Genomic DNA, 144,179 nt, shown 5'->3' with positions numbered 1-144,179 from the left:
TTATGGGAAATGGTTTTTGCTAGATATGCACACCATAAAGATACTGAAACATACGATAGACAAAATCCTCTTAGGCATGCGAAAGGATAATTTGGTTTTTCTCAAAGCAACATTAAAAAAATAACAAATAAGGGATAGAAATAATCCAGCTTTTAAGGAAATATTAACCACTAACCTATAAACTATCCCCAAAAGCAATCTCTCTACTCAGGAAATTTAGCATATGGTTCTCTCCCAGCTTAACCCTTTTGCTTTTTCACATCTTTATGCATCTCTCCCTTAAGCCAAATCACGTAAAATTCATCTCAAGAGGCCTAAGAAGGTCTTTTCTCGTGCATCCAAAATCAGCAACGACCCTAAGGCCAGAGGCTCCATCCTTCGCCAGGCTGGTCTGGCTGCAGGTCAGCCACACCCCAGCCAGGAGGGGCAGCCACTCCAAGGCTCTGGGAAGCTTTCTTTTCCCCCGGCCTCCGGGACATTTTCCAGATCCAGTTCCCAGACCCCTCACCCTTATCTGATCCCAGGCCAAAACTTGGCTCCAGTAATAACAAAGAGGCCCAGAAGATAAAAAGCTGAAGTCCTTTCCCCTCCAGTTGAAACCAGGTGTAATGTTGGCAGGGAGAGATTCCAAGCTCCAGAGAGCCATATGAAGGCGCGCTAAGGCAATAACCTGAAAATGAGCCCCATGTGGGGCAAGATGCCCAGACCTTTCACTTATTTTGCTATAAATGAGTTTCCTGGGGCAAAACAATTTCTTCCTTCAAAGAAAATCATAGTCAATGGCCGAAGAAAAGGATGGGGAGAGGGGGGAAAGTGAAAGAGGAGGAGAGAGAGGCAGGAGGGAGGAGCCTCTGGGTGGATGGCCCAGGGCTTCCCAGAGAGCTCAACCAGGCCCCTACGAGGGATTGTAAACTCCCCCCTTGATGTTTGCCATGGGAGCCGCTCTAGGAGCTTTGTCCAGCCTTTGGGCTGATTCTATGTCCCTCAGCAGGGAGACAAGCCATTGTGGTGGTTTGCCAGCCTCCCAGAGGGCTGGACCTCCTGGTGCAGGCTCCCAAGTGAGGTGTCAAAATCCCAGAGTAAAGCCTGGGGGGTGTGCAAACCGCAGGCTGAATTAGAAGGCTGCTCTCACCTTCTGCCTTAGTGGTCACTCAGATGCAGGGACTTAAGAAGGCAACCTTCAGGCCTGCCTGCCAGGAAACCTTTGATCTTCTTTTATAATCTCAGGGTCACATATATTTGGAGCTTTTGGACTGGACCACAAAATGAAAGCCAGACATCATGCCAAGCTGCTTCCGCCGGATCATTTAGAGTGGACAGCATTACAGGTTGAGCCAGAGCTGGTAGCCATCAGCCCAGGAAGGGATGTCTTGTGCAGTGACCAGAAATGGAGACACGGAGGATGGCAAAGGATCTTTACTGCCTTGGGTAACAGCTCATTCAGGTAGGGAAATATGGTCTGGCTGGAGGCTGCCACACTTCCCAAGATCTCAGCAGTCTCCTGGTGGAGCCCAGCACACTCAATGCCAGACCAACCACCATATCCCTCTGGTCAGTTTTCCCTTTAACTGCAACTTGGAGAAGGCTGAATCCTCACTCCAGCACATCCGTCCTACCAAGATGAAGGGAGGGGTTGAGGGATTCATTTGTCAACAGGTATTTATTGAGCACCTACTGTGTGCCTAGTATTGTTGCAAGCACTGGGGATATAACTGAGAAAGAAAAGATTCTTTTCTCCAAGGAGTTGCTGCTTGGGGTACCAGACTATGAATCCGCAGTCTTCAGGAATCATCCAACCTAACAACTCCCTTTGCCAAGGGGCCCCAAGGCCCAGAGAGTGGCAGGGCCTGCTCAGAGCTACCCAAAGCATGAACTGGGCCTCCTGCTCTCTAGAACAGTGTTCATTCTGCCACCCCACACTCTTACTCATCAATCTCACAAGTCTTTATGGATCATCTACTGTGAACCCAACCTGAGGACCCAGAAGACCCAAAGATAAGGCAGGAAGTGGGCTTCAGGATTTGAATCTCAGATCTGTCATTTAATATGTGACCCTGTGTGAGTCATTTAACTTCCCGAGCCTCCTCTATCAAGTGGCATCTGACAGCAACTAGCTCGTACTAGTGAAATTGTTATAAGACTTAGGGAGAAGGTTTGTCTACCTCCCATGGCTCAAGAACAGCTATGTAAATGCTGGACGCTATTACTAGGTCATGGCAACTGCCCTGCCCTCAAGTAGAGAGTCTAGATGAAAAGATAGAACAAGGGCAATGTGGTTAGAATGCTGACACCCAGATGCTTGCCATGTGTCAAATGACTGGTGCAGAGGAGGGAAAGAGAATCCCATCCTTGACTTCCTGAAGGTGATGGGGCTTGGCCTGAGCACTAATGAATGGGTAAGATTTGGATCATTCTGAGCGGGCTGACTTTTTCAGACTGGAAGGGGCCTTCGTGATCATGTCATCATTCATTTATTCTTTCACTTGTTCATTTGACAAATATTTATTGAGCAACAATTATGTGCCAGGCCCTGCTCTAAACATTAGAGGGATAATGGGAAATAAGATAGGTGATGGTCCTGCCTCCATGAAGTTTATATTCTAGAAGGGGAGACAGTCAACAAATTAGTAAACATATAAATTAAAAAGAGAATTTAAGGAGTAGGTTGATATAACAGAGAAAAATGGGTAGGGAGGAGGCTTCTTTAGATAGGGAGGCCAGGGGAAGTCTCTGTGATGCAGTGGGGTTTTTTTTGGAGGATGCAGTGACATCACTTGCTCAGGATATACCACGGAGAGGAAAAGAAAACAAAGTGTCAGGATGTCTCCTGGGTTTTTGGTTGAAGCAGTAGGATGATGATGCTGTGTTTTACTGAGATCCTGGGTTCCGTTTGGAGCATGCTCTGTTTGATATGCTTCTTAGATATTCAGGTCAAGAAGGACACAGGGCTGGAGACACACAAATGGGACTCATCAAAATGGGAGATTAAAAGTTATGGGGCTGGGGGGCTTCCCTGGTGGCGCAGTGGTTGAGAATCTGCCTGCCAATGCAGGGGACACGGGTTCGAGCCCTGGTCTAGGAAGATCCCACATGCCACAGAGCAACTAGGCCCGTGAGCCACAACTACTGAGCCCATGCATCTGGAGCTCGTGCTCCGCAACAAGAGAGGCCGCGACAGTGAGAGGCCCGTGCACCGCGACGAAGAGTGGCCCCCGCTCGCCGCAACTAGAGAAAGCCCTCGCACAGAAACGAAGATCCAACACAGCCAAAAATAAATAAATAAATAAGTTTTTTTTTTTTTAAAAAAAAGCTATGGGGCTGGGAGAGATCACTAGGGAGAGGATAGAGAAAAAGCAGAGGACCCAGAATCAATGTCTGAAGCCCTTTGATATATAGAGGTCAGTTGAACAGAGAGACTGAGAAATATTGGACTCTGTGGAAGGATGAAAATTAGAAGATGGTGGTATCAGAGAAGCTGTAGCTCATTCAGTTTCATTACCACAGAGAAGCTGTGGCTCATTCAGTTTCATTCCCACCTCCTTGCAATGAGCCTTCCTGCCCACAAAGAGGATGGGAAGCCAAAGAATATCATACCCATACTCCCCTCCAGCTCGGATCTGCATGTGACCTAGCTTTCTCCAAGCAGGTACACTAACTCAGTTTGGAAGATGGGACACAGCACGTATCTGTTTCACCTCCTGCCAAGCATGGCCATGGGGGCATTTGGTTTTTTGGAACAGTTGTAGCAGAGTGTCCTGGGAGTCCCTAACTTTGTGAGTGTTGAGAGGCAGGTATGGAGCATTCCTTCAGTTGGCATGGACTACAGCAGGGGCAAAATGGACCCAGTTGCAGCATCCCAGCCATGGCAGAGGCAGCAGCTCCTGTGACAGGCCAGTTCTTCAGTGTTCTTCTCAGAGGTGTTTCTGCTGGATCAGATGTGGAGGGTGACAGTCTCCAGCTGCCTCTCCAACCTTTCCAATGCTTTTATAAGCACTGGACTCTCCCTATTAAATCTCTTTCTCCCTAAGCTAGCTGGGGTGGATTCTGTCATCTGCAGTTGACCCTCAGATGAGTCAGAAGTAAAGGGAAGACAGTATTTAATAAAGAAGGGAGTAGTCCACTATGCCAAACACTGCAGAGAGTTTAAGGTGAGAGTAGGGAAGCTTTTGGATTTGTCGGCATGAAAGTTATTGGTGACCTTGATGTGAACAATTTCAGTAGGAGGCAGAAGAATGAATGGGAAGTGTTGCATTGGAAAACACTCTTTTGAGAAGTCTGGCTGATAAGAGGAGACGAGATATGATGCAATAGCTGGAGGGAAATGCAGGCTCAAGGAGGAGTTTTTAAAGACCGGAGACCTTAGAGCGTTTCACCTGCTGAAGAGATACTGTAGAAAGAGAGGAGATTAATCACACAGGGAAAAGAAAGGATTGTCCTTGAAGGTAAGGAAATAGGATCCAGAGTGTGTGGAAAGGCTGGCCTTGGAAAAGATGAAAGAATCTTCCTCCATTATAACAACCTCTTGGCATTCAAAAGATGGAGGGCAGACCAACTTGGCCCCAGAGTTTGTGCAGGGATCTGAAAGGGATAAAATAAGAGGAAGCTCAATTGTATAGAGCCTTGAATGCCAACCCTTGAATTTAGACTTCCTCCTGCAGACACTGGGTTTTGGGGCCAAATGCTTCCAGCCAGAGAAAATATCCGAGGAAGACCCAAATCAAGTCCGCTGAAAGGAAAACCATTATCAGCCTAACTAACTGGGTACATTGCCAGTTGTTGGGCTGGCATCAGAACTGGGGTAGTGTTTTGAACTAAGAGCAGTATGATGGATAGAGCACCGATTTTAGGTTCAGATGGATCTGGGTTAGAATCCTACCCCTTAATAGATGTGACTTTGGGGAAGCTATTCAACTTTTCTGAGCTGCCTCTGTAAAATCGGAAGAATAATCATCCCCTTTGGAATGGATGCTGTAAAGATTAGATGCTATTACATACCTTGCCTAGAAACTAGGGAGTGCTTAATGAATAGTAGCTGCTGAATCAGAATTCCTGGAACAGGGGCCTGGAATCTGCATTTTTAATAAGTTCTGGGAGGTTATTCAAGTGTTGGTCCCTGGGGTCTTCAAAACAGCTTGTCTTGGGCTTTTCCTATGACCTGGAAGATAGTAGGAGCTCATTAAGTATTTTGCTGAATGATTAGATAGATAGATAGGGGAGAAGGAAAAGAAGGAGAAGAAAGATGATGTCTTAGTCTGTTTAGGCTGCTATAACAAAATACCACTTATAAACAACAGAAATTTATTTCTCACCGTTTTGGAGGCTGCAAAGTCCAAGATCAAGGCACCAACATGGTCTGGTGAGGGCCCTTTCCTGGTTCATAGCCGGTGCCATTTTACTGTTTGAAAGGTGGAAGGAGCTAGGGATGTCTCTGGACCCTCTTTTATGGAGCACTAATCCCATTCATGAGGGCTCCACCCTCAAGACTTAAGCCCCTCCCAAAGGCCCCACCTCCTAATATCATCATCCTTGGAGGTTAGGATTTCAAATTATGAATGTGGGGCTTCCCTGGTGGCAAAGTGGTTGAGAGTCCGCCTGCCGATGCAGGGGACACGGGTTCGTGCCCCGGTCCGGGAAGATCCCACATGCCGCGGAGCTGCTGGGCCCGTGAGCCATGGCCGCTGAGCCTGCGGGTCCGGAGCCTGTGCTCCACAACGGGAGAGGCCACAACAGTGAGAGGCCCGCATACTGGAAAAAATATATATATATATGAATGTGGTGGTGACACAAACATTTAGACCATGATAGGTAGGTAGGTAAGTAAGTAGATAGATAGACAGACAGATAGGGATGACAGAACAAACATAGAATATAGGTAAATAGAACAGGCTGCAAAAATTTACCATCTCAATTTGAAACATTAACATTTAGAACCTTCTTTATGAGATCTTGCCACTCTCCTGTAAATAACGAGGCCATAGTACATGAGTCATTTCCCTCTTTGGAGAAAAAACCCAAGGGAGGACCCCATAATCACACAAAATCCAACACCAGGCAAAGCCAAATGAGCCACAGACTAACTGCACACAGACTTGTTATCTCCTAATAGGACAGTCGGGGTTTTCAGTGACATCCTTGCAAAGCTGATCTGTTTGAAACAAACATTTCATCTGGAAGCAGAACAATTCTGTTGGACCTAATTACATTGAATCCACTTCAGGATGGGATTTTACCTCTCCATCCCCAGATATGCCAGAATGCAGAGCATACTCCCATGACCCGAGAGATTCTCTACCATGATCCCAGACCCCACCAAAGCCAGTGCTGACGCAGGCAGGAAGAATCACTTTAAAATTGGCCCCTTTGCAGGTTTTCACCAATGCCTTATCATTCACCTAATTTATTAGTGTCTGAAAACCAAGGCTTTGGAACTGTCCTAATTTCACTTCTTCCGGCCTGGCTGGCAACTCTCCTGAAGTTTAAATAAGCCAAAATTTAAGTGTGTGTGGGTGGACTGTGGGAGGGGGGCCGGAGATGATGAGGAAAGAAAGTCCAAGGAAAAAAATTGCCTGCCTGACATTTTCTTTCAGGAGAATCGTTTGTTATGCCATTAAAGCTCCCTCCCTCATCATTCTTGGTGAATGTCAGTTTGAATATTCAGCTTTTCATCAACCTTGATCTCTAGTTGATGCCTCTTCCTCCCTGCAGAGCAGGAATTTTGAAAGGTTAGAGGCAAAGAGCCTCAAAATCATAGCCTATTAAAGGTTTGGAAGCCAGACTGCATTTCCTCCAGCTTCATCTCTTTGGGCAATTGGTAAGTGTCCCTGGCAGCTGAGCCTCACTCTGCAAGAGCCCCAATGGCTACAATGGACTGTTTTGGGTTTTTTTTTTCCTATTTTTCAGTGAACATGACATTTTGAACCTGAAGCTGCGGTATTAATAAAGTCTGCATATGGAATGGAGATCTGAATGACCTGAAATTTACAGATTCAATTTGGGGCAGTAATTGCTCCTGCAGCTATTTTCTGCTGACTGCGTCAGAATGCCAAAGCATCTTAAGAAGGGTGGGGGACATCTTTAGGACAAGCTCAAACTAGCTGGAGCCCTGTTGAGGCCTGATATAAAGCTTCAGAATATTTTTCAGTTTTTGTTTGAGCGCGGCAGCCCAGTGCGGTAGGAATTCCACCTGGCGTTGGAATCCTAGCATGCTCGTGGACTGGCTGTGTGACCTCGGGCCAGCTGCTTTATTCCCTCTGGACCTCAGTGTTCTTATCTGTAAGCTGGGTGGGAACGATGCCTGCTTCATGAGGGGAAGTGTGAGAAATACAAACCAGACCTCATAGGATGCCTAGCCCAGGGCCCTGACACATGGTTTCAGCTCAGTCCAAGTTCACTTCTCCCTCTCACCCTGGCCTAGGTCTCATGGGGACGGGAACTGGAACAGGTTTTTCTCAGACATGCTCACTGCTCAGAGAGTTCTCTTCCCAAGGTTTTGTCCCTGCATAAATTCAACAAGCAAAGACTCTTTTGATGCTAGACAGAGGATACTCTGCGTCCTCACCCTTGGTTATAGCAAGTTCAATATCTGTCCCTTACTTTACATCAAGAGAGACAAAGGCATTGGAATTTAAATTCCTTTGAGTGCTACAAGATAACAATCAACACCTGCAAAAAGAACTGATACATTAATCTTTTAAAACTTGAGGGATTTTTTTTCCTACACAGTAAATGAACACTGATCTATTTTTCTTCCCTGAAAAGACCTTCACATACACTGCTAAGACCTTGCTAGCATCCATCTAAACAGTGGGTATTTATTTTTAGGACACCATTATACATTTTGCTTAAGAAAAAGAAGCTCTAGAATTTCTGAAAATCTTTTTTAGGCCATGCATAAAATTTCATGTGTGCTACACCATGGGTTTCCTACTACCATCATACAAAAGTGTCCCCCCATTAGACTGTCCTCTGCCTAAAATTCCACCACTATGGATCCAGTCCTTTTGGGTTAAGCATTATCTTTCCATTTGGCTCCTGGGGAGTTAGGGAACCTAACAGCTGCTAATGACAGTATAACAGGAGTAAAGCTCTACTCATAAACTTAAACATGCAAAAATATAATTATATTTATTTTCCTCAACTCAAACTAATTCCAGACCCCTGACTCCTGAATCCTCCCACAGGTTCCCCCTGCCACCTGCCCATTCTCCTGTTTCTGGCCCCTCTCTCCAGGTCTTTCAGAAGTTCTGGCTTCTGATTCTAATAAGGCTTGGGTAGGAAGTGGACCCTGACTAGTAGGTATCTACCTCATTTGCCTGATCCAATCCCCTGGGGATAGGCCCTAGGTGGCTTCACATCCTCCCTAAGATAAGCAACACTATGGTGACCAACTCAGTCCCAGGGAGGTTCTCTGGCATTTGAGAGCAGGTGGCTAGGTGCTAGGGTACACGTATGCCCAGTTTCGTTCTGCGCTGCCAGATTGCCCTTTAAGACCTCTAGACTATAGAGATCATGGTTTCTGGTTCCCCATGGCCTCCCCAACATTTGGCATAACCTGGCTTTCTTATTTTTGTCAACTTGATGTGTGTAATGTGTATCTCATTTTGGCTTTATTTTCTCCTTTCTGTGATTACCAATGTTTCAGACACTTCACTAAATATTTCAGTGTAAATCTCCTACGAACAAGGACATTCTCCTACATAAACCATAATAAAATTCCCCCACTCAATAAATTTAACATTTATACACCACTAATGTCTGATTTAGGGTTCATATTCAACATTCCCCATTTGTCCCAATAATTTTTGACATCATAAAAAACACCTCCCAATCTGTCATCTCTTTATTAACATCATCTATGAAGATCATTTAACAAAATCTTTAATATTGATATCATCAAATGCATTAATTGTTCTCCCTAAGAAGAGAGGTTTTGAGGGTCCCATTTAAGAAGTTTTTGGCTATCAAGTTGCAAAGATGTATTTCAACAATTTCTTCTGTTAACTCTATAGCTTCACCTTTCAAATGTAGCTCTTAAATCTAAGTGGGGTTTACCTTTGTATAGGACAAGAAATAGGCATTCAACTTTTTTTTTCATAGAGTAAGTTTTTCCAATGCCATCTAAAGAACAGTCTTTTCTTCCCCCAGGTATTTGTGGCACTCTGTCGCACACCATGCTCCCATGTCCAGGGGTCTGCTTCCAGGGTCCCTCTCCTTTCCATATATATCTATTTGCCCATTCCTGCACAGGAACTACCCATGGCTTTGCCATATGTTATCATATCTTTCTGTCTGATAAATTGTGTTCTCTCTTTTTGCTCTTATTTTTCAAACTTGACAGCTATTTGGGGACTTTTATTCTTCTACATCAATCTTAGATTATATTTTGTAAGTTCCACAAACATTCTGCCCATAGCCAGCCACCGTAATAACCTTGATACACAGCTGCCCTGACACTGAGTGGCAAAGTTACAAATGAAGGTTCTATCTCTGAAAAGTCATTTCATGTCATACCACAAAATGCCAACATGTATCTTGAAAGTAGACAAATAAAAGCAAATGTTTGTGAAGTGCCTGTGAATCCCAATTCACAAGCGCGAATGTACAAGGAAGGACACTTTTTGTAACATTCTCAAAACTGGCCTGAATTTCTCTTTGGAGCTCTGCTGGGGTAGTATAAACTTAATTTCAGTTAATTAATTTCATCCCACTTTCTCTGGGGTGGTATTTGAGTTCCAAAGGACTTACAGAGAACCAAGGCTTCAAAGAGCGGGGAGATCTATTACATCATCAATATCATTAAGTCAGGGAAGCATCATTAAATGTCTATTGTCCCTCTACTCCTCAGTCAATGGTCTCCAAAAGTCCCTCTCTCCTCCTCTCTCGAGCTCCTGGCAATCATCCCGTGGTTGCACGATCCCACAAATCTATCTGCTAGGGTCTCAGCAAGGTTCATTCTCCTCTCCCTGGGACTGCCAACAGCTGCTTTTGTATTAGGATTCTCCAGAGAAATAGAACCAACAGGACGTGTGTGTGTATATAAAGAAAAACTTATTATAAGGAATTGGCTCACATATTTTTGGAGGCTGGCAAGTCCAAAATCTGCAGGTTGGGCTGGCAGGCTGGAGACCCAGGAGAGCAGATGTTCTAGTTCAGGTCTGAAGGCTGTCTGATGTAGAACTGGGAAGAGATTGGCAGATGAAGTCCAAAGGCAGTGTGCTGGAGAATTCTCCCTTGCTTGGGGAAGACTTGTCTTTTTATTCTGTGCAGGCCTTCACCCGACTGGATGAGCCTACCCACATTTCGGAGGGCAATCTATTTTACTCCAAGTCCACCGATTTAAATGTTAATCTCATCCAAAACACCCCTACAGAAACGCTCAGAATAACGTTTGACCACAGATCTGGGTACTGTGGCCCAGCCAAGTTGACACATAAAATTAGACACCATGCTCTCCTTGATTAATGCTCTATTAATCAATTTCCAGTCAGGTAATTCAACATAAAGTATTTATGATATTAATGAGGTGTACTTCACATGTCATAAAATTCCCCCTTTTAAAGTGTACAACTCAGTGGTTTTTAGCATATTCACAAGGTTGTGCAACCATCACCACTATCTAATTCCAGAAAATTTTCATCACACCAAAGAGAAAACCCGTACCTATTAGCAGCCAATGAGGGGATTTAATATAGGGAATTGGCTGGACGGCTACCAAAGGACTGAAAAGGCAGAAAAAGAACACTGATGTCATGCAAACATGTAACTGCAGGAAACAGCTACCACTCCTAGGACTGGGAGAACAAAGGGAAGAGATCAGAACTCAGCACCCTGGAAGAGGGGTCTCACAGAGCTGGGACTCAAATCTCTGAGGAGGGGGCATGAGCTAATGCCATTGAACCACAAGAGCCCAGAGGGAAGGTCTAAGTTACCTCTGATGGGGTGTGATGGGTCGATTGCGGGATTATAGAGAAACACTGGAAACTGGACCCAACTCTGCTGCCAGGGTAACGCTGACAGCAACAGCAAATACACAGGAGTATGACCCTTCTCCATCCTCCCGTCTTCCGGTCTCCCTTTAGTGTTCCTTATTAGCGGGACCTGGCAGGGAGCTGTTGGCAACAAGGAAACTGAGTTGCAAAGTTACAGCTTCACCATCGTAAAGCAGAGTATAGAAGAGCTTTTAGGAGCAGAGAGATGACAGCTTGTAACACCACATCTCTCAACTCTGCATAACCCCAGCCTAGGGAGGGGAAGGAAGACTTATCTGGAGTTTGGAGGACAGGGGTGGCAGAAGTCTTGCTTTTGCCCGTGATATTTTCTTCCTGTTGCAATGACTTTGGCACTATGTCCTCTCCCTGGTCCTAGGGCCTGTTAGCATGATTCCCAGAGACACCTGGGCATGGAGACTGGGCTGTTGTGATGTGGGGAGGTGAAGGATGGCAAAAGAGACTGCATTTGTGCCCAAGTGGACTGGATTATACCATATGTCCTTTGAGTCACGTAGCACATAGTGCCACCTGAGGCTGATGAGAGCTTCTGGCTCAGGTGATGTGGTCCTGGCACATAATCACACTCACCCATATGCACAACTGCACCAGTTTTAAACCTGGCATTACCCTCCTCGATGAAGTAGAGAAAGACAACAGCACCAGTCTTAGTAGATAGAACTGCACTTCTCTTCAGGACACAAAGCTGGCACAAATGGGGGCAGTCAAGCTTCAAAAAGGTCTGCTGCCACCCTCGCTCAGACATTATCATACACAAGTGTGAGCCTATTGCGTGGTCACCTCTGTCTGTCCCAAATAACGTTGCTAGTCTCTCCACTCTGTGGCCTGACTTCATGGCCTCCATCTGTTTACTTTAGATAAATAAACACTGTTTGATTTACCCACGTAATGCCTGTGTCCGGGTTTTCCTTTAATCCAAGTCCACTATTGACATTTGTCTATACAGTAGAGTGGTTGTGCAATTTTCCATTACCTGAAGAGCTTAAGTTTTGAAATGCAAAATGTCAGGGGGAAAAGTCTAGTTTTTCTTTGCATTTTCGCTATCATCTCCTCTCCAGAAAGAATCAGCACAGAATGGCCTAGTTGCTTCAAAGTAGGTGGTAGAGTGGGAAAGAGACGCGTCACAGTTGCTTTTTTTTTTTTTTCAGTTTGATTTTGTAATATTACATACGTTCAGTTCACAAAACAAAAATGTACAGCTACAGAGTGAGCATCCACGTAGCCATAACCCAGGGCTAGAAATGTCGCAAGCCCCCCAGAAGTCCCCATGTGCCCCCTCGATGACACTAGCATCAACCTGCCCTGCAGGTCATTGCTCTGCTGATTTCAGGGTTTGGAATGTGCCAGCTCGGCTAAACCGAAATTAGGCTTCCCAGAATCCCTGAGTTACCTGTAGAAGTCAGGTACAGTTGTCCACCTCTCCTAACCCCCAATTTTTTCTTATATAGATTTGGAAGGTAGAAGTGAAACATCAGCTGTTCCTTTCTAAAGGTCATCATGGTTAGATGTGGTGGCAGACATATGCAGGGGTCCCTCTGGACCCCAGCTTGTCCTCACTTTTCCCTGCCTGCTGAACCAAGAGCGACCCCTGCTGCAAACCCTCAGACCTGGCAGCCACACAGGGGCACTAGCCTTCTGGATTCAATTTGCTAAAATTTTGTTAAGAACTTTTGTATCTGCGTTCATAAGGGGTATTTATCTAATTTTATTTTACTTTATTTCTGCAATATCTTGCATAGATTTTTGGTATTAGGGTTATGCTTACTTCAAAAATTTAGTCAGATAGTGGTCCCACATTCTTTATTTTCTAAGAGACTTCATATAAGATTGGTATTATTTTATTTCATCCTTAAATTTTTTATAGAATTTACCAGTAAGGGTATTAGAGCCCAGAGTTTTATTTCCGGGAAGTTTTGTTGTTGTTGTATTTTAACAACCAATCAATTTTATCTAATAGATACAGGGCTATTCTGAGTTTCTGTTTCCTTTTGTGACATTTCCTGTCAACTATATTTTTCAAGTTATGTGTCCATTTCATCTATGGCATTGATTTTTTTGGTATAAAGTTATTTATAACACCCCCTTACTAACTTTTTAATGTCTGTGGTAATAATGCTTTATTTATTCTTGATATTAGTCATTCGTCTTCTCTCTGTATTTTCATGATCACTGTAGCTAGGGATTGATTTACCAATTTTGTTAATCTTTTCAAGGAAACAATTTTTGACCTTGTTAATTTTTTGTGTTATTTGATCTTTTCTATATTAATTTGTGCATTTATCTTTTTTTAATTCTACTTACTTTGGGTTTACTTTGCCTCCCTTTTTTTGTTTTCCCTTAGCTTTTAAAGGATAAACTTGGGCATTTGTTTTGGACCTTTCATCTTTTCTAATATAAGCATTTAAATCTATACATTTCCCTCTAAACACTGGTTTAACTAAATCCACAAATTTAGTTATTGTATTTTCATTTTCATGCAGTTGGAAACACTTTTTAATTTCCTTGGGATTTCTTCTTTGACCCAGGGATTATATAGAACTACATTGTTTAATTTTGAATATGTAGGTGTTTTTCCAAATATCTTATTATTATTGATTTCTCATTTAATTCAATGTTGGTCAGAGAACATACTCTGAGAGCCCCAAATTCTGAATTTAGCTCTCATAAGTTCTGTTCTTCCTTAATATTCTTCACCATTATGTTAGCTGACTAAAGTCTTCAAGCAGATTTTTAAAAATAATATTGTGTCTGGCTTTTCTTACTGTGCTAAGTGGGAGAGCTAATCCAAATTACCTAGTCCTTCATTATCAGGCATCACTATAGTTGCTTTTACAAACATGTATCATTCAGACTAAATCAATCATTTAGCGTCAAAGCTATGCCATAAATGCTTTTTGGTGGAATTTTTCTGCGTGGAATAGACCAGCTCTTGAAACATGAGTCAAATAAAGTTTGGGCCAAAGGTATTTTCTCCCTCTCCTAGTACAGCCTTCAGAATCAAACTTGGGCAATCTTTTTATTAGGACTTCCAACAGGTGCCCCGAATTGGGGTCCTCTGTCTCAACCATTTTTCACTGCCTATTCAGCTTACAAGAATGTCTCTGACATTTATTAGGTGGTAATTTCTGAGGAAAAAACTTCATTTCCCCTCTTCTTCTTCTATGCCTTGATCCCTGTTTAATCAACCTAAAAGTCTCATTCTGGACTGCTCTCCACCTCAACAATTAAAAACAATATTTTCTAGAAAATTCTACAGTGCTCTAGCTAGTCTTCTGTTTTCCTCAAACTCCAATGTCATTGTTTGGCGGCGAGGGTGGGGGGTGCAGGGGGGAGCTTATCCCCCCCTCATGTCTCATTCTGCATGGAGGGACACCATTCTTTGTAACACTTCTGGCCTCACTCAGATTGGAGCATTAGAAAAGAGAAAGTGGGCGTGTGCAGTCCAGCCTCTTCTGCACTTTCTCTTGGGCACAGGTTGCCCTAAGGAAGCACATCTTCTGTTATACTCCTCCAAGAGCGAAAATTCCCAAGCCAATATTTCAGGTGGGTACATCTATCCAAATATGAGGTTAGAAAGCCCAAATATCAAGTTCAATCATAAAGGAGCTAGTTTGGTGTTTATATGCCTTATTCTCTTGCTGTATTTCTCAGGACATTCGGAAACTAGGGTAGGGTAGGAAGGTGTTACTTCCGAGGCTCTCCTGAACCCAGTAGATATGCTAACCAATTCTCTTCCTAAAGTGATCAGACCATCCTTTGTTTAAAAAAGACAACATTCTCATGTTCTCAAACCTTCCATAGAGAGACTGTGGCTCTCCTGAAATGGTTCCTTGGTGCAGAGGCACTTGGATGTAACGCATCCATGGGAAAGTTTTTCCACCTCGTGAATCAGCTCATCATATTGTTTTTTTTTCTCACCACGGATTGTCTGGACTATCAAAAACTTCACATGGCCCTTGAACCCATCAAAGAGTTTTAACTAAAGGAGTCTTAATTGTGACAGATAAGAAATGTCAAAAGTGGGGGGGGCCGTGAAAATATGGGTAAGTTTCTCTAATGAAAGAAAAACAGTGCTCTTGAGTCTCCAGTGTGATGTGATGGAACAGAACTGAGCTCAAATTCCCGTTCTGTGACTTTGAGCAGATACTTGGCCTCTCTGAGTCCCAGTCCCCTCCCTTAGGAAAATAGACAAATAATGTCCATTTAGAGGGCTGTTAAATGAGGTAACATATTGGAAAGCTTGAAATGGAATGAGTACTCAATAATGGCAGTTGCTTTCTCCTTCCAAAAAACCCAACTGGATCAAATTTTCTTGATTATCTTAGAATGTCTTGGGGAAGATTCACAATAATACTGAAAACCAGAGAAATAGGAAGATGGGTAAAAGCAAAGCAGACAAAACAAAACAACAGAGTTCAGAGAAGAAATGATTCAGTAAGGCAGCTTATGTTTGTACAACTTAATACTTTGCCGAAGGGCTCCCCTAACTGTTATTTGATTTGAGCCTCGCAATAGCTCTGTGAAATTGATGGGGCAAATACTACTGGGTCCATTTGAAACATGAGGATCTAAAGTTAAGAAATCGTACGTGATTGCTCATGGCTCTTCAATGTCCAATCTAGCACGTGTCTCCCATGGTACCCTCTACGTGTCACGGTTACTCTGAAGTAAAGACCATATGATGCCACCCGTGTGCACATATGCACTTCTCAGAGTGCAAGTCTCACATTCATTTTCTCATTTTGTCCTCACAACAAGGATTTCTGGATGTTTCACAGATGAGGAGCCCCAAGCTTCAGAGAGGCCAAGAAGCCAGCCCCAAGTCACACAGCTAACGCAGAGGCTGAACTCAGGCCTTCTGACATGGCCAGGGCTTCTGTGCTCATGGATTTTAATCACACGAAGGATATCAAGGGCAATGGAGAGGTGGATTCATGTCTGGGGTGAAAGCAGAGCAAGTGTTCTTCAGCCCGGGAGGAGGACCTTGCACAAGTGGCCCTGGCCCTCATGGTCACAGAGACTGGCACAGCCAGCATTCTGCCCAGGTCGTTTAATATAATCTGCAGCAGTGGTGTGATTTATTGATGGCTTTCATTTCCCACTGGGACGGCATGAAAATAATCAGATGAATAATGAGCTCGTGAAGATGGATGCAGTCTGAGCCAGCTCCCACAGAAGGGAAATATATGCTGGGGTTCTGCCTGGAGCAGCGCAGGACGATGAATGTTTCTGCACAAAGCTGGGCCTCATTTGCTCCTTTGGCAGTGAGGCACTGCTCTCTACAGACACAGAGAGGCTTAAGAGGTAATAACACTGGCATTTCCCTGTTCCAGGAGTGGAGATGAGATGAGCAGTGATGGGCTCCAGGATGACAAAACAGCCTGAGCCTCATCCTTGGGGGATAAAAGCTGTATTTAACCCTGTGGTAGCTGGCAGGAAGGCCAGTCCCTCCGAGGTTTTCTAATGCATGGGTGCCTGCCCTACTTGATCATGAGCCATGGGCCTTTCCTGCTGGTGCAGCCATGCAGCTTTACTTATCTGTTGCTGATCACAAGCCACCCCAAAACTTAGGGGCTTCACGTAACAATCATTTTATTACTCACAATTCTGTCAGTCAGAATTTGGGTGGCTCAGGGGGAACGCTTATCTCTGCTCCCTGTTGTGTTGGCTGGAGTGGCCCACCTGGGGCTAGAGGATCCAAGGTGAGCCCACTCACATGTCTGGGGTCATGCTGTCTGCTGTCGGCTGGGGGCCTCAGTTCTCCTCCACACAGCCTTCCTCCAACAGGACAGCCTGGACTTTTTACGTGGCAGCTGGGTTCCAAGAGCAAAAGTGAAACTTGCAAGTCCACTTGAGCCTGGACTTTGGAGTCCCAGAAAGTCACTTCTACACATTCTCCTTGTCAAAGCAAGACAAGGCATGAGGCCAGCTCAGATTCAAGGGGTGGAGAAATAGACTTCATCTCTGCATGTCACTGCAAAGGAGTGTGGACACAAGAGGTATGATTCCTTGGGGGTCATTGGGAACCAGACCCTGAGTTGGAGTTTAGTGAGTGAGAAGGATATTTAGGGCCTCTCCTCCAAGGAGAGCCCTTGGGATGGTCACCCGTGGAAGGGAGGGGAAAGGACCTGGAAGGGGCAGAGGGAGATGCTGACCAGCAATCAGGTGCAAAGAGAGCCCCAGCCTATGCCACAGAAGCACTGAAGGTAAAATGGCCCTTCAGAGCTGTCCTGAGGTGGGAACAGTGGCCAGGAGTTCATACACCAAAATCGAAGGAGAGGGTGCCTTGGAAAGGGGCATGACCTTGCGCAAGGCAGTCCCTAAAGGAGCTGACCCCTGGAGGCTGCCTGCCCACAGCACTCCCTGCATCTGGGAACAGGCCCTGCACTGAAGGGGCATCAGGACAGCCTTCGTGGTGCCCACCGACGTTCTACCAGGCTTGCCTCCCCCAAGAATCTATTTTCCTCCCAGCTTCCCACCACCCAAAGGACAAGGCAAGACACCTTGGACTCCCCTGGACCTCCCTCTCCCAATCTACCACCTCAGCATTCCCCTCCCCATTGTCCAGCATCTCCCTCCCTGCCCTACATGGTGCCACTCTTACCTGGATGACTGAGACAACCTCCTACCAGGTTTCCTCCCTTCTGCCCTCTCCCCTTCAAAACCAATGTTTCTGCAGCAGCCAGAGTTGTCTTTCTAAGACAGAAATCGATCCCTGAGACTCTCTGGCTTAAAGCTCTTCCGAGATCAACCTCAGCCTCAAGACCAAACCCTGGCTTCTCAACATGGCTTCCCAAGCCCAGCACATGGCTTGGCCACAGCTCCGGCCACTTCTCCCTTCACATTCCCCTGGACCCTCGGGAGCCCTGAGCACTCTCTTATCTCTGTTCCATCTGCCTGTACACTCAGTCCTGTGTATCCCCCTTTCCTGCCTCCCTCATTCCCCCTCAGCCCACCCTTGGCTCACTCTTCAGCTAGCCATTTGGGCTGGCAGCCTTCCCAAGGTCCCAAGCCCACCCCAAGTGTGTCAGGCGGCCTTCCTCACATTCCTGTGGCACTTCCGCTTCCCCATTTCAGCACTCAGCACACGGGTGCAGGTGTAGGTGCCCATGAAGTCTGCCTGTCTCCCCCTAGATGGTGAGCCCACCAGGGCCAGCCCTGTGTTCACTGCACCCCAATGAGGAGAGCACGGCATCATGTCGAGCTATGTGCTCAGCACATCACAGGGGCTCAGTCACGTGTTCTCTGGGTTACTTGTGATCTGATAGCTGGAGGGGTGACAAGAGGAAGGAAAAAGAGGGCTGCATCTGAGGTCCTGAATTAGACCAACCTCAGGAGATGAACGCCCTTGGGGGAGGAGGGAGAGCTGTTCTAGAAAACGGGCCTGACCTACCTCCTGTGCCTGGCCAGCCTCAGCCTGGCGTGGTGAGAGCCCCACCTCAGATGCGAGGTTGACCCAGGGCCATGGGAGTCTGAAGGACACCTGGCGACACCAGGCAAGCTGTGGAGGGCACCACTTCCCTTTAAGACAATATCCACATCTCTACTCCCTACTGGGCTCTTCCACATTGGCAAAGCCCTCAACAGTCTCTCTTCCTCCCGCCCCAGAGAAATGCTGCCAACCCAGTGCAAGAGAACTGCCCATCATTTCTTGAGTTCTTACAATGTCCAGTACACTCTATAGGGATTATTATCCTTGTTTTTCAGGTTAGGTAACGGAGGCTCAGAGAACTTAAGTGACTCACCCAAGGTCCCTGCAATTAGTACACGGCAAATCTGGGATTTGAAACCAAGTCCTGTGTCCTCTGAACACCTGAGATTTTGCATGAGGCCCACAACCTGGAAGAGACAGAGCTAACACCTCAGAAGGTACCCACAACCAAAGAGGGATGGGGCCTTGGCAAACAGATCACAAAGTTCATCGTTCTAACCTCTGTGATCCACACTACCATTCACAAACACAGGACTGGAAGGTACCTTGAAGGCTATCTTGTCTAACTACTCCATTTATATTTAGTGTTATTTTGTGAGCTCTCAGGGCTACGGTTTTAAGATCCATCCATGTTTCTAAGTGAACATCTGGCCCATTGTTTTTAAGTGCTTCGAATGCTGCATCAACCCTGGTTTACTGCCCACCGCTGCGGGGATGGATGGCCAGATTACAGCTCACTCCACAGATTCCGCCACCCTCACCCACAGTCATGGCTCTGTCTTAAAGGAGAGAAAACCAGGGCCACGGAATGGGGAGCGGCTGGCAGACATATTCGATTGTCATAGCCATGTCTAGTTAGCTCCCTGGCAGCCCCCGGGGGAAAGGCATTTTTTCTCTCCTAATTTGTGCACATCCACTCTGGAAAGGGCTCTGAGTGACCTTGCTTGCATGTTCATACACATGAGAATCCTGGGGCTGGGGCATTCTGATAGGCTGAGCCTGGTCATGAGACCACCTTGGTTTGGGGTGGGTGAAGCCATTCCTTACCTCCCAACAGGGGACATATATGATGGGAAAGGGACACTTAATTCCTCAAAGAGAAGAGCCGTCTTGGCAGAGAAAACCAGCAAGCGTCCCTGCCAGGCTGGGACACCAATGCTGGTCAGAGAGGCAGGGTCCTCTGTGAGGGTGGGGCACAGTGCACGTCTCCTAAGACGCAGGGGTGAGTGCGTGGCCCTAGGCTGCCCACTGAGAGGGGTGCATCTCCTGTGGTGTGCTGCCACACAGGGCAAAGAAGCCCGATCCAATGCCCCTGAGGTCCCTCTGAGGTGCTGAGCAGGGAGAAGCAGGACCCCCTGTTTACTGCACACCCCTCTCCCCACCTTGGTCCCAGCCAGAGCATGGAGATGGCGAGCCTTGGCTGACACCCTCACCGAATTTGCACAGCAGCAGGCTCGGGGTGAAGAGGATCTCCAGACCCATAACGGAGATCCATTCTACTAAATGTGGAGTTCAGGCCCTGTTGACAATGTAATCTCTCAGAACACAGAGGAAGGAGAGTGACTCCTTAATTCTGGTCCCCCAAAGCCTGGCTGTTGAAATGGACAAGAAAGGAACCTGAGGACATATGGTCAACCCAGAACATGGCTGAAGACTAGGTCTGTGCCCACATCCCACACTCTTTCCTGTGTCCTGGGAGCACCTGAGTCTTGGCATGAAGCCCAGGCAGGGCAAGCCACAGAGGCAGAGCTAATGCCTCGGAAAGTGCCCACAAACACCGAGGATGGGGATTTGGCGAATCGACCTCCAGCCTCCTTTCCCTTCTGTGGGGCAGCTCTGAGGCCGCTCTCCTGGGCCTCCCAGGGCTCCCACTGGGATTAAACTTTCCTTGCCCACAGTGGAAACGTGGGCATGATAACACACATTCCATGAGCTCTCTTCCTTTCTTGCCTCACTCCTCCACTCCCTTGCCCATGTTTCCTGGGATCACTTTTCAAAAAATGACCTACACTCAAATCCTTCTCACAGGCCTGTATCTGGAGGGACTCAAACTAAGATAATGTGATAAACGGGAAAGTAAATATGGAAACCCGGAGATGTAGTAGTAAGAGTGGATAATCCTACTCTGGGTTTGGAGTCATATGTTCTGTGTTTAATCTGTCTCTACTAGTATATAAATATTTAATATTAAAATGAGTGTTTATAGACTTTAGGAAGGAGATTTCAGGACAAGCAGAGCTGGAAACTCTAGAAACAGGAAGATGACTCAAGAAAGATGGGAGGCTTTTACAAATTCTGAGAATACACAAATAATTCATTCCTCAGAGGCAAAGGGCAAAGGGCAAAAGAAGCCTCGTGGCAGGCAGCAACAGAGGCTCCACCCCCAGCCTGTAAGCTGGGTGTTGGGAGAATGTGCTTAGGCTTGCGAATATCCCCAGGACAATAGAAGGGGCTTTGGTTAAGTAGTTTCACATGAATACGAAGAGGAAGGGACAAGCTGGTGCTTGTGGCAGAGTGGGCGGTTCACAGGTGACAGTGAGAAAGCAGAACTGCAAAACTCCCATTTTACTCCTGTCTTTCCTACCAAGGCAAAGGTTTTGGAACTTAAAAGGTGAAGACAGACTGAGTTAAGAGAAATCAACACACAACTAAAGTCCAGGCAGGCGCTGGGGCTTGACAGGGCTACAGGGCTGGTAGACCTGGTGAGGCTGAGCCTGGACTCCCCAGCTGACCAATCTCCATTCTGAGGGCAGCTGGCAAGTAGTAACTGTGGGTGGGCTGCAGGGCTCTCTCTCCTTAGTCCCAGCATGTTCTCCACAAACATAATGATGCTCCTAGCACAGTGCTTGTCACAGAGAAGGCTCTAAACCAGCGGTTCTCTCCCCAGGACATTTGCAAGGTCTAGAGACCCCATTAGGTTGTCACAACTGGGTGTGTGTGGTGCCACTGACATGCAGCGGTCAGAGGCCAGGGATGAGGGTAAGCCAGGGTCAGAGGCTTAACTTCCTACAATGTGCAGGGCAGCCCTCACCACAAAGAATTATCTGTTCCAACATGGCAATGGTGCCAAGGTTGGGAAACCCGGCTCCAGATGGATGATTGCTGAATGAATGAGGAGCTAGTGAGCACCCACTTCATGCCCTGTGGATGTACAGATGACTAAGACACAGTCTCTCCCCTCAAGAGTTTATACTCCAGTACAAGAGACAGAGGCAGGTGGCTGTATAACACAATGAAATGTGCTTTAATGGAGGGGATGGGAGAATAGAGATAAAAGAATCACCAATCCCACTAAGCAAAGGTGCCATGTGAGCTGGGCTTTGAAAGATGAAGCTTGGTCAGGACACAAGGTGGAGATAAAGGGTGAACAGAGGCATTACACGTGCCTGGTGTGTTGGGGACACCACAAGTAATCCAGTGTGACTGGAGTGCAGGGTTCTTAAGGAGGAATACTGGAGACCAGTGCCATGGGAGGGCGCCGATGCCATGGTGAGGTCCCTTGACTCTCTGTGTTACAGGCACAGGGTTAAGAAAGTTTTTAGGCAGATGGTAACGTGGTCAGAACAATCTTGTTAAAATAAGAATATATTCATTATCTCTATGGTTAAAAAAATCTCCTCTCATGTAAAGAATTAGTATAACATTAATCTCATTCATAAGACCACCTGGATGATCTCACAAAAAACACAGTGGAATATTCTGGATCCTTCTAGAGGACACCAGAACCCTCTGTCCCGTCCACCCTCATCAATCCCTCCCTTTGCCCTGCATATGTGTCAGATTTTTTTAAGTGTACAATTCAATAATTCTCAGTAAATTTACAGAGTTGTGTAACCATTACTGTAATCCAGTTTTAGGACATTTCTGTTACCTCAAAGAGTCCCACGTGGGCATTTGTAGTCAATCCCCATTCCTACCCCTGGCCCCAGGCAACCACTAATCTGCTTTATGTTTCTATACATTTGCTATTTCTAGATGCTTCATATAAATGGAATCACACAGTGTGTGGTCTTTTGCCTCTGGTTCCATTCACTCAACATCATGTTTCCAGGTTCATCACATGGCAGCATGAATCAGCAGTGTGTTCTTTTTTTATTGCTACTCCAGTTGGACACCTGTTTCAAAGACGACGGTTCTAGAATGTAAGGTGGGTAGGAGGAGGAAGAAATAGAAGCCAGGGGACCAGCTAGGAGACCATGGTGGTTGTTCAGGCTGGAGACAAAGGAGGCCTGAGGTGGTGGAGTGGCAGTGGGCATGGAGAGAGGAAGGGAAGGAGGTTACAGGGCCTGAAGACAACCTGCTCACATGGGGCTGGATGGGGAACGTGAGAAGCCTGGGGGAGGTCTGGATTCCCACAGGGCTAAGGAAGGGGCAAGGGAGCTGACAGCACCTCTGGGCAGATTCCTACCTGGCTGATGGGGCGGAGTGTTCACAGAGCCAGTCAGCCCCGAGGACCCTCCAGGTGGCCTGCTGAGAGGCTGCCTCCTTGGGCCATTGAGAACATGTCTGTCACTGTGCTGATGACACAAAGCTGTGAGGAACAGCAAGTTTGGGATGACTCAATTCAAACAAATCTTGGCAGGCTCAAATGATGGGCCATGGCAGAATCTGGGCAGCTCTATGGTGGTTAAGACCTAAAACTACCAGTGGACTATGGTTTTCTGGATACATATCTGTCTTCCTGGCATGCTGTGAGCTTTGTAAGAACAAGGACAGTGCCTGGGGGTACAAGGAGGATCACGTGAAAATGACCCCAGTAGCTGGCTATGGGGCTATGGTTTTTGGGGCCTCCTCTTCTCAGCTTCCTATGGGATCAGAAGCTCCTTTGCTCCAGCAAGAGTGTCTGTCCTGCCTGAAACTCCCACAGGTCCCCGGGTCCCCAGGTGAAAGGTGATTGCTTTCCTGGACCACTCCTCTAGTGTCCCTCCATCGGACTAACAAGTCCAGCATGCCTCTCCATGGGATGCTGAAAAGATGGGGACCTCATGTCTCTTCTTGCTGATCGTTACTTTGTGTGTTTCTCCCAATAAAGTCTGCTCCTTAACCCTTACTGTGTGTTGTGCACGAATTTATGATACTATTTATCATAGTTGCAGCTAACAACACAATAGGGGTTTCTTCACCTTTGTATCCATGCGTGCCAACAGAGTGGCTGGCCCATGCTAAGTGTTTGGTAAATAGCTAATGGATGCCTGCCTTAAGAGCAAGAGGTTCAGAATTCCAGGTGTTAAGCAAGGATCCTATCACTGTACTCTATTCATTGTGCCCCAATTCTTGGAAACTGGAGATTCTGATAACATTTACTGTAATTTCTAATTTAAAAAGTAGCATATGCTCTCTGAGGCAGATTTGGAAACTATAAGCAATGTTAACTTTTTGACTGATTTCTCTCTCTTGATACAGAAGGATGTTCAGAATATTTATTCATTCATACATATATATAGGATACATACACACACGCCACCGATCTTTACTACATAATTGGTATCCACAGAAGGATTTAAGCTTCAACTGAAAAACATCTTTCTGCCATTAAAACTTTTTGGAAACATCCTTTTTAATCAGGGCAGAATATTCCGTCACATGTGGGTTACATGATTTATTTGCCCATTTCCCTCTCACTGCCCCTTTCGGTTGTTGTTGTGTCTGGGGGCCGGCTCTGGTGATCCCTAACCTAAGTCTGTGTGTCCCACGTGGGGCTCAGGAGTCCTTCCGCAGGCACGTGATTCTGCTTCCCCCCTTTAGCCCACCTCTCTCAGTACCTGCAAACTCTCCTCTTCTGGTTACCTTGCTCTGGGTTTACGTGCATCCTCACCCCTCCCCCTGCTCCTCAACCCAGGGGCCAGTTTGCCCCAGTTCCCTGTTTTCCCCCCACCAGCTAGCGTCTAGGCCTCCACAGCCTCACGGTCCTGGAGGCCGCAGCGGTGGTCGTTCCTGGCTCTCTCCTGCCATCTCCTGCCCACTCGCAACATCTCTGGTACTCTAGCTTAATTCCTACAATGCTGGGCCAATGGGGAAAGGCCAGGCCTAAACCAACATGACAACATTTAATAGGTTTAATTGTAAAGTTCCTTACTTATTTGTTCTCAGCTATCTGCATAATAACACTATGAGGCCTGATTTAATTGCATCTGAAAACAGTCCTAGAGGCTTTACTTGGTAATAAGCCCATAAGAATCAGTAATGGAATGTGGGTGTCAAAAAAAAAAAAAGAAAGGTAATGCCATTTTCTAGTCACCTTTATAGACTGTTTTTAGGCTCAGGATCACCAGGGGGATGTCTTGGGAAGGCAGATTTCGTTAAAATAAGGAAAAGGTTTTGTAACAGGAGCTGTCCTCCAGTGAAATGAACTGGCAGTGACTGTTCATGTTCAAGAAAAGATGGGATCCCTTATGCCTCCAAGACTTCATTGCTACCCACACAAACTCATTACGCACTCTTCTTAAGTGACTGTGGAGAGACTGAACACCCACACCAGCAGTAGGAGATGTGAGCTCTGGGTTTACACGTGAACCTTCATTGTGCACCTTGCTCCGTGGAGTTACTGAGAGGCCTTCAAAGACTACGTGAGGTGTGTGGTAGCTCCCTGAGGTGGGTCCTGGCCAGGCCCCAAGGCCAGCTTTTCACTGCTGCTGGGCCATGGCACAGCAAGGCAGCATCCGGTCTCACGAGGTGGGGGGAGGAAGTGCCCTCCACTCTCCCTGACCACAGGCCCCACCCTGCCTTTCCATCAGCCCCCGGGATGCTCTGCTGCTGTCACTGCACTGTTTGCACTCAAATAAGCCAGGGCAGCTCCAACAGACACTTGCCTGTTACTCATTCAACTCACGTTTCCATCCTCTAGGCCTGTTGGGTAGATGGGTCTGCAGGGGTGGGTCACGAGTGCTTAAGGATCCATTTCCCTTGGGGAGAGGGAGCAAGAGAGGAAAGTCTTAAAGGGCCAATGCAGAGGACACGTGAAAGGATGTGTCTGGCGGACAAGAGCAAGTGCAAAAGCAGGGGAGGCAGAGCGGCTTGGGATGGGGGTTGAAGACGAAAGCATTCAACACGGCAAGTAGCTTAGTCTGGCTGGGGCTGAGGTGCTGCAAAAAAGGGTGGGTGAGATGTGAAGCTGGAGAGGTAGGCGGGGCTCCAAATAAGAACAACCATACTAAGGAACTTGGATTTCAAACTGAAGGCCATGGGGAGCCATCAGCAGAAACCAGTACGAAAAGCCTGAGAATTCAAGGACTATGCGGTGGGCGGTTCCTTCCAAGAGCAATGACCAGCTGAAAGAAAGACTGAAAAGGTCTGATCCCTAAGTTCTTGATCTCATGGGCTCAGCTGGCCAGCAGTGACTGACCCAGGCTTCATACAGCACTCTATGGAGAGGGTGGTGTTTTGTCCTCAATGAAACGCGTTTGGATTTGTTTAGCATGCCCATCACACTTCCGCCAGCACAACCTTCTACACAGACTTGGTATCAAAGACCACCTTGCTCCTAAGGAACCCATTTTTCTGCAAAATTAGGAAGTTGGTTGATAGACCTTATTCAAAGTTTTTACCATGTACCAAATCACTCAGGGGCAACTGGCTTTATAGAATGGTATAATCACCTATGGAAAACTCAAGTTATAGCGCCACTGGAGAGACAACACCTTTGAGGTTAGTGTATTGATCTACAGCACATGATATATTCCTTGAACCAGCAACCAGTACACAGGGCCAGGAACCAAGCAGTGGATGTGGAGGTGCTTGCTTGTCACTTTCAGAATGAATGACTCACAAAATTTCTGCTTCCCATCCCTATAATTCTGTGCTCTGTTGGTTTACAGATTCTAATCTTGAGAGAAGAATGTTTCAGTCAGGAGACAAAAACAAAGGTTTCAAAGACTTGGCTATTTCACCTCCTCATACTACTGTGGTGTTGTAACATAGCTACTATGTAATTCAGGAAGAGAAAAGAATAGATGCACCCTAGAAGATCCCCTGGGACTTCTCTTGACACTGCAGTGATCAGTGGTAAAAACGAGTGAAAACTAGAATCGGTGACACCGAATTGTAGTATTTGCCCATTTCTTTAAAAACTCCTACTGTGGCTAATTTCAAGCTATCAATATGACATTACTACGTGATGAACATGCAGTTAGGATAAAATGAACAGTAGCACACCATTATACGGTTTTCCTACCATACATACAAAAGACAGAAATCATCGCAAAAGGATGGATGATAGCAAAATAATTAGAAAGTGATGAGTTTGGGTTATTTATCACATTGTTTTTAATATAATTTATTTAATCGTGAGTTTATATAATTTAATTTTTAATAATGGCTTCTGTTTAACAAGTGGCCCAAAACATTGCTGAAAGTTGATTAACCTACTCTCAGTAGCCAGCACAAGATAGATCTAGCACACCACTGAGAAGTGACTCCCTAGAAAAAGTGTCATCAAGGGCTCAGATCCCTCAGAAATGAAGGTTTTGGTCACCTTTCCTGGTTAAATAATCCAGCTGAGGTTCTGGCTGAAGGCAAAGGGAATCTTAAATGTTGCAGGCGAGGGAAAGTCACAAACACCAATTCTGGCCTTGGGCCTACTTGCAAAAACTAAGACTTGAGCATCTATCCATATTTTCTTCCATCCCATTTATACATTTTTGAGTTTTCAATCATTTTTCTTGTCTTTCCTATCATTACCCCTGACTCTTGGGAGTAGTTAACTGTACAGTTTAGTTTCTTGGTCGGATCACAAAATTGTGACAAAACTAGAAGAGGAAGACATCCTCAGAGACCCTGGACTTGGGCTTGGAACTGGTTACAGTTCTCATGAGACACTGGGTTGACTCCCCTTGAGAAATGGATGAATGCATTTTTTTTATTATATGAGGGTTAGGATGGAGGAAGTTTTATTTTGTTGTATTTTGTTTTTGAAGCAAAAATGTGGAAAGAAGGAATATTACTGATATGGTAAAATCCCATAACACACCACCTCTTAATGCAAAACTGGATATAGCACAAGTGGTGATTGCCTCAGTCCTCTGCCCAGCTCTGTTCTCAAAAAGAGGCGGGCTTAATTTGTTATCTTCTACTTCTGCAGCAGGCGTGAAGAATATGGAAGGAGGATGAAGCTAAGCAGGAGAAGAGCAGGCAACCCTGTACAGTAAAGTAGAGAGATGGACAGTGTACTCCTGCATCACTGGTTTTCTCCCCAGGTCAGGACAATGAGATGAGAACCAGCTAAGTAGGAGAGCTTCAGAATCACTGTAACTGTTCTGGAATCCCTGCCTGCTGCAGAATCCAGAATCATTCTCTTGATACTTAAGCTGGAACTGACAGCTGCCCCAAACGGCACCATATGGCAGCTGGGACTTGGCCCTAATTGAATCAAGCACTGGGACTCTCAGAACTGCCATCCAGCTAGTTCTGCTGTCTCACCCAGTTATTTAGTTTATTTCACGTTCATACATTCCACATTTTACAAGAGTTGAATTTGGGGGGAATTTACTCATAACTTTGCAACAGTGTTTTACAGTATTGGACACCAGAGGGAAGTTAGTGGATATTTGTATTTTGTTGGTTTGACTTTTGGCTTCCCAGAATTTGAAACCATTTCTATAATTGGGAAACTCTCCCTGCATGCGTCTTAGTATGACGTGGTGCTGATGATGCCCCAAACTCACTTACTCAGCCTCCCTCACAATTAGCACAATTAGGGGCAGCTAGGATGCAAACCTGCCTGGGATCTGGCTCTGAGGAACAGTAACAGTGGCTTCTCCACTGAACCAATTCTGCAACATGGTTTGGCTGCATAGCCTTCAAATTTTGTCTTTCCATCTTTCCAGTGATTCCATCAGCTTCCTAATACTTTTTTCAATAAATTACCTTTCTTCTTAAACCAGACAACTGTTCTTGTAACTAAAACCCTTGGTTGACATAATATAAATAATTTCTAAGGGGAAGTAGCAGGGTCTCATTCTAACTTTTGGACTAATGACACAGGAAGTAGGGCCACTCGCTAACAGAGTTCTGTGCACATGGTGGGTTGAAATGAAATGATGAGCCATTCTGAGCAATTCTGGAATCCTTTTTGAATGAGTCTGCTTCCAGCATCAACTTGCTACTTCTTTGGTGAGCTCTTTGAATTCTCTGCCTTTAACCTCTCTTTTCATATGGCTTGTCTCCTATTCACCATTGTAGAGGCTGGAGGGGAGCTCTTATAACCAAAGTGGCTTGATTCTCCCCTGTATTTTTTCCTCTCTGTTAATATACATAAGCAAGGACTGACTCCTTAACACCAGTGGTGAGGGGTTTGTAGACATGCATGCAAGCACACATACAACACAACCAAACTTAGTGTCAGAAAAAACAACTCTGAAGTTCATAGTTCAGAGAAAGCAGTAAGAACATAATTGGTCCAAGTGCCAAGACAAACCAACAATCATCCTAGAAGTAGAATTTCATAAAACTTTTGCGCCAAGAAGTACTTTTGTAATAATCAAAGCATCTCTCTTTCAATTCAGGTCTAGATACTAAGGTTAAGTTACTTATCTGCAGTCACAGCCAATAATCAAGGGCATACTCAGGAGCCAGAGCGAAATTTTGCTTACATCTGTACATTTCACAAAACTTCATAAATTCTCATCATTAAATACATCCCGGAAGGGCCCACATATAATATCTAATGTGATTATATATATACACATACAGAGCATCCAGTAAGACGAAAAGACTTTCTATAGAAAGGCAAGTCCCAACTTCCAGCTGAGCCCACTAATTTCTAAAAGACACCCCTCACTTGATTTAAAGCTAATTTCTCCCCTCAAGACATTAACCTCTTCTCCTACACAGTGCATTTTAGAAGGATCTCAGCAGGCTTCGCACTTTGGAAATTCTACTGTGCTCATTTTTCCATCATGGGCCCTGGCTTTTCCTGCTGACAGTCACAGCCAAGGCGTAAACTGGGCAGACCAAGCTCTAGAATACACCCCCATCCAAATGCAGAAGAGAAAGGATATGGGCCGCTGCTCAATGTTTTCACTGTAACACAAAAGAACAGAAAAACTCTTTGATTCACTCAGGTTCTAAAGGTGCTGTCCTCTAGATTAAAGAAGGTGTAGCTCAAGGGAAAACACAGAAAACCCTAACAGATCGATGTTTTTCTTTGGACTTTAGGAAGCTCATAAGCCGACTTTGCAGCCCAAGTTCAGTTATGATATGAGGACATTACCCCCACCTTTTGCTTAACCCTCAATTTCTTAATGTAACTACTTTTACTTTGCCACATATATTTCTTATTCTTCTGAGGAACAAGGTGAATTTATTTTTACCATTTAAAATTTTTAAATAATTATAGAGTCACTGAAAATTTTAAAGATATTAGAGAGCTCTTGATTTTCATTTACCTAGTTTCCTCCAATGGTTACACTTCACATAAATATAGTAAAGCATCAAAACCAGGAATTTGATATCAGTGCAATATCTGTGTAAAATTCTAGGTCATGTTCACGTGTTCATCACATTCATGTAACTCTGTAACCTTCACTGCAGTCAAGATACAGAAGCATTCCATCACCAAAGATCTCCTTCGTCTATCCCTTTATAGCCACACTCACTCCCCTCCCTCCACTAGCCCTAACCCCTAGCGACTGCTAATGTGTTCTCCATTGCTATAATTTTGTCATTTTGAAAATGTTATATAATCCACTATGCCCAACGCCTGGCAACCACTGATTTGCTCCCATTGCTATAATTTTGTCATTTTGGAAATGTTATATAGATGGGTTATGTAGTAAGCAAAGGCGAATATATTTTTGAAGTACAGTTATTTGTTCACTCATCTCTTTTTCTCTAGGTTATTTTAATTTTCTATTTTATTCATACATTCACTTATTCAAGTGGAAGACTCTGGGCTGGGGCAGCCACCACTGGAGAGAGTTTTTTGAGCACCTCTACTGTCCAGTAGCTTATAAATGGTTTAGGAGATAAAGACCAATAAAACTGATTCTGAACTTCTGGCTTCCAGAACTGTGAGAGGATAAATACCTGTTGTTTTAAGCCACTGCTTATGGTAACTTGTTGCAGCAGCCCTAGGAAACTAATATACTCCCCAACACTAGGGCAGTGCCTTTCTGGCAAGTACTCAAGAAATGTTTGATGAACTTCTCTGAGTTCAGAATAAAAGGAAAAGCTCTTCCAAAAGGCAATTCCTGGAAGGCTTCATGGAAGTAGGATTTGAGTTATTCCCTGAAGAACTGGGTGAATTATAATGGGAAGAAATGGAGTGAGAGATCATTTTAAGAGGTGGGAATAAGATGGGCAAAGCAAGGAGGCAGGCAAGCCTAGGACCATGAGGGCAATGACATCGGCCCAGTATGGCTGGGATAGAAGAACGCCCTTATGGGGAAAGGTGGGGAAGCACTGCAGTACAAATGCCCCAGTTCCCTCATTTATCAGTCTATGCGTGGGTTTTCATTGGCTTTCCTCCAATACAACCAATCTTACCAATGTGGGGAACTTTTACAGATTATCCTTCTAAGACCTGCGCATAAGAAGTGGTATTCTGTGGTGTGCTGTCAAAAGCCAAGTGGGTTCTCTTGGATCCCCTGCCAGAAAGCTATCTGGAGCCTAGTAGGATAGAAAGAACATTTTCCCTCCCCTGGGAAATGGCTCCATGGATTACTGACCAACTGTTTACCATTGTCTTAGTTCCCATTCTGTAATAGTTCTAGCTCACAAAGTCCACTCATCAGCTTAGTACAGATGTGGTAACTCACATAGCAAACTGATGGGCTTGCCATCTGTCTCCAAGGACCCTAACACTCACTTCACTCACAGCATTCCAAAAGCAAATACAGTCAGCTCTGCTGGATCCAGTATTCTGCTCAGGCTCTGTTAATGAGCACATCAGCGCATCTGGAGCATAATGATAATTAGTATTTGTGATGTTGCTGGTGATCCTGAGATACAATCAGGTCTTAACAGGCCCTATGAATTCTCAAAGGCCAGCCAAATTACTTCAATACACTTGCTTCTTTACCAAAATGCTATAGTAACCAGAGCATTCCATTCCCTGCCCACATTAAAGAACAGAGTTTTCCATAATGGCAATTCCTAATTAATAGGTTCCCCCAAATCCCTGCCTATCTATCCAATATTATCTTTTATTTTTTCAAGAGTAATTGCAGGAAGATTTGGAACTTGAGAGAATATACAGACTTTTGAAGTGGAGCTAAGAGATAGGTAGGCCAATGGAACATAACGAAGATTAAAAAAATAGACCCAAATAGGAATTTAATACATTTTTGAGTGGAAAAAAATATTATTGCATTGAAGAAAAAAAGATAATTGAATTAATTAGACAAACTGGATAGAAATATGGATAATACTTAAAGTGAATCTGTACCTCATGTGATAGCATTAAAAAAGTTCCAAATGGAATATGTAATATAAACAATATAATTAAAGAACTAGATAAAATATAGATCCATATGTTCAGAAAGAATGTTTAAGGTATGATATATCAATGCCAGAAACCACAAAAGATTGACAAATTTGAATACAAAATTTAAACTGGTGAATGAGAGAAAAAAAACAAAGTTAAAGGGAAAAATAAAATGAGAAGGAAAAAAATTGCAACCTATTTGGCAAAGAATTAACATCCTTTTTTAGGTGATTCTTAAATTTAATTGTAATTTAAATGTAATCTTAAATTAAAGGATTAAAAGAAATTCTTGCCCACAAAATCCAATTCAATCAACCACTCTTAACCTCAGGCTCTTAAGACAAGGGCAGGAAGCCTATTTATTGGATTCCCTGGACAGAGAAGGAAGTAGCCCCCAAATCCTGTACTGTTATTGCTTTACAGGATAGACTTCCTTGGAATGGACACATACAAGAGTCCTGAAAAAGACACAACCGAGCATTAACTATGGTTATATCTAGGTTTGGAGGGGGTTGGAGGGATGAATTATTTTTTTCTTTTTTCCGTCTGTATTTTCTAAAAGTTTTCAAATTGGATATACTTTGCTTTGGAAATAAGGGGAAATTTTTAAAAAAATCAGCCCTGGTTCTTAATCGCAAGCAATAAAACCCAATTCTGGCTGTTTTAAGTAAATAGGGGATTTACTTAAAACTGGATTAAAATTTTTTTAAAATAATAATAAAACAATGCACTGGGTAGCTCAATGAATTATAGAGAAGGTGGAAAACCAGGCTCAGGCCTGAGCGGACAGAAAAGTCTTCCAAATCACACTCCAAAGTCTGTCTGAGGAGAAAACAGCAGTTGGCCCATCAAGCATTAGATGCTAATCTTTGGGCCACTTCTAGCTTTGCACCAGGAACTTGATCTTGGAACAAACCCAACTGTCCCTGCAACCAGAAAGACAGACCAGTGCCACCTCTGCCTCTCACTGTCACTTAGTCCCCTAGTCAAAATCAAGGCAAAATGACCTGCCCTGGGTCATGTGCCTGCATCCCAGGACACCAGGGAAAAGCAAACACTTGGCATTTTCAGCCTCTGTAGTGGGCGGGTGTCTCTTCATCTCATGAAGACTCATAAGGCAGAGAATCCCCTAGACATAGAAAAGTGGTTCATATGCCGGTGGTCAAGAGAACAGTAATTGGCTACTACATAATACCTTTTAGAGATTTTCATCAAAAATATAGAGGGAGGTAGGAATCTGAAAAGGAGAAGTACTTTAAAGGGAATTGTGATGGGGTGAGCACAACTCAGGCAGCCGTGATGCCTCCACATGTGGCAAATTATCTTCCTCTTCCTTAAAATAGGACTTTACCCCTTAATTTTATTATTATCTCTAAGATTATCTGCTAATTAATACATTATTGGAGGTTAAACATACCTTTTCACAGTAAAAATTCACTTACAGTAGTTAATATGTTATCAGTAATTTACAAATGAATTCATTTGGTCATACTGCTTTTTTAATCCCTGCCTCAGAAAGCTCTACCATTTCCTATCTTGGAATAGAGGTGAGGGAGATTAAGGAAAATAGGAGTCTATGGTAGGCCTGTATAAGGGGGTGCAAAAATGGAGGATTTAGGGTGAGTGCATAGGAGGCCTGAAGGGACACAGGTAATGAATGCACAAAGAGAGCAGAAAGGAAGGCAAAAAATACCAGAGACAGACATCTACTTTAGAAATTTGTTTGAAATATCTGTTAACCAAGACTAAGGTGAGAGCCACCTGTCAGAGTGGCCATCATCAAAGAGTTTACAAATAACAAATGTTAGAGAGGGTGTGGAGAAAAGGGAACCCTCCTACATTGTTGGTGGGAATGTAAATTGGTGCAGCCCCTATGGAAAACATTACGGAGATCCTTTAAAAAACTAAAAATAGAGCTACCATATGATCCAGCAATCCCACTCCTGGGCATATATCCAGAAAAGATGAAAACTCTAATTCAAAAAGATACATGCACCCCAATGTTCATAATAGCACTATTTACAATAGTCAAGACATGGAAGGAACCCAAGTGTCCAACAGATGACTGGACTACTTTAAGGTGTGTGGGGTGTGTGTGTGTGTGTGTGTGTGTGTGTGTGTGTGTGTATATACACAGACACACATATACAGTATGCTTAGTGAGAATATTATGCTTAGTGAAATAGGTCAAACAGAGAAAGACAAATACTATTCGATATCACTTATACGTGGAATCTAGAAAATAATACAAATGAATCTATATACAAAAGAGAAACAGACTTATAGACACAGAAAACAAACTTGTGGTTACCAAAGCGGGGGAAAAATTAGGGGTGTGGGATTAACAGATACAAACTACTATGTATTAAATAGATAAGCAACAAGGATTTACTGTATAGCACAGGGAATTATACCCAGTATCATGTAATAATCTATAAAGGAATATAATCTGCAAAAATACTGAATCACTATGTTATTCACCTGAAACTAACACACGATTGTAAATCAACTGTACTACAATAAAAAAAAATAAGGTGAAAGAAAAAAGCGAATTCTTCCTCGTGGACCCAAATAGACCCAAAATGTGGACTATTCTTACTCTTAGTCACTGCATATTAGTCACTGCATTATTCCAAAATTTAAAAGTTATTTACAAAATAGCTTATGTTTCTTACCATCAAGTCCGATGGAAGCACTTAGGAAGATGCACCCTGCTTATCTCATGGCATGTGCCCCAAAGGGAGTTTTTACTCCGGTTTGAAATGATGTGCTGGACCCATGGGGGAAAGGCTGGCCGGCTTCACAACCAGGAATAACTGTGCTCTTCCTAATGGATGCTGTGCCTCACATATGTGATGTTCACTTCTTTGCATTGGCTGGTAGAAAGTAGAGTCAAATTGAGGCCAGTTCCAGAAAAGTAAGCAGAATATTACGATATTCATGGCATGTTTTCTGGATCCCAAGCTGTTGCTTGCTTTTCCTATCCTTTTAGTATTTACCATTCCCCTTTCCCTCACCCATATTAAGAAGAAAATTGCGAACCACCTTAAAATCTTTTTTGTAATGAGGTAGGGCAAAAATAATAAATATGCATATTGACATTTCCTTGGGAACCTAAAATGTAAATTCAAGGCACTAGTTCCTTATTCTGGTTAGACACCAGATCACAATTAAATCTTTCTCAAATTCTCTGTTGTCCTGGTAACTGCTCTCCACTTAGAGAACACAGAGGGTGAGATTGCCCAAAAGGGTCTGGAAGGAGAGCAAGAGAATATCAAGGGATCCTTTCTGATGTTCATAACCACACAACAAGCTGTGCCAGAATGGTAGCACAGAGCTGGAGACAAGCCCTCCTCAGGTTCCTCCAGTTGCTGTGATGTATTCAGGCTTTGCTGCAGTTAAGTGGCTATGTACATTATAATAACAAGATTGGCTATGGCACACCAAAAATATTGACAATGAATAGTATTCTGGATAATCACAGATTGCAAATCCTCTTAAATGCATTCGACTCTAACAGATATATTTAGACTTAGATGAACAGTAGCTGGGGGAATTTCTTAAAGTGTCAATTGGTGTGAATGAATAAAGATGGCTTTAAAGGAGCTATACTGCTTAGGGATTAAGGCCAACTGGAAAAATTCACTTTCACAAAACAAGCCTCCAAGCTCAAGAGAGCAGCCCCTCTTTATTTGATTGAAGCGTATACACTTCAATCCTTAGGACTTGTGCTGGCAACCCTGTGATTGTTCATCTCTCTCCATTTGTACAAAGAAGAGTTTTTAATTGTGCATAAGTGGGAACTTGCAACTCCTGTGAGACAATCTTTGTAGCAACAACAAAGAGGGGAAAAATTTTAAGTAGCAGTCATTTTTATTTTGGCTTAACAGATTTTAGCAGGAAGACTCTGAATATGAATCGGCTTCATTTTTAAATCCTAAAGAGAATTTCTGAAACAGCCCATAAGGTGCCACTTTAGTTGAAGGCAATTAAAAAAATCCTAGAATAGCAAGAAAGAAAATCACAAAATTTGTTTGGACATTGTAGGGAAAAAAGTTACAAATTACATTAACTCCTTTCCTCCATCCTCCCTGAGTCTATTTGTTCTTAAACTCCTACATAAAATTCTTCCCCAGTTTTTGGAGGTGGGAATGGGACAGGAGGTACGATGCAAATAGTAAGAAAGGTTTATATTATTTAAGATATCGCTTGTCATGATTTAACTGCAACAATGTCAAGCGTTATACGCACTTAATGAAAGGGATGGTGCAGACTTTTGGATGGTGCAGAATTTCTCCCCGTAGGTAAGTGGTTCTTCTCAAGAGTCAAATTCCAGTCCTTTCTTGACAATGTGGGCATCACTAGAAAAAGGTAGACGCTTATTAGAAGTCACTTCTCTCTAGGTCTTTTGTTTTCATAGTCCTTAAGGACCACTGGAGAAGGCATTTTCAAACTTAAATTCTTTACAATGTTGAGCTACCTGGAAACTATTAGAAATGGGGTTCCTCAAAGTGAAATGTCAACAGAGGGTACCCAGCTACTTGGATTTCCTGCAGGTACCACTTTTAAAGTGGACTTCACCATATTCTTCCAGCCTGTAAGAAAGCTACTTAATGATGCATAAAACTAATTATTATTTAAAAAGATTGAATCTGAATGGTAGCTGTTCACAATGTGGAAAATCACACTTTTTCATGGCCTGTTTTCTTTTAAAATGTATGCCCTTTTCCCATCCTTAGTGTGTTCTGTACATGTAAAAATAAATACTCTTCACGGCAGGACCTGGGCTCGGAGGCCTTAAAACCCAATAAAAGAGTCCTGTAGTTTAATGGTCCTTAAATGCTCGACATCTTTTTCACTTAATGTAAAATCCATCTGATCTTATAGCCATGACTGAATTACAGATATATAATTTTCTTCTATTAAATGTTAATCTTCTGACTTGGCAGAGCAATAGAAGCTCCAAATTATTAAGAAGGCAATAACCTCTCTAAACTCTTTCCTGAATTCAGAATATTCTGTTATCTTGAAAAAAAAATTGCAAACCTGTTTAAAATATAAAAATTGGGCTCATTAAGTAAACTTGATGCCAAATATCAATTATAAAAGGCATTGTTTTTATCGATGTCTCTTCTATTATTTCACTATATATATATGTATGCACGTGATGTACGTATGTGTATATACACACACACTTATAACTGGAGAAGCAACCCTCACAAATCTTGGCTTTTTTTAATTTACATATGACATTTTTGTAACCTTCTCTTTTTGGTTGAATTCATTCATCATCAATGTTTGCTCATGCAGGCACAGATAATGAAAATGCCCTCTAACGCATAAATGATGCCACATGCTCTATTATGCTAAATACAAGCGCTCTCACTGCCCAGGGAGCCTTATTGGAATGCCATCTTTGCTGCAGTTTCTTCTTTATTTTTTCCTTTAAGTCTCTACATTCACGACTCTCATGAGCCAAAGGTCCATATATACTGTAAGAAACAGAAGCCACGTTAAGAAGCAGGTTAGTATTTACCTGGAGAGGCTAGTACAGACAGTCTTGTTTCATACAGCCAAAACCAAAACACAGGGAAGAATTTAATTTCCAACAACAAAGTCTTAAATCCAGTTTAGTTGGAGACATCACTGAATGAAATGGGAGCTGAAATATGTATTTTCCATTTTACATTTTGCGCACGATATATTTTATGGTGCCATTTGCTTTTTTTCTCTTTCTGAAAATTACTCATAATAATTGTTTTTTTCCTCTCTGAAATTTATTCACAACATTTAGCAGCCAGGAATAAGGTCCAGGTTCTTCTTCCCCTGCCAGACATGTGCAACCACATTTTGCATGATTATCACAGGCAATTCTCTTTCAATCCTTATTTTGGTGCCAGAGGTACTGCCATGACTTTGATGCACGTAACTTGTAAGATGAAAAAGGATCACCACAAGGTTGCAGAATCCAGTGATGAGGAAAATAAAGAGGCATCAAGAAGCAGTTTTCTTCTGCCATGGTGAAGCAGATGTCAAAAGAAGCTTGTAACCACTACTACTTCCCACTTGGCATTAGTGTAAGCAGGCACTGATGTATCTAGTCATCATGGACACCAAAAATCAATTTGAAACTCTTCCCTTTTCTTCTTTGAAACAAGTGGACTGAAAACATGAACCACGTTCTCAGTAGATAAGAAGCTCGTGTATGAGAACAATATTTAGGTCCTTGTTAGAAGAAAACTGGATAACACTGGGAGAAAAAAGTGCTCATGTTCTAAAGCTACAAGATTTTTAAAGCAGCGATTATCCAATGCATTTAGAATAATAGAAAAATTTAAACTGTGTAATGTTGGTTAGGGTCAAGAGGAAAGGTTTAAATAAAAAACAAGCTATAAGAAAGATTAAGCTAAATTCATCTGGAATTTTAGAATAGCACAGGTATAGCTAGTGATTAGAGTCACTGTATTATTAAATTTTAAGATGTTCATTGCATTAATATTTGATTTTATTTTAATAGTTCTTTATAACACTGACCCTCTATCAAAAGGAATGAGATTTTCTGATGAAGCGGGAATGATAAAAAAAAAAAAACAAGCAACCAATAGTAATAAAGCTTTCAACAAAGGACTGCGCTCCAAAAGGAATTCAGCGATTCTTTCAGACAGCACTCACATCTTAGACAACTGATTTTCCTCTTGGCCTAAGTTCAGACTTCATAGTCTTCCTGAATACAGAATAGAAAAGAAACCAGCATCACCCATTGTGCATGTTCCATTTGTTAACTATCTAAGAAGCTTTCGCCTTCAGTGTTGTACATGCAAGCTCTGCCTTTGACCCAAAGGTGAGTGAATGAGAAAATGGGATTAATTCAAGGTTACTTGATATTGCATTCTACATAGCTAACTGAAAATGGGTGTCATCATCTATACTTTGCATTCTATCATTCTCTCCCCCAAATTCTCCAAAAATAGCAAATGGACTGGTTTACCGTGTAAATCTCTTACAAGATGTTCAAAACAATATTTCACAGAAGACATTTTATTGATGGTTGAAGACAAAATAAAACATATATAAACCCATATAGGGGTTCCCTTCCCACCCCTAATAAGGAAAATATAACACTGAAATGTAAGTATTCAGTTAAGAACTTCTCTACTCTAGAGCTTCAATAGGTGACCTAAAACTCATGACACAGAGCTCATGCTGAAGGACAACATTAAATATAAAAATTAAAGAATCCAAACATTGTTTATTGTATATACCTACCTAAAGAATTCAAAAGAAATCCGTTTCTGACTTTTCGCTTCTGTTTCTATACTGAAGAAACACAATGGCTTACTCTTTGGTGGAATAAGTTATTGATATTTTGATGGTCCTTTGTCCTTGTTATTACACAAAAATGGGATCAAAAATCTGGTTCAGGATGCTCAAAGATTATTGCTAAGGCACATTTTGCAATTTAAAAAGCTTGGCTGCAATGATTCATTTGTTTAGTTTATTTGCTAACAGTCAAATTAGTCATTTTCAATCTGAATTGTAAATAAAATATTAATAAAATAACAAAACATATAAACTTTCCTTAATGAGATGTAGTTAATAAAAATGGTTGGTTATAATATTTACTATAAACATGCCCAATTTCATTATTTTCTTGCTATCTATATTCTTACAGTTTACAATGTTATTGCACTTTTGTCTAAAACCTTAAAGATCTGTCTTCTAAAATCAATTTTCTAATGCTAATTTTGCAAAAAAATTGCATTTCACATTATTAATCTCATAAGTGCAATTTTCCTATAAATAAGTACAAAACATTTGGAGGATGCATATATAATGAGTGCTTTGCTACTACAGTAGCAAATGTCAGAGTAATTACTAAAAAAAGTCTAACATTTTTGACACTTTGAAAAATCCAGTATACCATTTATCATAGTTCTCTTCATACTGTAAAAAGAAAAGTCATTACAAGTGAAAATTAAGATACCGTTGTGGAGATTATGAGGAAATTTTATTATAAATTCCTGATATATTCCACCCTTGCCTGTTCTTAGCCTAAATGTAATTTAGCACTGCCAACCATTTGTGAAAAGAAATTTATTTTAAAAGGCATAGAACTTACTAGTGTAGAGAGAAAAAAAATCTGTACCTCCAAAAGAAGTCAAAAGCACTCATTAAGTTACTTTAATAAAAATGGAACTTGGCCAGCCAAGTTACCATGCATTCCTTGAAACTGCATTAGGTCTCATGGCTTGACTGAACATCTGAAAGATCTCTTGATCCACTTAAAAGTTGCTACCAACCCAATTAATTTCTCTGGAAGAAAACTTTAATAATTATTTCAGCCTAATCCCTCTTCATATGGACCCACTCAGATGACTCATGTTTTATTGAGTACTCAATCAATTAAAAATAAGTAGCCAATCCAAGGCAAAGTGTTATGTTGTTTATCTAATTGTAAAATTAACTTATAAAGAATATAAGATTTGAACTGATATTGAAATACTCAGTAACGTATTTGTCTAAGTTAAAAACCTACTAATGGATCAAAATATACTTTATTTTAATTATACTAGCACCAGCAGGGAAAGCTGAGGGAAAGTGAGGTCCAGAAAGGCCATGGAGTTGCACACAGAATGCTCGGCACCAGCAGGGAAAGCCACCATCGGCTGGTGGGTGCTGATGCTAGCACACAAGCCCTTGCCGCATCTGTATGATCTGGAGTAAGGCCGCCTGCACATCTTCATCCATGTGACCCTTGGGAGAAAGAAGAAAGGGGAGGAAATATTTTATGTCATCTTCATTTACACACAAATTCTAAAGACAAGGGCTTTATAATAGAACCTTGTTGGTTGTGATTCACCAAATGCTAAATCCTCACCATCGTGGTGATATTCTAAAGGTTTTATTGGAAAACAGAGTAGCGCTCTATCATAGAAATAGAGAAAATCAATTTAAAAGTAGTGCACATCAGTTGCTCTTAACATCTATTGTCAGAGAAGAGACGGACAAACCTCTTTCTTTTTTTTACATAATGGCTCAGATGATAGGGGTAGCATAAGTTACAGATGAGCAAAGTAAACTAAAAGGAAATTTTTTTTGCTTCTGCTGAGTTTTATCTTTTTTAATTAGAAAAGTAACTAATGAAAAATACCCATATTTATCTTTTATACATAAATAGGATCATATATATTATTTTGCAACTTGCCCTTTCACCTAGTTATTGCCTTAATTATTTTATTGATTGATTGGCCACACCGCGCGGCTTGTGGGATCCTAGTTCCCCAACCAGGGATCGAACCCAGGTCCACGGCAGTGAAAGTCCGAGTCTTAACCACTGGACCGCCAGGGAATTCCCTGCCTTAATTATTTTAAATTGTTGTGTAATATTCCACTGTATGGATGTATCATAATTTCTTTATTCATCCTCCTAATGATGGGCACTTATGGGGTTTCCAATCTTTATGGGCAGATTCCTAGGGAAGAAATTGCTAGGCCAAAAAAGCAGACTCAATTTTTACATTTTGCTAAGTACTACAAATATCCCTGTATAGAGATAATAACGATTTACACTCCCACCAGCAGGGTATAAATGCCCATTTCCCACAATGCCCTGGCCAATGCTACAGACTATCATCTTGTTTAAAATTTGCCCATCCCAGAATTGAAAAATGGTACCTCCTTGTTTATTTGCATTTCCTCCTTTACTGGTTAGGTTGAGACCTTTTTACATGAATGTTATCCGCTTAAATTTAGAAAGAGACACTTTAAAGTTAAAAAGACGGCAAGAGGTTGATTAAATGCAAGTCAGTATGGTGGGCTTAAAACAACCCCCCTTCCCTTTTTCTTTGCTTGAGCACTTGAATGGGTTTCAGCATAACAGTTCCTATTAATATAAAAAGTTTTGCTTCCAAAATCTGTTTCTATAACAGCAGGATGTTTAAATTCCAAACATTAGCCATAGTTGACTAAACTGAATTTCTTAGTTAACTTTATGATGCCAGAAGGCAAGACTATTTCAGATGCCAATTGCTTTTGTTATGTTTCATTAGGAGTCAGTGGAAAATAATTTTGAATTTCAGAAGCATACATGAAAAAAAGTTGAAAGCCTTGTCAGTTTGCGGTCTTTCAGCAAGAGTATGCTGTTCCCCCCTTGGCCAGTATCAGAGCCAAGTGAGTTCCTCACCCTCACTAACACAGATCTTCTACACTTTTCTACTGTTTTCCCTCCAAAGAACTCCCCATTCTGCCGCCCGTCAATAGTCTTGAATAATTGCAATAATAATATACTTTCAAACCCCAGCTTATCGTCTATCTACTAAAAAGAAAGTAGCCAAAGATGCTTTATCATATCATTCATTCTTTTACATTGGTTTCCCCCTCATCTCCTATAGAAAAGGCAGGCTCTTTTATTTCAAGAATTTGATATCGCAAAATCTTTTCCTTTTTATTATTTAACCTAGTTTTTTCTTTCTTTTTTTTTTAAATGATCTTCTCTGAAGTTTTCTCTCAACACCTTTTTTTTTTCAGTGTGGACACTTCAAATCCTAAACAATTTCTATTACATCTCACTTGCCATTCTAACATTGTCTCGATTGTCTTCCCCCCAGAATCTGAGAATTTTGGAGATGCTGATCACAGGGTTTCTACAGAGCATTAAATATAAAATCCTTCATATGTTAAACATGTTTCTTAGTGTGATTTTTTTTAATAGCTTTCTCATTACACCCCCCAAAGAGGGCAATTCGTAGTCTTCTGCTTCACTGAGATTAAGGCTCAACAAATAAATATTATTGATATTCTAGCAGAACCATTTTTTTCTTAAATTATTAAAATTCTGTGCACATTTTACTTGTCATTTTTGCACTTTTTTGGTATTCTCTACCTTTCAAAGAAACACTCCTGAGCTACCAAGAAACAATGAAGTCCTTCCTACTCTCCTCTTTTAGCTAAAGGACATGTGTGGATGTCAAGGCATCATCTCCAGCTAGCAATACCATTAACGTGTGCTGCCATCACATGTTGCCAAACTGTCTATAAAATGAATGACAAGCAGATGGAGACAACACTAAATTTAAGATGCTGTGTTGCCATACAGCTTTGTAAATTTCTCTGGGAGATAATGCAAGCCATGATTAAAAGAAACAATTTTAAAATAAGCATATGGGGGTTCAACTACTTTAAACATCAATGACTTTCACATAAATTTACTGGAAAATAAAAAATTATTTTCTCTGAAACAATATCCTAGCCAAAGGAGTAGTTCTTCTTTACCTGTGCAGCACTAAGAAGGTGTGTCCGATAAATTGCAATTACTTCTTGGTGCTGTCTGTCAGCATCCTACAAGTGTGGAAAGATGGACAGATCAGAATATCAGCATTCACGTTTTCAACCACATGAAGGCTTGTGACAATGCTGTCCTCAGGCTTGATGCTTCTACACGGTAGTATTATTTTTCTTTTTTTGCGGTACACGGGCCTCTCACTGTTGTGGCCTCTACCGTTGCGGAGCACAGGCTCTGGACGCACAGGCTCAGCGGCCATGGCTCACGGGCCCAGCCGCTCCGCGGCATGTGGGATCTTCCCGGACCGGGGCACGAACCCGTGTCCCCTGCATCGGCAGGCGGACTCTCAACCACTGCGCCACCAGGGAAGCCCTACACGGTAGTATTATTAAAGTGCTCCTGCTACTTCTTATAACAAACCACCTTGGACCCACCAGATGCAAAATTCCATTGCATAACAATAGTATAAACTTTTCTAAAGAATGTGTGGACATTCACAGTGAAAGCAATGCACTTACCCTAGGTAACGTGAAATTATTGCCTGAGTTCATATCTAATGCCATGAATTACCCAAATACTTATCAACTTATGCTTTGGATTATTGCAAAAATTTCCCATCTCATCCCCTGTCTCTAGACTTTATTCCTTTTCATGCTTCCAAGACTGAGGTAGCTCTTTCCTCGCATCACTTTTGACTCAAAAACCTTGGGTGACACCTCATTAGATATAAGAGAGAAATCAAACTCATCAGCTTGATTCTCAACAGTCTCTACAACTTGACCTCAAACACAGCTCCCATGCCTAGCCAGGCTGAGCAGCCTTTTACTACCCCTGGGGCATGCCACTTGATTCCACCTCCATGCCTTCCTTCACACTATTTCCTTTGCCAGGGAGAGTCTCTATTTTCCTTCCACCTACCCGAACACCATCTAGCTACAAGTTCCGGCCAGGTACTCCCTTCCTCTTTGAAACCAGCTCCCACCACATCAGTAATCTTTCCTTCCTGGGAATTCATATCACTTAGAATCTGGGATCATATTCTTAGTTCTATATTTGATATTTTTTGTCTCGTTATTTTACTTTTCATGGATCTATATTTTGCCTAACTGCCCAGACCTCCTTGGGGACAGGAACTGTACACTCTCTTTATCCCTGACAGTACTTAGCATAGTGCCATGAACATAATAAACATATTTCTGAATACTGAAGAGACTACCATATCCTTTCGATAAGATCCAAATCAGTAATATGTCATCATTAATCTGTAGGGCAACGGTGTCATAAAATGAACACTTTAAAAAATAACTTTCTTCTATTCAAAAATAACTCATGACAAACTTCTATAGAATAGGAAAATATTACCCAACAATTTACATTTGGTTGGGCTATGTTTTACTTAGCCCCATAGCTCATCCAATTAAAAAAGCAAACAATCAGTTCATATTATCCTATTTTTATGGATGAGGAAGCCAAGGGTTAAGAGGAAATGTTCCATGTCACTCTCTTTTAACTGGCAGGGCTTAGAACTGAGATCCCAACTTCAGCTTCTTAATCCAGATGCTTTCTTTTAATATATAAAGGAGATACATATCCATATAGGTATCTATATGAATATATATACACAGATGTTTTCTTTTAATATGTAAGGATATAATGTATAAAACCATAGGAATGCCTACCTTCATTCATAAGGATAAAAGACTATTAAAAAAACTCCCTTCAGTTTAGTGGACCAATATTTTAGAGAGTGTGCTACAGTTGGAAAGCTATCAGATTTGGAGTCAGCAAGTCCCAGGATTAAATCCTAGCTGTATGACCCCAGGCATATTTTCATCTTTGTTTCCTTAAGAATTAAATAGGGGGGATAAAACCTTGTAGGATTGTGAAGATCAAGTTTAAATATCAAGTATGTAAAATGTTTTGTGTAGTGCCTGGTATACAGTAAGCACGCAAAAAATGATATTATATCATTAGTATAAGTAACTATTAGCAAAAATGATTACATTCTTGGATCTGAACATAGCCAAAGATCAATCTGGTTTCTAAATGAGATTTTACGAACAAACAAACGAGACCCTGCACAGATCAGCACGAAGCCCTGCAGGCCCCGGTTACTCACCGCCAGCTGCTGCTGCAGGGACTTGACCTGGTGCTGCAGACTGCCAATCAGCTGACTCTGCCTCTTACTGGGACTCCTGCTCGCGCAGGTGAGCTGGGAAAGGCCACTGAGTGCTTGTTTTAGTCTTTCCACATCGCTGAGCAGTTCAGTTATCTTATAAAAAAACAAAGGAGTTGTGGGAGAAACATGTATTAGTCACTTATTCACTTACAATGAACATCTTTACACAGAACTCATTCCTTGAGACACAAAATTTATCTTTATATACCAGAAAGTTGAGGAATGAACGCTGTCAAGATTGTTATCAACAGTATGTACAATATATAATTTCCTCTCAGTAAGGGGAAAACCTTTCATAGTTAAGAAAATTAAATGAAATCATAAATACATGTTGGTATGTAGTATATGCTTAATAAATAGCGACAATTGTAAGTAGATATTAATAACTTGCTATTATAATTATACATTATATTCATAACTGACTTCCAAACAAGCTGAGAGCACTAAAATTCTGGGTCATATGAGCAGACATGTCAGAAAGTCAGTACTTGTACCTGTCCACTGAGGAGGGCTGGGGCTGTGTCTGCTTTCACTTGTCACTATACCCCCAGCATTAAGCGTAGTACCTTGCAGGTAGAAGGCATTTAATAATTATTTGTTGAATGGGTAAAACTGAACTCAATCTCCATGATTTCTCATCTTCATAGTACATACTTTATTCAACTACCAGTATTGAAAATATTATTGAGCACCTATTCTGTAAATTGTACCATGAGAATGAATGATAAGATGGAAACATAAGTTATGAACCTGCTCTTAAAAACTAGTTGGAAAGGGCTTCCCTGGTGGCGCAGTGGTTGAGAGTCCGCCTGCCGATGCAGGGGACACGGGTTCGTGCCCCGGTCCGGGAAGATCCCACATGCCGCAGAGCGGCTGGGCCCGTGAGCCATGGCCGCTGAGCCTGTGCGTCCAGAGCCTGTGCTCCGCAATGGGAGAGGCCACAACAGTGAGAGGCCCGCGTACCGCAAAAAAAACTAGTTGGACAGACTAACCACATCATTTTTTTTTAAAATACTTATTTATTTGGCAGTGCCGGGTCTTAGTTGTGGCACACGGGTGGGATCTTTAGTTGTGGCATGTGGGATCTAGATCCCTGACCAGGGATTGAACCCAGGCCCCCTGCATTGGGAGCGTGGAGTGTTAACCACTGGACCACCAGGGAAGTCCCAACCACATCATTCTGACACGGTAATATATATGTTGTAAATGGATGGCAAAACCAAAATACAACATGCATTTTGGAAGAGGAACAGTTTACTGTAGGCTAGATTGGCCAATGAAGGCTTTAGGAAGGAGGGTTAAGTGATGAAGTGGGCATTAAGGAATGTAGAAGATTTAAGTAGGTAGAAAGGAGGGGCAAGATATTCTGTCTGTAGGAAGATACGGGGAAAGGATGTACAATGAGTTGGGAGGGCTCAATTTACTGGTATGGGTGAGTGCCAAGATCAAGTCTGGTGAGCTCTGCAGCATCCTTAGTTTCTCATAGCCCAGAAACACAGTATTTTTTCCTCCTCTCCCTCACCATTCTTTAGGTACCTTAAAACCCACTGGGTTTTGACCATTCATTTTTGAGGCAAGTGAATCTTGAGTTTCCCCATCTTACCTCAATTCTTGGCTGTACCAGCTGAGGAAACAAAAGGAAAACTGCTTTTGATTTTTGTTTGTGTGACTTTACCTTTTTGTCAACTCCAAATCTTTTTTTTTTTTTTTTTTTTGCATACTCGTAGTCAAACTAAAAAGGTGGCATTTAATGGTCACTTTGTTAATGCTTTTGTAAACTTGTCTTGTGGAGTGCTACGGTAAAGAGTCCTATTCTATTCTGGCAGTTCTGCTCTGGGGTTTCCAACACCAAGCCATGCTTACCTAAGGTATTATTATTACCTTATTATCTTTAGCTTCGATCTGTTTGGCGGATTCCTGTATTCTTCTCTGTAACTCTGTGATTGTTGTTAAGGACTTATCGCATCGTTCCTGCTGATCCTTGATTTCTTGCTCAATGCTGAAATGGAGCAATTCCTTCTCATCTTTTGCAGACAGTTCCTTCTTTTTGGCATGCAAAACCTCCTCACATACTTCCTCATACTTCCTATTCAGATTGGCCAATTTTTCATTTAAGTTGGAAATCTGTGTCTCCAAATCACTTTTCGTTGCTTTATATTTAGACAAATCAACCACCTCCCTAGTCTCTAATTTTTTTAATGCTTGTTTCGTATTCTGAATCTCAGACTGGAGTTTGGAGACCTCTTTGGTTTTGTTTTGGCTCTCTTCTTCCTTTTCTCTCAAGCTAGCTTTTATGATTCCAACTTCTTTCTCAAATGCTTCCTTAATCTGCAAATGCTCTGCCCGGGGCACAGAGGAGTTCTTCTGATTCTCTAGCATCTGCCGCAGTTGGGTCACTGTCTGCTGCTCTTTCTCATAATACCTTTGCTTACTCTTCAGTTCTTCCTTAAGCATCTCAATTGTGCCATTAAGAGACTTTTTCAGGGCCTCAACCTGTTCCAGTGGAACATGCTGTTTCTGCAAAAGAGTTTGTGCTGCAAGCATCTCAGAGGTCTGCTTGGCATTTTCCTCCACCAGCTTCTCTTTCTCGTTCTTTACCTCTGTGTATTTCTGCAACAGGTCTTTTAACTGTCTGTTCAGCTCTTCTGTTTTTCTGCTTAATGCTCTTTCCATTTCATAAGAATTCTCAACAAGAACATTTTTATCCTTTAGATCCTTCTGAAGAGTGAGGATCTCCTTCTTTAACTTGTCATTTTCTTGCTTGCACTTCTTGGCCTCTTCTTCGCTGATGTGATACTTTTGTGTCTGCTCGGATAACTGTTCTTTTAGTTCTTTCTCGGTAGCTTTAAATTTTCTCTCACACTCTTCAAAGCTGATAATTGGGGCATATTTTAGCTTGATGCATTCTTGTATTGTGTCAAGTTCCCTTTTCTGGGCCTCGATCTCGGCATGCAGTGTTACAATCTCCTCCTGGCCTTTTTTGTAGTTAGCCAATATTTCGGCACTGTTGTCCTGGACCTTCTTCATGCTCTGCCTCACAGCACTCATCTTTTCCTCGTGCTCTCTTAGGCTGATGTACTCAGCTTTTACTTGGTTCTGAGTGTTTTCCAGGTTTCTTTTTAATATTTCATTCTCATTTTTTATTTTCACAAATTCTTGATTTATATCTTCACACTTCTTCTTCACGTCTACTAATTCTCTGCTGGTTTTATCCAATGTGCTACTCAAAGCAGTTTTAATCTCTTCGTGGGTTTTCACTGGCACATACTGATTAATCATTATCTTTTTCAAGTCAGTGTTTTCAGATGTGAGCAAATATATTTTCTCTTGGTCGTCACCACATTTTTTATCAAGTTCAGATAGCTGCTTCTTAAGTTCAACGATATTAGATTTCAGGGCCATTATCTCTTTTTCGTGTTTCTCTGGAGGTATGAACACAGTTTCCAGGCGGCTAACGTTCTTACTTAAACTGGCATTTTCCATCAGCAATTTCTCCATTTCCAACTTCTTTTCTGTATATTTGTGTGTCACATCTGAAAGCTTTTTATTCAAATCATCAACAATTACATCACGTGACTTTTTCATTTCTTCACTTACTTTTAAAGGGACGTAATGATTTTTCATTTCAGTCGTTAAGTTATGCACTTGTTGGTTGAGGAGCTTATTATCCAGATAGACCTTTTCGATCTCCTTTTGTAGTGTCTGATTTTTCGACGTTAACTCACTGATTCTCTTCCCAAGTTCTCCTGACTTTTGCTCTAATCTGCTCTTGAGCTGCTCATGTTCTTCCGGCTTGACCTGCTGAGCCAGTTTGGCCTTCAAATTCTCAAGTTCTCTCTTTAACGGTCTAATTTCGCTAAGTGATCTTTCATATTCCCTTTCCATCTCTATTAATTTTTTTGCCTTCTCGTTTACTTCATTTGACAACAAGCTCTTCATGTTTTCAAATTTCTCTGCTGGAATGGAAAGGGCCAGCTTGGATGACAAGTCCTTTAACTGGCCTTCCATCTCGGTGACCTTTCTCTCTCTCTTCTCTCGCTCCAGTTCACACATGCTCAATTCCTTCTGCAGTCGCTTAGTCTCTTCCATTAGCTTGCCTTCATCCCTCTTAAACTCTTCGACTAACATCTCATTTTGTTTGATTTGGTTTCTTAATTTCCCCACTTCTGCAGACGCACCTTCATATTTCACTTTCATGTCTTTCAACTGATCCTTCAGTTCCTCTGTCAGTCTGTGGTTCCCAGTAGCTGCGTCACTTGTTAGGTGCTCTTTCAGGGCAAGAAAATGTGTCTGCATTTGTTTCACTTTACCTTCTGACTCATACATTCTCTTCTGAACATCTTTCAAGGCGTCTTCTAGTTGCTTTATCTGCTCATCTGAATCCTCTTTGACCCTTTCACATTCCAATGCTAAGGCTTTGCACTCTGCCACCTTGTGAGCCAGTTCATTTTGGAGCTTGAGTCTGTCTTGTTTTGCAGAATCACAGAAAGTTCTCATTGCTTCTAATTCTTTCTTTAAAATTTCATTTTCTGAATATGAGGTTTGATTAGGTAAGGCCAGCTCTAGTGGTCTTAACATAGATCTGCTTTGCATATGGGCTGGCATACCTGTGGAAGTACACTGCAAAAATAATAATAATAAAATAAAATATCAATTCCAAAAGCCTAAAGAAGACACTTACTTATTTACCAAACTTATTTACCAAACTTACCATTGGTAATACCTATCCACACATGAATATCAACTTTATCAACATACATTTACTATTTCTATGTTTTATGGCACATAATGTGCTTAGAACTTCAAATTCTGAAGAAAGTCATCAGAACCCTTGAGTAAAAACAAGGCTTTCACAATTTTAAATCTGCAAATAATTCCATAGAATATTATTTTCTAATAACATATATTGACTTCTAAGTTCCCTCAATGTTAACTCCAGTGTACTGTTGTTTAAATTATAAAAATACTACCAAAATAATCCTAGCTAGTATAAGAATTGTCAAGAGAATGATGTTAAGCAACTCAAAAATAGAAACACGTTTTCTTCTCTCAAAAAGAAAGATAAATTAGAACTTAGCATATGATCTTACTACAAAATTGGATTGACATCTTGTTTCCTCTATTAAATGCTAACAAAAAGAAGTACAATTTAAGTTCTCATTGAAATATTTCATAAGTATCAGAACATATAACCATGAAAGATTAACTATTTCTATTTTTCCCCAGCCACCCTATTATAGTAAGGGCTCTTTTAAAGTCATGTGCTATGAGTAAAAAAGCCATGTGCTATGAGTACAACCCACTATTTTAATAGGCAGGTTTTACTGTTGTTCATTTCAATCCACACTGCCTTCCCATGGATGAAGAAGAAAATTAACAACATGGAATAATTTCTCAGCCTCAGTCTGCTTCTAATTATCTTTCAACTTACCAGTTATCTTTAGACTAAGACTACTATCATCTACCAACAAACTACTTACACAGCTTCACAATTTCCATACTTATTTTATTACAATCAAATATTTATCTTATGTTCTTAAATATTATTCAGTTGATTGACAACCAGTCTCTCAACTTACAATCTTAGAAGTTTCCAGCTTAGAGTGATCTTAGACATCATATAGGCTAATTCACTCTTCTACAGAAGAAAGTATGTAAAAAAACCTTTAAAAGACCAAATATTTATCAGTTCTGCAGTTCACAGAAGGTACTAAAAATGCAAACCTTGTATTTACTGGAAACTAAAAGTGAGGAGCAGTTAAACAAGTAAGAAAATCAGATAACACTCTGTCTTGGAAGCTTTATTTTGTGGTGAATTTCCAAAACATAGAATATATATTTGAATGCAAGGAACAATACATTTAAAAGTCAAGACAAATGCCTTTTGAATTATTCATACCTGTCTCCCCCTTTAATGGGCAAATATGAAGAGGTGACCAACTGCTGTTAAAGAATAGAGGGCTACTGTCAAAGACAATGAAATTGTAATTCAAATCTCTTATTTAAGTCACTGTCACCAAAAATACTCTAGAGGGCACCAGACACAGCAATATCTGCTTTTATTAAACTCAAGACCACAAGGCCAACTTTTCTTTGATAATGAAAACCTTATTCAATGTACATATAGATGATAAATATACAATGCTCTTTTCCTCTTTTTAAAAAGGCACAATTATTTTTATAAATATATTTTAAAATAAAATATTACCTGTGAGTCTGTCATGTACATTTGACCTTGTTTAAGAAGCATATCTTCTTTTCCTAAATAAGTCCAAATAAATGATATCTTAAATATCCATATCAAAGAAGGCTAAGCATTAATTTGGTGTTATTATCTCCTTTATTATTCAAGTAAAAAAGAAGCATGAGTTACAACATAAAATTATCCTTGTTCTAAAATATCCATATTTTTCCTTATTATTCCTATATACATAAGGAAAGTATGTATATTCTTTTGAATAGATACTAAGTTGGTTTTTATATTTTATTTATTTATTTTTGGCTGTGTCAGGTCTTAGTTGTGGCACGCGGGCTCTTCACTGCAGTAGTTGCAGCGTACGGGCTCAGTAGTTGCGGCGTATGGGCTCCAGAGAGCGTGGGCTCTGTAGTTTGCAGCACGTGAGCTCTCTAGTTGAGGTGCGTGGGCTCAGTAGTTGCAGTGCGCGGGCTTAGTTGCCCCACGGCGTGTGGGATCTTAGTTCCCCAACCAGGGATCGAACCCACATCCCCTGCATTGGAAGGCAGATTCTTAACCACTGGACCACCAGGGAAGTCCCACTAAGTTAGTTTTTTGAATTATGTAAAATTGTTAGACTAAATAAGTTAAATGATTATTATGAAATATGTATATTAGTCAAAATAAAAATGGTGTTCTTTGCAATTTATAGGATAAATATTTCGATTGTAGTTAGCTAATGGATAATTTAATATTCAACAAGAAGCAAAAAATTAGATTTTTCTAGAGAAATTGTTTAAAATTGGAGAATAAACAAAAGTGAAAATTATGTATAGTCTTAAAATAATAAATATTTATGGAACATCTAATTTTAAAATGCTTACCTGCATTGAGACTATATCCAAAGATTTCTCCAAATTAGAAAACTATGTTTACGTCTCTTTCCATAAAAAGCAGACACCAAATATCACAAGATAAATGTCTAACATGCGACAAGGCAAATTTGGTAATGCGTACAATATACAATTTAAAAATCTAGGTCCTAAGGAAAATCAGAGCCTCAGTGATTACCAGATTTTATGTTAGAGACTACAGGAGTCATTTTAATCTCTTCCTAGTTCCATGTTGAGGTATAACACACAAGTAGTTGGATGAAGTTTTGCAGCAGGAATATCATATACGGTTAGACGAAATAAAGAGGCATAAACATTCTTTTTTTTGCTTGAACTGTAATGATAATCTATACTTTTATACTTACTGTTACTGAAATGACTTCCCGATCCTAAATGATTGCTCTGAAATCAGAAGGATACATTAAAACATTTTAGGTGAATACTGCTTCATTTTGTTAAATTCTGTATCTATTTTAGCTCTAAATGATCCAGTCATTAAAACCACATTTTCAACAGTCCTTGTTTCTCCTGGGTATTATTCTACTCGAACTTACAGAAAGGCAGAACACAGTTAGAGAGATCAGTTGGGAATAAACTACTTCACTCAGCATTTTAATAAAAGCAGCCAAGTATTTCAAGGAAAAACTTGACTGCTCAAAAGAAAAAAAAAAAAAACAAAAACAAGCTCCAAATGAAATGAAACAACCTTGGATGCATACTCTCTGCTGTTTCTTTACTTCAAAGGAAGGAAATGCCACATTCACCTCTATAAACCAATTTACTTTACCACCTTTGGGGAGCACGAACCCTACCTCATCGCCTGTGAAACATTAGCCTAACCCCCTCTTTCAGAATTTATGGAACACCAATTACCTTTGAAGGTAAAAGGAGACAGAGAGCAGGAAATGAAACTGAGGCAAAGAGCTACATATAGTTCATAATAAATCCATCAATACATCAGTTAGGAAAAGGAGAATAGAGAAATTTTAGATACTGTGAGTTAAAATATATTTGGATTGCTCATCCCAAGTAAGCTAGACACAAAGAACCTAACATAAATTAAAATACTATACTTTTGAGAGTAAAGGTATGCAGATGTACTTCATGTTTGTGTATCTGTCTATATTAGTACTAATAGCTATGTGTCAGACTCTGATAGGTGACCATGATAAAAACGGCCCACAGTTCCATAACTAAATTAATGTCCCATTAATACTTATTGCCCCAAGGGTATGGAAAAGTATCTGTAAACTTAGGTAAGCTCTTTGTTCTAAGTAATATTTAATACTAGAGTCTGTAATAGGTAGTAAATGTGCTTATACATGAATGGGTAAGGGGAGGCCAAGGCACATAAGGAGTGCAAAAAACTTAGTTTGGGTTCATTACCTTGACTTGATGACTCAAATGAAAACAAATGCATGAGTTACAACATAAAATTAGCCTTGTTCTAAAATATCCATGTTTTCCCAAACCTGCTCTATAAGGAAAATGCCTACATATTAAGTATTACACGTAACACAGCAATTCTGTTGGCAGTTTATGAAGACTTTTAAGTATGTGAGATGATATAGTAGTGGATATTCAATATTTATAAATTATGATTCCTTAGTTTTTAAGGACTGCTCTCATAAATACTGGGTCACATATAAAGTGGACCCTGTAATTTTCTTTTTGAAGGTTATAAATAATTTCTAGTATAAAAATTCATCTGACTGGGGAAAATGCCCCCATTATATTGAGTGCAAAAACTTACACAACAGGATAAATAATAAGACTACCTGTTGAATTCACGTATATAACACAAGTTTTGTTCAAACAAAGGTCTGAAAGGATGTCAGGTGCTAAGAGTGCTGGGCTTATAGGTGTGTTTATTTTCTACTTTTAGTTTAACTATATTTTTAAATTTTTCTGAAATAAATATATGCTGTTTTATAAGAAACAGTAAGTATTTTCCTATAGTTTATAATAACCTCATTCAAAGTTACAGACTTGTCTGAAGCTACAGAAAACCATCTATTCTTAAGACATGGGAGTCTACTCTTAGGAGAAAAATAACACAAAAACAGTACCCAATTATAGGTTTCAAACTTTGATGAATACTTCAAAGGCCCACATACACTTCTGTATTTTCTCCAGCTGAGTGTAAAACTAGTATTGTAGTTAGGGGCACAAAATGCCTGAGTTCAGGTTCTGGCTCTGACACTTACTCTTATTTATAAAACCCCGCACGGGTAAACTGCTTTTGCCTCAGTCTCTTCACTTATGAAGTGGAGATAAAATGAAAACATACCATACCAAGCTGATGTGTTTATTAAATGCATGTAAAGTGCACAAAGCGATTTCTGGCACATGGTTGGGGGTCATGAACTTGTTAGCTATCACTAGTTTCACTACTAACCTTAAAAAAAGTCTTCAAATGTGGAAAGAGATAGAAGGCCCTATACTAGACTGTTCTTTAGCTTATAAAACTGTTTCTAAATAATTTCAGAATTCAGTCTATAAATATAAACACAGGTTTTTGGTTGTTTTTTTTTTTAATGTATCAAGGCATAACTCACCTGCAATAAAGTACACAAGTAATACAGTGCAATGAATTTTTGCATATGTATACTTTGTGTAATTACAACTCAGATCAAGATATAGAACCTGTCTAGCATGCCCAGAAGTTTCTTCATGCCCCGTCCAGGTCAGTAACCGGCCACCAAAGGGTGGCCTCTATTCTGACCTGTATTAGCATAGATTAGCTTTGTCTAGTTCTGCACTTCACAGAAAAGGAGTCAGGCAGTATGTGCTCTTTGTGTCTTGATTTCTTTCATGCAACATTACGTCTTGAGATACATCCATGTCTTTACATTCTTTTTCATAGCTACACCCATATTTTTAAACTTACACACAAAAAATTTATTTTTGTTATGTACTTTGGAGTTATATTCCACAATAAAGATAAAAGACTCACATTGAATCAGCCACTCTCTTCAGTGACCCCAATGATGAACAACATTTATAAAATATATATTTTGGCCTTGCAGAACAAATCTATGGAGTTAAAAGTCTGGAGAGTGGTCACCCTTGGTGCAAGGAGCAAGCGTGAGGAGGCTTCTGGGTACTAGTTATGTGGTGTTTCCTGATCTGGGATGTTAGATTTGTGAAAATTCTTCAACTTATTCACTTTAACATGTTCTTTTTAACGTATATTGTATTTTGATTAAAAGTTTAAAGAAAACATAGTCTTGGGGGCTTCCCTGGTGGCGCAGTGGTTGAGAACCCGCCTGCCGATGCAGGGGACACGGGTTCATGCCCCGGTCCAGGAAGATCCCACATGCCGCGGAGCAGCTGGGCCCGTGAGCCATGGCTGCTGGGCCTGCGTGTCTGGAGCCTGTGCCCCGCAACGGGAGAGGCCACAACAGTGAGAGGCCCACATACCACAAAACAAAACAAAACAAAACAAAAAAAAAACATAGTCTTGGAAAAACTAAGAGCTAATTGAGCCAACAAAAGATAAGTATATGATCTGAGCCTTATTAACACACTACTCTCACCAAACAAATCCATATATGCACAAGGTCCTTTCTGAGATAATCCTGGGATTACTGCTTTTCACTTAAATGATGCTTTTTATTAACACCATCATAATCATTGTAATTTTACAGGTAAAAGTATGTCTTGAAAAGGTAAAGATGACAAAGAGGAAGGCTGGGGAAGAGAAACTGGAACTGAACTAAATGTCAGTTTAGTCAATTTCAATGATCTCATTTAACCTTTAAAACAACTCTGTGGAAAAAAGGACAATCACCCCAATTTTGCCAAAGCAGCACAAAGCTCAGAGACTTTAAATAAATTGCCCGAGGTCACACTATAAAGAAGAGAGTGATAATTCAAATTCAAGCCTGACTTCAAGCCCTTTACCACTGCCCATTATGAGTTACATGAAATAATTTATTTAAGCTTTCTATACCTCAAAATACTTGAATCTATTTTTCAGAGCCTCAACGGTTCTTAGGCTTTCTTCATGTTGCTTTTCTTTAGCTGCCAAAAGGGACTTCAGCTTTTCTTTCTGAAATGGAAAGAAATAAATACAGAGCAAAATCACCCTGTGCTTGAAATTGTGTTAAAAATGTGTTTTAGAAAATGTGAATTAGAATTACTTTGAGGACTATAGTTAATGAATTCTCTAACCTGGTCAATTTTTTTTTTTTTTAAAACGGAACTTTTTTTTTTTTTTTTTGGCTGTGTTGGGTCTTTGTTGCCATGCGTGAGCTTTCTCTAGCTGCGGCGAGCGGGGGCTACTCTTCCTTGCGGTGTGCAGGCTTCTCATTGTAGTGGCTTCTCTTGTTGCGGAGCACGGGCTCTAGGTGCACAGGCTTCAGTAGTTGTGGCTCGCAGGCTCTAGAGCATAGGCTCAGTAGTTGTGGTGCACGGGCTTAGTTGCCCCGTGGCACATGGGATCTTCCCAGGCCAGGGATTGAACCTGTGTCCCCTGCATTGGCAGGTGGATTCTTAACCACTGCGCCACCAGGGAAGCCCTAACCTGGTCAATTTTTAACTATTAGTAGAGTTCAAAATTTGCAGAACTATACTAATAATATACAATATACACAAACAATATTATGAAAAATTCAAATTTCTGTGGTTTGTTTTAAATCTTATCATTTTCAGACATTTTCTCTATAATGCTTAGAATTTTATATCTTTTCATGAAAAGTTTCATAGAAAATGAGCCATTCAGAGGCTCATTTCAGTAACAAGAAAATGCCTACAATAACCCACGCCACTATACTCAAAACATAATTTTACAGTCACACATAGGTTTTGTTTTTTCCTTTGAGCAATAACCAAAAAGAGAATTCTGTCTCCACATCAGTTCAGGATTTAAACCTCTATTGCAATGTTATCTTCAATTTACACAACAATTTACAGCTTTAAAGTAAAACTTATCATCCTACCTCACTTTCCAGATCATCAGCAACCATTACTTCCTAAATTTAAAAAGAAGAAGAAATGTATTTTCACTCTTGAAAGTTTATGTTAAAAAGCATGAGCTTGGCAAATATCTTTTAAAAAGACTGGTGCATGTCATTAAGATTGGGGATTAGGCTGTGAGAAGAAAATGCCTATGTGCTACTACTTCTGTTCTCTACGTTGTCATTCATGCTTCTCACTAACCAGGTTCAGAAGCACTTTCGATTCTTCTGAGACCCCATCAGTTACTTAAAACTCTTACCTGCTCTTCCTCCTCACGTCTTCTGTCTACTTCTTCCTCTCTAATCCCACAACTCCAGTCACAGTTCAGTCCTTTGTCATCACCACAGACCAACAGTGTTCTCTGTTCTTAGATCCGACCTTGTTTCATGTAAAGGTCCTAATAAGATATGACTTTCCACAGGGCAATGACCTGATTTTACCTCCTTTAGCACCTGGCACCATGACTTGCTGTGATGGGCCGTCATTAACAATTTGTTACCGATGATAATGACTCGTAGTAAAACAGTTCTGGATTTTTCTGGTATGACGCAGATTATTTACCTCATTCAGCTGTAGTTGTAAACCATTTACTTTATCCAATAATATTCTCTGTTCCTGCTGAATTTTTCTCAACCTCTCTTTCAGATCTTCATTTTCAATCTCCAGATCCTTAAATAGCAAAGATAACAGGTGCCAGGCCAACTTTAAAGGAGCAATTCTTACGGAAGAAATTTCTAAAAGCAGTTCACTATCATAAACAGATATATACATATATAAAACAGCTTTAAGTATAAAGATACAATACTTTCAATGACATTCAAATAATTTAAAATCTATACATGAGAAATAACGCAGAAAATTATAGTCCTATGATAACTAATAAATACAACTATATACAAAGACAGCAAACCATTATGATTCTAATAAATAAGAAATAAAAGCATCATCTGGAAATAGAAAATAGCAGAAGAATATGTCATTTTAACTTTTGCCAAACATCTCTCAAATTTATGAGTTTAAAAAAGCATAAGAATATCAATACTTCAGTGCTCTGATAAAACATTTAAGCCTCCAATTGAAGGCTACAGTTCACTTTCTTAACACTACATAGTAAACTATGAAAACCCAAATAAAATGCTTTTGTTTTATCATATGGAAAAGGCTATTCAATTTATATTTTAATGGTATTTCAGTCATAAAATAAACCATTTAATTATGGCTCTTTTTCCAACACAATCCAAATAATAATTATTTTTTGAACACTTTGACGAACATAAAAGGTAAAAAGTGCTATGTGGTTACCGAAATTATTTTTCTTAATCAAAATAAAAAATACTTTAAGAAAAAGTTCAGATTTTGTTTATTTACACTGATAACCATCATTTTTATCACTATAATTAATTTTCTAAAAGGAATACAAATTTATGATTTATGGCCCCAAACAGATATATTTAAATCAACAAAAACTTACAGAAAGTTATTAAATTATTTACTTCCTAATATATATTAAAACAATACTTCTTGTAAGATAATACTGACTCAAACATTCATATCAAAAGTTAATTCTTTTAGAAGGAATTTGGCAAGAAAGTAGAATCACAAAACATAACAAGCTGCCCTTCCATCCCCTACTCATTTCCCCCGCATTTTTGCTTCCTTTCTTTTCCCCAACCCCACTACAAACAATGCTGGAATTCTTTGCAAAGGAAGATACCAATTTTTTTTTCTTTTTACCTGAATGTTTTGATGCTCCCTCTGATCTGATTTCATATTTACTTCATCTAGCATCTGCGTCAAATTTCGCTTTGGTAAAACATAAGAAAACACGGGTTAGCAAGTATGAGAATATAGAAAAGTACATTTTCCTCAATAGGCAATACACCCAATTAGTGATTCTCAGTTTATCCAAGTTTAAATTTTGCTGTACAAAACACAAGGTGGCAGTGTTTCCACTTAAAACTCCAAATGGAAAGCATCTTTAAGGATATAGGTTTTAAATAAATCAAGTATAATCTATTTTTTAAATACTAAAAAAATAACAGAATTTAAAACCCCTACTGCTAAGTATTTATTTTAACCAAAGTCACCAAATTTTAAAAAGGAGAAGTTGTACTAGAGGCAAAACTCACGTTGTACTATAAAGCATCAGCTACCATTCCCAAAAGAAGAATTTGGTGTTTAAAAAGAGGAGGCGGGGGGGAGTTACATTAATGTTGAGAGAAAATATGGAAATTACTTCTTTGAGTACTGATGAGATAAAATATCAAAGGGTGTGATAAGAAAGAGATAGACAATCCACTGACTAAAGCTATATAAAAGATTTCTAAATGACTTGGTTGGGTACATGATCTGTTTTTGTACACTTACTGCTTTGAAACTTTATTCCAGCTTAGAGATTTGCTTTAATAAAAGCACAATACAATCACTAAACAAGAGATAAAATAATTTTTTTGCCCAAATTGATCTTTAAATCTACACAATAATTTAGAAAGGTATTTCTTTCTTCCTTTTTGAGAGCTAAAGAAACAAAACGTGAATGCTTTAATTTTCCAAGATAATTTTATGTTCCACATTATTTGTTGACTCATGTGTTTAACTATCGTACTAATGAGCTTGGATTTAGAATTAGAGGAACAAGTTCCCATTAAGACGATGCTCTGTATCCACGATTTGGCCCAAACTACATGTCTAGCCTCATTCCTTCTACCAAAGGGCCGTTCTTGACGTGGGATCTGACCAGTCTCATCATACATACCACTTTCAGCCCCTGCCTTCCCTTCTGGTCTCTGGTTCCTGTCACTCTGCCCCTCTACTGCCCCACGGGCATGTTAAACATGCTCCTTCATCAGGGGCTTGTTACTTGCCCTTCCCTCTGCCCTTGAGGCTTCACCCACAGAGCCGCTGGCTCCCTCCTCACTTCCTTCAGACCTCTGCTAGAATGTCAGTCACTTCCTGACCACACCATCTAAAATAGCTTCCCGCCCTCTCCCTCTTCATTCCCTAATCCTGTTCTGCTTGTCTTCAAAGCATCTGCCATGGTGCTAAATACCCATCTGGTTACTGTTCATCTCTCTCACTGGGCTGGGAGCTCCATGAGGGCAGGGAATTTGAACGCTGATATCCCCAGCACTTAGAACAGTAATGGGCATATAGTAAGTAACTGAATACATCTTATTTTTTAAACTATACTGTAGGCTTCTTGATAACAAGGATTATATGTCCCTTAGTACACAAACAAATCCTATTTACAGCAGATATTTTTAAATGTATTTAATTAACAACTGAAACAAATGAGTTTTACTGTTCTTAGCAGAATATTAACTCCATGAATTCATTTAGATAATTCCTATTCATTTAGATACCATTCCCATATTAATATTCAATAATTCTTTTAAATACATGTATATTTCAGAAATAGTTTTTCTCTTAATATGTGTGAGATGCCTGGTATTGATATAAGAGGGCACATTTTATTTCCCTCTACACCCACTTAGGTTATCTGAGGAATGGGAGAAAAGGCTGAAACAGCTGCTCCAGATGGGAAAGAAAAGTGACAGCAGATATGACCCATGCAGGGACGTATTACTTAATTCTGATGGACTGAAAAGGAAGCATGCTTTCATACAGCTTTCAAATTTAGGTGCGAGCTACAGAAATGATACAGAATGATGACAGGATGGCTCAGAAGGTACCTGATTACTTCTCTTCAGGGTTTGGAAGTGCTCAGGTCCCTCTCATTAGAGAAAAGCTGAAAGCCTGGAAGGGGACAGTCAGCAGAAGAGGAGAGCTGCCTACACTAGCTTTGGGTGAGATGGTTTAAGAGTGCGCAAAGCAACCCCACACACTTTAACTCGAAGAGATCAGGGGAAATGATTAGACATCTACTGAGACTGAAACACAAAACCAGGGTTAAATAGTGATTTGATAATAAACTTAGTGCAAGGTATGAATTATTTCACGTACTGTGTTTTTTTTAAAGTCAAATCCTCATTAAATTAAATACAGCAAAAAAAGAAAAAGAAATCAAAATGTTAACAGTGGCATTGAAATCACATATATAATCAGTTTTGAATTCTGTTTTCTTCATTTCTTATTGCTTGGAAGAATTTTCCCACATCAGGGGATATTCGACTCTGTTACTAAGGGAGAATAGGAGAAAACTGTCTAGGGTCTACCAAGCTAATATTCATCATCAAAGAAACTCAACAAGGTGCAATATTCCATACTTGAAAAGGCTGGATGTTCAAGACCAGCAATCAGGAGTCTACTTATTTCCCATTGGATACATTCATTGTAATTAAGACCCATTGTCTCAAGCTGAGTGACAGTGTCTGGATAAAGCCTCAGGACCTCATGGCCTAGGTTCTACATGGGCATGATTAACTGGGAAGAGAGAACGGCATGCATTTAAACTCAAAACAGTTATATATAACCACTACCCAGGTTTACTCAACACTTTACTTAAACTGCACAATATACATAATTTTTTAACCTGTTGTAAAGATGGTCCTTTCTTCCAAACTTCTCTCCCTGAAGATTTAAAGAGAGGGAAAGGGAGGAGAAAGAGGAACAGTGAAACAGCAGGTTAACTTGGGTAGATTTGCATTCACCAATTATGTAATTAAGTCAATATTAAAGAAATAAATTTTTAAGTTTCTTTTGAAGTTTATGACCTTACAGTTAAAACAACAATGAAATATCACTTTTGCCTATCTAATTGGCAAAGTATTTTTTTTTTCCTATGACAACATCCCTGTAGATGATATTCAATGCCAGGGAGGGGAGACAGGTGAAAAATACAAAATTTAAAACATCCTAAATTAGAAGGCAACTTTTCGATATATATTAAAAGCTTAAAAAAATGTGCATAACCTGAAACCTCTTAATTCAATTTCTAGGAAGTTATCCTAAGGGTATAATAAAAATATGCTAAAATATTTATGCATAAGGACAGTCACTAAATGGTTATTTATACTAGTAAAAACTGTATAAACAACTTAAATGACACCTATAGAAAACTGCTTAATTAAATTAAACTTAGATGGAATTTTATGTATCAATAAAACTCATACTGTAGAAAAAATATTTATTTATGAGGCAAAAGTCTTCGAACTATATTACACAAAAAGTAATCTACAGCTCACTACAGGTGACCTCAATTTTATGCATAGAGAGAAGACTGGAAAGATATTCCTCAAAATGTTAGTAGAGGCTCCTCAGTGGTAGAATGAGTGGTTGATTTTACTTGCTGTGCTTTTCTGTGCTTTTCAATTTCTCTTTAATAAGCATACGAAAATATGTGGCACAAGTATTCAATAAATCTTACTTGAATATTTTAAATACATGTTTAAACAATGATTCTTTCTTTAAAACTTTTTAAGTACAAGAGCTTAAGCACTTCACCCCTCCTCATCAAAAAATATATATTAGCAAAACACTTTATTTGGCTCTTTCTTTTCAGTTCTTAAATTACTCCACAGTAGAGTAGGGTTGACTGGATAAACTGGACAATAAATGTAACACACACTGCCTCAAGACAAGTGACTATAATGTAAAACCACACAGCTGGGGCAGAGAGGGAGATGAACCAATACTGCTTATTGTAAGGAGTGTTTTGCCTCTTACGAACTGTAGCTCTACCACCTAAATCTTTAAAAGCTGCTCTTTATTAACTAGCACTTTTCTAGTGACAGAAAACTGCTGGTACCTTTGCTGGTATTTTCTGATGCAGTCTTCAGTAAGGTTAGAATGTCCAGATTGTCACCAATTCTTGCATAGTAAGAACTATCATGGCCAAGGGCATCCAGCAAGGTTACATCAGCACCATTTCTGATTAAGACTTCTACTGCATCTTTGCAACCATACTCGCAACCTAGCATGAGAGCAGTTCTAGAAGGCAAGATGGAAGAATAAAAGACCTTGAGAAGGATCAAAAAAAAATATTTCAGAAATCTCTTTCAGAGGTCCCCTTCTTAAAGAACAGATATTACTTTAAAAAGCCACGTTGTTACAGACACAGATTTGACTTCATATTTTTATCTTATATTTTAACTCCATTGCATTTATAAAAAACATTTGTTTTGTGTCTTAGTTTGCAGAGCTAACATTTTACATCTACCTACACACATTCGTTACTTCTACTACCAAATTAACCTCCTTTATTCCAGTCCTTCTATGTACTACAAGTTAATTGCCACAAAGATCTTCCACAACTGATACTGTCACCTTATCTGTGCAAAACCTACAATGATAAACCCAAGTTATTTAAATCACTTTGCAGGCCTTTCCGCGTCCCTCGCGGCGGGCAGCAGGACAGAGTGGCACAGTCCTTTCCGAGGGTTCTCGGCCAAGGGCTTCATCGTGGGCCCTGCTGCCGCCAACCACACTCCTCGTTGGAGAGAAGATGGAGGGCCGGAACAGCGCCATCTCCGCCGGTGTGTGCGGGGCCCTTTTCATTGGGTACTGCATTTACCTTGACCCCAAGAGATGGAGTGATCCTAACTTCAAGAACAGGCTGCGAGAACGAAGAAAGAAACAGAAGCCTGCCAAGGAGAGAACTGGACTTTCCAAGTTACCTAACCTTAAAGATGCTGAAGCCGTTCAGAAATTCTTCCTTGAAGAAATACAGCTTGCAAGAGTTACTAGCTCAAGGTGCATATGAGAAGGGTGTTGACCGTCTGACAAATGCAACTGCTGTGTGTGGATGGCCACAGCAGTTACTGCAAGTGTTGCAGCAAACTCTTCCACCACCAGTGTTCCAGATGCTTCTGACTAAGCTCCCAACAATTAGAGAACCGTAAGTGCTCAGAGCTTGGCTGAAGATGTGGAATGAGAAACAAGTGTCAATAAAATAATCTCAATTTAAAAATATTTTAAAAATCTTAACTTGAAAGATGATCAGCTCTGGGGGAGTAAGGGCAAATAAGCTTGTTATGGACTGTCCTACACTCAAATCTACAAAAGTTAATTTTTACTTTGTGCAGATCCATTTGTCTGTTTTATTTATTTTCCCAGTGAAAAGTGTATTTTGTTAGAGAGGTTTTCATTTTATAAATACACTATCAGTTACTGAAAAAAATAAAATAAATAAATCACTTTGTGAACTGAACCACATCATGCAAACGTCACCAATGAATCCCTTCTATTCCAAACCAAGAATCAGATTCCTGTTCCTGATTTCTCTCTTTAGAAGAGCCTTTCTTCTCCTACACATCTCCTTCACATTTTCACACTTAATTTTAAAATTTGCCTTCTCAAATAAATCTTCTTTTTTTGTTGTTGTACGTGGGCCTCTCACCGTTGTGGCCTCTCCCGTTGAGGAGCACAGGCTCCGGACACGCAGGCTCAGCGGCCATGGCTCACGGGCCCAGCCGCTCCGCGGCATGTGGGATCCTCCCGGACCGGGGCACGAACCCTTGTCCCCTGCATCGGCAGGCGGACTCTCAACCACTGCGTCACCAGGGAAGCCCTCAAATAAACCTTCTTTGATTAACCCCATTATCATGGACCACTGGTTTATTCTGCCATGATAGAATCGTCAGCACTTAAACACTTAACAGTATGATTGGCAGATCATAATAATGCAACAATTAAATCATCATGGAAATTTAGAAGTACTCTAGAAATTCTCTATTTTTACTGCTGAGGCAACCAACACTTAATGAAATGAAGTGACTTATCCTATATATGATTCTGTCTTCAATTGTGAATATTGAATTTCATACGGAAACTGATTTTTGCCTTTATTTGATGTCTGTTCTATTCCTCTTTTATACTCCCCGGTAGTTGCTGGAATGCAGTTTTACATAAAACAGGCATTAACCAATTTTTTGTTATAAGGGAAAAAATGTTATAGGTAAGACAGGAAGAAAGAAAAGAAACTTGAATACAGAGTGTCAGAAACAGATTTTAATTTACCTTTAAAACCATTTGATATGTAGTCTAAATATAATACACATTGCCCTATCGCACTGGTTTTTTTGTGAAGTTCCAATGAAATAACACAGACAAACATACTTGGAACAATAGGTATACTTGGAAAAATATGTATACGTGGATCAGCCAGATCACCCCTTTCTGATCCTAAAATTTATTTTTCAATCTAATCATGCTTGGAGCCAGATCATAGTATCACAAAAACAAAGTAATATAAAAAAAGCCACTTTCTTAAAAATCACATTAATGATTTAATTGCTTAAGAATTTCCTCCTTTGAGATGCCTGAACAATGAAAACAATGAGAGCTATAAAATGTGACATCCAAAGACTAATTATACTTATCTACTTCCAGTGAACTACAAACAATAGAATACGTGTTTAGAAGAATAAAAGTAACTGAAAAGAAACCAACAATTTTACCAGTAATCATCTATACAATCTCAGAAACTTGTCATAAATTATGGTAATGCTTCAACTGGTGGAAGGGATGTATTTCAGATACTTTGTTGTCAGAAACTCCGTGACTATAAACATCAGAATTATAATATAGCAAGCAGCATGATACACTAGACCCAGAAAAGAGGACAGAGAGAATTACAGATAGAAATTGTTAGTGCACACCAACTAAAATAACATCAAATACAGGTGCAGAAATAAATTAATGAAATCTGTATTGGGGTACAGAAATGAACTCAGTTTCAAAGAAGGAGGTGGCATTGTGCCCAGCAGAAAGGAGAGAAAACACCTTGAGAAAATCTACACTGAAACATGTCAAGCTCCAGGACACGCAAGAACTTCCTTACTCTCAAAAGATTTACTAATGAAGATGTAGAGACTGTAAATGTCATTTTTTATTCTTCTTCCTTATTTGAGCCCATTTCATTAAAGATTATTTTATAAGCTCAAAATAACTAGGATATAATTACTCTTTTCTTCAGTTCTTTGACCTGAACACAGGCCATAATCACTGCCTGTATTTCGAGTTTACCCTGTCATCATCCCCCATTTCCCTCTCCCTCCTTCTTCAGCCAACTCTGAAGAGTAATAAGAAGTGAGTGCTAATTCCAAGGAAGGGAGAACCACAGGGGATAGAAAGGCCAAGTCACAGCAGCAGAGCTTCAGGATCACTGTGCATCGAGCTGGTGTCTGGGGAGCCGTGATAAAAGAATTACCTGTTTTGTTTGTCTCTGGAATTAATATCCGCCCCTCTATCTATCAGCAGTTGACATATTGTTGGCCTACACATCTGAGTAGCCAGAACAAGGGGCGTCCGCCCATCCTAAGCAACAAGAAAAATAAGACAGCATTCAGACAACGAGTCTCCCAAAACATGAAAGTCAGAATACATGAGCTGAAATGAGAATAAACATAAACTGACTTACTACATCTCTGGTATTCACTGAGGCCCCGTGGTCGCAGAGCAGCTGTATGCTAGAAGGACAGTCTGCCATAGCTTTGAGGAACAAAGGAAAATGATAAATGGTGAACATCTGTTGGTAACACGTGGTGTTTTGCTAGACCCGTATAAGGCCTAAATTCTTCAATCCCTAAAGTACTAAACTTCACATCCTTCACTCTCAGTTTAGCGTTACAAGCATTGATTTTTCTATCTGAAAATGGATTACACAAGATCATTTTGTAAATTTTGTATAATTTATTAGGACCAAGGAACACTGTCACTCTTGCAGAGGACAAGAATATACTGCTGTGCTAAGGGTAACCACTGATAATGAAAATCACACTTAAACTTTCTATTTATAGTATATTTTAAAGTATGGCTATAACTTACTGAATCCTTGAAGTGTTAGTGTAGTTTTTTTAAAAGAATCATATACTTTTTTCTTTATAGAAGACCCTCAGTAAATAAAGTATGATTCATACAATTCATATTTCCTTTTCAAAACACAAACTGCAATGTCTGCCCTTGATGCAAAAGCAGGGTCATTTTGCTAAAAATTATATTATAAAATCACATGATGCCTCTTCTCTGATAAATGCTAGAGTTCATATCAGGAAAAAAGTGGTCAAATTCATAAAGTACGATTGTGTTTATACTTCCCACGAGTTTTTATAAAAGTTTTATAAGTTGATATTAGTTTATTTGCACAAAAAAGTACTAAGTCAGTGTTCTTTTTTTTTTTTTTGGTGCAATTCAATAAAGTAAAACCAAACATACATTAAAAAATCAAGTCAATTTTTCATTTCTGTTGTCTTTAATCCAGCAAGTCTTTTATATAAAATATATAATCAATCTTAAAAAAAGATAAATTGAAACTGAATACATTAATTCAGAAATTATAAAATAACAACCATTCAGGCCCAATTAAAAATAAGAAGGAAAAAATGTAAAGCATAAAAAATTCCAGAGTTATATACTATACTGAACAAATCAAGTCAGTATTAAAGGTGCGATGATGGAGAATGCCAGCCGTTCATCCTTGTTCCATGGTAGTAAAACTGTGTTGGGCACAGGGTGGCTCACCTAGACCACAGTTCCCAGTCTCCTTTGCATGAAGGCATGACCACATGAGTTAGATCATGCCAATGGAGTCTGACATGAGGGACATGTGCTACCTTCTGAGTCTAGGGCTTTAAAAAGTGGTTATACATTCTTCCATAATCTTTCTCCTTCCTGCTAGCAGGATAACAGGTACCTATTATCAGCTTCAGCCTTAAAGATGAGGACAACACCCCCAGGCAATGGTAGAACTGCAAAATAGAAGAAATCTGGGTCCCTGAATGACTGTATGAAGCAGAGGTACAAGCCAATCTGATCATTAGGGCTGTGACACGAAAGAAATAAATTCTGTGTGTGTGTGTGTGTGTGTGTGTGTGTTTAAAGCAAATGTTATTTTATTTTGTCATAGCAGTATAATCTTATCCCTAACCAAGACAAAAATTGCTATCAGGAGTCAGGTGCTGTTGTAACAGATACCTAAATTATACAGCACTGGTTTAGTGGTTGGGTACTAGGTGGTCAGTAAACATATTTCAGGCTAGAAACCTTGTGATTTTTCTCATACTGTGGCAAAACATTTGATAGATCTATCATCTGTGCTAATTTACAAGGTACACTGTGTGACTATGGAGCCTTTCTAGGTGAAGCAATAGAAAAGAGCCCAGATTTTAGGGCATATTGGCGGCTGCTTACTGCTTTTAGTAAGAAAGAGATGAGGTCAACAAGAAAGAGATGAAGTCAAGCAAGAATTAGTTATGAACACAGATGGAAGGGAATAGAGTTTCTAGATATTTGGGACCTCACAGGTATAGAGAAGCCAATTGTTTCTCTATACCAAACAGCAAGATATAAAACTATTGTTGGTCACAACTTTTCTCAAAGACAGCCCAATAAGGAAAAATGAAAACAAAAACAAAAACAAAAAAACCAGATCCAGTCCTGGAATAAAGATCAGATTGAGGATACTACATTCCCATCCAAGACTATTATTTCAGATGACTTTGAGGTGGCAGTATTAAAATGGACAAATGAACTTATTTACAAAACAGAAGTAGAGTCACGGATGTAGAAAACAAACTTATGGTTACCAGGGGACGGGGTTGGGGGGGATAAATTGGGAGATTGGGATTGACATAACACACTACTATATATAAACTAGATAACTAATAAGGACCTACTGTATAGCACAGGGAACTCTATTCAATACTCTGTAATGGCCTATATGGAAAAAGAATCTAAAAAAGGAGTAGGTATGTGTATATGTATAAGTGATTCACTTCATTGTACACCTGAAACTAATACAACATTGTAAATCAACTATATTCCAATAAAATTTAAAAAAAAACTCTGTAAATTAACCTAATGTTCTACACAGTATTGAACATTTTATAAATAAATTTTCTAAATTTTGGTTAAAAAAATAAAATAAAATGAGGTAGAGAATCATGAGTCCAGAAATAAAAACAAGAAATAAAGGAGGGTTAAGAACTTTATGTCCAGAAAATAAATGGTTCCTGACATATGGAAGTGGCTGGCAACAAATAGGCCAGAAATCTACCAAGGTTTTGAGGGAATGCACTACCCCAAAATCCAAAAGCCCAGTCAGCTAAAACTAATAACTCTTCCTGTGCTTAAGCTGCCTATATAGAGAGCATACTTTCCAACATCCAATTTACCTGTGATCTTGGAGGATAATGGACAAGAACCTCCCAGAAGGCAGAGCTAGGGCCCACAGGGACACTAAGGGATTTCTCCTAGGAAACAGAACCAGGGGGCACCTGAAGGAGCTAACCAAGAAATTTACTCCAAGATCTCAGTTGAAAGCCTTTGCAAGTTTTGCTCAGCAGTATTTGAAACCTGCTGTTGAATAGTGACTGCTGTGTATTTCCCAGTTCTCCTGTTTCCAAAAGGGAGTCTTTATTTTACTTATCCTGTTCTCGCTGCATCACTATATTGTGAGGAGCAGATCTCTTTTCTTTGAGTCTACAAACTGTTGGACCATGAAGAGCCATTTCAGAGCCAAAAATACACAAGTGCACATCACCCAGAAATCCCAGACTTTGAGGTGGCTTCAGTGACTGAATTGGTTATGTATCCTCTCCCTTGGGGTGGGGATAATGTTCTATGTGTGGGAAGTAGGGGCTGCAGGAATATCTGGAAGGCCAGAGGGCTGGACTGTGGCAATTGTTACCAAAATTTGTTCTCCCCTTCTTCTACAGTGTGGCAGCTCGGCCATGACAAGTTATCTTGAGATTACATTTCTGGGCCTCCTTTACAGATAAATACAACCAACTGACTTTGCTCTTATTGATGGATTATGAGTAGTGGGCTATTTACCACTTCCAAATCTGGGCCTCAGACTGTGGGCATGCGCTCCTCCTATTCTCCTTCCCTTTCCTGCCAGCTGGAACGCAGGTATGACTACAACCCTGCTGCAATGACATTGCTGAGGAAGATACCAGAGGAAAGTGGAGCAACAAGATGGAAAGAATTCAGCTCATGAATGACCTCAAGCCACCTGCCAACCTATACCACCTCCGTTTTTTTTTTTATAAGCAACTGATATTGGAGTTCTTTTACTACATCAACTTGGTCTTCATTCTAACTTCATCTGTATACCTACTGAACAAATATTAAAATTCCAATCTGTTAAGTTGTACCAGTTTTAAAAACAGGGATAATAAAATCTATAATATACAAAAAATTACACATATTTACCGTACACATTTTGATGAGTTTGGACAAACGCATACACTGTAATACCCTCACCACAATCAAGGTACTAAATATATGGATCAGCTCCACAAATTTCCTTGTGTCCTTTTGTGTGTCTGTGTGCTTTTTGGGGTTTGTTTTGGGGGTTTTTTTTTGGTGAGAATACTAAGTACTCTATCCTCTTAATATATTTTAAAGTACACAATACCATATTGTTAATTATGTGCAATACGCTATTACATTACATTATACAATAATTATATACAAGTTTTGTATAATAATTATACCTCAATTAAGCAGTAAAAAAAATAAAAACAGCTAGAAAAAGTTGAACATTGAGTAAATGATATTGAAAACATTTTCAAATGCATTAGGTGTAATAATGGTATTACACTTAGGTTACAAAATAGAATCATTATCTTTCAGAGATAAAAGCTGAATTGTTTATGGATAAAATTATATGATGTCTTGGATTTGATTTAAAATATGCCAAGTAGAGGAGAACAATGGGTGGTGGTATAAATGAATCAAGATTAGCCATATGCTGACAACTGTCTCAGCTGGATGAAGGGTATAAGGTATTTTAATATGATAGTCTAACTTTATGTTTCAAATTTTCATTTTTAATAATTTTTAAAACATGATTATTAACATTTTTAAAACATGATTATTTTTAATTTTTAATAATTATAACATTTTTAATAATTTTTAAAACATGATTATTAATAAGGTTGGATGGATTAAAAAAACAACTATGAGAAGGTGGTAGGAGAATAGAAATATCATGTGACACATATTCATACTTCATTAAGCAGCAAAATCATTTTAAAATTTCCATCAAACAATAAATTAGTGCTACAGAAATGAATTATAATTTTTTATGATTTTAAGTTTAATGTATAAATTTGTTTTGATGATCCCATAACTACACAAGCTTGATAAGTATATCACATATGAATCAAGGTCTATGTTTTTATTTATTTTTTAATTATTTTTGTTTATGTAAGTAGTAATACAAAATTATCATAAAAATATAAAATAAAACTATAGAAACTCACAGGAGTCATTGTGAGGCTTAAATGACAATGTATGTAAAAATGTTCTGCAAATAATAGCACTCTATACCAAAATTTTAAAAAATGCATTGTGTGAGAGATTAAACTATCACAAAAATACATAAAATTTTTTTAAAAAGGAAGAAAATCAAAAGTATAAAAGTTTGAAGGAAATTTGAAGTATAATACATTTTTAACAGAGACTACTCTAATCCTCTAATCTACCAAGGATATTCCATATACATGAAGGGAAACAGTAGGTTTTGTTTTGTTTTGCTTTTCCTTGAACACCTAGTTAACTAGGAATTTCAGTCTTAGAGGAATCTGCCCAGGGGTCAGACTATCTTACATTCCAAAAATCCTTAAATATTTAACTTTTTTCTAATCATTTTCTTTAAGACACCTAAAGAATAATGCAGATAAATTTTGATATACAGTATGATTAATAAAATCTTTGAAATTACTAATATAAATCTCTTTTAAAATACAGCAAATTACAATGATATGTAATTCAGCACTGACACCTCTAAATCAAAACAAGCACCATCACCATTAATTAAGAAGTTACTACATGCCAGGTACTGCTCATGATTCAGTTGTACCCACTACTGCAGTAGTATTAGTAACTTCATTTTGCAGATGAGGAAAATGAGGTTCAGACATGTTAATGAGGTAAATATAGTTTTTAAGAAAGAGTAGTCTTCCTCGTTCCCATTTCTCCTACCAGTTCCCAAGCAAACACATGGTACTTACAGCTCCTTGAGAGCAGGATTATGGTTTATTCATCTTTGGACTTTCAGTATCTAGCAACCTGGCCTGTAAATATTGGCTGAATGATTCTTTTTAAGCCGTACAGTCCAATAAATTTCAAATCTGAATAAATAAAAAATTCATAACATTCTGTTTCTCCATGAATTATACAAATATATTCAAGTTAAAACTTTGAAATTAATTTAAATGCCCAGCCATTTTAACAAAGATTTGTTTATGTCCAAGTGAAACCTTTGCTTATTACCTGCATCGTGAAGTGCAGTTCTTCCCTGCAGGTCTACAAGTTCAGTGGGACAACTGTACTGTTTTAAAACATAGATATTTAGTAATCTAAGAAAGTTTTATTTCCAAGTTAAATATCGAGACTCAAATGAACAGCTGTTATTTAATCTTAAAAATATTGCATTTATCAAGAACTCTAAAGAGTACTAGACAAGCCATAAATATTTTGACATGCGACAAATATAATAACATTATACTGTAAATTTAACAGTGTTCCAGTAAACAGGAAAACATATGGTACATTACAATCGCATGAAATATAGAAACTGTTATTGTTTGGGGTTTTTTTCCAGCAAGAATTAAAACTTGAACAATTGAATCAGAAAAAAACAAATGAGTTCTGCTGTGAAACTTAGTGGCAAACACGTTTAAGGAAATGCGTGACTAGACCTTTCAACTGAAAACGTAATTTAGCCCAGTAGTTCACAGAATTTTGTGGTTGCCTGATTATAAGCTTAACTAATGATGTTATTACATAGTCTGAGTTATTGATGTTTATACAGAAATATATAGATCCTATGCTGTATCACTTCATCTCAAGTCATATACCAGATGACAGAAAATTCCAATCTCCAGCTAATGTCAACAGGAAGGTCAAGTCTTTGTTGTTTATTTTTAATACACTGAGTTATGCAATTCACTTCCCTCAGAGTCTTTGCTCTTTATTGTTCACATTCTTTCACAAATGATGGAAAAAATATTATGTAAGCTAATAGTCAAAGCTAGCCTACTATTTTCTTTGATCTCAAGTTCCAAAAACACATCTGTTATTTGCAGTCAAAATAATAAAGTCAAAGTATTAACCACTTTTACTACCTGTAGAAGTTTTTGTAGACACAATGCATGCCCATACTTTGCAGCCAGGTGAAGAGCATTCCTCCCTAGAAAAGAAATAATTTTAAATATATGATAAGGGTTATTTTCTTCACATGTGAATTCTCCTTAGAAATGTGCTTCAGTTTTCCAAAATCAGTTGACAGACTACTTCATTTGTAGGCATGCTTTAAGTTTCTAAGATGTCTCACCCAGTTTCATATTTTAATTAGAGATAATGTACACACCAAAACAATGAAGGTGGGAAGAAAAAATAAACACACAAACTCATTACAGAGCAAGAATTTTGTCTTATTCACCACTGTATCTCCAATACCTGGAGCAGTTCCTGAAACAGAGTAAGTAATTAAATATTGCCATAGGAGAGAAGGGAGAGAAAGAGAAAGAAAAAAAAGGAATGGGGATAGGAGGGAGAGAAAGATAACTAGATTTCACATAACATTTCTCAATAGGCAGTGTGGATACTAAAATGGAGAAAGGTTAAGAGATGTGAGTCAAAGAAAGGGTATTCTCTAACTAATTTTTATGCTTCAACTAAAATTCAAAGTTTACAGAGAGATTCTGTCTCTGAAAATCAGACAATTTCTTCAAATATGTGATTAAAATGTGCAAATTTAAAGGAAATGATGAGGGGAGCAGGGAAGAGGTCACCAGATAATCTGGAAGGTTAACTCTGAATACTGAAAAAGGTAATTTGCAGAGAACATTCTACCTCCAAACACTATTTCTCCTAATTGTACTTCTTTACACAAATATCTTTCTTGGATGGTGAAAACTACAAGGGTTTCACCAGACTATTCCAGCTTCCAATCTTTAATGCTCTTAATTTCCCTCTAACTTCACAAACTTCTCCAAACATAATTGTACTTCACAAGTAGACCTTTCTGCTAGAAAAGTAATGTGTGTTCTGTTCATCCTGGATGAAGGAATAAATTGACTTTCAACTCTCATTCAGTTTTATATGCATGTAGATAGGTGAATACGTTTTGCTGGGTCTGATCATTTCTGTGTAGCTAACAGGTTCTAGAGCAAAAGGCAATGAGTCCAGACCTTTGAACAGGTAACATATTCAACCACTCCTAAACATCCTCTACAAATAAGTCAGATGTAACAATTTCAAATTTCAGTTTGCTACTGGTCATGGACAAACTTTCTAGAAACAATTTCACATCCTGAAAAGTGACTAGAATAACTGGTGCTTACATAAGAAGTAAGAGAGAGCATGGAATGGATAGTGAGGATAGACACAGTGGCAACAGTCCCTGGTGTTTACCAAAATGCCACAGAAACTTGGTCACATTAAAATGTCAGGTCAGGGCTAAGGAAATACCAAATCCAGCCACTTGAGATAGTACAGCAAAAAATCATGGAACTATCACATCTAAAGCATATCACCCTGAATTATACCAAAGGCGCGTACCTGGCAAGACCTGGGTCACAAATACCTCAAAACCACACTAACTTGAAATCTGGTTATTTTCAATCTACTTTTATATTGCTAGCAAATAAAGGAGTTAATATAAAATACATAAAGATTGTTTAATCAAAGTTTTATCAAATATCCACATCTGGATTATAACAGACAATATAACAGCAAATGAGACAAGGTCCTTGTTCTCAGGAAAGGACAACTCTAAAGACAAACATAATTAAACTCATCAATAAAAACATGACTAAACAACAGCAAAAACAAAAGACAAAATGGGTAAAGCAAGGTATGCCAGAATGCAGTATATGAAAAGACGTCATCTGCTGAGCTTGGGAAAGCATTTGAGCTTCATCTGCACTGAAGGAGGGAAGGCAAAAGTCATTTAGATTGGCCACTAGGCCGAAATGTCCAGAGCAGAAAGAACACAGACAAAAACAAGAAAGACGTGTGTTTGAATTGGAATCAGCACAATAAATAAAGTCTTATGAATTCTGAAATGGTATGGTTAATCCAAAATTTCTAAAAATAAATATTCTTCTGCATCAGTGGAAAACATATATATAAGTAATAAGAGCTTTTTGTTCATTCAAAGGTGGCAAATAAATTGAGCTTCATCTTCAATTAAGGTAACTTTAGGTAAAGATTTTCCTCACTAACTCATTTGTGATCTCTCTCTCTCTCCCTGCTTGCCTTCCATTTCCAAACACAATGTTGGTTAACAGTAATGTATTTATTTGTCCATACATGGAGTCATAGGATAAAAATTAAAGTTGTTAAGGACATTCTCTGCTCTATGTCAGCTCCCGTATTTAACTGAATAACAAAGTAGAAGTGCAGAGAAATAAGCTGCCACAGGTCTCAGAGAACTGAGAATGATTGTCCAGATGAACAGAAAACTAAAACACTGAAGAAAAGCAATAGCTATATTCAAAGACTTAAAATCTATCTTGTGATGTGCAGACAAACTTATGCTGTAATATTTTAAAAGACAGACATAGGTATGACTAAGTTTAAGCAGAAGGCCTGGTAAGAGACAGACTTAAACTGTCTATTAGAAATAATTTTTATAAATATAGCTAGCTAAACACAGACCAGGTCTCCTCATGAGGCATAATGGTTAAAAACACAAACTCTGACTGCGACTCATCCACTGAAAGACCCCGGGTAAGTCGCTTAACAATGCAGTGCCTTGCAGCCTCATTGGCTTGATGTGAGGATAAAATGAGTTAGTACGTGTAAAGCGCTTAGCAGAGTAGCTAAGTCTATGTTAAATAAGTGTCACCTCTTCTTGTTATGATCACTACTGGTGATGTTGTTATTATGAGACAGTTAGTTCCTCAACACAAGAAATGTCCAACCAAAAACCAAATGACCTCAGGACAGCGAGAATTCATATACTGAATAGTATATGAGTATAAACGAAATGGCCCCTAAAGGTTCTTCAGAGTCTGAGATTTTAGAATCCTGTAGCACTACCAAGACCAGCCCTAGACCTCAGGTCTCCAGCTGCTCATCCATTCGGTCATCCTTTCTGCTACATCCCCAGTACTTGCCCTCTCCCCCAGAGCAATACCTCAGTTAATTAGAAACAGAGAGTTAAGGACTTCTCTTTGTAAATCACATTTAGCTCTGATTTAGAGCATTGGCAGTGGACAATGCTTGTCTTCTCTGTTTGTAACTGACTATGGAGGCAAACGTACCTGCGGTGTCACTGGTTGTAATATCAATTCCATGTATGAGGATGGCATTCAAACACTCAAGATTCCCCTTTGAGGCTACAACATGAAAGCTAAACAAAAAGAAAATACTTGTTATGCCATGGAAACTACTCAAGGTCAACTTAAATGTTACATAAATGTCACCTTATATCCAATACTCACACATACATACACACACGTGTGAACATGCATTTTAAAGGCTACATTAGAACACCTATATATTTAATCCAAGAAAAAAGAAACCTATCTCATATTACTGAAAAACTCATTTTAATCCAAATTTACATTATTACCTCTATAGTTTATCATTTCAATAACAAAGGCACTGGTGTTTAGACCTTAATAAATGCACTGAAAAGTTTCTATCAGATTATTTTACTTAGTTTCAAATATACTGAAACCGCCAAAACAAATGAAGTTACGATGGAATGCTAAGGCCAAAGACAGATCAAAACACTTATCCATCTCTTTAGAATTATCATATTAAACCTGGCACAGAAAAGTCTTCAAAACAAGCTAAGCTACACTTGAAAGCCACAAAAGATCTGGCATCATCTTCTTCCTGAAGTACTACCACATTATTCTTCCTTTTGCTCAGAGACCTGTATGACTGGTTCAAATTTCACACAAACAGAGTTGAACACGAAATAACTTTAAGCCATCAAGTACTCAAGATACATGATAAAATATCCCATTGTTTCTTTGATCATCTAATACTTTCTTAATCAATAAACATTTACAGAAATATTTTGTGTGCATTAAGAACTGACATTGTAAGTAAATACTGTAGGACTTGTTGGCAAAGGACATTGAACTCAGGTCCTAAACGAGTACCGTACCCATCGTGAAGCTGCCAGGAGGTAAAGGCTCAGCAAGGTGCCTGGATACAGACACACTTGGCAGCACACTCCCTGTCGGGGTCTTCCCTAACCATACCATTTGAAAATTTTACATTTCCCCGTCCGCTGCAACCTTAGTACTCCTAGCTTCCCCATCCTGGCCTTCATTATTCTAAATAGAATTACACATTTTCTAATACTATATATAAATTCAAGATTTATTTTCTTTATGGTCTATTAATCTTTTCCTACTCAACTAACTAGATGAAAGTGGGAATTCTTGTCTGTTCTGCTTCCTATTATATTCCCAGAACCAATGAAAGTACCAGACAGATGATGCACCCTCAAATATCTGAATAACTGAATGCTTAGAGACAAAATCTGGAGATAGCTAGCAAATTCATTTCCAGATATTACAACACTAGTTATGCCTCTATTAGTATTATAAGGGATATAAATGCAAACTAGAGACTGAGCACTACTAAGTAAAGTAAACCAGGTTTGCGTAAAGTTTGAATTAGAGAGAAAGAGATGTTTCCGATAAAAGGAATATAGTGTTCTTAAAAGTCAGATAAGTTCTCCTTAAATTGCTATAAGGCTGAGGGTATCAATCTCTTTGCAACACTGAAGTGGGGAATTATACTATGCAATGCACCATGAGAACCTTTTGAGGAATGGTAATTTCCGTCAAGCAAAGGTTTTTAGTCTTCCAACAATCTTGGGGATCTCATTTATTGTCTGCTTGTTTTCATTTCTTAGCTCACAAAATCTGAAAGACTTCTTTCTTCAAAATAACTCAACATTATACTGATGATGCACTTAAAAGGGCAGAAATCACAGCAAATCTACAATGCATTATTAATACTGTTGTGCTATAAATAGTAGATGTGCTTCAGAAAGAAGATATATCAATCATTAAATTGTATGCAGAGTTGCAAAGGAAATTTGGAAAACTGCTTTATAGAAATACTCTTTTTCAATTAAAAAAATCAACTTTAAGTCTTCGTTTTTTAAACAAGACAAGTACTTTTACTACTATAATAGGAGATCCAGGTAATATGGACAGTCCCCACCTCTGAGGACAACTAGAAGAGCTTCATAAAAAATAATGCATCTGCTTGAAGGTATCAGTAGGCTAACAAGACAGTGAAAAATTACTAGGCCAGTATGCAGGGAAGGACAGAGGCCCAGAGAGGTGAGCTTGGTATTTGGGGCTACTTTTTGTCTAGGAGCATTTGCTGATTCCAGAGAAAACAGCTGGGAGGCTGAACAGTACTTTTGACAGCCTGAGGGGATGGGGAGACAGGAATTGGAATCCATGGCTCTCCAAGTGGCAGTGAAGCTTCTTGGTGAACCTGCCCCATTTTGCCTGGGCAAAGGGCTACACCCTAGGAAAGAGGCAAACAGGAAGAAAACAGATCCTTGCAGTGACTATGGCTAGGCCTCAAATATTTCATTTTTGAAATTGGATAGAGGTCAAGAAGGACATGTTACTTTTGTCTTAAATTTCAAAAATTGAAAACCAAAAAAATCATTCAAAATAACATTATTTTTATAATTACAGAAAACATATTTGTAATATGCCCTATACTTGACTAAATATAAAATGCTTTAATTAAGAAAGAATACAGTTTGTGTGTGAGTAACAAAAGGAAAATATTTTATCCTATGAATCCCAGAAAGAATTCTACTTCCTACAGTGAAAACCTCAGAAACTAATACTACTCAAATATTTCACAAACTAAAGTTCATAGTTAATCAAATTACACCAGATTTTCATAATTCTGACCATTAATACAAATAATTTCCCTCAAAGTTGAACCTTAGATCAAAAAAACCTGAACAAAAACTCAAGTAATCATTCCTTCAAAACATTCAAAGCATGGACGGACAGAACTGAAGAAATTAGGTTTCACTGAAGATTTTCATCCCAAAGAAGATCCTTTTATCTTTTAACATCTTGGAATTTTGGGGAAAAAAAATGAAAAACAGTCAGTTTTAGATATTAAATTTTCACTATTTATACTGTGAGCCCTATAAATGGTTTAAAATTAGCAAAAATAGCAGCAGGACTCAAAATAACCAGTTTCTGTAGCTATCAAATTGCCTACTTGATAAAACTGAAACAGTATAAAAAAATTGGAACTTCTCAAACTTTATTGCTCTTATGAACAACTTAAAGTCATGCTTTGCTATTTTCACTATACTTAAATATCTAAGCATTCTAAGGTAGTGACCTACATCAAACATTAACTATCCACTTCTTAATATTCATTTCTATATTTAGTACCTGGTTTCCAGTTATAATAGTCTAAAAAAAAACTTACACATGTATAAGGCGGAGAGGAATTTTAGGAAACGAGACTTTTCACCTCTAACTTTGGAAGGTTTCCCAGATAAGGTTTTAACTGCTATATTTATAGAGGGTAGTAACAGAAGCTAGATCTACCCTTTAACCCAACTGCTCCCCATCCTCAACAGGGAGAGAAATGATAAAGACTGGGGAGGGGTGAGAGGAAAGATGCCTGGTTCATAAGCATGTAAAGTCCTCAGTAACAAAAGCAAAAGGGTAGGATCACTACCTGTATCTCCCTAAGTCACACTAGTCATTCTGCCTCCCTACTGCCTGAAACATTCTCATTTAAATTAATTACCCAAATATAAAAATGGATTGGGGGTTAAGAGGAAAAGGCAGTGTAATTTACAGAACTCTTCCAAGACAGAAAAATTGGGTTTACATCACAGACCTGTGACTTTTTTTTTTTTTTTTTTGGCTGCATTGGGTCTTCCTTGCTGCGTGTGGGCTTTCTCTAGTTGTGGCAAGCGGGCTTTTCATTGCAGTGGCTTCTCTTGTTGTGGAGCATGGGCTCTAGGTGCGCAGGCTTCAGTAGTTATAGCACGCAGGCTCAGTAGTTGTGGCTCGCGGGCTCTAGGGCGCAGGCTCAGTAGTTGCGGCTCACGGGCTTATAGTTGCTCTGCGGCATGTGGGATCTTCCCGGACCAGGGCTCGAACCCGTGTCCCCTGCCTTGGCAGGTGGATTCTTAACCACTGCGTCATGAGGGAAGCCCAGACGTGTGACTTTTAATGAGACTAGACCAAGTTATTTAACCTCTGTAAACTTTTTCCTACCTTTTTCAAAGGGCCACTGCAAGGATCAAATATGATAAGGAGTATAAAAAAGCTTATAAACAAAATTGCACCGAATAAAAATGCACCAAATAACCCAGGCTATGGTTTGCCACAGCATCCAAACAATTAGACCACTGGGTAGTATTTTAGTATTCTTTCTCTCACTTGAAAATGTTTCATATTGAGAAGAATTATTAGTCCAAATTGTTTGAAAGTGATGTTGAAAGATTTTATAGTGTGGGTTTTGATAAAGGTTTTTTTTAATTAAATGTTGATAACCATAATTCACAAATTTCATTTGTATCCCAAGGGTCTACCCAAATTTCCTTTAGGGAATTATCGTAATACTCACGCAGATCTGCCTTCCACATCTAGTTTGCCTGGATTGACCCCCTTTTTAGCAAGGATTGAGGACACTTTTTCTACATCTCCCCTTTCTGCTGCTTTCATCAATCGGTCATCATATTTGTTCCAATCTGCTGCTTGCTACAAAAAAGAAAAAAAGAATGTAAACATGGCATACTATATATATTAGTAAGACTTTCCAAAGAAGGGGAGAAAAAAAAAGAGAAGGGAAAGCAGTAATGTATAATACAACACTCAGTTACCAGCTGCACCCCAAATTTCCTTGTCCCTGTTGTTCCAACGTCACAAAAGAACCTTTCCAAAACACCTGATGTACAAGAAATATTTTAATTATACTTTTGAGAAAAAGGATGTCTCTCATGTTTTCTGCCCTGTTTTCTTTGCCTTCAGAGCAGAGAAAGATTGAACACCTACACTGTTCCAGGCATGAATGACTCGAACAACCCTAGTAAACTAGAATCATCATCCTCACTTAACAGATGAGAAAAATCAAGACTCCAGGGACATTAAACGACTCAAGCAGCCAAGCTCAATCGAGATTTCTCATGACTTCAAAAATCAGTGTGCTCTTTTTTTTCCTATTCTATAACTCATGCTTTCAGATTTGGCTCTGATTATCTCCCAAGACCCTTAGACACAGTGGAATTCTGCACACCTTTTAAGAACCCCACCACCGCTACTCGCTTAAAAGGCACTGTTTGAAATATAATTATGGAGACAAATTACACACACGTACGCTCAAGAGAAAAAGCAATCCATTATGCTTATATGTTAGGATAAAAAGAAACTTCTACATAGAATAAAATGAAAAAAAAAGACTCTAAAGTACTAACTACTTAAAAATCCTAAAATTATAGGATCACAGATGACTTTCATTTTCTTCCTTCTTTACATTCAACATATATTGCTTTTGTTAAAAAAGATTTTTTATTTCAACAAAAACAGTGCATGTGTATTTAAAAGGAAGCTCAAAGGCAATTTTTTTTAAGAGGAGAATGTATCACATGATGTATATTTTAATTATATCAAGGTTATCTTTAGCTTTGATTGGAGAAAATATATTCAAGACATTCTGAAGCCAATAACTTCAACCTTTTCTTAGTAAGTAGAAATGTAGAACCCAGCACTAAAATATACATTATTTAAACAAGTAAGGTTTTAGCCTTTTAAAATTCTATACAGTAAACTTATTGCTAAATTCTTTGCTAAGTCCAGCATCATTTCTAGAAAAAAAGATGTACATATTTTTCACTTAACTTACAAAGCAATTCCTATATCCACAAATACCATAACAAATTTCTGGGTGTGGAGGGGGTAATGAATCACTTAAATGAAGCATATCCTCTAAATGCTGGATCAGTATGATTATTTTATATCTACTATCCCCTCTAAACCAGAAACTTTTCTAGCTAAATAAGCAATGCATTCATTAAATACTTGAAGTGAAAAATATAAAAACTGAATATGAAAAAAGATAAATACATTAAAATTTTAACCCATCCCTGAAATCTGATCCAAGTACCTACACAGACTTCAGAATTGTTGTCTCTAGTCAAATTTGGAGATGAACCCACTTCTTTCTAACCTGAAAAGTTCAAACTACCAACTATGAGTAGGGCTAAGCCCTACTCACTGGCTCAAAGTCTAAACTACATTTTAGGCATCCCCTTTCTTTAGCTTTAAAACAAAACAATCAGTTTACTGACTCTAAATTGGGGAGTGGTAGTAGATGTAGGCTTTGTGTTTTCAAATGCCTAAGGGATTAAGTCATGTTTAGCACACAAACGCTTGCTCTAAATTGATTAGTTTATCCTTGCAGTTAGAACAACTCAACTTTATTTCCAGGTAAAGTCCTGGTGGAGAAAGGAGCTATCTAAAACACTAAAACAATTGTAAAATCCAAAAGTAAGGCTCTTTAAAAGATAATTAAATGAGATTAAAGTCTCATATTATCCTGTGATTCTCAATTCTACTCCACTAAGCATTGTTTTCCATTTTGGTCCACTGTCAGTTAACAGAAATACTGCTCAATTATTAAGATTCTATTATATGCTTTTTAAATACAGAAAAAGAAACAAGAACTTTTGTTTTCGATCACTAACCCCAATCTGCTAATCAAATAAAGCAGAGAGAATACAATAGACAAAGAAACCAAAATTAATAAAACAGTACATTTTAAAAGAATACGGTTCGAAAAGCCTAGCCAAGACTCTTGTTACACTGGACTACAGGGATACCTACTCTGTTCTTAGGAGCACAAGAAAACCAACAGTTCATCATAGACAGGATTTAGTTTCTTGTTGCTAACAGCAAACTACTTCGCATTAAGTTACAAATCTCTGTAGCTCACAAAGCAAGCCCTCAGAGAAACGCCTAACAAGTGACTCGGTCCTTCTCGTTACAACTCTTCCTGTTCTGCAGTCTTCATGCTGGGCTACACTTAGCTTGGATCTCTAACGATATTTTCCTCGTCTTCAGAATCCTTCTCCGCCTTCATAACGCTTGAAAATTATCTTCCTTGCTGTGCAGCACTTGAGTGTGAGCAGTCCCCAAATCAGGTACTGTAACTCCTCCTATTTGTTATTCTTTAGAAGCTGTTTTTCAAAGCTGTCCCTTTTCAGGGACTCCACTGGAAAACTTCAACTCTGCATCCTGCCGCCTCAACACTGCAACACAGACCAGCATCTGTGCACAATAAAGCTGTCCACATCCGAATCATCCCGTAAGCAGTGTGTAGGCTGTCTCCCATTGGTCAGGATCTATTTTAGATTCCATAGGCCTTGACAGCTGAGTGATAGATAGAGAAGAGCAGCTAAGAATATACTGTAAATTCATGCTTCTCCTCTGAGTAATAAACATGAGGTCTGCTAGGGAAAAATGACTCAAACACATTGTAAAACATGCTTATTATATCAAAGCAACTTGTGTGACATCACGACAAAATTGTTAAGAGACAAATTTGGTTATTCCACAAAACAATATTTAAAACCAGTTTCAGTCTTAGGATCCTCTATCATGAAGTTATAATAACCTTGATAAACAGAATATAAAATTCTATTTTAAGCAAATGTGTCACACTTTAAGGAAACACACACACACAGAAACATTTTCAGATTTTCTCCATTTTCCTTGTACCCCATCAGTCTCGTTCTGCATACAGCCAGGTTTCAGCTTACAACTGCTGCCAGTCTGTCTCCTAACACGTTAAATGAGAAGAGCCAGAGGCACTGCCAAGACATTAAATAGTCTGCATTATGATGAATACTTTTCAACAAATATTAAATTTAACTCAGTACTCTTAATTTCCAAGTTTAGCACCCTGCCTAATATAACAAGTAAATATTTTATAAGTGGAATCAAATTATCTAGATTCAGGGATTTTAACAAACAAATAAAACGATTAAATACTAGAGGAGACAAATGCATAAATCACTGAGCAAGACTGTAAATGAAACTCCATTTGGGGACAAAGCAAACAACCTCTCCACATTCTCCACGATGCTTAACATGCTTGCACCACAACATTCCTTCCATTATCAAGGATGGTGACAAATGTCTACAAGCTCCAGGGTGTTCTGTACCTTCTAGTTCCCACAGTAGCACGAGAGTACTTTACACTTCCTCCAAAAAGGCAGATTTGGGAAATCATTTCATGGGAATGCTAAACATCCCAACACAACTGTTTATAGGAAGGAGGTAACTCTATACTATAGATCATGCTGCCAGTTAAAAGTTCTGTTACGAATTTCATCAAGAAATCCATTTCCTACTATTTAAATTTAAAATATTAGGTACATATTCTAATTATAAAATATATAAGATCATATACCATAATGTTTTATTTTTGAAACAATGATTTTTTTTTCCCCCAAATCACATTAGACATCACAATGGATTCTGGCTGGACCCAGTGACTCCACCCACTCCATTTCACCCGTCTTCAGAGGAAATCTGGGTGGGATAGAACTCAGGCCCTGTCCTTTGGTTAACAAAGCAAGCACATTCTTTCTATATATAGGACAGCAAAGGCAAAGGAAATAAAAAGACAGGGGGAGATCTGTAATGTGTAATAAAAGCCATATATGGAGCTGTCTGTGCTAAGGCTCCGGAGATGGGATTTATGTGCCCTCCTATTCTGCGGATATCCAGAACCTCCCCAGCCTCTGTGACTTACTCTCTTGTCCCTACTCTCGCTCCTGCCTTCCCAGGTATTTCCCAAGAGCTCTAAGCAAATTCCCACCTCTGCTGTCCCCTGTGTCTGTAAGGTTCTTCCCTCACCTTCATTCTGGTTCTTCTTAAATATCACTGCGTTAGAGGGCTTCTCAAACCTCTGTATCTAAACAGTACCAGCCCCATTCTACCCTTGCCACTCTTTATCTTTCTGCCCTGTTTCACTTATCTTCGTAATAGTTATCAGTATCTGCCCTTATATCATATGTTTACCTGTCTATCAGCTTAATGTCTGTTTCTGGTATTTACTTCAAAAGAAATCAGAATAATCAGGGGGACAGATTGAATTCAACAGCACATTAAAATGATTATACACCATGACTAAGTGGGATTTATTCTTGGAATGCAAGGACAGTTCATCACATGAAAATTGATCAGCGTAATACACCACATTAACTGACTTAAGGACAAAAGTCCATGATCATCTCAACTAATGTAGAAATATCATTAAATAAGATTTAAAATCTTTCATGATAAAAACACTCAAAAAACTGGAAATAGAAGGAAATTACCTCAACATAATATGGTAATATATGGGGGCTTCCTTGGCAGCACAGTGGTTGAGAATCTGTCTGCTAATGCAGGGGACACAGGTTCGAGCCCTGGTCTGGGAGGATCCCACATGCCGCGGAGCAACTAGGCCCGTGAGCCACAACTACTGAGCCTGCGCGTCTTGAGCCTGTGCTCTGCAACAAGAGAGGCCGTGATAGTGAGAGGCCCGTGCACCGCGATGAGGAATGGCCCCCGCTTGCCACAACTAGAGAAAGCCCTCGCACAGAAACGAAGACCCAACACAGCAAAAATAAATAAATTAATTAATAAACTCCTACCCCCAACATCTTTTTTAAAATAATAATAATAATGGTAATATATAAAAAGCACATAGCTAACATCATATCAATGGTGAAACACTTATCCTCTAAGACCAGGAACAAGATAAGGATTCTCACTCTCACCATTTTTATTCAACATAGTATTAGAAGTCCTACCCAGAACAATTAGACAAGAAAAGGAAATAAAAGGTATCCAAATTGGAAAGGAAGAGGTAAAATTATCTCTGTCTGCAGATGCCATGATGTTATACATAGAAAACCCTAAAAATTCCACAAGAAAAAGAAACTGTTAGAACTAATAAATGAATTCAGCACAGTTACAGGATACAAAATCAACACACGATAATCAATTGTGCTTCTATATACACTAACAATGAGCAATCCAGAAATAAAATTAAGAAAACAATTCCACTTATAATAGCATCAAAAATAATACAATAATGGGGATATATGTATACTTATAGCTGATTCACTTTGTTATACAGCAGAAAGTAACACAACATTGTAAAGCAATTATACTCCAATAAAGATGTTAAAAACAAAACAAAAACACTAACTTGAAAAAAATAATAATAATACAATAACTAGGAATAAACCTGACCAAGGAAGTGAAAGAGCTGTATACCAAAAACTACAAAACATTACTGAAAGAAATAAGAGAAGACACAAATAATAGAAAGACAGTTTGTGTTCAGCTTGGAAGACTTACTATTGTTAAATGTCAATACTACTCGAAGCAATCCACAGATTCAACACAATCTCTATCAAAATTCCAAAGGCAGTTTTTCAGAAATAGAAAAATCCAGCCTAAAATTCATACTGCCTTTCAGGGGAAACCAAATAGCCAAATAATCTTGAAAAAGAAAAACAAAGTTGGAGGTCTCACACTTCCTGATTTCAAAATATATTACAAAGCTACAGTAATCAAAACAGTATGGGGGGGCTTCCCTGGTGGCACAGTGGTTGACAGTCTACCTGCCAATGCAGGGGACACAGGTTCGTGCCCCGGTCCGGGAAGATCCCACGTGCCGCGGAGCAGCTAGGCCCGTGAGCCATGGCTGCTGAGCCTGTGCATCCGGAGCCTGTGCTCCGCAACGGGAGAGGCCACAACAGTGAAAGGCCCGTGTACCGCAAAAAAAACAAAAACAAAACAAAAAACAAAAAAACAGTATGGTACTGGCATAGAGACAGATACTTAGATCAATGAAATAGAATAAAGAGCCTAGAAATAAACCCTCACATATGTGGTCAAATGATCTTTGACAAGGGTGCGAAGACCACTCAATGGGGAAAGGACAGTCTCTTCAACAAACGGTGTTGAGGAAACTGGATATCCACATGCAAAAGAATGAAGTTGGGCCCTTATCTTACACCATATAGAAAAATTAATTCAAAATGATTAAAGGCTAAATTTAAAGACCTAAATTTAACATCTAAATATAAAACTCCTAGAAGAAAATATAGGGGAAAAGCTTCATGACTTTGGATTTAACGATTCCTTAGATATGACACCAAAAGCACAGGCAACAAAAGCAAAAATAGACAAATGGGACTACATCAAACTTAAAAACTTCTGTACATCAAAGGACACAAACAACAGAGTGAAAAGGCAACCTAAAGAATGGGAGAAAACATTTCCAAATCATATATCTGATGAAGGTTTAATATGCAGAATATGTAAAGAACTGTAACTCAATTATAAAGAAACAAATAACCCAATTAAAAATGGGCAAAGGACTTGAACGGACATTTCTCCAAAGATGATATACAAATGACCAACAAGCATATAAAAAGATGCTCAGCATCATTAAATTAGAGAAATGCAAATCAAAATCATAATGAGATATCACTTCACACCCATTAGGATGGCTACTATCAAAAAAATAGAAATAGTAAGTGTTGACAAGGATGTGGAGAAACTGGAACCCTTGGGCACTGTTGGTGGGAATGAAAAATGGTGCAACCACTATGGAAAACAAGACGGAGGCTCCTCAAAAAATTAAAAATAGAACTACCATATGATCCAGCAATCCCTTTTCTGGGTATATATCTGAATGAATTGAAAGTAGGGCCTCGAAGAGGTATTTGCACACCCATGTTCACTGCAGCATAATTCACAATAGCCAAGAGGTGGAAGCAACCCAAATATCCATTGATAGATGAATGGATAAACAAAATGCAGTTTATACATGCAATGGAATATGAATCAGGCATAAAAAGGAAGGAAATTCTGTCACATGCTACACCATAGATGAATCTTTAGGACATTATGCTAAGTGAAATAAATCCCAGCCCCCCAAAGATAAACACTGTATGATTCCACTTATATGAGGTATCCAAAGTAGTCAAATTCATAGAAGCAAAATGTAGAATGGTGGTTACCATGGTCTGGGGAAAGAGGAAAACGGGGAGTTGTTGTTTAATGGATATAGCATTTCAGATTTGCAAGATGAAAATCTTCTGGTGATAATTTACACAACAATGTGCATATACGTAACACTACTGAAAGATTCACTTAAAAATGGTTAAGATGGTAAACTGTGTTTCTTTACCACAATTAAAAGTAAAAATAATAAAACAAAAGAAATGCAATCTCTCACAATATCATTAGCATGATTCATATCAATTAATAAACTTTTTAAAAACAAAATTAAGAGGGTGAGGATATACATGAAACAAGATTGGCCATAGGTTAATAATTGTTAAAGCTGAGTTACAGGCTCATTGGGGTTCATTAAACTAAACTATTCTCTCAACTTCTGTATATTTCATGCACTTTTGATACATGGTCCAATAAATCTGATGTATAAACTTTTAAACTATATTACATGCTTATTACCAAGACCCTTCACTGATTCATTAATATGGCAGGAAATGCAGTATATATCCTTCCCACTCAGTCTTCTCTGGATTAAAATGAAGCTATTGTCATTCACAGCCATATACTTACAAGATGAGCCCTGTGCCATCGAATGAAAGCATTCTAAAAAGAAGCAGTAAGTTTTTTTAAAAAGCATTAATGTTTACCACATATTATAATAAATATATTTCTATACTTCAGTACTGCACTGGTTTGAAAAGAAGATATTCATCAAACTCAGAATGCAGCAAGCCAACACATTTATGGTAAAAGTCAAAATACAGCTATTTCTAGAGAATAAATGTAACATTTTATTTATTTATTTCTAGAGAATAAATATAACACAAAGCAGTTATTTCACTAGGTGGAGCTAAATGGATGACAGCTTTAAACTCTAGATCACCATAAAGGAAATCACTTAAAAGTTCTGACAGTGATTCCCTCATGTTAGCATCAACTGCAAATTTGTAACTTTTTCAGAAATTAAATGATATTTTAAAAACTTTTAAAGTGATTCATCTTCAATGTAGAAAACCTATAATATATTTAATTTTACATATAAAAACATAAATGACCTATAATTCCACCATGCAGAAAAAAATTACTAAAATTTTGTATATTAAGCTCAAATTTCTTCTCTGTTAAAAGGTTTAATCAAAATTTTTTAAACATAAATAAGTCCAACAGTTGTTTCATTTATGCAATATTTAGGATAGAAGGTCTCCTGAGAAGAACTTTATAGATGCAAATAAACAAGTAGACTTTAAAATATACGCAAATTCATATAAAGTACTTACATATTTAAGGGATGGACTCAACAGACCACAGCTAATATGAAGACCAGTTTTAGACTCAAGGCAATTTTGGATACATTACCCAAAAGAGAAATATACAGGATTACCACAAAACTTTCATAGAAAACTGCTTAAAACCAAGAAAAGTCATGCTAAACAAAAGTATCTAATTCACAGATCTTCATCATTTTGGTGTCATAGACCCCATTAAGATCTGATGAAAGCAATGGACCTTCTTTTAAAAATTATACATAAGCACAGAATCAGAAAAATTTACATTTATTTTCAGATTATTTCATTGATCTCCTCTCTACAAATATGGAGTCCATAAGCCCCAAGATCAAAAACCCCTAATATAGATAAGGAGAAGCAGCAAAAGAGTTTTGTCTTTTATATAATGTTTATAAAATAAGTACTGAATAACTGGCAAAAGATGGGATATTTGTTCACTAAAAATTTACTGAGCATCTATGTGTAAAGGGATATGAATACTTGACTCAACATTCAAATATACATGATCATTTGATATGTGCTACACCACACGTTAGGCGCTGGATATACCATAGGGAACAAAACATACATGAGACGTGGCCTCAGGCAATTCACAGGAATAAAACCCAGTTACTTTCTTTAACTGATCTCACAATATGAAAAAGACACAGATATATATGTAAACATGCACATAATCATAATACACTGCTATAATACCACATTAATTACATGTAAGTAAGCTACAGAAGTAGTTCAAAAGAGGGAAATCAGAAAAAAATTTGTAGAAAAAAAATAACTAAACTATCTACTAAAAGATGAGTAGGGAGACGAGACCAGAGGCTGAACTCTGCATCTGACAAGATGGCTGGGCTACCCCTCAGGATTATCAAGGAAACCCAGCGTTTGCTGTCAGAACCAGTTCCCGGCATTAAAGCAGAACCAGATGAGAGCAACACCCGTTATTTTCATGTGGTCATTGCTGAGCCTCAGGATTCCCCTTTTGAGGAAGGGATTTTTAAACTTGAACTATTCCTTCCAGAAGAATACCCAATGGCAGCCTCTAAAGTACGTTTCATGACCAAAATTTATCATCCTAATGCAGACAATTTGGGAAGAATATGTTTAGATATTTTGAAAGATCAGTGGTCCCCAGCACTGTAGATCCGCACAGATCCAGGCTTTGTGAAGTGCTCCCAATCCAGATGATCCATTAGCAAATGATGTAGCGAAGCAGTGGAAGACCAATGAAGCCCAAGCCATAGAAACAGCTAGAGCATGGACTAGGCTATATGCCATGAATAATATTTAAATCAACCCGATCGTCAAGTGTGCATCACTTCTCCAGTTCTGCCAAGACTTTTTTGTTTGCATTTAATGGACACAGTTTTAGAAACATTACAGAATAAAAGCCCAGACATCTTCAGTCCTTTGATGATTAAATGCCCATCAGCAAATATGTCTTGTCCTGACTCACTGTTGTAAAGCATGAGCAGAAGCTAGAAGTATCATCTGGATTGTTGCGAAACATTTAAAAGCAATGGCCCCTTTCTGCTTTGACGCGTTTCCCCCATCATGGTTTAAGTAGAAAGCACTGTGAATGAAGGTAGTTGTCAGGGTTAGCTGCAGGGGGATAGGTGTTTTTCTTTATTTTTTTTGGTGAGGGGGAAGTTAGTTTTATTTTAATTTTATGGGCTCCTTTCCCCCTTTTTTTGATGATCTAATTGCAGTGGTTAAAAGCAGCTAGCCGGTTCTTTAGAATATGCTCTCTAGCCAAGTCTAACTTTATTTAGATGCTGTAGATGGACAAGCTTGATTGTTTGAACCAAAATGGGAACATTAAACAAACATCACAGCCCTCACTAATAACACTGTGACTTTGCTGTCAAGTGTAGAATCCTCCCTTCAAGAAAAAGCTTGTAACCACTTTGTATGGCTTGTCTGGAAACTTCTGTAAATCTTATGTTTTAGTAAAATATTTTTTGTTATTTTAAAAATCAAAAATAATATAAAAATAAAAGATGAGTAGAGAAATCACCAGGTTTGAAATAGCACCACAAATTAGGAAACTACACACAACTGTAGCCCTTTATGGTTTATGAAGCACTTCATATTCATGATATATCAATTTAAAAATCTATTCACGTATGACTCCCATACACATTTGCAACCCAGACTTCTCTATCTCCAGGCCCATGTATTCAAATATCTTCTTGACAATTCTTCTTCAGTGTCTTAAAAGTGCCTCCATGTCCCAAACTATAAACATGTTCTTCCTCCTGAAATCTGATCCTATTCCAAGTTTCACTAACACAGTAAATGATACCATGATCCATCTAGTTGTACAAGAGAGAAACCTAGAAATGAGTCTTGACACCTGACTCACCAAATCCCAGTGACTTTACCTCCCCATTATTATTCAAATCCACCAGCTCATCTCCAGGTCCATCGACATTACCCTACTTCAAGTTAGCACCATTCCTTACCAGGATGACTGCATTAATCTCCTAAACAGTCTGTCTATATTCATTCCAGCCCCTTCCCTTGGATTCTCCACACTGTAGCCAGAGTGATTTTCAAAATGAAAACCTAATCATACCACCACTACTACACCACTCCCTTCCAAATACCCTCTCCCACCTCGCTTAAAATCCTTCAGTAGTTTTCTGTTTTTGCAGGAGACAAATTCCTTTATGATGTCTACAAATCCCTGAATGGTGTTACCCCTACTACCTCCCTCAGCCCCATCATATGAAATGCTAACAGTGTTTCTCATATTATACGTGCAGAAATTGAGTCACTAGGAGATTACGGGATTTCGTATAAGGCAACTGCAGTTAGTTGCAGAATGATTAGAGAATCCTATTGTTATGACTTGTCCAGTCCTTTCCACTAATTAAGCTATTTCCATTTCTCAAATCATCTGAAAATAAATCTTTGATGTAAAAATGCAAGTATCTTTAAAACATTTAAACATCATAAACTTAGTTGTCCTTTACAGCAAAAAAAAAAAAAAAAGGGACAAAAATTTCCACATTTGCATATGCAAACTTTAATGAAGCACCTACTACGTGTCATGCATGGCACTAGGGATATAGAAGTGAGTAAGACAGGCAAAGTCTCTCTCCTTTTTTAAACTACTTTATTAAAGTATCATTGACATGTAAAAAGCAGTACACATTTAATGTATACAACTCCATGAATTGGAGAATAAGTCTATTCCAGTGAAACCACCACCACCATCAAGGCCATAAACATATGAAAGTCTCTCTTCTAATGGAATTTGATGTTCTAAAGGAACAAAATAGGGTTAAACAACTAAGGAAAAAAAAAAAAACTATCAGATGAGAATTGGGAAGGAGATGCGATGGAATGCTGGGGATAGATTATTGGGTTGGGTAACTCAGAAACTTCTGAGAAGGTGATATTGAAGATGGTATCTGAGTGAAAAGGAAGAGCCAGCCTGAGAGAATTTACATTTCAGAAAAGAACAAGCAATGAAGTGAGTTTGGCATGGTTGAAAGAAGGCCAGTTTAGCTGACTAATAATGAGTAAGAGGGATCACGGGATGAGGAGGGGGAGGGGGGCAGGCACTACCAGATCTAAAATGTGAGTTTCCCCCGTTTTGTCATCAAAATTTTTCAAAAGGGACTTATTCAGGAACTAAAGCAACTCTTCTTCATAAGGTTCTTTTGGCCACTTTAGAATCAAGTCTAAAAAAATAATTCATCCTAAAGTGCTACTTTTTTTCACTTCCAAGCATTTATATTGAACAATATACAGTTAAGTCTTAACTTGCCTTGAAATGTTTATAAGATTAATCAATTATCTTAACATAATAAATATCATAATGTACCTCACCCACCTCAGACCTGGAAACCTAAACAAACTTTGCAATGAACTACACTAAAAAAACCACCATAAAAGAGAAATAGCACCCCAAAAAACAGAATTTCACAATCACATCCTCAAGATAAGGCTCTTCAAGAAAAAGAACATAGAGGCAACTAAATAAAGTCTTCTCCCAGGGGAAAAAAGTCCTAAATAAAAGCTAAACAACACATACATTTAGGCAAACCCCTAAATATCTAATTGAAACAAAGTACAACAGACTTCCACGGTATCCTACAATTATCACCATTCCTGTTACTAAACCCAAGACGAGCTCTGCCACAACTGAAAATGGAGCAAACAGCAGAAAGCAAAGCTCATGAAGCATAAACATTCCTTGAAGATTAGGCTGCACAATTAAAAGCTGTTCTACAGTTCACTGGATTGGTGACAGAAATATTTCCCCCATTCCATTTAGTCCAAAGATTATTTACTCTTCTTTCTTATATAACAGCAAATTAGAGCTTACATAATAGAAAAAGGAAAAAAAAAGAATGTTAAAATAAACCAGGGAGACAAAAGCTACGCATCCACTGTCTTCTTGCCAGACCCCAGACTCATTTCCCTTTCTGATTTTTCCTTATCCTTATTTAATTAGGCCCCATCTTATCCTCTCACGCCTTCCACTGTGTGATCTGAAAGTACTATATAGTCAGGACTCAATGGAACAAATAGAGGAAAGGGAAAATTATACCCCATCAATCATTTTTCTGATTAAGATGTTAACAGGCTTAATCCTGCTTTACTGGATTTCTCTACATAAAAATGTCAAGCGCAAAAAAGACAACAATAATAATAACTATTATTATTACTTAATAAATCTAACATCTTAAGGACTGAAGGTGCTATGAAATCTAAAAAAACTTTAAACAACTGGAGTCAAAAAGACTCAGCACTGCTTTGATAAGATTTCCTAACCACCCGGTTTGATTCTATTCTAGTCTGTTGTATAAATACCAGACTGTCTACCCCTAACTATTGCAGGTATTTGCTCCTTTATTAGAACTGTCTAGGGACCCAAAAGAGGTTATTTAAAATAGACAGGAAATTGCCTCTCCAATTTTAATAAGCATCATTTGTTTCATAATATTACTTATTTCACCCTTCCTCACCAGAAGAAGCATTGAATTCTAAAGTAAATACATATATAGATCTTAAACACAAAAAATTATAAATGTATATCAAACAAGAATAGAGCTCTCAGGCTGGATAAATAAGATTTTGTTTAAGATACCCTTTAAAATGTTAAGCAATTGGTTATCTGGGAGAAATAAACTTTTTCCTTAGAAAATTTTAGAAAAAAATGTATTCAAATTAGAATTCTTCAAATGCCTAAATGTCATGAGTGAAACTTTTTCAATATAAAGGTAAAAACAGAGAAGGGTCTATTATGCCTCCTACCCCACCTTACATACACCAATGAACAGAGTAATACCTCTGACGAGTTTTAACAAACATTTTGGCTAATGTTTGATATATATATATATCTCAAAACAGCAGGAAGCATTCTATGTTTATTCTTGATTAAGTAAAAAGCAAAACAGATACACTTAAAAAAGAGCCTCTGATGGGGTTTGACCACAGTGAAAAATAAGAGATATTTTTGTTTCTTTGGCTTTCTATTTTTTCTTGGCTTTGCAAAGAAACATTAGCTAAACAAAAATATGTTTGCTAGAACTCAAAAGACCCTTCAAGAATTGAACTAATAATAAATCTTACCATACTAGCCAGTATTTTTTAAATTAAAAGTGGGAAATATAAAGATACGTACAAACAGAGGGTTATAAGAAAATATATGTTTTTGTAAACACATTAGAAGTTAACTGCTTTTTTTAAATTATGAAATGAATAATAGTTCTACACATATGCATAACTCTTCCCACACAGCTTTTTAAGCAGGATTTCCTTCCAGTGAGTCCTAATATATTTCTCCCATATTAAAAATACATGACCAAATTAATAATGAGGAAGAATGAATACTCTCATGATATTTAGGTATATAACAAGAAAAAACAGCATTTAAGATAAAGATTCAGTTTCAAACTTCTTTAAGAAATACTTGTTACACTATAAGAAGAACTCTCTAAGTCATACTGTTATTTCTACTTTCCAAATGGGGCATAAAGAAACTAAGGAATTTACAGTGTTGGACTGTGCAGCTACTATTAATCCCTTTCACTCCTGTAAGCCCACCCTTTGCTACATGACTTTGCCATGATTCCCATCAAAAGATGGCATTTATTTCCTCATCCCGAAAATCTGGGCTGGACTTGTAACTTATTTTGACAAATGGAACGTGGCAGAAATGACCCTGTAGAACTTTGAATCTAAGTCTCAAGAGACCTTATAGCTTCCCCTCTTGGGATGCTGCTGACACAGCGTAAACAAGTTAGTGACCCAGAGCATGAGAGAGCTTAAGGGAGAAAGAGCCCAGCCACTCAGTCATGCAATCTACCATAAAGTGCCAGACACACCAGCGTGGCCAACTTAGACCACCCAGCACTATAGGCGCTACCAGATGACTTGGCAACCACATGAGTGACCCCAGACAAGACCAGTGGAACAACCATGCAGCAGAGCCCAGCCCAAATTGCTGACCTATGAAGTCAGCAGCAAGTAAAATAGCTGTTGTTTTAAAACACTACATTTAAACCTAGGACTGTCTGAATCCAGGGCCTAGACTGTCTCTACTAACAAAAGCTGCAATTTACTATTTGGTTGGGAAACAAATACATCTTGTACTCTGACTCAATTTTACAGATACAAGAGCAATCAAAATAAAAAATAATAGTTTACATTTTTTTAACCCATGATCTAAAAAAAGGTGATGAGCTGGGCACAGAAATACCTTTTTAACCATCTTAAAAGAAGGAAAATAGATACATACAATGAATTCTGCAATTGTAATAAATGAAGTTGATCAAATTTTATAGAAAAAATACTTTCTCTTCATTCCCAAAGATACACAAGTATTCATTTAAAAACTAACAGCATTCGTATATATTTTATCCATAAAAACTGAACTCAGCATGTGATCTAAAAATTCTGAATGTCTGTGCAATGAAACAATTAAGAAATTATTAAATTTTATGAATCTAATAAAATATGTGGCTTTCAACAATAAAACATTGCTACTGTAATGTTTAATAAGTATACATTCCTACTTGAATGGAAATACTGAACTAGGAGTGGACCATAACAGAGCAAGGACTGCAAGCACCATTTCTATGTATTCTTTAAGGGTTGGCAAACATTTTCTGTAAAGGGCTAGATGGTAAGTATTTTAGGACTTGCAAGCCATGCAGTCTCTGTTGTAACTATTCAACTCTGCCACTGTAGAATGAAAACAGCCACAGATAATATACCAAAAAAAAAAAAAAAAAAACATTGCTGTGTTACAATAAAGCTTTATTTATATATATATATATAAAAACAGGCAGTGGGCCACAGTTTGCCAACCCCTGTTTTAGATGCTCAAATATCTTCAGCCAAAATACATCTAGTTTATTAGTTGTGATCAAGCTAATTTGTTTGCTGCCTTACCACGAGACCTATTAGAAAGTACTCTCTGTATTCATACTCTACTCTCTGCAAAATAGCATTGTGTACATATGAGGGTAAATTTTATATAACAACTTGGCTCTGCTATGATGACCAGTTGTTTGGTCAAACAGGAGTCTAGGTGTTGCTATGAAGGTATTTTGTAGATGTGATTAACATCTGAAATCAGCAGACCTGAAGTAAAGGAGATAACCCTTGATAATTTGGGGTAGGCCTCATCCAATTACTTGAAGACCTAAAGAGCAAAATCTAAAAATTCCCAAAGAAGCAATCCTGCCTCATGACTGTAACACAGAAATCCTGCCTGAGTTCCTAGCCTGCCGGCCTGCCTTACACATTTCAGATTTTTCAGCCCCATACCCATGTAAGCCAATTCCTTAAAGTAAATAAATCTCTCTCTTAGATATAGATATCTATGAGATACAAATATATAGATATCTCCTATTAGCTCTATTTCTCTGGAGAACCCTGATTGATACAATATATTAAGGTAATATGACCTTAAATTTTAAAAAGGATATACTCTGATTTTTGTGCATTATCCAAAACTATGTGAGAAAGTTGTGGTAGACAGTATTATTATTTGGGATTATTCAATCCCCTACGTCCTTGCAAGATGATTATATATATACAGCCACATGTAGATGTGTGACTTGTGCATATCTCACAGGGAAAGAATAGACGTCCCTGGGTTATTGATTTGGGGACTGCCCGTGTCATATGTTTTGGCCACATAGAATGTGAACAGATGTGATGCACATCACATCTAAGCAAAAACTTGAAGCAGCAACACGAATTTGGGCCAGCCTTCTTGCTTCAGTACTTTGTCAAGAGATTTCATATGCGGGTTGTTCCTTCAGCCTTGGTTCTGGAGGGGAGTCACAGGCTATTTCTACAGAGCTGACTCACAGTCTGCAACATAAAGTCAGTAGGAAATATAAGTTTGTTATTTTGAGAAACCACTGAAATGCGGAGGTAATTACTACAACAAAGCTGAACACTGTAGAAACTGGTACCAGAAGTAGGGTGCTACTTTCATCACCACCACCACCAAAAATAATAAAAGTATGTGATGTAGGCGTTGAGGCCAGTTGTTTGGTCAAACAGGAGTCCAGGAGTTGAGGCCAGGTGGCAGACAGCAAGGAAACTGTAATGGCAAATCACATAGTGTAGTGGTAAATAAAACTGTTAGGTATAAAATATTAGACAACTTGGTGAAATGATTGGACTTGTGATTGGCATCTGAAGTGGGAGAGGGGCAGTCTTGCAGGACTGAGCCCTTAACCTGTAAGGTCTGAGTTAATTCTGGGTAGTGGCAGAATTGAGTTACCTTATAGGACACCCAGTCGGTGCCCACAGAGAATTGGAGAATTGCTTGGTGTGGAAAAACCCACACACACTTGGGAGTGCAAAAGTATTCAGTGAGTTGTGAGTAAAGGAAACAAATGTTTTCCTTTCACCCAGTAAACCCTTTCAGTGGAACAAAATGGCTTGGAGGGGAACTCCCCACAGGAAGAGCCTAAGGATGTGGTCCCACAGAAGCCTGATCAGTTCAAGATAATTGTATTGATGTCTAGAGAAAAATGCATATCTCAAAGAATTGAGGATATAGCTAGCGCATGGCACGTGGATCTGACTAAAATCAAATAGATAAGAAGACAAAAGACAACTTCCCAAACAATCCACAGACTGAGCTAAGGGTCTGTTACTCTTCTAGACCATCTTTGGGTGCCCAAATTTCTGTAGGCAAGCAGGCCAGGAAAGCTGCTCAGCACTTATCTCATTCCCCAGCTAAGAAGGGTACACCCTCCAATACTCTGTTCCAATACGGATGAATATGGTATATTAAAGGAAATACCTCACGGAGGGCATAGCCCATGGCCACGGAAAACAGTGGACTAGAGCGCCTCACACAGGACCAAAACCAGGGCCTAATCAAGGAACATCCCCTAGTGCCAAGAAAAGGAGGCCTCACTCTATTTACCCAAGAATATTCTTACAATTGCCAAGGACAATTGTAGTGTGATTGCTATGTGCCTCTATTCTTCCCCTTTCTTAACAGGAGGGTTTACTGCGGATAGCCTATCCCTGCTCCAACATTGTATGTTGGAGAGATGGAGGATGGAAGATAACTGGTCTCTGAGTCAAGAAAATCTACATACAGAAATGATGTAGAAACTCTAACGACTGAAAGAAATTCTTGGGGTATTTTTCTCGAGGAAGGGATAAATAAATCTAGTATGCAGAAGGGAAGAAAGTTAATATTTGTAATCAAGAGGACAGATTGTGGTAGATTATATTATTGTTCACTCTTTACCATGCCCATCCTTGAAAGAGGCTATACAGCCCTGCCCATTAATTTATAACTTGCCTATACCTCCAATGGGAACAATATTTGTCCCTGTGCCTCGCTAACTTTGAGCCTAGCCACATGACATGCTTTGGCAGTCATGAAGCACTCCACACCTGAACAAAAGCTTTAAGAGGTACCACAAGTTTCAGCCGGCCCTCTGAGTTCTCAGTACCACGTAAATGGCAGGTCCAAACTGAGGCTGCTCCTTCAGTCTGGGTCTTAGAATGAAAACATGTGGAGTAGAGCCCCTCTGCACAGGCAGCCCAGAGTCTATGTGTAATGTAATGTGATTATAAGCCACCAAAATTTGGGGGTTATTTGTTGCTGTAGCAAAGTTGATTAATACAGAAATCAAATGAAGCAAAAGGTAAAAAGGGGAGGGATTCTGCGATGCGTAGCTATTATTTTGGTAGCTGAATATAGTGCAAGATGCCTGTGGTTATAGACTAGTGCAGTTAGTGAAGGATCCATGTTTCTGTAGCAGCTAGGGGTATGAGTAAATACAGATTACTAAAAGGATAAATAAGTTCAGTTTAGTTGTTGGAAGTGAGGTTGTGGCAAAAATAAAAATAAGGTTGCAAACCTTATAAATTAACATTTATTATTAATAATAAGCACTTCATATACACTTCACGTAGTCCTCAACTATAAGCAAAAAAGGCTGTTATTACCATCTTCATTTTCCGTATAAAGAGAAACTTAGAGAAGTTTACTGACTTGCCAACGTTAAATAGCTACCAAGTGACAGAGTAAAAATTCAAATTCAAGACTATCTAATTCTAAACTTCAATTTTTTTCTATACCATGCTGGCAAAAAAAAAGGTACAGATTATTTAATAATCATTCCATAGAAGGGTTACCTTGGTTTTATACTTTTTACCAATTCTACAAAATGGATGCGAGAGAAAGCCGATACCATGAACTCAGTTCTAAGTCTAAATCCTATTAAATAAATATATTATTCATAATGAATTTCTTCTTTTATACTCTAAGATGTTCTTATTAATGTGACAACCAAGATTCCAAAATAATACACCTTTCATTTCTACTGAATACATTTTCTTAAATTCAGATTACAGTAATTCAGAATTTTGAAGATTCAGATTAAGTGATGGCCTAAATTTACCTTGCTGATATGAAAAGGATTTCTCAAGTAAATCAATAATGCATTAAAATGATCGGTGATGCATTTTAGATTAAAGGAATATTTTAAACACTTTATAAACCATTTAATAGCCCTTACCTCACCCATATAAACAAAAAATAAGAGGTTTTTTAATTATATAACACAAACTCATGGTAGAAAAATTATACAAGACTAATACATATTCAAAACAAAAGCAGCAAAGACAACCTAGCAAAACCATCATTAAGGGATAATAACAACTTTATATTTTGTTACACATTCTTCCTCATTTTCAATACCTAGATATATATTTACTTTTAAATCAAAATACACACATTTCATTTAAATGGTTATTCTTAATATGCGTTCAATAGAATTGCTTACAAATGAATGTTCCTAACTCGGAGAATTCCAAAGTGTATTCAAATATCAGTCTTTCTGGCTCCCCCTGCTGGACACTAAGAGAAGCTTTTTATTATTATTATTCAATTCGTTTAAACACTCAATCTCAGAGAAGCACTAATTTATCATTATTAAAAACATCTTTGGGAACTTGTCTGAACGTACAGTTTGGCCAGAAAGAGTACAATGGTCTATTGTTGAGGGCACTCGCTCCTACTAGCCAACAGGGATTTGGCATCAGAAAATCCGGGACTAAGTTCCCAGTGAGTTCCCAGCTTGATTACTTATTTGCTAACGACCTTGGTCAAATTATTTATTCCTTCGGAGCTTCAGTTTCCTCATCTGTCAAATGAAGGTAATATCAACCACCTCATTAGTCATAAGGATTAGAGCTAACAGAACAAGTGCAAAATAAGTGGCAGTTAAGTATTATGCTGCCACCACCACCACCAAGGAGCTGAGTTGTGGTTACACAGCATAACTCCTTAAGAATTACTACACAGCAATCAAATGCAAAGAGATTAACTTTTACAATGTAAACTTACTGTATTTACACTCTGGTAATAACTTCCTGTTGCTCTCAAAACCAAATCCTTAACATGACCTCTAAGATTCTTCACAGTCTGGTCCCTACTGACCTCTGAAGTGTAATCTTGAAGCTGGATACTCTTCTCCCAGCCCTCTAATCTCTTTTCATAGTGAAGTTCTTCAAAAGTACCAGGTTCCCTCACAGAGTACCTGGTTACAGCATTTCCTTCCTCTGTGATACTTAACAATAACTCATTTTTTTAGATCTCAGCTCAGCTTTTGCAGAGACACTTTCTCTGACTTCCCAGACCAAGTCAGACCTTCACTATTATGTATATTATGGTATACCTCTCCTTCACAGAGCTTATTACACAGTGCTGTAGCTTTATATTTAAATGTGTTAGCACTGTAATACTGTCTCCCCGCCTTGTCTGTCTACAAGTTCCTCAAGATCAGGGAGTAGCACTCCATATCCTCACAACCTAGCCACTTGACTGCATAGAGCAGGCACCTAAGTATCTGTTGAGTGACTGAATAAACAAATTAACAGATAACTGAAATCAAAGAATTCTTTCTAAACCTGACTACTTCACATACAAAGGTAGCCATATAAATATAAAGCAACATTATGAATATTTTCCTTTGTATTACTTCTCAGGCAAGCTGCTCATAAAGTCTGTTCATAAAATCTGATAGACAATAATATACAGAAATATCTTTAACACATATACTCAAAGAAAATGTTGTGCCTTTCAAAGAGAAGAATTTTTAAGAGCACAGAGACCTAAACATATGATAGTCCTTTAACACTATTTGATTTAAATTTTTTTTAAAAATTAATGTCTGTGACTTGCTTTTGTAACAAATATTCAGCTGAAAATTTGTCTGAAATTGAGTGTTTTACACTGTACTACAGAGTTTTACTTTTCAAGGGAACCTGTGGTTGCAAAATAGTAGAGCTAGCAATAACCAGCTAAAAGGTGTGCTTCGTGGCTTCTTTCACAAGTATGCATATTGTACTATTTTAAACCAACACACACCTCCAATTGCCTTAAAGAGTGAGAACTTTTTATAGATTTAACTCCTTCCTTAAATAGTAAGCATTCCTAAGTATATAGTAAATTTTGGCCCCAAATGGCTTTTCCTCTATTCATTTATACCAAAGCCAGAAAACAAGGAAAGCTCCAACCAAAAAAAGCAACAAGGTTTGCAACACATCTCCTAGGCTCAAATCTTATTTGATAGAATATTTGATAAATTTATTTGATAGATGTATTAGATAGATTTTTGTCTTTATTTGATGATTTTAGCAAATCCTATGACTGCAAAATAGCAATTGTTACTTTATCCCCAGGAGCTGCATTGTGATGTACAGAAAATCTAAAAATTTCCTATGTTATCATTTAATCAAAAAATAGAAACGAAGAGTGGAAGCACAACTGAAGTACCTATGAACATACTGGAATGAGAGCAGAGGTGCATTTAAGAGGGAAGGTTTTCAGGAATTCAGGTACTGACCATGCAGGAACAATCCAAGGAAGATGACAGGGACACCAAGTCATCAAAATACAACAGCTTTAAACATTTGAATGGTATGACTCATTCCCACTCTTCTGATGCTACCTTTACCAGGCAAGCTTCTGATAAACTTGCTTCACTATAGGTGTAGACTGGATGGAGGTACCCAGCCCACTAGTCAGCTACTTAGTTCTCATTACACAATAAGATGACACTTAATACCTCAATGGACTTTCAGTGTTCCTCAGCTTCTTCTAATTCAATCAAGATTGAGTTTCTGCTTAAACAAGCCTAATGTGAATTTATCAAAGTGACAAAAGGTATTTCCTGACAACAGGAAATTGGGTCTTCCCTAACAAAACTTTTAATTCAAACTTTTACAAGACATATAATACATGAGCAACACAGAGGAAAGTGTAAAAAACTGTGAATGGCACTGATTTTCTCGCTAGCTTAGAAGCATACTCTTTGCTGATCTTTTCATAATAAAACTAAATCTCTCCAAAATTCAGGTTTTAAAAGTACATACCCAATCATTCTCATTTACCTTGGCTTTAATTTTCTTCTGAGCTAGAAATAAGATCACAGAGCTCAGTACATTGAAAAGGCATGCAAACATTAATCTAGGTTGTAAGGGCACAATTTTAAGGAATAAACATTCAGAAAAATAATGGAAGGAAATAACCAAAGAGTTAACAGCTACGGAATGTGGGATTAAAGAAGACTTGAATTCTTTATATTTTCTGTATTTTCTGAATTTTCAACAATGAATATTGTTCTATTCAAGCTTCTTTACTTGCAAGAAATAAAACACCCATGCAGTTGCCTTAAGAAAAACGGGATTTATCATAAAGATATACAAAGAGCTGCAAGAAGAATCTCACAGAAAACCATAGTTGAGCTGAGCCCTACAAAGTCTGGAGCTAGGGGTGGCCCTGGCATCAATTCTGTTCCAGGAACCTCAAGAAGATACTGAGAGGAGCTGCCAACCAATGCGCGGCCATATACGTTGTTCAATTCTAGTCCATCCATGTCTTCCACTCTCACTATCAGCCACAGACATGCTTCCTTTGCTTCCACTTTAAACTCCAAATGTCCTTCATTTTAAGCATAAGGCTGTGGTTAAGGTATAAGAGGGTTAGGAAAACAGGCAGCTTTTGCTTAAGGACTGAATTTTACTTTTTTAGATTATGAATTGAATACATACCCATGGTTTTTAGAAAGAGCCAACAGTATAGAGAAGGCAATATAAAAAGGAAAAGGTTCCCTCCTCTTTCCTGGCATTTGGGGCGGGGGGAGTACCCTATAAAAGGAAAATTAATATTTATGTTTCTAAAAATTGTAAAAATATTGTTTAACAAAGAGCAATATCCATAGTTTTTCCTCACTTTATTACATAAACGATTGTACAATTAGAAAATGCACATAATCAAAACAAATAGGTTACTTTAAAATTATTTGACATTGCATCACATAGAAATAATATGAAGCACTATAAAACTGATTGGTTCCATTTTAAATAGATATTTTTTCTGAACTTTATTGTCCACAGAGCAGATAAATTTATATTGACCACCTATTTATAAATTATTTGAAATACTTCATCATGGTAGAAATATTTTCATTTCTAATACACTTTTCATCTGTCCTGCTCAGATTAAACTGGCTAAAATGAATATAATTGAGAAAATGTTCTCAGAAACTAAAAACTCCAAATACACATTAAGGTAGTGACATTTAATTTACTGAATACCCTCAAACTGTCCTAGAACTTCTACTTGATATGGACAGCTATCTCAGATGGTGGTTTTCAAGTCTTTTTAATTTCAGAAACTTTCTTCAAAGAAGTCCTGAAATAAACAAAGAAGAGCAGTTTCTCTTTGAAGGTAGGGTCCCTTTACTGGCTGTATTCTTCCTTTGTCCTCTATCACCTAAAATACTCCACAGGGCAGCTCAGCCAGAATGTAGCAGGCAAGCGATCTGCACCAAAATGACCTGGTGCATGTGTTTATTCAACATGCAGAATGACACCACTCTAAATCTAAACCCATCCCTTAAAGTGTGGTCCAGGAATATCTTTGAGAACCCCACATTCCTGTACCCCTTAAACACAGGAAACTATTTTTAAGAGTTTAATGAAGAATTTGGTGTATACTTTTCCAATTAAAATAAAAATCTCCACTAACCAAACTAGGATTATACTAATAGGCTGTCCTCCAACTTGCTTTTTTCACATAATGTATCTTGGATATCTTGACATGTCACATATATGTAAATATGGAGATTTTTCACAATCTAAATGATAATTTCTAAAGATTTACAATTTTCTATAATCAGAGAAACGTTTTAAAAAGGAATGAATAACAAATGTTTCAGTTTTGCTATTTTTGTTATTTTGAGTACTTTGAATTGATTTTAGAATTTAATGTTGGGGATTATAATATTAATATTGTACTGGAAGATACCTTTATGGGACATACCCTCAGTTTGGTGTTTGGAAGTTAACTGGCAGATTTCTAAATTGGTTAATTAGTTTAATTATAGTTTTCATGTTTTGGAAATATTTAATAACTCTTAAAAGCAATTTTGAATTTTTCATATATTTTACATCAGTTAAGTAGCTGTATATGAAGAATAATTTGAATTTGGCATGAATAAGTAGTTTTCAAATTAATTAGTACAGTTTAAGTATTATTTTATAGTCAAATTATAGCAAACTATTCTAACAATTGTATTTCACTATACAATTGGAAGTAAGATATTTTGTATTGATTTTAATAATATTCAACAGCTTTCAAATAATACTTTGTATTTGAGAAATTATGGAGCTTAGTTAAAATTCAATATCTTTATTATCATCTTAACAGAGGACTGTAGTTATTTGTATTGCAGCGATTATTCTAACTGAAGTTAATAAATGCTCATGCTTATAACCTCTTGGCTGATGGTGACAGAGCTCATGACTTTGCTAAAGGCAGGGCTAGGCACTGTGTGTAATATGAGTTTCAGTTCACTGGTTCTCAAATGCTGCCTAGTGATACTCTCAGGCATTGTGAGAGGTATGAGGGTGGCTCATATCTATTACCATATTTTTCTGAGTTTCAAGGATGTTTAATGATGAGCAAGTCTGAGTTCTAGAACAGTTGTGGTGCTTTAAAATCATTACTGTTCTGAGCTGACAGACGAATTTGAATAGGTGGCTATCAGGGCTCAGAGTGTGAGAGTGTCTTGGAAGATTTTCTGTCCCCTTTGAGTGTAGCAGGACCCTATTTGGGAACCACTTCCATATTGTGAACAAATTAAGAAGAGCAGAACATTTCATCCAAAGTCTTATATAAAGTATACACACTGAAGAGAAAAATAACTGTGTTCTCTTGAGGTCAAAATCTTAAACTTTATGTTACATTCTTTCTAATAAGTTTTATTCAGTTTTAAATTTGCACAGTATTTTTCTATATTTAAAAACACTTGCTAGGGCTTCCCTGGTGGCTCAGTGGTTGAGAGTTTGCCTGCCGATGCAGGGGACATGGGTTCGTGCCCCGGTCCGGAAGGATCCCACGTGCCGCAGAGCGGCTGGGCCCGTGAGCCATGGCCGCTGAGCCTGCGCGTCCGGAGCCTGTGCTCCGCAACGGGAGAGGCCACAACAGTGAGAGGCCCACGTACCGCAAAAACAAAAAACACTTGCTAAATCTACATGTATACAATATAATTTTTTTTAATATAAGATGGTTAGTTATTTTTAAAAGAATATCTTTTGTACTTCAACCACAGCCTTTTACTTAAAATGTAAGAAATTTTTTATAAAAGAACAAGATCAGCCACAGTACTTAAACAGAAACCAAGCCACGTTCAGAGGTTCACTCCTACAAATAAATAATTTGCTTAGACTTTTCCAGTAATATAGATATAACACAGCCTCACACATTTTGTAATTTGTTATTCCCTGTTCACCTTTCTCCTGGAGTTATCCTTACTGTTTTGGGGGAAAGATGAGTTTTTAAATAGATCCATGAGTTTATTATTTTAAAAGGCCAATTTTTAAACATTGCATTATTTCTCAAGTGAGAGTATATGGAAAATGCGGAAGAAAGTTTTTAAATGGTCTACAATAAAATTAATTTATATTAATTAATGGCAATAAGAAGAACTATTATGGTTCTGTTTTGGGGGGGTTGTTTTTGTTTTAGTTTCTGCATCCTGGACTATTAAATTAATCTACTAATTGGCCTCCCCACTTCTACCCTTGTCCCCCTTGTCTACTTGTAAGCTACAGTCTACTCTTCACACAGCAGTCAGAATATTTTTTAAAACATAAGTCAGATCATGTCCTTTGACATGACAATACTCCTTTGCTTAAAACCCTCTAGTAGTTAGTATTCTTGCCATAAATATTTAACCTGAAAGTAATTATTAGGAAGAAGTCAAGCAAACCCAAATCGTGGGATGTTCTGTAAAAGGCAAACAAACAAACAAAAAACTGGCCTACTGGACTCTTTAGATTGGGATCCAAACACAATCCAAAATCCTTACTAATATATGATCCGGACCCCCAAGAGATCACTGATAAAATTTCCTTCCACTTTCTCCCCTTCACTCACTTCACTCCAATCTTCATGGCCTCCCTGTCTTTGAATTATGAAGGCAGCAAATACAATCCCATCTCAAGGCTTTTTAACAAGACTTCTGCCTAGAATTGTTAGTAATTAGAGGAAAAAGCAGACTCCATTCCCTCCAAAAATCTTACTGTATCACAATATATCAGTTTTCTATTGCTGCAAAACCAAACACAGAGATTTAAAATAGCTACCACGTATTATTGCTCATGAGTCTACATGTCAGCTGGGCAGTTCTGCTGTGCTGGGTGAGACTGAGTAATCTTGGCTATGCACGTGTCTGCAGTCAAATGGCCCCTGACTGGTCTAGAATGGCCTCTTTCCCATGTCTGGTGATTGGCTAGATGTCTGTTGGGACAATAGGAGCAACTGGTAACCAGCAGTCTAGCCAGGCAAGCGTGGGCTTGTTCACAAGAGAGAACAGAAGCATGAAAGACCTTTTGAGACCTAGGCTCAACATCATTTCCAACATATTCTATTGTCCAAAGCAGGGCACACGTACAACCTATATTCAAGAAGCAGGGAAATAGGCAAAGTCACATTGCAAAGCCTATGGATAAAGGGAAGGGTAGAGAATGGGGCCACTTTGTAATCAATCTACCACATATCATGACAAGAGCACTATTTCAAAATGCTGGTACATCTAAGATGTGGGGGTGACGGGAATGAAAAATATAAAGGATGATAAAAACTATACTTTGTTATAAATCCTATAAAGCATGGTTTCTCAACCTTGGCACTATTCAAATTTTGCACCAGGTAAGTCTTTGTTGTGGAGGGTGTGTCCTATGCATTGCAGGACGTTTAGCAGCATCCCTGGCATCTACCCACTAGATGCCAGTAGTACGCCCCCAAGTTGTAATAACAAAAAGGTCTCCAGATATTGGCAAATGTCTCTCAGGGAACAAAAATCACTTGTAGTTGCGAACCACTGCTACAGAGGAATGAATTAAGGTAAAGACAACTTGGTCTTATTCTTGCCAATATAACCTAATTTTACTTTAAAAGGCCGTTCAAATGATTCTAAAATGCAAACTTTACTTATGGACATGTAAGGTGTAAACCAAATTCTTAACAGTTTGCATATTAAAAATTCAAAACTTCATTGACAATACTTAGATTCCTGCTAATTTAACCAAAAATATTACCAGATTTTTGAAGTCAATATGAAAGACGTTAATTGCCAGAAGTTCAACTAAACTAACAGTACTGGCTCTAGGATTTGGTGTGGTACATATATAAACCCCAGATTGGTCTATTATTTATATTTTTATAACAAATAAAAATAGAAATAATAGAAATAAAAGAAATGGTGGTGTTTCTCTCCCAACCTCCAAATATAAAACTCTGTCTCAAAACTATAGTTCATGTCCAATCCTCCTCTCTTCCCATTTCAAGGCAATGGCAATATACCTCCCAATTCCACCTCTGACTTTAGCACCGATTACAAATGTGAAACACGCCAAGAAAACCTCCGTAATAAATTACAGGAGTAGAAAGTCTCAGTAAAAGAAGGAAGAAAACAACAAATCAGAACATTCCCTGGGCATATTGAAAACCTAGCAGTCATAGTCATGAAATATTTATTGATCTAGTTCTGTTTTCACAATACTTATGTTCATAAAATGCTATATACGAACCAAACTGCCTCAGATGCATAAACTAAATATTCTCTAACTTACATTCATGTATAAATCTGTGATAGCTCTGGCCAAGTGAAGTCATATATACAAGAACCAATTTAAAGACACTTTCTGGATTCTCTGGGTGAAAAAATAATAGTCTCTCCTTCAGAGAAAAGAAAAGAAAATGGGATAACTTGCTAACCCAGTGATGCACCAATGAGCAGGGCTGGGACCAGGGAAAGGGGAGTGAAGTGCTTATGGCACAAATTTAAGGAAGGATTCACTCTAAGGGGCAGGCAATGAGCCAAAACATGAGGCAAGCACCTGCTGTTTTACTCTCACCTCCAGTCCATCAGGAATTGCACTTAACAGCAGAAACAGCACCCTGATTTCTGCATCCCCAAGGTCTGTCCTATACTAAATCTTGGCACTTACACCTTACTCATCATCTCTGTGACCCCTCAAAGAACCACAGGGCCTGCCTAACCTTCTAGTCTGACGGTACCAAACAAGGATCCGGGGAACCCAGCAGAAAGAGTCACCCACACGTATACAATTGGAACACTTAAGTTTTGAAGTTATGAAGGTTGGAAAAAAGAAGCATTCCAGGAGCTCCAAAACTCTGTCCTTTATAAAGTTGGCCTTGCGTTTAAAAGTGGTTTATAATTTTTAAGCATACGTATTCACACTTTCAATGGAAATGTTATCACTTTCCACATCTTTTCCCAATTATTGCTATTTAACTGAATCAATGTCATCACCCAGGAACGCTGAAAAGCAATAGCATACCTTGTGGTTAACAATGTTAGTTTTAATAAAGCAGTTTCATACAAAAAATAAATATAGGATAGGGTTTCATCTTCATGATGTAATACTATTCTTTTCCTACTTATGGTCCTCTTCAATGCTACCGAAGAGCAGACACAGGAAGTTTATCTTATTAAGTTAGAATCAACAAAAACCCTACATGATCACCTCACTGCATAAAACGAGACACTTCATTTGTCCTAGGAGTACACCCAAACACACCACCACACCCAGCAGTGTTTCTCAAGGGTCCGAAGTGGAGTTCCTTCCTCTTGTGACTCACCCTTTCCCACACTATGGAAACAGTTCAACAGCAGGAATGCAATTAGGTCTAAGCAATTAGGAAAACTGCTGTCCCATCTCCTCAATTGTGCATAGAAAGAGCTCTGATTAGTGGAGCTTAACTTGTACGACCCCTTGCAATAAAGCTCCGTATTAAGGCTAAATCACTTCAAGTGGCTTGAAAACAAGTAATATTTGGAACAATGCCTTTCACATCTTTATTTTAAAAGCCATAAATAAGGAAGTTAAATCTACCTTTCCAATGGCCACGTCTTGACCTCTACAAAGAATCTCTTTTCCAAAACTGCAGGCCTGTGCGCTCCTCTCAACACAAGACATCAAAAGCTATTTCCTCAGCAAATTAGTGATGTGGTGAATGTTAAGGAACATAGGGGTTTTAGTTTATTACCAACAGGTTCTTTCTACCAATGATCTTAATTACATATATTTAATAATTAAGCCAAGGGAAAACACTCAGAAGCTTTTCACGTGTAACACTTGCCAGTAAGAGCCTTTCAGGGCTATGAACTTGCATGTTCTCAGTAATAAATTCCCAAATAAAATTAAGTTCATAGTTTTACATAAATAAGTGTATTAAAATTATATTAATATAAATATATTTTAATTACAAAAATTAAAATCATAACAAAGAAATGGAAAACAAAAATTTCATAATCGATAACTATGATCATCTTTGTATATCCCCCACTGGTCTTTTCCCATGTGAATTTTTACATGACTATTATCAGGTTGTACCTATATTTTTTATTCTGATTTTTTTCACTTATAAGATTTTCATTTCTTCCATAGAATTTCTTCATATAGCAGTATAGGCTATGGCAAAACAGTCCTGCCTTTTCTACTGCTGTGTAAAAATTACTACAAACTTAGAGGCTTAAAAACACTTATTTAGGAGTTCACAGGTCAGAAGTCCAAGTGGGGTTGACCGGGTTCTTTGCTTAGGGTCTCTCAAGGCCAAAATCAAGGTGCCAGCCAGGCTGGGTTCTCATCTGGGAAGAATTCACTTCCAAGCTCATTCAGGTTATTGGGAGAATTCCGTTCCCTGCAGCTATAGGCCTGGGGTCCCTGTTTCCTTCCTGGCTGTCAGCCCAGAGCCTCTCTCTCAGCTCCTCAAGGCCTCTCGCATTCCTTCTCACATGGCCCCATCCATCCTCAAGCCAGCAACAACATACCAAGTCCCTCCTGTCCTTCAAATCTCTCTGCCTTCCAATTCTGCTGCAACCCAGAGAAAAGTCTGTTTTTTAATTCTCATATGATTAGAATAGGTCCACCTGGATAATTTCCCTTTTGTCTAACTTGAATTCCAGTGGTTAGTAACCTTAAATTACATCTGCAAAATCTCATTTACCATGTAATATAACATAACCATGGGCACAGTATCTCATCAAATTCGAAGTCCTGGAGATTAAGGTGGGAAATCAGGGAAGGCCATTTTTAGAATTGTGCCCACCACATCTCTGTCACAATAGAAAATGTATTTCTAACTGTGGATTATATAGTCAAAAAGCTTAAAGGTCATCTAGCCACTGGGCTAGAAAACTTTAACGTCCTTTCGAATCCTAAAATGCTAAAAAATTTAAACATGTTAAAGAAATAAAGTGTAAGGTTATTTTAGTAAAGAAAATAAAATTATATGAATTTAAAAATTAGTTAAATTGAAAAAGCTGAACTTTCCCCTAGTTTAAAAAAAAAAAAAAAAGACATGTTTTTGCAAACTTGTCACCTTTTGGAGCCAATTTTCTAGTTACACCAAAAGGCAAAGCATGAATGTGGAAACAAAGGTTAGCACCAAATCATAATGCCTGGGTGAACCAGAAGCAAAGAACTCTGAAACCAGCGACAATTTCTATAGTACAAAACTCTAGGTTGATTCTTGCTATAAAGAGTAGAGGAGGGGACTTCCCTGGTGGTGCAGTGGTTAAGAATCTGCGTGCCAAGGCAGGGGACACAGGTTTGAGCCCTGGCCTGGGAAGATCCCACATGTCGCAGAGCAACTAAGCCTGTGCGCCAGAACTACTGAGCCCACGTGCCACAAGTACTGAAGCCCACATGCCTAGAGCCTGTGCTCCTCAACAAGAGAAGCCACCGCAATGAGAAGCCCGGGCACCACCACGAAGAGTAGCCCCCGCTCACCGCAGCTAGAGAAAGCCCGCGTGCAGCAACGAAGACCCAACGCAGCCAAAAATAAAAATTAATTAATTAATTAATTAAAAAGAAAAAAAAGAGTAGAGGAGGTAAATGGGCCAAATGAAAACCTAGCTCATAGACTGGCTATTCTACCCAAGGTTCATTATGGAAAACTAAGACTAAGGATACAACACTGGGATCAGGCTGGCAAGGCATTTCAGAGTGATTCGGCCAGCTGAGTTTGGTATGAGATAGTCCCCATGCCCACCACATAAATCTAGCTAAAAAAAAAAAAAAAAAAAAGGAAAGGGGAGGGAAAGGAAGGAACCAAACCAAACTGAACCAAATCTGGCATATAGAAGGTGCTAAATCAATATCTGTTGAATGAAAGTAGAATGTAATAGACCATAAATGTTTGTTAGCCTTCAGGAACTGCCCCCCTCTGGACAGAGAAGAGAGCTCTTTCTAAATCTCAGCTACTAATGGGCTAAACACTACTAATAGCCTGCCAATAGGCTGACACTGGGTCCAAGGTGGGGCAATCTTCAAGGGGACTGGATAGCAGTTCCTGGGAGCGAAAGAAGAAAATGAGGGCAGACGATAAAAGTGTTAAGACCAAAAAAACGTCTGAGAAATATGAGTGGAAGTGAAATTTTTAGTCTCAGAGTAACTGTAATTTATACAATGGCAAATATACAAGTAGATAGAATGTCCCTCAGCAGAATTCCAAAGACTTGTTCCCAGCAAAATAAGTGAGATTCTGCCTATTTGTATTAACCAGTGGAAAGAGTATATTGATAGCTATGAATGATACCACGGAATGAGAAGCTCATACAGTTGTAAATATAAAACACTAACTATAGCTTCAACTGTATCAAACGCACACATAACGTCTTCCTCAGGTGGCAAAACACTCTAAATCAAGGGTTCTTATTCACCTGTGCTTATAATGATTATTAGCATAGCAAGTTAGGCTTTCAAAAGTATTTTTCAAACAACATCATCAGAACTTTGAGCTATTCATCCAAATTGACTATGAATCAGTGTACTTTAAAACGAGGCTAAGTTGCTACCATAGGAAGATGGAGACAGTGTTCTCCCCGCCCGCCTTGTGAGTTATTACCTCCAGTCTGGGACTGTACCTTCCCCACACTGCATCAGGCGCAGGGGACTTAGTGGGACTCGCTCAAGGCTAGCAGGCAAGGGCTCTGACCACTTGTCTGTTGACTGTGTGGCTGGCAAGTCACAACTTCTCTGGGTCTCAGGTGACCCATGTTTCTCTAATGTATGCCTCTTCTCCATCCCTTCCAGCATTGTTATGATTCAGGCCCTCACTAATCCTTGCCTACGGTAGCACACTCATAAACAATCTGCCCACCTCAAATCCATCCTGAACACAGCGACCACGGTAATCCATCTAATAAAACACTTTTGATCATATGATTCACCACTTCGGCATACACAGGACAAAGTCCAACACTTACAGTGTAGCGTATTTTAAGCCATTCCAAGATGGCTTAACCCCAACCTCCCCTCCTGCCCACCTCCCCTTCAATCCCCTTGCCTATTATTTTGGTGGCAAAAAGGTAAGCTGACAATCCAATTGCCCCTTCCTCCAACTCTGACATTTCTCCTCTCCATGCCTCTGCTCTTGCTGTTCCCTCTGAAAGGAATTTCTTCTTTCCTGGATCACTCCTACCCACTTCTTTTAAGTTTCAGACCAAGAGCCTCATCCTGCAGACTGGTGGTGGCCAGGGGGCGGGGAGTTGGGAAGCAACTGCTTAATGCATACAGCGTTTTCTTCTGGAGTAGTAAAAGTTTTGGAACCAGACAGAGACGGTGCTTACACAATACTGTTAATATACTATATGCCACTGAATTGTTCACTTTAAAGTGATTACTTTTACGTTATATGAATCTCACCTCAATTTAAAAAAAAAAAAAAAAAGCTGCAGCAGCAGCTCCCCCTGCAAAAAACCTTCACCAACTCCTCAGCCCCCGATTGGATCAGCACCTTGTACATTCCTCTATCACAGCAGTTATTACTTTATATTATCCATTTATAGAGCTCCCATACAGTATTTTGAGCCTCTTTATCTTCCTCATCTTCTCACCCCCCAGTGCTTATAGCCTAGGCCCTCAAGAAATATTTTTTTTAATAAATAAAAAAAAATAGAGATACCATTTACCTCCCTTGGGGCAAAAGGCTAGGGCAGATGATCTTTTGAAGATCTAGGTTATATAAAAGCCTATGAGAAGGCTTCCCTGGTGGCGCAGTGGTTAAGAATCTGCCTGCCCATGCAGGGGACACGGGTTCAAGCCCTGCTCCGCGAAGATCCCACATGCTGTGGAGCAACTAAGCCCATGCGCCACAACTACTGAGCCTGCGCTCTAGAGCCCGCGAAGCCCACGCACCACAACGAAGAGTAGCCCCTGCTCACCACAATTAGAGAAAAGCCCACTCGCAGCAACAAAGACCCAACACAGCCAAAACCAAAATAAATAAAATAAATTTTCTTAAAAAGCCTATGAGAGCATGTATTAATTGGAAAGAAAAAGATCAGGAAAGACTGCTATTCATCTGGTTATAAAGGATAAAAATGATGACCTCTGGTGAGATTTTTTTCAGTGAGTAATAGTAAGAAATAACATTTATTGAGCTAATTGCAATTATTAACCCCATTTTCCAAATAAGGAAACAAATATATTTAAGTAACTTGCCCAAGGTCATAAAGCTGGTTACTGGGAGCAGCAAGATTCAAGTCCAAGTCATCCAGACTGCAGACCTTGACCCTTTAACACTAACACACTAACCTGTCCCTTCACACTGCTCCAGGCATAGTTTCAAGAGCTATGAACGGACAGTCTTTGGCCCACAGTGTGCCTTTTCTAAGGCTGAGAAAACACTCCATTTTCCACATTTATCTACTTATCCATTGCCATCAATGTTGTTTATATTTCATAACGTTTTTAAAATACATAATGTTAATTTTTTAAAAGAATCCAACAGTCAAAAAAATTGAGGTGAATCATAAAGTAGATCTCCCATTAAAAAGGCCTCTCACATGTCAATCAGCAAGTGTTTATGGGCTATTCCTCATGTACACAGCAGAAAAGATCAGAGTATGCCAGCCTCACTAGAACCACACACACAAAGACTTCCCCACCGTAGACTCATTTTCATGGTACCCCAACTTCTGCACAGGGTAAGTATCTTGTGGATAAGAAAACCATGGAATAACAAAAACCAGCTAGAAGAAAAATTACACATTCACTTTTTTAGTTGAGAAAGCATGATTGTTTTATGTCCTTCCCTACCACCTTTAACAATGCCACAATCTGGTAAGAAAAAAATTAACCAAAAGTCAATGAGATTTTTAAAAATATATTTGTGCATCTGAAAGGGAAAACTTTACTACAGAGGTAATGTCAAGCCTTGACAACATATCAATTAGGTCAATATTAAAAACATATCATTTCCCCCCCACCCCAAAAAGCATATACCCTTTTAGACACACATGTATACACGCACACACACGCGCGCATGCACACACACACACCCCTCTCCAGAGAGTAAACCAACAATTTTTAATTCTATTGGACTCTCAGGACTTACTTTACCCATACATCCTCCATCTAATGCTAAAACCAAGGATGATGGGATAATATACTAGGTGAACATACAAATATACACAACAACAAAAGGCAAAAGGGATACAATATGACAGTATCAATATCAAACAATGTAGAATTCAAGACAAAAGTTATAATGGGACAAATTACAGATTTTTATAATCACTAGTTACACTTTAAAAGAATATAAAGTAGCCAGGAAACTTAACGTATCAATTATCACAAAATTAAATACATAAAGCAAAAACTGTTTGAAATATACAGGTGAGAGGGCAGAAACACAACTATAGTGAAAGACACACTACTCTCAAAGCTACAATAGGCCAAAAACTAGCAAAACTAAAGATATAAAGCTCTTAAAGATCAATATGAACAAGGCATCAACAGAAAAAATGGTCAAATAACACGAATAGACAATTCTTAAAACAAGAAGTGAAAGTGCCAATAAGCATAAAAATATCATCACACTCCCTAGAAATTAAAAACACAGATTTAAGCAAGAAATTTTTTGGTTCATAAATATGCTTTAAATAATAGCATCCACTACTGGAAGGGTGTGTGGAATGCAACAATTTTATACACTGCTGGATGGGACACAAATTGGTTTTGAGATTTACCATAAAAGGCCTTCCTTTTGCCCAAACACCCCACCCCACAATTTTTTTGGTCTTTGGCTTAAGGTACAAATCCCATAGCTTTAATTTTTAAATTATATCAGTTCACAATGGTTAAGGACACGGGTTCCAGAGTCAAGCCACCTGGCTCTCCACTTATTAGCGATAGCAACTTGGGCAAGTCAATTATTTAACTGCCATCTATAAAATGATGGCAATAGTACCCACTTCTTAGGGTTGCTGTGAGGATTATGTGAGTTCATGTAGAGCACTTAGAACAATGCCTGGGACATACATGCTCAAAAAATATTGGCTATTGGCACTTGGACTTCTTATAAGTTATTTCTATTTAAGTAAATTCACTAGCATTTACTGAGTTCTCCTAATGGGACATTTGTAACTGCTCAAGTCATTTCAAATTACTTGTAATTTTAAGTACAAAGTTTCTTAGAATCAAATACAATTCAAAAAGACATACATATCATTACTGTGGCATTAAGGTAATTAAATGCTGACTGAATAACAAAGAGGCACTATGAGATCTTTAAAAATAGCCTAACCTGTGGTTTATAATCTGGTGAATAGAATTACAATTGACTTGTTTTGTTCTTTATCTTCAACTATATTTTGTTTTCTACAATGAGCATGTATGACTTTTATGGGGGAAAAAAAAGATTTTTAAAAACAACAGACAGCCATTTATCCTCATTGGTTCAGTCAGGCATCTCCTCTCTCTCAAGGGCACTTGCCAGTCTGACTCAATTATATAAATACAGTTCATCATATCCCATCCTAGGTCAGAGCTTTAGTCACTCAACTGTATCGGTTCGTGTTTTACACTTCATTTTGGAGACTATACTATGTGAAAATAAATTAGTCCACATCAATAATATTCAGGATTCCTGAGAATAAAAAAAGTCCAACAGACAAAACTTTTTATAACTATAAATAAGTGAGTTTATTCTTGTGTTTTTGTGCTATATTTTTAAACCTGGAAGAGCTATTACTCTAACTATATAAAAGCTATATAAAGTTTTTAATTGTTTTATGATTTAGGAAAAGGCAATATGCATGTATTAGCCTATCATTCTGCTTATAATTTCAGGAAGTACATTTCAACGATCTATTTGTAGGCAAATTGCCTACAGAAATCAATTTGACTTCTCTTACATAGATAAGCTCATGCAGGTGGAAATTTTCAACAATCTGTTATATCCCTTATGTGAGGTTAGACAAATGCTTGCATAATCTGTAACAGGACAGTAAAGGTTTCCATATGATAGAGGTGAAACACAGAATACGTGAGTTATGTTTAAATCTAATATTCTGGGATCTAGATTTCTTCACCAAGCCTACAACCATAAGTTAAACAGGGTTAATGAGAACAAAATTTTGCTGGCTAATTTAGCTAATTCTAGCGGGGAGGGGATAAGAGGGAAAATGAACTTGTTAAGTTATTAACAGGATAATTTCTGAAGATGAAACTTTACTAACTCCAGTCAGAGATCTCTCTAAATGACAGTTTAAACTTGTCAAGGAATTCAAAGTTTTAATTCAAGGTAAAAAACAAAAAGGAAAGAAAAATCTTCCTTTGACTATCCCCCCAAGCTGTCACCCTATAACTCCTTACTTTCACTGAAATTCTTGTCAGTACCTCATCTGCACCATCCCTTACCAAAACACCAAAGTTTGTTTTCAAACCCGATGCTCCCACAATAGGCAATATCATTTCACAGCTCCACACCATTGTGCTCACTTCTCTTTTGCCTGCAGTGCCCTTCAAACTGTCTGTCTGGCCCAGGTTCAAGCTTCTCCTTTCTACCTTTATCCCTGACCCTACCCTACACATCTGTGCTCTCACAGCAATTTATACACACCTATTGATATACTATGGCTCTTAACATACTGTAGTATTGTTATTTTATGTCTAGCTCTCTTAAAATTCATGAAGGCCATGACATGATCTCTCTTATTATAGAAACTTTAGAACATATACAAAATAATATCACAAAAGTAAATACAGTAGTATCATTACCCAACCAGCTACAATAATTATTAACTCACAACTAATCCTATTTCAACTATACCCCCCACTTACTTCTCCCACCCACCCACAGATTATTTTGAAGCAAATTCCAGACTTCACATTATTTCACCTGTAAATACTATACTTTTAAATGTTTCCCTGAAAGACAGACCTCTTTATAAACATAACCCCATTACTACCATTGTCACACTTAAATCTTTTAAAATAATAATTCCATAATATCAACACAAATCCAGTTGGCGTTTACATTTCCTCAATTGTCTTATAAACTTTTATTTTTACAGTTATTTAATCAGGGTCAAATGAAGTCTACCATTGTGATTAGTTAATATGTCTCCTAAATCTCTCTTAATATCTAGATTTCTCCTCCATTTTCTTCTTCTTCTTATAATGTATTTTTGAAAAAACTGGGCCATTTGTTCTAGAGTTTCCCATGATTAGAGTTTTGCTCATTGCATCCCCATGTTTCTCTGTCCTCTGTATTTTCTGTAAAATGGTGGTTAGCTCTAGAGGCCTATCATATTCAGGTTTGGCTTTTTTGGCAAGACTGTTACTTAGTAGAAATGAATATTTCCATCAGGAGATAAATTGTGTCCAACTGCCTTTTTTTTTGAGACATTAGTAGCTACTCATAAATGACTGTCTGGATTCTATATCCATTAATTCATGGGGAGCTGTAAAATTGTGATATACTAATTCTATCGTCCTTTCTTCATCTATTAGCTGGGGTGAAATACCTGTTATAAAAAAGAAACTTCCCCTTATTGAGTATTTGGTTACCCTGAGAAAAAGCCCAAGTTTCATTCTTTCTCTTTATTTTCTGGATCTTAAAAGAACACATCAGTTCTTCATTATGAACTCAAAGATTTATTAAAGAATTCAGTCCAGTGCCATATTATCCTTATTGATGATCAAACAGTCCCCATCACTGGTCGCCTCTTCAAGTTGGCTCCCTCTTGAGTCCTGATCTTTGATAACTTCTTTGCCTTCTAGTGTGACAAAGGATGCCATGCTCATCTTGCACATTTTCTGCTCCCAACTTGGAATTATCCATTTCTTCTTCTTGCACATTTTCTGCTCCCAACTTGGAATTATCCATTAATAATTTCTAATTATTAATTCAGTCTTGAGCCTAGCTCATGTGTGCCATAAATGTTTCCCAAACTAAACAAGGCAACTGCCTTATTTGAAACTAATGATTTTAAACTTGAAAAATGTGTATGATGCACAATAAATAAATGTACAATCATTACTCCACTCTTATTAAAAGAAGTAATTAAAATGCTTAACTACTCATCATTTAAGTTCTTGGACTCATTATGTACTAAAAGACATAACAAAGCAACTCAACCCTTCTGATTTGGTATTATAATAAGGTTCAGCAGTTAAAGTCAGCGTGATGACCTGGGCAAAACTGCTGCTGGGCTGAAATCCACACGTATAAAAAGAGGGCTTCTTTATTGTGATCTTCCTTCAAGAACCACAAGAAATACAACGCAGGGGTAACCCTAGGAAACTGTCTGAATAAAGCTTTAATTAAGGTAAACATTTTTAATTAAAGGTTGGCATCTTTAATGAAAATGAGTAAAAACCGCTCAATTAAGTATCATGAGTTTAAACTAAACATAACTATTTGTGATCTTAATTTTCACATTACCACAAAATCATCAATATAAGAATAACAATAACATCCTTTCAAACACGCCCACATCCCTGAGTGGAAAACACAAATGCTTCATTCTCGAAATCACAACTAAAATCATATTTAATCCTTTATGCTTTCTAAATAATCTCAAACTTCTACTCTTGGTGGAAACCAAAAGAAGTTTTTTAAAGATTTTTCAGTTGTTATATTTGTAACTCTAAATTCTTTTAGAAATACCGAAATTTTCTCAGGGTACTGAGACATTACGAAGATGCTTTAGAACATACTTGGTTGCTGATTTATAAAATTCATTGCCCCATTTTAACAGAAGCCTAAAGAAAGGGCAGCAAAAATAATCACTGAAGAACCTCCCAGGTCAGAGATTACCAGTATAGGTACAATTTAAAGTAGAACCCCCTTCCAAAATGTCTCCTTGCAATACTGCTTTGCAGTTTAATTACTACTCAAATTTCCTAATCTGAACTAGGTGAAAATGAAACAAGCTTATTCTCACTCTACATATAACTGTACACATAACTGACTGAATATATAATTGACTAGATCTGAAATAGCATTTACAGTCATTTTTTTTTTAATTACCACTCTTACTTCTTTTTTTTTTTTTGGCTGCGTTTGGGTCTCCGTTGCTGCGCGTGGGCTTTCTCTAGTTGTGGCGAGTGGGGGCTACTCTTCATTGCAGTGTGCGGGCTTCTCATTGCAGTGGCTTCTCTTGTTGCAGAGCACGGGCTCTAGGCACGCAGGCTTCAGTATGTGCAGTATGCGGGCTCAGTAGTTGCAGCTCACAGGCCCTAGAGCACAGGCTTAGTAGTTGTGGCGCTCGGGCTTAGCTGCTCTGCGGCATGTAGGATTTTCCCGGACCAGGGATCGAACCCGTGACCCCTGCATTGGCAGGAGGATTCTCAACCACTGCGCCACCAAGGAAATCCCTACAGTCATTTAATTATCCCTTTCAGAAACCCGAAGCTCCAATTTAGCAATTAAAAATAAATCTAACAACAAAAATTGTCTTATTTTATGATCAAAAGCTGCAGCTATCTCCAGATTTAGCTAGTAAAGGACTCTCAAATATATTCTATGCACAACTTATAATTGTGAATTATATTTCTTTATATGTGTATAAACACACTCCCATTTAGTGAACTCTAAACTCATTGACATATTTATAACAACGGTACTACTCAGAATATTTGAAATGCCTTATATAACATATAATTATAATTTAGCATGTTAAGCTAATATGCTACATTTCACATATGATAATATCATAAAATATTTACATACCTCAGTCTATTTCTAATGTGTCTCCAGAAAAGCTTAAATAAATACATGAAGAAAACTATTTATGAAATACACATTTTAACATTTTTTTCTCAAAGTTGTACAAATCGTGATCATTTCCCTGATGATTAAATGAATGCTTTAAGATTCAAAATAGGTAGACAAGAGGGGAAAGTGGAAGAGAAAGAAGAAAGATGTATACCTCTTACCTTACACCAGAATAAATTCTATATGGATTAGAGAGTTAAATGTAAAAATGAAACAACAAACAACTAGATGAAACCAGGGAGATTTTTCTCTTTTTTTGCTTAATATTGTAGAGTGGAAAGGCCAAGATATAACATAAACTTAAAAAGTCACAAAATAAAAGGTTGATACATTTAATTGTACAAAAATAACTACACTCTGCATAGCAAAAGCCACCATAAACAAAGTCAAACAACCAATTAAGAAAAAACATTCATATTAAAAAGTATTAAAAAATCCCTCGTGGCGCAGTGGTTAAGAATCTGCCTGCCAACGCAGGGGACACGGGTTCGAGCAATGGTCCTGGAAGATCCCATATGCCGCGGAGCAACTAAGCCTGTGCACAGCTACTGAGCCTGCGCTCTGGAGCCCATGCGCCACAACTACTGAGCTCGCGTGCCACAACTACTGAAGCCCGCGCGCCTAGAGCCTGTACTCTGCAACATGAGAAGCCCACGCACTGCAACAAAGAGTAGCCCCCGCTCACCGCAACTAGAGAAAGCCGGCAAAGACCCAATGCAGCCAAAAATAAATTAATTAATTTAAAAAGATAAAATAAAAGGTTAATTTCCCTGATATAAAGTACATACAAATGAATAGGAAAGAAATCAACAACCAAATAGAAAAATGGAAAGGGTAAACTGTTCACAGAAAAGAACATGGAAGTAGATTTTAAAAATATGAAAAGATACTCAACTTCACCCATAATAAAAGAAATACAAATTCAAACTATCCTGAGATACCGTATTTACCTATCAGGCTGGCAAAACTTAAAAATCTGAGCAAACTTTAAAGAAAAGCATGGGAAGTGATAATTGCTCACAAATTGGGTACATGATGCACAGAGGAAATTTAACAACATTCTTTAAAATTACATATGCACATATCCTTTAACCCACCAATCCCACTTTTAGGAACTGATCCTACAAGTATATACACACACACACACCCACTTGAAATATATACAGGTTTATTCATCATAGCATTTTTTATTATAGCAAAAGATTCGAATGGGGATGCTCTGAAAGGGCCTAAATACTGGAGTTTAAAAAAATATATGGAACAGCGGGTACAATGTGTTACCATTTCTATAAAGGGTGAATACTTGTATTAATATTTCCTTGTATATGCTAAACTCTCTCTGGAGGGATATGCAAGCAATTGATAACACCATTGGCCTCTGAGGAATGGTGGGGGGCAGGCAGAAAAACTGAAGGACACAGGTGGGAGAGGGGCTTTTCGCTGTAAATAATTTTGTTCCTTTTAAATATTAAGCTATGTACTATGTTACCTATTCAAAAGCAAATAAATAAAATTTAAATATTTTTGAAGGCAAAAAGATTTAAAAACAGATGCTCAGTCATAACAATACATACACATGTGACCAAATAGGACATTAGAGATTATGGTTTATAGACTGAAAAGCAGAAGGAATCTATTTCCCTTGTACATGTATTGTACTCTATCAATGCTTGGTTTGGTTTTATTAGTCATCACACTCATTTATTTTCATTTGAATATTTTACAAAATTTATTTGAATATTTAACTAATGCTGAGAGATGTTCACTTTTTCTAAGCAGGTAGATTCTATTTTTTTATATATTTATATTTTTTTTTATTTTTATGCCGTTATTTTAAGAAAAATAACAGAATGCTCAGTGTAACAAATGATGAAGATTTAAGCTCAGAGAGATGCGCTTCATGTGCCAAATATATAAAGTGCAAACTGGCATGCTGATAATACCAATAACAACTAAATACTCTGCATTTCTAGAAGAGAAAACAGGCTAAAATTAAGGTGTACAAACCTAGAAATGGGATGTGAATCCTTGTGCAAACCAAACGGGTGTAATACTGTGAATAATCCTAGAAAAGTGTATCTTTAAAGCTGAAAACAACCTGCACTACAAAGAAGTTGAATCTTTAACTCAACTACCTATAGTGACCTCTGATATCACTAAATGACGTTTCTGCCAATTATTTTATTTTAAAAAATAATGTGAAAGTAATCATTCCTTCTATGGGCTAATTAAACAATTTCATGCTTTATTAAACAATATCAAATCATCAAATATCATGCCCTCTGAAGCTATCCCTTTTTTTTTGTTTTTTTCAGTTGGGAATTAAAGAGCCAAGTTTCGCCACAATTTCCTTTAAGTCCAAGTAAAATCATCCTAGAAGTAGTCAGGTGGGGAGAAAGGCACAGTTCTGAATTCACTCAAAAGCCAAAGCAGATTAATTAGTATTCTCATAAAAAGCATATAATCATTGGGTAAAACCTATGTAAACTTATTAAGGTCCATTTTAATTACTCCAAATGGGCAACCAGGCATTTTGAGCATTACATCTCGTTTACGTTTCTGACTCTTCCAAGACTTTTAAAGTAACGTTTATTCTAATAATACAGAATGTTGGTGATATGGCCAACTCTTCTAACTTGCCAAATTATCTAAATCCCAACATCTGCAGTCAGGCTGTTTCTCAAGATTTCTGTTCTCCTGCCAACTTAAGAGAGGCCCTGAGAACTTCTTAGCGTGCACACTGAGGCCGGGCTGCAGATCTGCGCCGAATGGAGGTCTACATGGGTCTGTCCCACAGGTGAGACTTACACGGTCCCACAGGACAACCACCTTCACTTCCAGGGTCACCACCCATTGGGGGCGTTGTCTTTACAACTACGCTCGATTCCATCTGCCTCACTCAGAAATCAAACTTTCCCAGGGACCTCGCGACAGCGTCCAGAACACGACTTCCACCCAGCCCGGCAGCGCTCACCCACGGAAGGTCCGGAGTCCGGGCGGGGCGGCGCCAGGTCCACTGCCCTGCCCACCTGGACTGCGGGGCGCCAAGCCCCCGCCCGGCCCGCAGCTCCGGGGACAGAGGGGCGCCCGCCTGGGCCCCGTGGAATCGCGCCGGGTCAGAGCGCGCGTGGGATACGGCGGCCAGCCCGGGAGAAGGGAGGGGCTGGGGTCGCCGGGGAAGGGCCGGGGTGGGGGACAACCCTGAAAACCGAATTGAGGAGGAGGGTGCGATACAATCCCGAAGGCCAGGAGCTGGGAGACCCCGGGATGAGGGGCGGGAAAGGGATCCGTCGAGGCCCGGGGGCGGCGGTGGGCAGGGTCCCCAGGGTCTCCGGGCCGACGCGGAGCCCTGGCCAGAAGAGGGAGGAGGAGTCGCCGGGGACGACCCAGCGGGACGCTCTGAGGCAAAGCCGAGCAGAGGAGGACTCCGCGGCTCGCGGGAGGGCAGCTCCGGGAGTCCGGGGCGCCCACGGGCCGCGGGACTCACCGCGCTGGCAGCAGCGGCGGCGCCGGACGACGCGGGGCCGGACGCGTCCTGCCTCCTCAGGCGGGACTTGAGGCTCTTCATGGCCAAGTCGTGGCAGTCCCTCTCCCGCTGAGCGCGGCGTGTCTGATCCGCGCGCGAACCTTAGAGTCTGAGGGCTGCAAGCGCGCAGAGGAGGCGGCAGCGCTGGCAGTCCGGGCCCCACCTGCCTGCCACCTGGGGGCCCCCGGCGGCTGTCGGCCCCTGGCAGCGGTCGGCCCAGGGCCTGCGGCGCGGCTCCCCTCCCACAGCCAATCCGCCTGCGACCCTGGCGGGGCTGGGGCCGGCCCCTACCAATAGGAATCCGGGAAGGGGGAGGGACTTCCCTTTCAAACTTAATAACACCCTTCCTCTCCCTGCTGGAGAAAAAGTTTGGAACTTCTGACGGGGGAGTGGCAGAGGTGGGCGGCCAGCGGTCTGGAGAGACGCAAGAGGCAGGCTCCAGACCATCGGCGCCCGCCTACCTGGGTGATGGAGCCTCAGGTCTAGAGAGAGCATGGGGTCCAGCCTACACCAGCTCTCATCTTCCCGGACTCCCTTCCTCTTCCCACCCACGTGCTCTTTCCCAAGTAGAGTTCCCTTCCTTCCGTCTGATCCCAGAAAGCACTCCTTGTCACCCGCACACACAACGGCTTTCAAGAGCAACTTCCCTTACATCTGAGGATGTTTTACTACACAGATCCCAGTATCTGGGAACAACCACGCACATCAGAAACTACAGAAAAAAAAACAGCTTCTAAAGAATAACGTGCTGGTTGTACAGAAACACAAATAGTTAAGAACAGACTTTAAAAGATGTTATAGAAAAATCAAAGCACATGTCAGGTGCTCAATAATTATTTGTGGAGTCCATAAACCACTGCTTTGGAGGGAAAGAGATGGAAAATGGAGGGGGAGAGCTTTAATTTAAAAATGGCCAAAGTGATATAAAAAGCTGTAAAAGAAAAAAATATTGTCCTTTCTTCAAAAAAATTTTTTGTTTCCTGTAGAAACACATTACTGGTAAAAGTATACAGTGAAATTAATTCATCCTACCCAGAAATCTGGATTATTGAGAATTATTTAAGGGAAGGATGGGTAAACAGGCAAGTGAGCAACACCCAATAATTTGTTGTTACAGTGACATCTTCAAAAGTCTTCCTTGGAGTCAGTTTTTCCAAGCAAAATGTTTATTCTAGCATTCACCAATATGAAAAGACAAACAATCCACATTTCTGACTAGCAAAGTACTCTCTTTGTCTGAAAGGTCAGTTGCTTCTTTGAGTTTCCTTAGAATAACTCAAGGTTTTATTCAAATAGTGTAAGAAAGTTTTCAGAACTCTTTTAGAGAGACAGTATTTAAAGACCGTGTTAACCCTTAACAAAATAGTAAGTAACAATGAACTACTTGAGAAAATTAATAAATTTTCTCTTGATTAGTTCTATGGAAGGAAATTTTCTTTGACTCCTCCTCCTTCCTCAAGATCCACAGCCATTCAGTTTTGTTGGCTCTTCATAGTATCTGTAGATGGCTAGTTCCTCTGTCCTCAGCTGCCACTGCAGATCCAAAATTATCTCATACCTGGATATTATAGAAGCTTTCCAATCAGTCACCCGATCTCTAGTCTCACCTCTCCTGTCACTAATAAACTACCAACCATCATCAAAAAATCTTACAAAATATTCCTCCCTTGCTCAAAAACCTTCAGCAGCTAATGAATAAAATTTACCTCCTTTACTTGGCATTTAAGGCTCAACAACATGAACCCAACCCTGTTCTCCAGTTGACACTCCAAGCAAATAACTCTTCAGCCCATTCCTCAAACATGTGTCTTACCTTTTAATTTCCATACCTTTATGCATGTTGATCCCTCCTCCAGTAATTTTCTCTCTGTCTACATTCATCTAACAAAATCTTACTCCCCCCAAGAATGATGGAAGAGAGCACAAAGGGAGCTTCTAGAGTATTGTACTATTCTCAAAGGGAGTTTCTAGAGTATTGCACTATTCTATCTGATTATACAACTAGTGTGCTGGTTACATAACTAATGTGTTCAGTTTGTGAAAATTCAGTTAGCCTGTAGTCTTTATGATATGTACACTTTTTTTTTTTTTTTGCGGTACACGGGCCTCTCACTGTTGTGGCCTCTCCCGTTGTGAAGCACAGGCTCCAGACGCGCAGGCTCAGTGGCCATGGCTCACGGGCCCAGCCGCTCCGCGGCATGTGGGATCTTCCCGGACCAGGGCACAAACCTGTGTCCCCTGCATCGGCAGGCGGACTCTCAACCACTGCGCCACCAGGGAAGCCCCGATATGTACACTTTTGTGTGTGTTATACTTTAATAAATTTTTTTTAAAATCATACATCCATTCCAAGTGCCCACCTCTCTAGTAGAGCCTTCTCTGATCACTCAACTGAAAGTGATCTCTCCATCCTCAGAATGATTACCCTGAACCTCTCAGATGATACTAATACATATGTTCTGAACAAGCATCATTTCACTACTAGACTTCAAACTTCTTAAAACTAGGGAATAACTGATATATGTTTGAATTCCCTAGAGTGATCAGCATATACTAGGTGCTCAATAAATATTTCTGAATAGATTGATGCATTCTTTTTGGTTATTAGAGTGAATTATAGTTTGTTGTGTGTATTCATGTAACACAGGATTGGTACTTTCCCTGTGGTGAATACTGGGTATCTCCTGTAGCATCTAAGTTCTCATAGTCCTGGCCTCTTTTCAGTTGTTACTGGATAAAGCAAAGGAAGCAGACAGAGCCACAGTACAGCTTGCATCAGTTTCCAAAAATGTTTGGGCAAGTTATTTTTATGAACTGTCTGCACAATGTCCCCATGGTGTCTTGTGTTCAGTGGCCTTTGTGGATTTTTCCAGGCTAGAAACTTGATAGCTGATGTCTGCTTATTCCCATTTGAGAGCTGCTAAGTAAATAGCACTGGTTTTTATGTGCAGTACATCTTTTTTATATTGATCTGGAAGCTCCCCACATGAAGTAAAGTCACTATTATTAGCAGTCAGCCAGACAGGTTTTGTTTTTTAACTATTACCACTATTATTTATTTTTATCTTCCCTTCAGAGCAAAAGGCACTTATCAAATCTGGAAGGAATTTATTTGGTACCATGCTGAATCTATATGATTTTTTTTTTTAGTTTTGCTTCTTGTGTTTTATAAGATATGAAACCCAGAAGGGAAATGCATCTTTAAAAATTATTTTAATAGGTTACACATGCACAATGTAAAGATTCTCAAATAATACAGAAGGGGAAAAGTGAGTCTCCTCACCGCCTCTATTCTTTGTCCCTGGCTGTCAAGGAACTTGTGTTCTAGACTGGGGGACAAAGCTAACAGACACCGCTTAACTGGAGAGCAGCTACTTACTGAGCTGTATGGTAGATAGCAGATGTGGGTGGTATTCAGGGAAGGAAAGATCAGGAAATTAGTCTGCATGAAGGGAGGGTACCCAAGGTTGGGAGGAGCTTCAGTGAGTGCACTGAGAAGGGACACCAAGATGACAAAGGATTCCCCAGGGGCCAGCCATAGCAGATAAGAAAGCACCGTTGGGAGCTGCTCACCGATAATGATGTGATGATAATGGCAACAGGACGACAAAGACAAGATGAATTAGACACACAGAATCAAAAATTTACACTTAAAACGTTCCCCTTTCAAGCAGGAAGATCTCCTTCAGACAATCTTCAGTTATGAATTTTATATCCAACGACTTCCCTCTTCATTTTCAGAGCTTCCTGCCAGTCCTGGTAGCCCCAGGGAACCCAGCCAACAAAGTCAGTCAGTAATTCCATGGAGGATCCCAGAACATCAGTCATTCTCTGCCAGCCCAGATACCAAAGCAGATAGGTGGCAGAACCACATGTGGCCACGGGGTCCTGAGGAAAGACACCTCCACCTACAACTCATATGGCAGCCCCAGGAATGAAAGACCTGAGGCTGTTCTCACACCTTCTTCTGTTGCCACAGTCAAAACTAAAACACAATGCATAAGAGAGCTTTAAAAAAAATAAATAGGTGATCTTTGGCACTAATTTTAAAACCATCTGTATTTCTAGTAAGCTCTCCAATGACTACATCCTGGAAAACTAGGGTGGGAGGAAGAAAAGTGGGAAGAAGAGATAGCTGCTTCCCTCTTACAGAAACTTCTTTAATCTCCCCCGCTGACGGTTGTTTTGTGCTCTGCTATAAGCAATCTTGAGCCTACCAATTACCTCCTGAAGATGGCTGCTTTCCGTCTAACTCTCTGTCCTCCTTGGCATTTACAGACTGTCATTCACCTATGACACATCAAGTGTGTCATTAGCTTCAGTACTGAAAGAGGGAGAAGAAAAGCAGGGAGGGGCATGGTCAGGAACAAAACCAGATTTCCCTGACATAATTGAGCTTACACCTAAAAGCTGCCGAGATACCCACAATTATTTCTCTGAATTCAGTTTTAATGTCAGAGAATCCAACCCATTTCATTTCGTGAAAATTAACCTTTGTTATCAAGTCTTGATTACACAAAGTTCCAGAAATACCGTTGGCCTCACTTGAGATTGACGGCCCTCAGTGCTCATGGCAGAAGCTCTTGATTGCTCCTTTTATAACAGGCTGCTCATCCTGGAACCCAGATAAACACATAGCATTTGGTTCAGGAATCAGTAACCATCTGACTTCCATAATGAACTTTCCTGGATTCCAGATCTTGGATTTTTCTTATCTTGGCCAGCACACCAGGATATGCACAAACAATGAGTCAAAAGACTTGCAAGCCTTCAGCACTGTCGAAGTGGAATAGAAAAGTTTCTTGCTTTTGAATTGAAAATATGGCAAATAAAGACAATCTCTATGGATTTTAAATGATAGTTTATGTGTCCTCCTTATAATTTTTCCCTTCCAAATCTCCAGGGGTCTTTTAAAATTCTGGCAAGGTATTATTAATACTCCTGAATAATTGCTAGTAAATTATGTGACTGGTATACCTTCAGTTACTCCATACCGATCTTTGCTACTCATCCTAATGAAAGGACATTCCAAACAGAATACGTCAAGGTAAATCTCACTTTCAAATATGCTTGGTAAATGCCCCAAACTTTATGATACATATTTAACAGTGATCTTACAGTAGCTTAAATTAAAATTATCATTGACTATAGTGGTTTAAGTTATGTTGAAAAGAAGGTCATAGGCAAAATATTGGATAAATAGATGTTCTAATAAAGTTATATGTAAACACAGCTTATTATGTACATTAGATATTATATTATTATATTTTACATCATACAAGATTATATTATATTATTATTTATAAGTACTATTTATACGTATTACTTGTAAGTACTATGGAATTGTTTCATAAAATATCTTCACAAATTAATTAATCACAAATTAATAAATCTTTATGTAAGTCCTAACTTTCATATAAAAAAAAATTGAACCCACATTAGTGTGGGTAAACTTGTATTTCAACAGATTAATCTTAAAAATCAATGTCGGGCTTCCCTTGTGGTGCAGTGGTTGAGAGTCCGCCTGCCGATGCAGGGGACGCGGGTTCGTGCCCCGGTCCGGGAATATCCCACATGCCGCGGAGCAGCTAGGCCCATGAGCCATGGCCACTGAGCCTGCGCGTCCAGAGCCTGTGCTCCGCAACGGGAGAGGCCACAACAGTGAGAGGCCTGCGTACAGCAAAAAAAAAAAAAAAAGTCATGGAGGATTTCTGTATGTATGTATGTATGTATACTTGGATTTGGTTACCAAAAGACTCAGACTTTTGCTTCCTGGATGAGAATAGCTTGCAAAAAATTTTCCTCTATGCCCCTTCTTCAAAATTATTTGTACCAGTGTTTAAATTATTATCAAAAATTAAAATTTATTTTTGTATCAAATTTCTCAGTAATACTTAATTACAATGCTTATTTGAGAGAAAATTTTAAATTAAGGTACAATTCTTGTATGCAGTGGCATTATTCCACATTGCATATAAGCCATGAGGGCTGTTTTAAAAGCATACTTTAACTATTCAAAGAGATTTGTCCCCTATGATGTCCTCATGAATTAGCCATGTATATATTCTTTACACCATCAACATCGATTTAGTACAAGCATCAAAACATTCAATAATAATGGATTGATGTATGCTTTCCCTATTGCTATTTTATGAATGCTATTGCTACTAGCAAAATATATAAAATAACTAATCAATTAAAATACCAACACATTCTGGACTTCAAAAGAGTTACATTTTAATTTTGTCATACTGGGGAGAAGCATTACCTGTTACGCTCCAATAAACTTCAGAACCATCCCCAGACCTAAACAACAATTAAGAACAGCTCCTTTGAACCTTAGGAGGGTGTGGTTCATGAATTAGTCTAAGATCAAGGCATAGCATTTTAAGCCTAAACTAAAAGGCATCTTTCTTCCACTCCTGTGACAGGAAGAGAATAACAAACTCTCAAGATGCAGCAGCTTTTCAGCTCATAACTCTGAAGTGACACTTGTCAAGTCAACAAATACAAATAAGCCTGACAACCCAGAGGGTTGGGCCCTGATTAGCCAAGTAAGTCCTAATTAAAGTAACCTTAGGGAATCCACAAATATGAATCACAGCAAACCCCTAACAACAACAAAGCTCACACTACCACCTGAACCCTTATGGCCAGAAAGCTCCCATCCAATATCACATTGCTCCAAGTCAACACTAGATGTCAACCCTTTCAATGTTTTCATTTAAATCATACTTCTCTCCAAAAAAAAAACGGAGGTGACATAACAAATCTCACTACCATACTTCCCATAACAAAAGTAGGAAATAAACCAGAGGAAGGGACTGTTAGAACAACCACTATTGCTGTCCTGGGTTTGAAATTTGGCTTTCCACTTCCTAACAGCCAGGGCAAATCAAAAATGGAAACCATTAGTGACAGCTCTAATATGGGGAAAGGAAGAGGCACAGCAGGTTCTCCACAGAAGTTTTCCTGATGCTGCATTCTAGAATACATTTCTCATACGGGTGTGGCATTACATACAGGACAGTGAGCAGTGTAGCAGTCAATTTCTCACCTACATTTACCCTTGTAGTATTTAGAAATACCTTGTTCAGTGTCCAGAATGGTCATGCATTCACTCAGCAATTGTTGGTCAGTCACAGGTGATGTGTGAGGCAGTGCAGGGGAAACAAGGGAACAAGGTAGATGAGGGGCTTTGCTGTCATGGAGCTTAATTCTCACAAGCATGGTGGAAGGGAGGAGAAAATGTAAACACACAAATAAGTGACCAAGATAAATTCAAATAGTGGTATGTGAGGAAAACAGAAAGAGTCACGTGTTAGAGAACAAGAGAGGAGAGGCTACTGTAGAATGGGTGGTCAAGGAAGGCCTCTTGGAGAAGTGACTTTGAACTCAAGTCTGGAGGACTGAAGGGAGCCTTCCAAGTGTCTATGTGGAGGCAGAACACTACAGGCAGAGGAAACAGCAAATGCACAGGCCCTAAGTGGAGGTCCAACTTAGCAAGTTGAAGGAGCACATTGAAGACCAGCCTCACTGCAGCGTAAGGGGGGAAGTATAGGAGCAAGATGAGTTTGGAGAGGCAGGCTGGGGCCAACACAGCCCTGTGGGTCAAAGTAAGGATTTTGGATTGTTTTCTAACAGGAAGCTAGTTAAGGTTCTAATAGGAAGCTAATTAAGCAGGGGATGTTGGGATCTTATTTATATACCCCAAAGATCTTTCTGTTTCTGCAGAAAAAACTGATCATAAATGACCAAGAGGGAAAGCAGAAGGGTATGAAGAGGATTGGGTTATAGTCTAGGGATAGAACTGACTTGCTAGTAGATTGGATACAGAGAGGATAATACCTTAGACAACTAGGTGGATCGTGGTGCCATTGACTGAGTGGGAATGACTACAGGAGCTGTGTTTCAAAGGGGAAGTTAAGAGTTTTATTTTGGTCGTGCTGGTTTGAACTTCCCACTGGGTGTCCAAGTGGGGATATATCAAGTAGACAGCCTAAACAGCAACAGTGAAACTCATTGGAGAGGTGGGGCTGGAGACACAGATTTGGGAATCAAGGGCAAAGAAATAGACTTTAAGGCCATGGGACCAGATGAGCTCTGTTATGGAAGAGGGCCAAAGGCCAAGACATGGATACTGCAACATTTAGAAAACAAGCAGAGGAGAAGGCAAGGAGGAGGAGACTAAGAAGGAATGGCTAGAGAGCAGGCAGAAAACCAGAGGGTGGTGATGCAGCAGCCAAGAGAGGATGGTTTTTCAAAGTTCAGCCTTGCCAAGTAGCGCTGAAAGTTGGAGAAGCATGAAGACAGATGAGAGACCATTGGGTTTGGCGTCATGGACGGTACTAGTAGCCTTGACAAACAGTTTCCGTCAGTTTGGGCTAAAGTAGGTTAGAGACAGAATGGAAGGTAATGGGGTGGAGACTATAATCAATGTGGTGTGAAGGGGAGCAGAGAAATGGGGATAGTAGCTGGAGGGTGACAAGAGGTCAGCAGAAGTTTTTTTAAGGTGGGAGCTACTAAAACATTTTTGTAAGCTGGGAGGAGAAGGATCCAGTAGAGGGGGAAGGACGGACGAAACAGAGAATGGGGATATTCGTACAGATTAAGTTCCTTGAGAAGGTGAAAAAGGGGTCTGATTCCTCACATAGAAGCTTGAATCCATCGTCTGTAGTAACAGGAAGGAAGGCAGAAAATACAGGTACAGATATGTATAGGTTGGTATATTTAGCAGAAAGAAAAGAAGAAGGTCTCAACTGGGTTGCTTCTCTTTTCTCATAGATCATGATCATCAGTTAAAGGAAAGATGGGCAGTGAAGAAACAGAGCTTTCGGAAGTTTCAGGAGAAAGGAGAAAGTATGAAATAGCCAATAACTTTCAGTCTTACAACTCCAAAATATCAACTTGATCTTCCTGATCTAAGAGATCCTCAATGCTATTCTGGGAGTATGAAGATAAATACTCAACTAATCTCTTTCTACCAGCAAAGGGATCCACTCAGACAGGGACCACCAATATCTAAACCACCAAGCAGCAAATATTGGTTAATTTGCGTTCCTGAGCTGTATAGGGATTGGTCAAAATATTTGTCACCAAAATACCACATCTTACCTTATTGTGTGTATGTACCTCACAGCACAAAATGCTACTACTACTGTTACTACATGATAACTAAAATTTATTGAGATACTACCATGTACCAAGCACTGTGCTAAGTTCTTTACATGTGTTATTTCTTTAATACTCCCAACAACGAAGCGAGCAGCATGTACTATTATTATCTCAGTTTTATAAGTGATAAATCTGAAGTTTACAAAGGCTAAATTATATCAGTATGAGAGACCATGAAGTTGTCCAGGAGATGGGAAGGACAGAGAGTCAGCAATTGTTAATCATGCCATGTAATTACAAAAGTAGTTTGTAAATAAATGTAAAACCAAATCCTAATCAGTTATTCATGCTTGTTAATAATTTGCCCATAGAGAAAAAAAAATCTATAAAACCAAAACTGAAATCAAAGACCTATAACTGTAGATGGATAGGTTTCACTATAGAAAGTCACAATACTTCAGAAAGTCCAACACTGAAAAATGGGAATTTAGAAACCCCTGTTGACTCAGCAAAGTCTGTCAAAGAGACTGAAAGACTGAACCAGTGGTGTAATATTGGTAATTTAACAGCTGGCATCGTTTTCTGGTGGGGGGAATCCTGGTTGGCAGTGATTGCCAGTCTCCATGGTATAAATACTCCCACCTCGGAGTGCAAGCTAGCATGGAGTTCAACCAGCTCGTAAAAATCCCTTAAAATTTACAAATCAGCTGTTATAGGTTAGCTCCAGCACATCACTGGAAAAAAACTAGTAAGAGCCCTTCTGGCACCACCAGACCTCATGCTTCCTTGGGTATATCTAGCAACGATAACTTTGAGATCTCAGAATTTCAATTGGCCTGACATTATAGGCCCTCTCCTATGGGCCAAATGAATGAATTAAAAAGAAAACTCTAGCCATGAAGAATACTGATTCTAATGTATTTTTGATATTATGGTTAGGAATGGGTGCAAGAGACCATCTTGTTCCAGTGTTTGTCTTTTGTTCATATTTTCTCTCTTTTTTCCAAAATATTGAAATAATGAAGTGAATAAGATATAATCACATATAGAGATTCAGAGTGGTCACTTCCTGTGTTTCAACATCCCTGTGTAATTCCAGGCCTATGTTCTTAAAGCAGTAGTTATACGGCTTCCTCAAGTAAGTGCTGAGAAGTTGGTGTTGACTTACTAGATAATGTGACTGAGTTTTCTATATGAAAACAATTCACACAGAGAGATTTAGCTTAATATCACCTTAAACAAAGGATTCATTGACCTTCTAGTTTCAGTTTTAAGACTATGAATATTCACCAGAGTGGTGCATTTATAAAGTCATGGGTGATTGTTATGTGAACTTTCAAAAGTATGTCTTCCCAGTTTCATTCCTGGTTCATGTCAGAACAAGTATGGTTTACAGTCCAGGGCTGAAACAGGACTCTAGGGTGGAATCAAGTTTTCTTTCAGACATGTTCCCCAGATTTTTATTTTTTTTTGCCAATGTTCCTGATATTGTAGGAGCACTGCATTCTCTTGTCCACTTTAAACAAAAATCTAGTCAACGCTGTCCAAAATTGAGATGCTAAATACATATTTCAAAAAACAATTGAAATAGCAAACAGCATCATTAAAAACAGGAAAAATTAAGCAACATGAGAGTTTGTGATTGAGAAAATTAATTAATTCAATACTACCTTTTTTTAAAGATTTTTTTGATGTGGTCTATTGTTTTTTTATAAATTTATTTATTTGGCTGCATTGGGTCTTCATTGCTGCGCGCGGACTTTCTCTAGCTGTGGGGAGCAGGGGCTACACTTTGTCACAGAGCACGGGCTTTTCACTGCGGTGGCTTTTCTTTGCGGAGCTTGGGCTCTAGGTGCGTGGGCTTCAGTAGTTGTGGCTCACAGGCTTAGCTGCTCCGCGGCATGTGGGATCTTCCTGGACCAGGGCTCGAACCCGTGTCCCCTGCATTGGAGGTGGATTCTTAACCACTGCACCACCAGGGAAGTCCCTGATGTGGACCATTTTTAAATTCTTTATTGAATTTGTTACAATATCACTTCTGTTTTATGTTTTGGTTTTTTGGCTGCGAGTCACATGGGATCTTATCTCCCTGACCAGGGATCGAAACTGCACCCCTGCATTTGGAAGGTGAAGTCTTAACCACTGGACTGCCACGGAAGTCCCTTATTGAGTACCTTTCAAGTGCCAGGCATTGTTCAGACTCCTTGAGATTAATCATTGTTCCTGAAGGACAAAGAACCAAAAGTGAGAAGTGCCCACGCGGCTGGAACAGAATGAAAAAGGGCAAGAGATGGATATGAACTGAGAGATGTAAGGTGGAGTGGAAAGCTACATCATGTACTTCCCAGTAGGATATTATAAGGGCTCCAGACTTTTCTCTGAGGGACATGGGAAACCACATCGGGGCTTTGCAGTAATCCAAGTGAGAGGCAGTAGTGACCAGACCAGGGTAGTAGCAGTAGAGAAGTGATCAGATTCTGGATATACTTTGAAGATTAAGCTGATAAAAATTTCTGATGAATTGATAGGAAAGACGAGAGAGCCAATTAGGAATTGGAGCAACTAGAAGTTGTCATCACTGAGGTGAGGAAGGCTGTGGGTGGACAAGGTTGTGGGAGTAGAGTGGGGTGAAAGCCAGGAGGTGGATTTTAAGAGATTTAAGAGATTTTGGAGAAAGAATTAATAGCCTTTGATGACTGAGTTGGATGTAGTGGGTGGAAAGTTAATGATGACTTCCTGGTTTTTAACTTGCACACCCGGGTGAAATAATGTTACATTTTATTGAAAGGGCACAGCAGGAGCAGCAACAAGTTTGTGAGGTAAGACAGTTTGCTCAGCTTGGGATTTGTTGAGCTAGAGTTGCCTATACTGCATCCTTATCTAGTAGCAGGGAGGCTATTCGGGTCTGGAGCTAAAGATAAAATCTCAGATGTTGTCAGCAAATATAAATGGTAATTTGAGTCACAGGAATAGATAAGAAGGCCCAGGAAGGGTGTAGAGTAAGCCAAGCCTAGGACAGAGCCTAAGGAATGGCAGCTTTTAGAGGATGGATGGAGAAACCTAGGCCAGCAAACTCTAGGGTCACAGAGGCCAAATGTCAGTAAATATTAAGTGCAAGTGATATAGACAGAAGCCAATAGCCACTTTCCTTCTGACATCCTCACACAGAGCACAGCTTGTCGAACACTCAGAACACTTCTGAGCCACACCTCTGCCCAATCTTCACTCAGGAGAGAGCAAATAAACCTGAGGGGCTGGACACAGCAAGGCTGTGTTTGCACCGTTGATCACAATTATTTGGGGCATTTATTTGCTTTTATATCTTGGTGTTTCAATGAAACAAGGTGCAGAGAAGTTGATTATTATAGCAGTAAATCCTCTGTACTAGCAAATGCTCAACCCACTGATATGAGAACGATGGGTTTAGCTACATGATGGGGAAGGTCTGTATAATGATGTTTCCACAAAGAGCTCACATGCGATCCAGTGACTCTTAGAGGTCCTGCATGCTGATCTCCATGGCGTCTGTACTACATGCATGACATATCTGTTGGCAACCGAATGGCTCAGTTCAAAGCTGAGGCTAGCAAATTTGGGGTCGAGGGATCGTTAGTCTGTTTCTCATCTGTAGCCACATCTTGGACTATTCCCTTTGCACTTAATGTACAACTTCTGCCCATGGTTCAACATTCTTCTCAAATCTGGCTGCCATCACAAATCCTTCCTTCCTTGACCGTTTCAGCCTATGGATCTTTTTCCTTCCTATGAACTTTTATCACAGTTTCTTTGTTCATCTGGTTCTTGATGATATCTGGTTTGAGATTAACTTTACTCTTGATCTTATTTCACCTCTGAGTTATTTGCTGTCATTAGGAAGAATATGGAAGGCCTTGACATCTTCTATTCATTCCCCTGGAAGCTCACATCCACCTCTGTCCTTGGCATGGGTAATAACTAATTACCCATTATATATATAATATAGACATATATCTAATCATATATAAACATGATTGTGTCATGTTTATAGTGTTAAGGTCAAAAGTCATCCTACTCAGGACCAGTTACAGTCTGAAGCAATTCGTTAATTATTGAGGAAGGCATAGAAAAATAAGCTAAGATCATGTCTAGGCCAGGTACAGTACAACGGTTTCATTTATTTCTTACATTTTAATGTAAAATTCAACAAATCAAAGAATCGCACATTACATAATGATGATGCGCCAGTTATTGAGTTATTGCTTCTCATCTCCAAATCTACCCTTCATTGCCCAGCAAACCAGACGCTGTAAACATTTCTCTTTACCTGATGGCATGATGTTAAGCTTTGTCAGTAGAGGGTTCTGGAGGGATACTGCTAAAAAGCAGAAGAAAGGGACTTCCTTCCCTGGTTCGGATGTGCTTTCTTTTCTTCTTACTCTTGTGGCTTTCCTGTAGCAGAGGAAGAGGGGCAGGGTTGGTGGAGGCATACTCACCTCAAGCCAGTTTCCGTGGCACCCTACAGGCACTTCTGTGGAGTTCCACCAGCACCTTAGCTGACTTTCCAGTGAGACCAGCAGCACTCCTATGGGCAGCTCCTCAACAAGTTTTTCAAGTGCTGCCAAGCCCCAGCCTGTAATACCTCAATGAATTTCTGTGCCATTCACTGGGTTACAGCTATAAGGCTTCATCTCAGCCTTGGGAGTGGGGACTCTCCAAATTTGTCCCTTCCTTGGGTACTCTGCCTCAGCCCTGGAGTAGGTCCTAGGCCGCTCCCTGTATCTGCTGTTCCAGTATTCTTCAAAGTTTGCTCTACCCCTGAGTTGCTAGTTCTCTGTTATGAGTTAATCATTCTTTATATTAAACCTCCCCTGTTCCTAGTACCATGTGGTTTCTGTCTCCTACCCTGAATGACAAAGGTAGAAGGAGAGAGGATCATTTCATACAACTCCCTCACTTTATAGGTAAGGAGATTAGACCAGAGGGACCAGAAAAGTAAATGCCTTGCCCAAGTCACACAGCTAGTGAGCACTAGAATCGGAGGAAGTGACATCACCTAATAGTCCTTCAAGTAGTGATTTCACTCGACTAAACAGGCATAATGGATACATTGAGTGAGTGGATTAATGAATTAAGGCTCTGAGAACAAGGCTTTGCTGGGGTAGATCAGGAAAGAGAAAGTATAAAGGCCCAGGAGTCTTTGATAGTAATGAAGAAAGTTATCACTGAAACAAGAAAAGTACACAGTTCAGAGAGGCCAAGACCTCTTAGCAAAGAATTCGCTAATTGCTTCACAATGGAACAGGCTAAACCAATAGCTTGACTTCAGGCCACAGATGGCCAGGGGGTTGGCGGCAGTTTCTTTCTTTTTTTTTTTTTCACAACTTTATTTGAGTATAAATGCTTTATAATGTTGTGTTAGTTTCTGCTGTACAAGAAAGTGAATCAGCTATACGTATACATATATCCCCATATCCCCTCCCTCTCGAGCCTCCCTCCCACCCTCCGTATCCCATCCCTCTAGGTCATCACAAAGCATGAGTTGATCTCCTTGTGCTATGCAGCTGCTTCCCACTAGCCATCCATTTTACATTTGGTAGTGTGTATATGTCCGTGCCACTCTCTCACTTCGCCCCAGCTTCCCCTTCCCCCTCCCCGCCCCCTGTGCCCTCAAGTGGGTTCTCTGCCTGCGTCTTTATTCCTGCCCTGCCACTAGGTTCATCAGTACCACTTTTTAAAATTCCATATATACGCGTTGGCATATGGTATTTGTTTTTCTCTTTCTGGCTTACTTCACTCTGTATGACAGATTCTAGGTCCATCAACCTCACTACAAATAATTCAGTTTCATTCCTTTTTATGTGAGTAATATTCTATTGTATATATATGCCACATCTTCTTTATCCATTCATCTGTCGATGGACATTTAGGCTGCTTCCATGTCCTGGCTATTGTAAATAGTGTTGCAATGAACATTGTGGTACACGTGTCTTTTTGAATTATGGTTTTCTCAAGGTATATGCCCAGTAGTGGGATTGCTGGGTCATATGGTAGTTCTATTTTCAGTTTTTTAAGGAACTTCCATACTGTTCTCCATAGTGGCTGTATCAATTTACATTCCCACCAACAGTGCAGGAGGGTTCCCTTTTCTCCACACCCTCTCCAGCATTTATTGTTTCTAGATTTTTTGATGATGGCCATTCTGACTGGGGTGAGGTTATACCTCACTGTGGTTTTGATTTGCATTTCTCTAATGATTAGTGATGTTGAGCCCCTTTTCATGTATTTGTTGGCCATCTGTATGTGTTCTCTGGAGAAATGTCTATTTAGGTCTTCCGCCCATTTTTGGATTGGGTTGTTTGTTTTTTTGAGATTGAGCTGCATGAGCTGCTTGTAAATTTTGGAGATTAATCCTTTGTCAGTTGCTTCGTTTGCAGATATTTTCTCCCATTCTGAGCGTTGTCTTTTCATCTTACTTATGGTTTCCTTTGCTGTGCAAAAGCTTTTAAGTTTCATTAGGTCCCATTTGTTTATTTTTGTTTTTATTTCCCTTACTCTAGGAGGTGGGTCAAAAAGGATCTTGCTGTGATTTATGTCATAGAGTGTTCTGCCTATGTTTTCCTCTAAGAGTTTTATAGTGTCTGGCATTACATGTAGGTCTTTAATCCATTTTGAGTTTATTTTTGTGTATGGTGTTAGGGTGTGTTCCAATTTCATCATTTTACATGTGTCTGTCCATTTTTCCCAGCACCACTTATTGAAGAGGCTGTCTTTTCTCAATTGTATATTCTTGCCTCCTTTATCAAAGGTAAGGTGACCATATGTGTGTGGGTTTATCTCTGGGCTTTCTATCCTTTCCATTGATCTATATTTCTGTTTTTGTGCCAATACCATATTGTCCTGATTACTGTAGCTTTGTAATATAGTCTGAAGTCAGGGATCTTGATTCCTCCAGCTCCGTTTTTCTTTCTTAAGTTTGTTTTGGATATTTGGGATATTTTGTGTTACCATACAAATTGTAACGTTTCTTGTTCCAGTTCTGTGAAAAATGCTTTGTAATTTGATAGGGATTGCACTGAACCTGTAGATTGCTTTGGGTAGTATAGTCATTTTCACAATATTGATTCTTCCAATACAGGAGCATGGTATATATCTCCATTTGTTTATGTTATCTTTGATTTCTTTCATCAGTGTTTTATAGTTTTTTGAGTACAGGTCTTTTGTCTCCTTAGGTAGGTTTATTCCTAGGTATTTTATTCTTTTTGTTGTGGTGGTAAATGGGATTATTTCCTTAATTTTTCTTTCTGATCTTTCATTGTTAGTGTGTGTATAAGAATGCAAGAGATTTCTGTGCGTTAGTTTTGTATCCTGCAACCTTACCAAATTCATTGATTAGTTCTAGTAGTTTTCTGGTGGCATCTTTAGAATTTTCTATGTATAGTATCATGTCATTGGCAAACAGTGACAGTTTTACTTCTTATTTTCCAATTTGTATTCTTTTTATTTCTTTTTCTTCTCTGATTTATGTGGCTAGGACTTCCAATACTATGCTGAATAATAGTGGTGAGTGTGGACATCCTTGTCTTATTGCTGATCTTAGAGGAAATGCGTTCAGTTTTTCACCATTGAGAATGATGTTTGTTGTGGGTTTGTCATATATGGCTTTTATTATTTGAGGTAGGTTCCCTCTATGCCCAATTTCTGGAGAGCTATTATCATAAATGGGTTTTGAATTTTGTCAAAAACTTTTTCTGCATCTCTTGAGATGATCATATGGGTTTTATTCTTTAATTTGTTAATATGGTGTATCACATTGATTGTTTTGCATATATTGAAGAATCCTTGCATCCCTGGGATAATCCCACTTGATCATGGTGTATGATCTTTTTAATGTGTTGCTGGATTCTGTTTGCTAGTATTTTGTTGAGGATTTTTGGGTCTATGTTCATCAGTGATATTGGTCTATAATTTTCTTTTTTTGTGATATCTTTGTTTTTGGTATCAGGGTGATGGTGGCCTCGTAGAACAAGCTTGGGAGTGTTCCTCTCTTTGCAATTTTTTGGAAGAATTTGAGAAGGATAGGTGTTAGCTGTTCTCCAAATGTTTGATAGAATTCACCTGTGAAGCCATCTGGCCTTGGACTTTTGTTTGTTGGAAGATTTTAAATTACAGATTCAATTTCATTATCTGTGATTGGTCTGTTTATAATATCTAATTCTTCCTGGCTCAATCTTGGAAAGGTGCACTTTCCAAGAATTTGTCCATTTCTTCCAGGTTGTCCATTTTATTGGCATAGAGTTGCCTGTAGTAGTCTCTTATGATCTTTTTTATTTCTGTGGTTTCAGTTGTAATCTCTCCTTTTGCATTTCTAATTTTATTTTATTTTTTTAATTTATTTTTATTTTTTATTTTATTTTATATTTTTTGCAGTACACGGGCCTCTCACTGCTGTGGCCTCTCCCGTTGTGGAGACAGGCTCCAGACGCACAGGCTCAGCGGCCATGGCTCACGGACCTAGCCGCTCCGTGGCATGTGGGATCTTCCCAGACCAGGGCACGAACCCGTGTCCCCTGCATCAGCAGGCGGACTCTCAACCACTGCGCCACCAGGGAAGCCCCATTTCTAATTTTATTAATTTGAGTCCTCTCTCTTTTTTTCTTGATGAGTCTGGCTAAAGGTTTAACAATTTTGTTTATCTTCTCAAAGAACCAGCTTTTAGTTTATTGATCTTTGCTACTGTTTTCTTCATTTCTATTTCTTTTATTTCTGCTCTGATCTTTATGATTTCTTTCCTTCTACTAACTTTGGGTTTTCTTTGGTCTTCTTTTTCTAGTTGCTTTAGGTGTAAGGTTAGATTGTTTAGTTGAGATTTTTCTTGTTTCTTGAGGTGAGCTTGAATTGCTATGAACTTCCCTCCTAGAACTGCTTTTGCTGTGTCCCATAGGTTTTGGATCATTGTGTTTTCATTGTCATTTGTTTGTAGGTATATTTTTATTTCTTCTTTGATTTCTTCAGTGATCTCTTGGTTATTTAGCAATGCACTGTTTAGCCGTCATGTATTTGTGTTTTTTACATTTTTTTCCTGTAATTGATTTCTAATCTCATAGCGTTGTGGTTGGAAAAGATGCTTGATGTGATTTTAATTTTCTTAAATTTTCAAGGCTTGATTTGTGACCCAAGATGTGATCTATTCTGGAGAACATTCTGTGTGCACTTGAGAAGAAAGTGTATCCTTCTGCTTTTGGGTGGCATGTCCTAAAAATATCTATTAAGTCTATCTGGTCTATTGTGTCATTTAAAGCTTGTGTTTCCTTATTTATTTTCTGTCTGGATGATCTGTCTATTGGTGTAGGTGCGATGTTAAAGTCCCCCACTATTATTGTGTTACTGGATGGTTGTTAGCATTTGCCTTATGTATTGAGGTGCTCCTCTGTTGGGTGCATAAATATTTATAATTGTTACGTTTTCTTCTTGAATTGATCACTTGATCATTATGTAGTGTCCTTCCTTAACTCTTGTAACAGTCTTTATTTTAGAATCTATTTTATCTTATATGAGTATTGCTCCTCCAGCTTTCTTGTGATTTCCATTTGCATGGAATATCTTTTTCCATCCCCTCACTTTCAGTCTGTATGTGTCCCTAGGTCTGAAGTGGGCCTCTTGTAGACAGCATATATAAGGGTCCTGTTTTTGTATCCATTCAGCCAGTCTATATCCTTTGGTTGGAGCATTTAATCCATTTACCTTCAAGGTGATTATTGATATGTATGTTCCTATTATCATTTTCTTAATTGATTTGGGTTTGTTTTTGTGGGTCTTTTTCATCACTTGTGTTT

At 39.0% G+C, this 144,179-nt stretch overlaps 1 protein-coding gene and 2 pseudogenes across 9 annotated transcripts; 2 read left to right on the top strand and 1 right to left on the bottom strand.

Annotated features, from left to right (window-relative positions):
- Nucleotides 1-40,396: 40,396 nt before the first annotated feature.
- UACA (uveal autoantigen with coiled-coil domains and ankyrin repeats) lies at nt 40,397-139,187 on the bottom strand. Of its 9 annotated transcripts, XM_089907046.1 has the most exons (21): nt 138,986-139,187; nt 138,671-138,795; nt 80,869-81,002; nt 76,530-76,618; nt 73,383-73,447; nt 72,529-72,586; nt 66,668-66,738; nt 66,458-66,564; nt 63,056-63,237; nt 61,841-61,878; nt 59,083-59,151; nt 57,910-58,017; nt 57,330-57,362; nt 56,342-56,440; nt 52,752-52,788; nt 51,527-51,579; nt 47,200-49,938; nt 46,922-46,942; nt 45,259-45,411; nt 43,130-43,195; nt 40,397-40,612 (listed from the first exon to the last, which is right to left on the bottom strand). In XM_089907046.1, exons 3-21 carry the CDS (start codon nt 80,964-80,966, stop codon nt 40,541-40,543), a joined length of 4,158 nt encoding a protein of 1,385 aa, XP_089763172.1. In that variant the 5' UTR covers nt 80,967-81,002; nt 138,671-138,795; nt 138,986-139,187; the 3' UTR covers nt 40,397-40,540. The 9 variants fall into 9 exon arrangements, with proteins under 9 accessions (XP_089763172.1, XP_089763171.1, XP_089763168.1 ...); XM_089907045.1 differs by lacking the exon at nt 138,986-139,187 and having other exon boundaries at nt 138,671-138,900; XM_089907042.1 differs by lacking the exons at nt 138,671-138,795; nt 138,986-139,187 and adding an exon at nt 125,215-125,559.
- On the top strand, nt 63,642-64,180 carry LOC115802765 (mitochondrial import receptor subunit TOM20 homolog pseudogene; annotated as a pseudogene).
- Nucleotides 84,817-92,543, top strand: LOC111177777 (ubiquitin-conjugating enzyme E2 N pseudogene; annotated as a pseudogene).
- Nucleotides 139,188-144,179: the final 4,992 nt, after the last annotated feature.

Source organism: Delphinapterus leucas, chromosome 2, assembly GCF_059928025.1.
Source record: "Delphinapterus leucas isolate spDelLeu-1000000601 "Yukka" chromosome 2, BTC_Dleu_Yukka2, whole genome shotgun sequence".
Classification (NCBI taxonomy): domain Eukaryota; kingdom Metazoa; phylum Chordata; class Mammalia; order Artiodactyla; family Monodontidae; genus Delphinapterus; species Delphinapterus leucas.
Note: the sequence above shows the minus strand (reverse complement) of the source record. Positions and strands in the feature narration are given on the sequence as shown.

Excerpts from the sequence above, each read along its gene's own strand:
- UACA (XM_089907042.1), bottom strand. The coding sequence starts at position 125,295 with ATGAAGAGCCTCAAGTCCCGCCTGAGGAGGCAGGACGCGTCCGGCCCC. Across the intron at positions 73,448-76,529 it reads TACAACCAGTGACACCGCAG|GGAGGAATGCTCTTCACCTG; the intron begins GTACGTTTGCCT and ends TTTCTTTTCTAG. Across the intron at positions 51,580-52,751 it reads GGGAAGTCATTTCAGTAACA|GAAAAGAAGATATGCTTCTT; the intron begins GTAAGTATAAAA and ends GGACTTATTTAG.